General features: G+C 38.4%; 6 protein-coding genes across 11 annotated transcripts; 2 read left to right on the forward strand and 4 right to left on the reverse strand.

The window, feature by feature from the left end:
• Positions 1-4,014: 4,014 nt before the first annotated feature.
• FNDC7 (fibronectin type III domain containing 7) lies at positions 4,015-15,203 on the reverse strand (the record flags this gene model as incomplete). The annotated part of the gene is made up of 12 exons (XM_080349063.1): positions 4,015-4,121; positions 4,633-4,893; positions 5,501-5,755; positions 6,523-6,777; positions 7,109-7,366; positions 8,073-8,327; positions 9,629-9,886; positions 10,373-10,633; positions 11,338-11,592; positions 13,437-13,694; positions 14,685-14,703; positions 15,144-15,203. The coding sequence occupies 12 exons, from the start codon at positions 15,201-15,203 to the stop codon at positions 4,015-4,017; spliced, it is 2,502 nt and encodes an 833-aa protein (XP_080205189.1).
• A 1,014-nt stretch (positions 15,204-16,217) lies between these two features.
• On the forward strand, positions 16,218-39,500 carry STXBP3 (syntaxin binding protein 3). 3 transcript variants are annotated; one of them, XM_080348841.1, is made up of 19 exons: positions 16,218-16,279; positions 20,698-20,747; positions 21,450-21,531; positions 23,855-23,931; positions 24,963-25,041; positions 25,672-25,772; positions 27,777-27,931; positions 28,806-28,896; positions 29,931-30,055; positions 31,510-31,614; positions 32,163-32,220; positions 32,436-32,501; positions 32,953-33,033; positions 33,668-33,806; positions 34,374-34,480; positions 34,948-35,046; positions 35,919-36,004; positions 36,297-36,445; positions 38,596-39,500. In XM_080348841.1, exons 1-19 carry the CDS (start codon positions 16,237-16,239, stop codon positions 38,685-38,687), a joined length of 1,785 nt encoding a protein of 594 aa, XP_080204967.1. In that variant the 5' UTR covers positions 16,218-16,236; the 3' UTR covers positions 38,688-39,500. The 3 variants fall into 3 exon arrangements, with proteins under 3 accessions (XP_080204967.1, XP_080204968.1, XP_080204969.1); XM_080348842.1 differs by lacking the exon at positions 32,953-33,033; XM_080348843.1 differs by lacking the exons at positions 16,218-16,279; positions 20,698-20,747; positions 21,450-21,531 and adding an exon at positions 21,652-21,676.
• Positions 39,501-40,283: 783 nt separating this feature from the next.
• Positions 40,284-51,716, reverse strand: AKNAD1 (AKNA domain containing 1; the record flags this gene model as incomplete). The annotated part of the gene is given in 17 exon segments (XM_080349064.1): positions 40,284-40,436; positions 41,068-41,212; positions 42,026-42,107; positions 42,999-43,102; positions 43,184-43,313; positions 44,796-44,881; positions 45,830-45,930; positions 46,525-46,615; positions 47,151-47,314; positions 47,981-48,116; positions 48,461-48,594; positions 49,062-49,121; positions 49,232-49,383; positions 49,486-49,615; positions 49,896-49,955; positions 50,616-51,665; positions 51,669-51,716. Coding segments are annotated over 17 exon segments (2,826 nt in total).
• Positions 51,717-52,119: 403 nt separating this feature from the next.
• GPSM2 (G protein signaling modulator 2) lies at positions 52,120-82,308 on the forward strand. 4 transcript variants are annotated; one of them, XM_080348870.1, is made up of 15 exons: positions 52,690-52,751; positions 64,263-64,576; positions 70,828-71,049; positions 72,104-72,239; positions 72,785-72,927; positions 73,419-73,542; positions 73,817-73,932; positions 74,980-75,135; positions 75,913-76,021; positions 76,445-76,574; positions 77,156-77,226; positions 79,157-79,333; positions 80,082-80,244; positions 80,382-80,599; positions 81,564-82,308. In XM_080348870.1, the coding sequence occupies exons 2-15, from the start codon at positions 64,515-64,517 to the stop codon at positions 81,726-81,728; spliced, it is 1,992 nt and encodes a 663-aa protein (XP_080204996.1). In that variant the 5' UTR covers positions 52,690-52,751; positions 64,263-64,514; the 3' UTR covers positions 81,729-82,308. The 4 variants fall into 4 exon arrangements, with proteins under 4 accessions (XP_080204994.1, XP_080204995.1, XP_080204996.1 ...); XM_080348871.1 differs by having other exon boundaries at positions 72,104-72,164; XM_080348868.1 differs by lacking the exons at positions 64,263-64,576; positions 70,828-71,049 and having other exon boundaries at positions 52,120-52,751.
• Positions 79,946-93,254, reverse strand: CLCC1 (chloride channel CLIC like 1). The gene is made up of 12 exons (XM_080348872.1): positions 92,796-93,254; positions 91,915-92,055; positions 90,046-90,141; positions 89,034-89,141; positions 87,852-88,073; positions 86,565-86,705; positions 85,359-85,452; positions 84,941-85,038; positions 84,719-84,865; positions 83,848-84,141; positions 83,075-83,321; positions 79,946-80,226 (listed from the first exon to the last, which is right to left on the reverse strand). Exons 2-11 carry the CDS (start codon positions 92,044-92,046, stop codon positions 83,094-83,096), a joined length of 1,560 nt encoding a protein of 519 aa, XP_080204998.1. The 5' UTR covers positions 92,047-92,055; positions 92,796-93,254; the 3' UTR covers positions 79,946-80,226; positions 83,075-83,093.
• A 182-nt stretch (positions 93,255-93,436) lies between these two features.
• WDR47 (WD repeat domain 47) lies at positions 93,437-119,159 on the reverse strand. The gene is made up of 15 exons (XM_080348936.1): positions 118,982-119,159; positions 112,960-113,126; positions 111,319-111,402; positions 110,680-110,764; positions 108,273-109,075; positions 105,739-105,865; positions 103,529-103,707; positions 103,134-103,391; positions 102,371-102,446; positions 100,991-101,148; positions 98,078-98,247; positions 97,001-97,171; positions 96,494-96,625; positions 95,529-95,747; positions 93,437-94,872 (listed from the first exon to the last, which is right to left on the reverse strand). The coding sequence occupies exons 2-15, from the start codon at positions 113,115-113,117 to the stop codon at positions 94,730-94,732; spliced, it is 2,763 nt and encodes a 920-aa protein (XP_080205062.1). The 5' UTR covers positions 113,118-113,126; positions 118,982-119,159; the 3' UTR covers positions 93,437-94,729.
• Between the last annotated feature and the right edge of the window lie 2,293 nt (positions 119,160-121,452).

Genomic DNA, 121,452 nt, shown 5'->3' on the forward strand with positions numbered 1-121,452 from the left:
AATTTACCTTATTTGCCACTGGAAGGTTTATTTTGGACTTGTTAGTTTTTAACCTTCAGCCTATGAGTTTCTGAACAAGTACATTCTTGGGCAGAGAGGCTGCAAGGCCAGTGTTCTGTCAGGGAAAACGGATTATTGATTTCCAGTTGTTCCTTCAGGGCTCCTCCTCCTCTGCCATAGTTGGGAAAGACAATGAAAGAATGGTTTATTTGCAGGCAAAATCCAGATATTTGAGAAAAATCTGACCTGAAAGTGGGGAGAGCCACCTTATTCCAGGATAGTGAACATTTTGGTACAGCTTATGGAAAGACTGGCCTATGCCAGTTATCTCTTACAAGTGCAGTAATTTGAGGACTTTGCTTTTATTTTTCAATCAGTAGTCCTTTCTGATTTTGCTTGTAATTTGATACGTCTTATATACTTGAGCTAGCAGTATAATGGATACCACAATATTCATGACAATTATTTAAATGTAGACATGCGCCTTATCATTGGGATTTAGTATCTTGCAGCTCTTGGGTTTGGATCCAGCGACTATTTTTGTCTTTCTGATGCCATTTCATTTCATGTGACCTTCCTCGAAACCAGAAGGAACAGATACAAAGCAGCTCATCAGAAACTGTGGGGTCGGTGGAGTCTGCAATGCTGACAGGTCTGATGCAGTTGCCAGCGATACAGCTGCAGGGGGTGTGTGGCTTGAGGTCATTAGAAGGAAACTTTTGCTAATTTTAATTTGAGGAATTGTGAGAGTTGCCCCAGGACATACAGTTGCAGACCTTCCGTGTGACACAGCCTGTGCAGTTCCTCTTTGGTTCTCAGGGTAAAAGCACAACAAACCCTGCACTGTGAACCTGAAGCTTCTACACTGTGCCATGTGTGCTGGGGTAGTCATTCCTAATTTGTCTTTGGAATTTCCTGTGTCTCCAACAATAAGTACTTATCTGTACTAGTAATGCTAATTTGAGAAATACACCTCTACTTTGTTTTGACTTTTTTTTTTCTTTTGAAGATGCTACAATATTTCAGATCCCAACAAGTAGCAAACTCATTCTTTTATTTTGAGGTGAGGTCAAGGCTTTGGCCCTGGAGATTAGCATCTACCTACTGCCACATAATTATGCAGGTAATTAGTACAAAAGGACTTGCATGTATCTGACTTGAAGTGGTATTTTGATTGTCAATCTGTATGGAAACAGGTAATTTGAATGGCGTGGCAATTTATCCGGTCATCCGATCCGATCGTGGTTACACCATGCATACCCATGGGTTTTATACTTTCATTTGTATGTGGACAAAGAAACGTGAATGAGCTCATACTTTCAGTATTTACAGCTGAATGTTACTGTCCTATCTCAAAGACAGTATACAAATAGCCAGCATCTCTTAAAGGGAACCTGAAAGATGATTTCTTCTGGCTTTGGTAGATGTTTGAGCCCTTCCTGCACTGCTATGAAATGCACATAACTTTATGGGAGACATCCACTAGCTGGGTAAAACTATTTAAATGCCACCTGAGGTTCTGCTATGTAGTTGTTGCAGTGGTGGGGTGTGGGATTATTTTGTTGTGTGTTTGGGTTTGTTTGTTTTGTGTGAGTGTGGTGAGAGTGTTTTTTGTTTGCTTGCTTGTGGGGCTTTTGTATGTGTTTGTGTCTTCCTTCTCTTCCTCAGAAATAGTTGAGTGTGGGAGAACACACTTCTTAAATCTCAGCAATTTTGGGTCAAATCTGAAACCAATTTAAGGACAGATTTTTGCTATTTTCTTTACTGGACTGAAAACAGCCTATCTAAGTTAGAAATATTTTGTATTTGGAACAATACATTTTTTTTTTTTGCAAGTGTACATGCTTGTGTAATTGAAACTAATACATCTTAAATAATTATTCATTTAATTGAAACTTTTATTAAGTAAGCATTAATGAAGGCATTTATCATAAAATAACCTAGGTGGTTTTAGTCACCTGATGGGTCAGTCTAAATGATTTCACAGATATTATTCTGAAAACATTAGTTTTGTTTAGCATACCAATATGCCACCTACTTTTAGGTCTTCAAGAGGAATTTTCTTGATTCTCAATTTTTTTTTTCTCTTAAAAGGTATGTGGGGTTGGTGGTTGGTCAACCTGGAGAGAACCTGAAACTAATCCTGACAAATTTTTCATCATCTCTCTGAGTGCCAGTGACACATACCAGCGGTGTTGTTTATTATTAGACAAGGTCTAATTTCTGAGTAACAACACCTGCAACAAACACGCAGCCACAGCAGGAAGCATGGATCTGACTCAGTTTGGTTGTGTTGCTTTTCTTCCCTGTTTTGGTAAATTTCTAACTTTTTTTCCTTTTTTGGTTTTTTTTTTGAGCTGAATCAATGAGGTTTTTCTTGGAATCTTGATTCAGCTTCAGCTTGTTGCTTTTTTCTTAACAGATATGCAAATACTACATCATGTTATAATTGCATTTCTCGCTTTCAATCATGAAAATGAGAGAAGCTGAAGAAAATAGTACTACAGCATTGTCAAGGTTGTACTGTGTAATTTTGACATGTGAATGTCTGTATACTAGGAAAAACAAAAAAAAACCCCACCAACAGTTTATAAGTGCTTAAAATATATCAGAATTATGATTAAGCATGGAAATATCAGAATTCTTTATATGAAAAGAAGAATGCTGTGGCTTGAATTTGATTCCAAAATAAACTGATTGTTTTAGACCCCTCAAAATCCAGTTAATAGCCACCTGGTTAAATGCTTAGGCTTTGGTGACAGTGTTTGACAATGATAACTGCAAAGGAAAAAAAAAAAAAAACACCTGTGAGGAAGAAAGTTGTGAACAATACTTATTTTTACCTTTTTTTTTTTACTTAAATGAGAAAACCAACTTTTATTAAGTGATGCAGGGCAGTTTAAAATAATGTTGCCTCAAGAAAGACTTGTTTGACAGTGAATAAGCACAGATCATGTTCTAAGAAGCAACATATAATTCTTGGACCACCTACAATCAGTTTATTGAAGAGTGAGATTCTGGCGAGTTTATTTTGTGCAAATGGCACAGTGGCAAAGAGGAGATGATCAGTCTTGGGTTAGGGGCAGAATCAGCAGTGACTTCTTGCCACCCTTTTGAGACAAGGGCAGTAAATAGTCAAGAACACCAGTACTTTTGTTGGAGAATGAGCAATTTTAGCTACCAGAGAAAGTAAATGAATGCTGGCAGGTTTCTTGATCTTTTTGGATATTGAGGGCTTTTCTGGGAAACTATAGGATAGTATTAGAAAAGTCTTAATGAAGTGGAAGAGGGTTTTATTGTAAATGGAGGAGAGGTCAAATAAGTATTGATAGTGGGAGCAGACGTGAGGTTTCCGAGTTAAATATGATAGATTTTCACAAACCAGTTATATTTAGGGTATACAGGAGTGGTGAAGCTTATCCCTCAAATCCCAAGGATTTAAGCAGCAGGAAATGTTTAATTAATACATCGTAATCTGAATTATGATTGATAACTTACCTCATTATCTGAATCAGAATTTTTATCTAGATATGTTGTTCTGCATTGCTCTTTCCTCTATAAATCACTACAACAGAATGAAGAAATTAAGATAATTTCAAGTATGGAAAAGCAACAGTCTTGGTAAATGTTTGATTCAGTGGCTGTTTTCAGAGTTGTTTCTAGCAGTTTACATAGGCAAATATAGCACAAGACTATTCTGTTGAAACACCAGAAGAAATAAGGTAGAACAGGTTGAGGTAAGCCACACTTTTTTTAAAACTTATTTTTAAAATAAAAATCAGAAATGTGACTTAATCTGTGATGGCCTATGGCAAGGCTACAGAAGATAAGCCTGCCTTTTATTATGTGCTATCAGATAAACAGTAAATGTTGTGACAGTGTGGAATGCATGATGGCAAACAGGTCACAATATAGGTAAGATTTTTAATTATACATGATGAGATAGGGTGGTGAGACAAGGCTGCATAACACTAACACAAGCCTTGACTATAAAATATACATATTATTTGCATTTTATTTGGAGTTACATGACACTAACAGGTTTGTTACTAACAGCATGGATTTAGAATGAATGTACTGTATGCTCTTACCCATTCCAACGGAGCTTCCAGAACAGGTTACTGAAATGATATGAAACAGTAGTATCAATGTTAGGTATCAGGTTGTAAGATGGAAAACAGTTGTAGTCTGTAGAATGTAGTGCATGTTAGACAACTGCGCAATCCTGTCAGATAGCAGTAGCTTTATAACATTAAATTTTTATCCCCTGAGAAAGGAATCCCAAGGAAGTAACTACCACTTTAAACAATTTTTACTTAAAATGTGCACTTGGGGATTAATTAATTTAAAATCTTCAATTATTTGCTTCTGTGTTCTAACCACTGCTAACCTCACAGCTGAAAAGTAACTTCTCTGTATTCACTGGATTATGGGTGACCCAGTTAAAAGGCACTTGTGTAGATAAGTGTGTCCAGTCCCAAAATACTCCTGTGAAGTTCCTTTCACAGATATTGCAAGATAGCACCCACAAGTTTTACTCTGGAGTCAGAACTAGAATAGAAATCTTCTGTTCTATGCCACCTTTACTTGCATGGTCAAAAAAAACATCATTCAAAGAAATTTAAGTTTTACCTGAATATATTTTTTTGGGACAAAATGTAAGCTTCGGCCCCTTATCAGCAACTGGGGACACTACCACCATGTAGACATCCCCACAAGGTATCTCAGTGATATCGCAGTGACTTAGACCCAAGCTAGGGCTACAGGTGAAATTGCCTTTGGAGCCATGTAAATCAGTAATGTAGTTTATCTTTTCATCAGAAGCTCGCCAGTATACCCTGATACCATTATTGCCGAGTCGATATAGCTTCACCCCAGAAGGGCAGCAAGCACCTAATAAAATAAGAAGCATTAATATGCACATTTTGCAAACCCACAATACATTACAAGTTCCTAGAGTGCATTTTAAACCACATGATATGATTACTATCACACTAGATACCAGTATTTCAATGAGAAATTATTATTTCACAGAAAGCCAAAATAATTATTGAACTGAACTAGGAAAGAAAATGTTCTTTCAGGCTCATATTATGGAGCTGGAATTCAGCCATTGTTTTACACGCTGGAATATTGTTGCACTCTCCTGATTATGAAGGCATATCAAGGTATAAAGGACAAGGCACCAGGGCTACCCTGGAGTGCCCAGAATCCTCTTGTGGTCTCTAAAATGTCATTATGCCATGGCATAATTTAAATTAAAAGATTGGTTCTGGAGCAATGTTATCAAATCTTTTTTATATGGCCACCTGAGGGCTGTGATTAGAACAGGGTTTAAATGATACATGACAATAATCCAAAGTGCATTTATTCAAAAGAAGGAACTGTGAGTGTATTAACTGTATTGAATTTCAGCTGCACTATTTGTATAAGAGAAACACCATACAAAGTAAGTTGTATATTGAGTCTTTCCTCCCAATTGCATTTACAATTTACATACTGGAAGAATATCCTTGATATGTGCAACTGGATGTCAAACCCGTTTCACTGATTGCTTTCAGAGATACTGTATAGTTGGTGCCGCACGTGATGCATCCCAGGAGACAGTAGTTCTGAAGGGTGTGACACTTTGCCCGTCCTTTTGGAGACTCCAGTGTTGTTACATATGTCTGTGCACCCATCCCAACAGACCAGCTGATATTTGTTACAGACTCTGTCACTTGAGTTAGTATCAGGTCACTAGGGCAGCAAGGAGCTTAAAAGGGACAAAAAAATAGAGCAGTCAATTCTGTTTTGTACTTGGAAATGGAAAGGTATTTGGGGAGGTTTCAGTTAGAACAGTACAGGATCAAGAGCAAAGGAATGAAGACATGCACACTTTCCAGGCAAATATTAGCATGCTGAAAAATACTTGACTATTCCAGCAAGCTTCTAATAAACAGAACGTCAATATAAGATCAATTTATCTATAACAGAGAGTTATAACCCTAGAATTATTCTAAGATGACTGTTCATCAAGATACTAAAAATTACTAAAACTTGTCATCAGAATATCAGGGTACATTTGCAGTTTAATTAAGCAGGGTTTGTCTCTGCACCTCAAGACATATACCTTAGTCTGGTTCCATTTCTTTTTAAAGTCTCCTCTCTACAATGTAAATAATGACTGCAGCTAAACTGCCTGTTAAAAATAGATCCTGGTGTACATTAATGTCTGAACTGCGCCTAAGGATTGTCTGGGTAATTGGTACAGGACAAAACTCTGCTAGCAAATTAATAGCAGCAAATGTGGATAGGATGTGCTTTTAATCTGTTCTTCACACTCTTTATTTGTTGACATGACATCACCTCATTGCCTCTCCTGGTAATATGAAAAGTCAAAATGCTGACAAGGCAGTTATGCATTACATTAGTGGATTACATTATCATATTTTAGTCAGCTGTGCCACACTGTAATGCCGAAAACATCTAGAGAGACATAGAACTATTTTAATATTATGCTGCTAAATATTTCCCACATACCTGTCTCTAAGGGGACACTGTAGCTTGGTAAGCTCTGTCCTGCTGGTGATCTTGCTATAGCACTAACAGAGAAAGTAGATCCACAGGGAAGATTAATTAGGGTACAGGAGCTTCCAGAGCTTGTGCAATGCCAAAGTCCAGCCTCTCCTCTGGCAGTGACAATATATGTAGCTTCTTCATTGTTAGATTGCCAGTGCACGCTGATTACAGAAAGAGCCTCCTTTGAGATATTTTGAATTTCAGGACTGCAGGGAGCTGAAATATTTAATATTAAGAGTATTTAAACAGATTGCTTATGCATACTGTATAAGTTACACATTAAAATTAAATTCCAGTTAGAACTGACAAGCTGCTTTGGAAAACATATATGATCCTTAAATGTTTACTTCTGGTGAGAATTCAGAGCATGTGACAGAACTGAGAACATAAGGATTTTACACACAAAATCAGAGATGAATTGTAAATCTGATTTTCAAAAACTTGGAGTTATCAGAAGCAGTCTAGTAATGCTTTTAATCCATATTATCATGAAAGTGTCTAACTAATTATTTCTTCTGCTAAAGAAAAATGAGAATGATCGTAATACCTGTTGCCACAGGCTTAGACGCACACGACATGTTGCTGCCCCTGGCCTCGCTGAAGGCATAAACGGTGACATTGTAGCGGGTGTCGCAGCGCAGGGCGGACAGGGTGCAGGCTGTGGCGGTGCCGTTGCAGAGCTCCAGGCCGCCCCCGCCGGCAGCTCGCGTTTGGTAGAGTTCAGCTCCGCGGACAGCGGCCCAGGTCACCTGTACGGCGTGGCTGGACACGGCGGTGGCGCGGAGGTCGCTGGGGCAGCAGGGCGCTGGGGACAGAGACAGGGCACAGAGGGATACCTGAGCATCACCTGGAAACTGGTGCAAAACCAAAGAGACGCGTTTCACTTCTCCATGTGCTTCGTGTCTCAAATCTCCAAAAGTCACTGGTATTGTGCGAACAGTCCAATTAATTCCAGACTTGTTTCTCGAATCAATTCAGTACCCCTCCTTTCAAGAGCGGGCATTCTAACGCATGGGTTAGGCATAGGAATTATGCATATCCCTGGTATTTTAAATTACAAAGCATCTAGAGGTTAAATAAATCTAAAAATGTTCTTCACAATTTCCCATTGAACTCACTACTTTTTCATTTTCCAAATGTGAAAACTCTCTATGAGGAAGTTTTAAGACTTTGGTAGACCCTTCATAAGGCAACAGAAAAACAAACAAACAGGACCAGAATTCAAATGTCATGCCAGGACTGTGTGTTATTCATATGTCCTTGCCTGAAGATTGTCAATCATTAAACTATTTTCAAGTTTGTAACATGTTGTTGCACTTGACTATGCAAGTTCAATTCAACTGCAATGTAAAGTGGTTCTTTTTCTCTGCCAACCTTCATGTATTTTGCCCAAACACTGAATAAAAATAGAAGTTTAAGTCATTATCTTTCAATAAAATTGTCCAACCAGCTCTACTATAAACATAGTTAAATGATCTAAAATGAATTTTCAAGAATATGTTGCTACTTACCAGTAGTGTAGTTGAATACATCACCTAAAGGACTCTGCCCTGCCTTGTTATATGCAAACACACTAATGACATAAGTGAAGCCACAGTCCGACTGGAAATGGCATTGAGTATGTGATGTGTTGCAGTGCACTTCCAAGCCATCATCACTCTTCACAAAAACCACGTAATAATGACCAAAATCGACGCTAGACCATGATACCAACAAGTGGCCAGGTTCATCCTCTTCGATTGATATATTAACCGGTGCACAAGGAACTGAAAAACAACATATTTAAAGTGGAAGAAAAAAAAGAATTGTAATCAGAATATTTTTATTGAAGTTACACTTTCAGAGAATAAAGGAAAAGAGGAATATATAGAATTATTCTATTTAAACTGTTCTGCCTTGTTCAAGAAAACAGCAACTTTTATGCCTTTACAGTACAGAGGACGGTAGTTACATTTAGATTAAAAGTATTATTTTTACAGAACAAAATAGAAGCTACCTTCATGTTTTACAGAAAAGAGATCTGCTTGAGAAGTGCCTGTAAACAAAGCCAGTGGCACCAGGCAGTATTTCAAAAGGAACTGGCACAGCTTGAATAGCAGTTGGCATCCAAAAACCCTTTATGTAAAAACCGTTTATATATTGGTATGAAAATCACTGGCTGTGTCTGAATAGAACTGTCCTTTCCTCCGATTTCCTTTCTCGTGGCATCCCAAAACGTCATACTAAACTGCAAACTCCATGGCTTTTGCTTAAATAACATTTACTTCTAGTTCAAAGAGTTTAGTTTGCTGCTATTAGAATTAATATATATGATCTAGCTGATGCAATGTTGGCTGAGATCAGAGCCCACAGCTTAAAAGTTGTCTCTTGCCCTGAGTTGCTCATATCAATGAGGAGTCAAAATAAGGGAGGTTGCATTAAATAATTAAGTAAATAATGTTGTATCTTTAAGGTAGCACATAATAACATAAATAGTTTACGTTTTGCTTGCACAGGCAGTTGATCTAACTGGTCAGGAAGCTATAGACTCTGACATAGCAGCGGTGCTAAGGAGCTGAACTGAGCAACCTTTTTTCCTGACAAAGCTGCTACCCGAGAATGGTCTGTGATGGTATCTCCGTTTAGCTACTTCAGCTGAATGCAGTTTTGTTGAACCTCCTTTCTAACTAGACTTAACCTCAAATGGTTCTCAGCCAAAGGCCACTCCCTCACAGATTTCTCCAAATCTATTTGTGACAGACCTGATACAGCACAAAAGATCTGTTATTACTTACATTAGTTTACTCTCAGAAAATGGACTTTAGAACAGGTACTTCGGGTAAGAGGAAAATGCAAGTTTACTGTTTCAGGCAACAATATATAGATGATTGTAAGCTTTTCTCACAAAAATATGAAGTTTAGGTTATTGTCCCTGAAATAGAAAGGTATATGGCACAGTTCATGCACACAGTTCAGAAGCAGAAATAACTGAGAACCACTCATGAATTGTAATAGACTAATTTACATTTGAAATGAAAGAAATGTTTTTTTAAATGCCATAAGCTATACAAGGATGAATGACACATACTAGTCTTTAAGCTTACTGCATCAGTAGGTTTACTAGATCCAGCATCATTGTATGCTGTGACAGAAAAGTAATATTCAGAGCCACACTGGAGTGATGACACCACGCAGGAGGCAGAAGATGTGTTGCACTTCAGTTTCAAGAGTCCACTGGAGGCTGTCACGCTGTAAATTAGAGCTCCTTCTGCTGGCATCCAAGAAACAATAGCTCTTAAAGCACCACGATTAAAAGCTACTTGCACGTCCGCTGGTGCATTAGGACCTACGGTATATCAGTTTGGAACACATAAACATAACATAGCACATGCCTACAAAGATCATCTTTTTCAGAACTTGCAGACTAAATACAATTTTTGTGGTGCAGACCTTACCCTCCTTCGACATTTTTTTGAATAAATAGTTCTAGTTGTACGCTGTCACAAAGCTTTTTGTTGAATCTCCTTGCCTTATTTAAAAATTTGCTTCTCACAGTTAGAAAAATCCTTAAATCAGTCTAAGCTTGTGTAATCCTTATCCAGGCCTGTCCTAGGTACAACTTTAGTGGTAGTTAGTGCTATCTTTGACTCAGTAATATTTGTTAAACATAGCCATGTCAACTGAGGTTTCATGAACTTCAAGATGGGGTAAAAATTATATGACTGGAAAATCTGCCCAGTGTATCTTAGAAAAACATAACACGATCATACATACACATAAATATATATTTTTTCTTAATGCTTATTTAGTTTCAAAAAAGAAAATATCTTACTTGTTCTTTGGTTATAAGTAAAATCATCTCCAGGTATCCCATCAACATTCCAGGCATATGCCTTGATAGTATAGAGAGTTCCTGGATCTAGATTTGTAAATATCAAGGAGGTATTGGTGGTGTTCTCCTTCAGCATTCTGCCCAAACCATCAGATCTCATGAGGGACACAGAGAATCCAGCTGCCATATACACAGCTTTCCAGCTCACTGCAATAGAGTCACAACTCGGCGAACTAACAGAAAGAACTGGAGCAGCCAGGACTGTTGAGAAAGAACATCAATTAAGCTTTTGTTTTCTTGGTCATACTGTTTGAAAGAGCCAAATTTGAAATGAAGACACAGAAACGACAATCACCGAGCTCTGGGAGATAAATTTAGCAACAAGAGAAACAGAAAAATAAATTAGTGCAAGACTGATGGAATAAATATGGAAACTGATTTGGTGCATTCATCACGATAATATAGGTTTTGTAAAATGAATGTAACACATACACAAAGTATGAAAGGTTAAGTGTGTGGGAGAATGAAAATCACCAAGAACACATTGCATTTCCTGTCCTCTAAGTTTTACATTATCTCATTACTTTATACTTTTAGTTGTTTCTTCATTTCTTCCATTCCCTCAAGTTATGTCTTTTGTTTAAATAAAATTAGATTTTGTTAAAATAAACTACAAATATTCATACAAGTTCTAGTAAAACTTTCTACTAAATGTTTAACTTACAGTACTGTCAAAGTAAACCATTAGTTCAGACTCTTGTCCTGGTCATTAAGCCAAATTCTAGTCCTCAAAAACTGAAAGGAGAATGTGATCAATACAGTTTAACATACAATATTACAATAATTCAGTACTGGGCTATACTGTTTGTTTTCTGTTCAAATTAAAAAAAAAAAAAAAAAGCTTGCATGAATGTTTTATGTTATGACAACAATACAGAATTTGAAATAAAAATTTGTAAGTCCACCTGTTTTTGCTTTTCTGAAAGGTGAAGGTTGGCTTTTTCCTCCTGAATTTATAGATCTGATAGTGATTCTGTACAAGGTGGCAGGTTTCAGTCCCATTACTGTTCCCGGAGATTTTGTAACTACAGTTTCAATGCAGGAATCTCTATCTTGTGCAGTCATCAGGTAACTAGTAGCCCCACGTACCGGTCTCCATTCCACTGTGATACTGTTGCTAACTTTTGAATAAGCTTGGTCAATAACAGGTATGTCAGGAGCTAAAACGGAAATAACGATAAACATACTGAAGCTGGGGAACTCAGCCCTGTGAAGCACCAAGTGCCCTGAACATTTCACAAAGTGTAGGATAATGGCCTATGCTTTCTATGAATGTTTAAAATTTAAGTTAAATGAAGTTTAAATTAGCGTTAACAAAATACACAGACACTTGCGATATTCTAGACCAACTTTCATCTTTCAATAAAAATATTCTAGCACTCTTGAAATCACTATTTAAAATGACCATTATTCAACCTAGGTTGCACTGAGAGGTCTCTTTTTGGTCTTGCTCTACAGAAAACTAACTATACTGGATGTTTACAGAAAACAATATATACAAAGAAGGAGTGGATGTTTATACAAAGCAGCCTGAAACAGGATGCTGAATCACGGACATTTCTGTATCAGAGCTACATATAATAACTAAGTTTGGAAGGGACTGTGGGAAGTCATCTTATCCAACCCTCTCCTCAGAGCACATATAATTAGATGTACAATAACATGACATATCAAATATTGCAATTATATGTTCTTCTGTTATGCTATGCTGCAGGCCATTCAGAAAGAGCTCTTGTGTACTGCAGTCAGAAAAATAACTGCAGAGGGTGTATTTCTTAACCACAAGTAATTTATATTCAGCAATCAGAGTCGAATCAACATATGTAGAGCAATTCCATCTATTGCAAGGCTGCAAAAAACTCACTAGAAGAGAAGAAAAAAAAAAAAAAAGATGAAATGAAGGTGTAGCCCACCTAAAATTAAGAAAAGGAATTTAAAAGTATTTGGGACGACAGTTCGCACTTTGAGGCAAACTTACTTATAGCAAGGCAGCTAATTTGGGATTTTGGAGACTCCAGCAAGCGTCATACACCGTTATACAACTCCTGAGCATTATGTCTGCTCTCTTAGTCCCAAGCATTTTCTTACTCAGCTACAGTCAGACAACTTATTTTGCTCCATTTGAAAAAATGGTAACATATATTCTATATGACCATGCCTATGGAACATTTGCAGGTGGGTCTTTTGCAATCTTTGAACAAGCTATTCACTAGTATTCTTTTTTTCCTTTTAAAATATTGTCTTTTGTAACAATTGATAAAAAAAATCTGTGCATGAAATCCTTACACAAGTCTAAGGGAGTTGCTTGCCTAACAGCAGTCAAGTTAAGAATATATAGCACATGATTTATATCAGAAATAAATTCTAGAATATTCATAATTCATATCTGTTTTGCCATAATTAAGCTAGCAATAGAGGTTCTTTTATGCTTATCAGGACAAACACTGCTACTGGTTTATTTTCAATTTTAATTGTAATAATTACTTTTATAAGAAGCAAATTCTACTGTAAAAATAATGGCTTTTTCTAAAATTATCAGTTAAATTATTTTAAAACCGGAATTTAAACAGAATATTTTTTCAGTTACATTTCAGTGATGAATAAAAAAAGCACTTCTGTTTATGTAGATTCTTCATCAATATACATCAATGACTTATATTCTGGAAGTCCTTTTGTGAATGAAACAAAAATACTGTTTATCAGCATCGGTACTGAAAAATGTATATAGCTTCACATCTGTATTTGTAATGAAAGGGTAGGTGATTTGGAAAGCTGCAGTCTGAGCAAGCTGTGTGTGGCAGGTCAGGGAAAGATATATATTTAAAAAAAAAGCAGAGGGGAAAATGAGTTAATCATGCTAATATTGAACTTAGTAGACGAGCCAGCAAAAGGTTTCAACAGGAATGGCAGCTGTTCCCTACCAGTACAATGAAACATCAAGGATAAAATCACAGTCCTACAAAGGTCAATGGAAATGATACTTCACTAAATTTCTTTTACTAACCTGTTGATTGCATAATCTGTGTTGCTGCAAGAATAATTCCATTCTTGTCAATGGCTTCTGCTAGTATAGCATAATTAGTATTGGGAATTAATGATGTGAGAGATCCTTTGAATGTAACATCGCTAAAATGAGCCAGTAATGAATGGCCTACAGTATTCACAGCTGTAGCTGTGACTCTGTAAGAAGAGGCTCCTGAAAACTTGGGCCATCTGAGACAAATGCTTCGTGATGTCACATTGTATATAGACACAGAGAAACCTAAAACCAAAAAGAAAATAATTATTAAAAAAACCCATTTCAGTCATTCCTGAATTTAGTTCAGTCTTGACAAAAACATTGTTCAGTGCCTTATCAAGCATCTACATGACCCAATTTTCAGATGATAGTTATTCCACTGAATTTGGAGTGCTATTTCCTCTCTTCAGTTATGTAATCTATTAATTACTGTACTAACTGCTGCTTTATCTCATAATATCACGTTGTGATTATGGCTATTTTTCTTAAAACTCCTGTATGCTAATTATTTTTAAAAATACTGGGTATAATCCATATGCGAATCTACAATCATTGTCAACAGTATTCCACACATGAATAGGATCAAATGCTTGTTTTGTAAATCATGTCTGCAATAATTAAGCATTTAAGACTCTTGATAGTGCAGTATATGCAGGAATGTGTACTATCACCAGAGAATGAATGAATACTTGCAATCTTGCATTCCTTATATCTTAAACTAGTCACTATTTACATTTAAGGCAATAGGAGCTGTAGGCACAAAATATGACATTGAATAAAGTACAAAATGTGATAAAACATTGGAAATATTAGCACTTAGGAGATCATGCTTCTCATGGTGCTGTTTTTTTTTTTAAATTAAAAGTTACAACAATTAATTGGGTGCAAATATGGGACAGCTCTAATCCTATTTGTAGCACAGTTATGTAGGTAATGAACAGCGCAATTTGTCCAGCTAAGTGTTCTCCCTGGTTCACACCAGTGTCAATGCGTAAGTGGTCTGTCAGAATCTTTGTGCTAGTGTCTGACAGAATTGGAACTCCTAAAAAAGAGGTTTAAAATTTATAAAGATATCAACATAGATTTTTAAAAGCTCAATCAAACTTTAAAACATTTTTTGTTCATGAAGCTGCTAGAACTTACAGAATGTCTCATTACAAATCACACATGTGTTTCCTTCAGACACATTCAAAAATAAGCAGGTAAAACCAAAACACAATTGTGAAGATTTACCTGTGTTAGCTGAAAAGATCTGAAAAGGAAGATGTAAAAAAAAATTATAAATACAGAGTGAAATATTTTGTTTGGAAAATTAAAAAACTAACAATCTTAGTAACTTAAAATATTACATTTTAAAAACACATTTTACTGATATGATGTATTTGCTGAGATTCCTTAAGCACAGAAAGTTTATGAAACCAATGAGATTTGGTACAGGTACGTAGTTCATATTACTTTATTACTTTCTTCTCTGAATCTGCCTATTAATCCAGTTTTCAGCTGTTGGCAGACTTTGAAAGACCTTGGGTCCTAAAATTTTATTTTTCAGTCACTTGCAAACACCGCAAAAGCGTAATAGTAACAAAATATGAACGTAGAAGTGCAAGTCAGACAGTCTCTAACTTTCGGTTTACTTTTACAAAGAGGGCAATATAATTGAAAACAGTTTCAAAGCAAATGAGTTCCACTCACCACATCTAGGCAGTTGAAAAGCAGTCCAATAAATATTGATTTACTTTTTGCAGTGCACATCTTGTCAGAACTTTATTCCAGCCTTGCCACGGGGACGAGCTTGGGCTGATCCTGCTGTGACTAGTGATATGTTGCAGCAGAGCTGTCACCATAGGTTTACACCCTGGGTTGAGAGGAGGCCACATTACCTTCCCTCCTCCCTGCCAGACAAGAGCCTGCCAGCAATCACCAAACCCTGCTGAAATGAGCCCAACCTAGCACTGAACTTCTAGGCATCTGAGTGGTGGGTTTTTCCCTCCTTTTACACGACGCGGTTTCTGTATTGCTTCTACAGGTAAAATAAACTCACTTTATTTTACAGGTAAAATAAAATAACTAAGGCCAACATAAATTCAAAATTTACTGTTCTGTTTATTATCTATTGCCATTTTTGTCCACTCACAAGGATCTTTTTTTTCTGTCAGGAATTGTCGTACACCCCTTGGAATGGGACACCGACTGCGAACTGCCCTTCCTCACGCTTCACCTTGCAGAAAGAGAAATTTTCCTCTCATTTCTTTGCATTCATAGGAGCTGCCGGTTCCCCCTTGATAACATGCCTTCCTGCCTTCACGCTATAACTCCTGACAGACGACTTTTAGGCGTCAAGAAGCGGTGTCTTTCTATGAACCGACGGTGCTTTCTTCGGTGGCATACGTGGCCAGGAACCCGGGGCCCGTTCTTAGGAGGGAGCCAGGGCGGCAAGGAGAGTTTTACACCTCGAGAGGACGAGGGACCGCGGCAGGTTTCGCGGAGTCCCGGCTGCTCCTCACATCGCACCAGGAGCCGGCTCGGGAGGCGGCTCCTGCGCTCACCTGCTGAGCAGGAACCGGACGCTCTTTCCTCAGGGGACAAGCCCTAGTCACTGGGCGCTTCCCCAACGCGGACATCGGACATCATCATGGCAGAGAAAGGGGGCTCCTGAGGGGCTGGCACCATCCCGCCCCACCTCCGGGGCTGGCAGCGCCCTCCGCTGCCTGTGAAGAGAGCGCGGCGGGCGGGGAAGCGGAAGGGCGCGGCGCGGTGAAGGTGCGAGGCGGGGTTTGCAATCAAGATGGCGCCGGCTGTGCAGGGGCTGAAGGGCTTGGTGTGGCAGAGTGAGTGTGGGGTTCTGCTCCGCGTCCCCTTCTCGCCGGGTTGGGAGCGGCCTGAGGCAGCTCGAGAGGCGGCGGCGCGGGCCGGCTGGGAGCACTCTCCGCCGCCGGTGCTGAAGTGCCGCCTCTTCGTTGTCCGACGCTTTAGGGTCTGGGGTCCCTTGGCACCCGTAACGGGGCCGCGGTCCCTCCTGACGCGGCTGGAGGCGCGTTGGAAGCCACGTTGCGTGCCGGAGCTGAGGCGGCCAGGCCTGCCGCGAGTGGGAGGCGGCGGGAGGGCTCGGCCGGGCCCAGGGGCTCTGCGGGAGCCCGGGGTGCGGCAGCGGCTGCTCTGCCCCGGCTGGTTCGGCTGCCCGCTCGGCGGGAGGCGGCCGTGCCGCGGGTGCCTGCGGTGCTAGCACCTGGATAGAAACGATTTTACCTTATTCCGAGACAAGGGTGGGCTGTACAGGATATAGTCAGGTGTGCCTGCTCTTTAAGAGGTTAAACTAAAGTCATCTTTTATAAGATTTCCCTGTTGCTTCTGAAACAGCAGTTTTGGAGAGTGCTCCAGGCTCTCTGGTTGTCTCTCATGGTTTTCAAAAGGAAGAAATGAAGGTGTCTCAGGTACTTTCATAAATGAACAGTGGATTTTTATTGCCATGTTTCAAAACAGGTTCTGCTGGTGTTTGGTACAGAAAACGAAATTGTAACAGCTCTGTGTTTTGGTGGAGTAGAAGGGCTAATAGTATTTCAGGTATTGTAGACCTTTGGGAAGGGCACTGTAGCCACCTCACACCAGACTTAATTGTTCTGAAGCTGTGATTCCCTGACCTGCCCAGCCAGGTGAGTGACTCAGTCACTGAAATGAGAAGGTGCTGCTGCCTTCTCGTGTGCGTTTGCCGCCTCTGCTCCCACTAGCAAGCTCTGGTCTGCGTGCCTGTGTCACTGGCAATTAGAAAACGGGGAGAAAGAGGAGAGCAGGCTGTTCTGTGGTGTTCAGTCCTCGATTGCTGGCATCTGTACCCTGTTCACGAGTTAGATACCTTTGTTTAAAAATTTGTCTTTAGAAATCCCTGGTTTTGCTGCCTTGCTTGTCCTGTCTTACTCTGTTGTTATCTGTGCCTTTAACTGCAAAGCAATCAATTTGTCCTGAAATGTTTTATAGAGGAGTTGGACCTTAAAAGCACCAGTGCATTATCAGGGCTCCTGCAAATGGTGTTGCTGGTGTGGACAAGACTGCGAGAAAGAAAGATTAGAGTGATAGTGAAGCAAGTGTGAATAATAAAACATTGATATTGAAAACTTTTTTAAAAAGGATTCTTCTTTTTCTGAAAAGAGTGCTGTGTTAGATAATGAGTTACTTTGGGCTTTGCAAGACTACAACTTTCTGATGTTTCAGCAAACATGTTTGTTTTGTTTTTAAGGCTGATTTGTCTGAAAATAACGTGTCTGTCATACTGATGCTTCATGTAGCTGGTTGTTGTCAGTGTGTATCTTATTCCTGCTCTGTGTATAGACAAAGTTTTACCTGTGTTTTGTGTACAGAGTGTTTTAGACTGAATCTAGGCAGAAATGTGAAAAGGTTCCTTCGTGAAAGTTTATCCGTAATGTTCACAGTCATGGGGGTAGGAGAAACTACCTGTATTTAGGAGGCAGTAGCTCCTGTGGATAAAATGATAACATTAACTCTACTGTACTGTATCTGTGTGTCTATGTCTAAATACATTTATTTTCACAAGGAATTTTTTTTTTGTTTTTTTTACAACTTTAAAATGTATTCTAGACTTGCTTAATAAGATTCTAGCCTCACCGTGAATATTTATTTTTTAAAAATGATTCAGCATTTCTGCAACTTTATTTTCCAGAACACTTGCTTTTGGTGAAAGTTGTTTTAGTCCTTTCTTCAGGAAGTGTGTTATAGATGGCTCATTAACTTTGTCAAGGTGTGGTGTGGGGGTGTGGTGTTTTTTCTTTTTTCCCTCTCTCCACACAGGGGTTTATCAGTCTTCAGTCCCATTGGGGTTGTGTATAGTTCTTATCTGGTTTGGGAAGTAGAAGAAAAATGCCTTAAGCTAATTAAATGTATTCAGAGAAGACAAAATTAGAGAAGGTAGCTAAGATGCATGGTTGGTATGAAATTTGCGAGAAGGAAATGAATGCTTAGGCAAAAATGGGGTGCTATTCATACCTGCGTTTCTCATTGTTTTTGAAGCATTCAGAATGCTTACTAGAAACAAAGGAGATGATTTTGAGAGCCTGTAAACCAGGACGAGTCAGTTATTTGGTGAAAGCAGCTGTAGGCCGAGGACAAAACAAATCGTGGTTGGAATGTTGCGGGATGAATACACTGTATCTGCTCTGCTGTTAGCTTGGAATAAAATTTCTTTTAATGATGCGAGAAAGCTGACTTTTATTTTTAATTACTGGAATGAAGCTGAAGACACAACTTGATTATGCATTTTTATGTTCTGGTTGATTTTATAGGCAAGTAACTTAGAAGTATTATAGAGAAAATAAATTTGAGATTTTTGAACAAGGCTCTCAGGCACTCAGTTTATTAAAAAGACCTCTGTAATGCTAAGGACTAATTCCTTGCTAAGAGTATTATCAGAAAATATGAAGATGAATGAAATTGTCTTGAGGCTGAAGATTTGTTCTTACACCTTGTATGCAGACCTAGAAAAATGTAGGTAACAAATACACAGTACAAAAGCGTCAGGAAAAACGTGCTTGTGTTACATCTTGGATTTGAGTATTATGAACAAATACATCTTGGTATCAGCTGTGGAGTGAGAAGCGTTCTGCGATTTTATAGAGCATATAGACAGAAATCATAGGAGTCTCTACCCAGGCTAAGCAGACCTAGAATTTGTTGAAAACTGTGGATTGTGTGTAACAGGAGGGATGTTGAATTGAGGGCAAGTCTGAGGAATGATAATGGATTTGAGGAGTTGTGTGAGCAGAGAAAGGCTCAGGAGAACTGAGTTTGAGTTCTGTTTGGTGGCATGAACAAAATATACCCATTGCATCCCTCTTGAAACGTGCTTTTTGCTTAACTAACCTCAGACTAGTGGTTTTGCCAGTTTATTAGATGAAGTGGAGTGTAAGATTTTTAAATTGCTATGAAGAATATCAGTGCTGCAGAAAGTAACTTGATGGTATTTGAAAGCTCAAGCATAAAGTATTCATATTTCAAAATATCATTGTGATATTTCAAAATGTCATTGTTAAAGAGTCTGTGGAGGACATCTTTGTAAAATGCAACTATGAGAAGCATGAAGTGTGATGCTTTTGGGAGTGTTTTGTGCTCTGCAGTATTAGAATTGGTGAAACTGAACGGAGGTGAAGGCTGGATGAGCAGGTAGGCTGCTCAGCTGGAAAAACTGAATTCTGAGGCATGGGAAACTGGGGGTAGAGATGGGGTATCTTGTGACAGTGTTATGCCAAAAGGACTTGGACACAAGTGAATATGTTCATATTTATAAACACTGAAGAAACAGGTGTACTTTTTGGTGTATGTACACCTACGATTCTGAAACTTCTTATGGTTCTTTCACTTAGCAATTATCACAAAATGTGTGCTGAATTCACTCTTTTGTATTTTAGGCTTCTGTTTCTATTTTTTTCCTTCTTTTCATTTGGGAAAAATGTCCAGTTATTTTAATAGATAGCAGCGGTCATTAGCTTAATCTAAAATTATTTTCTCTGCAGAAGAGAACTGAATAATCAGACCTCTTTATTCCTGTGCTTATAAACACCAGGTTTTAAACAGACTTCTAATTAATACGTACCACTGCTGTGAAATCAAACCTGCATTAGCCTGGTGACACCACTGCTGAAAGTTCCAGCTCAGTTCTGATGATCTTGAAAAGCTGTGGGTCATGACCAGAGGCTGACTTCTATTGCTGAATCCTGCACAAGCTTTTTAATTGATGTTTCTCCCAAAGTTGCTATAGCAGGACAAGATGATGGATACCTTAAGATAACTTTCAGTTTCTGAAAGAATTGGTATTTTCTTAGCCTTATACTGGAATTCTACAGAAAGAACAAGGATATCTGGAGTTAGCATATATTTTAAAATACATCTGTTTGTGAATGTGTTGGTCCAACTGCCTTATCGTAGAGTAGCTTAATTCTTTTTGCATGTGCACAATCCATTTAGTGAAAGAGTTGACAAAAAAATAGAAATGAAGTGAAACTTTTACAGGCTTGTGGTCATTCAGACTGATCTTTATGAAGTTGTTTATTATTAGCAAAAATGAAAACCTTAGCTACATCTTTCTGAAACAGGTAGATACAGTGTTTGGTCCAGAATTCTCTAGAGGTGGATTGTTTGTTTGTGTTTTTTTAGGTCTCTAAACATGTGAGACTAAATGGGTGAATTATTTTTTTGTAACAGCTTGATTCCTGTAACTGGTAAACTGTGTTTCTTCTTACAGAGCTAAAATCACTAGTGTTTGATGACTGCAGGAAAGAGGAAGAATGGAAGGTATATAGTTTAAAAAATAATTTTTGTAAGAGTGATAGAATCACTTGAACAAGTATTGCTGAGTATAGAACAAATAAGTATCATATAATGGATGGCACTTTCATTTAAAGTTGTTTTCTATTCAAGTAATGCTTTTTAGTTCTGCTAACTCAGATCTCTGTGTAATACATAATGAAAAATCTAAGGGCTTGTCTAGGAAGGACAAATGGTTAGTTGTCTCAATTATTTTTTAAGTTAAAAAAACCCCAACGTTTTCATCACTTTCAAAAGACTTATACTTGATTAATTTAAAAATTATACTGCTGTTCAATACATGTGGGGCAGGATTCAGCAGTACGATACCTGTTGGAGCCACTTAAGCTGTGAAACAGTTTTAGAATAAGTACAGATATACTTAAGCAAGCAATGGGGTAAATTACCAGAAATTCAAAAAGCTTGTGTGAAAGTTTTCAAATACTTTCTAGTAGTAGTAGTGGGGACAAGCTACTTATTTAAGATGGAGCTCATCTTTTGAAATCCTGAATGTAGGAAGCAGCCTTCTGGTGCTATTTGAGATTAATTTTCCACTGCAAAGTTGCTATATGTGGGTGATGAAAATAAATAGATTTTGGCTTCAAATTTCCATGATGGGTTGTTAAGAAAGTAACATGGGTTTACTGTAGCTAATTAACTTACCTGAAAACTTTTTTTTAATATATTTAGATAATTCTTTTAGATGATTACACTACTAAACTACTGTCAATGTGCTGCAGAATGACCGATCTACTGGCAGAGGGTATCACAGGTAAGCATAGTTCTTTTAGTATATAGATGGCAATATCTTTATAAGAAAAAGAGAATAAAATTGATGGTGCCTTTGCAACAGATTCTTAGTTTGGTCGGTGAACATGAGTAGCTGTGGGATATTAGACTACCGCCATTTCTTGCTGGTACAGTAATTATCCAACTGTGGTGTTTCTGTGTTTATTTGTGGTTTTTTTTTTTTAATGAAAAATCCAACTTTTCTCTGTCTAGAAGCTAAAACTCTTTTAAATATCTTTTTAGTAAAGATTGGTTGGTTTTGGTGTGTTTTTGTTGTTTTTGTGCTTGTATTTTTTGTTTTTGGTTGGTTGGTTTGTATTTTTTTGTTTTGTGGGGTATTTTTTGGGGATGGGTATGTGTTTGCTAATGTGCAGGATGGGGGTTAGTGAGAAAATTATCTGTCACAGTTGTGGGTTTCTTTTTTTTCATTAAGGGTATTATCTGTCAGTTGAAGTTAAGGTTAAACAAGAGCTCAATCAAGAATTAAGCAAATGTTAGTAAAACATACAAGAACAGGCAAATTACTGTCTGCATTTTTTCCAAATGTGTTCTGTAAATAGGTGATATCTGCTTCTTTGAATTCATTTAGGCTCATGAAAAGTAGAGTTAGGATACAGGGGCAGAGAAACTTTGTGCTGAAGACAAAATGAGGAGACAATAATTGACAGGCTCATGAGAGGTGTTTGCAAGCAAGTGGGTGTGATAGACGCAAGAATTTAAATTTGAGTTCTGTGTTGTGCATGTGTAGTTCAGCCTCTTCTCAAAATGAGAACTTTCTGTAATAAAAAAAAAAACCCACCAAAACAAACACAAAACAAAATCTAAAAGCCACAAAACCACCACTAACAAAACAACTCCTACACAACCTTGAAACTAAATTATGTCAGTGATTACTTTCACTAGAATAAACCCATAAGCAACCTTAAGAGTAATTAGATTGTCATTTTCCCAAACAGTTTGGGAGTAGTTTCTATCGGAGTGGAGTTTCTCATCTGCTGGATTTTCTCTCATGTACCTTGATGTTGGCCACTGTTTGAAAGTGAATAATAGATGGATTGTGATAGATCTCAGTTATGCAGTACACCTGTTTAGATAAGACCTTGCTTTTCTGCATGTATTTTTTTTCTCTAAAGTATTTTTTTTCTAGTAAGTTTTATGACCTTTTCTTCCCTACAACTTAAAAAAGGATGTTTTTCCTATTATAAAACACTTTTCAAAGTTGCTTTTTATGATTGACCTTTCTGTAATGTTTATTAGTGTATCATCCTGCTGAACTTTTGCCTGCCTGTTTTTGAAATGGAAATGAACACACAAAATATAAATTATCTAGTTTTTACTTAGTTTTAGGTTTAGTTTGTTAGAAACAATTTTGTAAGAGAATATTATTTATACTTAGTTATTTTTCCACAAGTAGAAAGATCTTATTCGAACTACTCAGTGTAACATGATCTTTTTGGGAGTCTAATAGCAAAGCTGTATACATTTCATTTTTTGCAGCCTATTTTTAATTATAAGAAGTACTACTTATCCTTTGTGAGATACTTCCAGTGAGCAGGTATCCTGTTCATCAATAAGAAATCTTTTATTTTCAGTGAATTCACTACTGAAAAGAACCTGTCTTTCCACATTCAGATGTCTGATGTTACTTACTTCCCTTGTTTCTCTCCCTCAAAATTACTGAGCGACATTACTCGCTCGACAATGCAGAGAGATTATACTGCAACTCTATATAGTAATGACTTGATTAAACAAAGAAAACCAAGAGTTGAGCGAAGCTGATTTGCTGAAAATACCTAATTTGTGCCTGCAATTATATTGAAACAAAGTAAGTGCACAGGAAATAGGCAAACAAAGGACAGAAGAGGCTCTAGTCCAAACTGATACTCTGCATGGTTTCATTCTCCCTCTCCTTCAGTGTGCTGAAGAAAAAACAATCTCGCTGATGCAATTCTTTTGCGTGGTAGTTTGTACTGGTCCCTAAAGTTTGAGCGTGTTTGTATTGCCAGCCCTTTCTGGGTGAGGGTAAACTCTGCTTGTGTAGAGTAGCCAGGAAAAAATTAGTCTTACAAATTGAGTTGATGTTATACTGAGGGTTGAAGAAGTTTTGTGGTAACTTGCTGTATTTAAAATAATAAATAAAAAAATCAAAGTTCTCTTGGCAGAAGGTATTTCCTTGTCACTAATTTTGTGGACAACTTGATTGGTATTGTTTTATTTTTATCACCTCTACTAAAATAAGTGCGGTGCTTTCCTTATGCATGCACAAAGCTCTTAATTATAAATATGTAATATTTCTTACTTTATAGTGGTGGAGAACGTATATAAAACTCGTGAGCCTGTCCCACACATGAAAGCAATATATTTCATAACTCCCACTAAAAAGGTTAGTATTTTAAAGGAAGTGTAGCGAGATCTTTTAGACTGAAAAAGCATTCTTATTTTAAAATATTTATTTACTTTGTACAACTATGTGGTACTTAACTTTGTGTTTTCTGTGATAATCCTTCATGTGATGCTTAATTTTCTGTAATGAAAAGATAATTCAGTGTCACCGAGTATGTTGCAAATGTTTACCTTTTGATTAATGGAGGCACTGTTTCATTGCTTAGGTATTAGTAACCTCACTGAAAAAGTTGTATCGAATACTGATGATACCTTGAACAATAGAATTCAAAGTATTTGCTCTAATAAGAGATTACTGTTATTGCCCAGAAATTCTTGAGCTAATAAATCTCAGCACTGTTGTAGGTGGAAAATGATGCAAGTGTCTTGCTTTGTGTGCTTCCTAAAGTGGTCTTGGTGCATGGCTGCCCTTCTGTAATTGTTTGAAGTCACTTGGTGTGTTCAGCCTGGGGAAGAGGAGACTGAGGGGAGACCTCATGGTGGCTACACCTTCCTCATGACGGGAGGAGAAGGGGCAGGTGCTGATCTCTTCTCTGGTGATCAGTGATAGGAACCAAGGGAATGGCAGGAAGGTGTGCCAGGGAAGGTTGAGGTTGAACATGAGGGAAAGGTTCTTCACCCAGAGGGTGCTGGAGCACTGGAACAGGCTCCCCAGGGACGTGTCACGGCCCCAAGCCTGACAGTGTTCTAGAAACTATTGGACAATGCCCTAAGACACATGGTGTGAATCTTGGGGTTGTCTTATGCAGGGACAGGAGTTGGACTCAATGGTCCTTGTGGGTCCCTTCCAACTTGGAACATTCCATTTTGTGGTTCTGTTATTCTTGGTCTGGAATTAAGAGTCTTCTAGTTAAGTGTTTTCTTATGTGTTGATTTGCAGTATTCCTAAGTGGAACTGGGTAATTAACAGGGCAGGAGGAGAGGAGGGAGAAGTTTTGTCTGGTATGTGAGGAAAGGCAAAACACTGTAATAATTTTTTTTTTCCCCTCCTATTTTTCCTATCCCCATAAGTCTGTAGATGGACTTATTGATGACTTCATCACCAAATCATCCAGCAGATACAAAGCAGCATATGTGTATTTCACTGACTGTGAGTAAGCTTTTGTGTTGTAGTTTAATAACTTTATATATGTAAATGAGTAAGCTTTTCTACTTTCCTATAATTTAGTATGTGAAAGTTTTTGGGTCCTGTTTCTTCAGAGAAGATTTGAGACTCAAGTAGTTAACCATATTTGGGTTGTCACTTTCTAGACTGAGACCCATAGTAGCCTGTAAGTGTAATAGAACATATTTGAGATCTGTAATTAAATTCCATAGTTCTCTGTGTTTTACTCTTTGATATGTACACATTGTTTCTCTTCTTAACCTTTTTGTAGCTTGGGAAATGTTTTCTGTCTCCTATAAGAAAAGAAGTAGTGTAAACTTTTTCTTTGATAAAATGAATAGTCTGTACTCCTGCAGACTGCTAATCAGTGTTCTACATCTTTGCTTGCCAAAAGCTAGTAAAAAATGACCAGTGTTCTTTCTTGAAAGAGAGCTCAAACACAAAATATTGATTATACTTTATTTTTCACTTTAGGACTATTTGGCAACATTTTTGTTACAGTTAATTGGTTCTTAATTTAGAATTGTCTGTCTGGAATACTGTAAGCTTGTTAAGTGAGTTAACAGCTGGAATACACACAAATGGTTTATGCTTAGAATCTTTTTTTGTTCCTAGTTTGTCCTGACAACCTCTTTAATAAAATTAAGTCATCTTGTGCAAAATCAATAAGGAGATGTAAGGAGATCAACATTTCCTTCTTCCCATATGAGTCTCAGGTAAGTTTCATTCTTTCTTTCAACAGCAGAAAAAATAGTCTGGAGGACTATTTTCAAGTGTCGTTGACCTGCTAGAAATCAATTAATTGGAATGTAGGGGTGTGTGTGTGTTTTTGTTGTGTTTGGTTTTTTTTATGGCAAACTGTATGTGACACCTATTGCTGTTTTAGCATATTTCTGGTACTTATGTTTTTCAAATGAAAACACATGCAGTTGTACTCAAATGTTTACTGTTTGTATTTGACCTCTTTGCAAGACTTGGAGTCTGTTGCAGTAGAAAGGTTAGAGAAGGAATCTATTTCTGAGAGGAGGAAAGTATTCTGGTTTGTCTTCAGTAAGCAGTAAGGTTTTTTATTGCTTATACTGAGGTGTTATTTTGACTGACTAGGTAGGGTGGTGCATAGAATAGGAACAAGTAGAACTAACTACTTGGTGAAAATCAGAAAAGGAGAGGAAATGGATGAAGAGAACTGCAGGAAAGGGGAACCAAAACCTAACAAAAAAAAAGAAAACATAACTTGGCAAACTTTTTTTTGTTGAGAAGAAAACATGGAAATCCATGTTTTTTTCTCAGTTAAAAATCTGAGACCTCCAGTGGAAACCAATGACTGGTTTCCATGTGAAACCACACAGTATGTGTTTTCTTGCCAAATAATTTGTCACTCGTGCACTTCATCGGACAGAGAAGGCTGAAATGTACTCTGATACTCGCTAATACAGTGAAGCCTCCAAACCCTGTCAACTGCTGGGAGTTGTAGAACTAACCATGAATGTTTCCCCATGGATCTTTCCTGTATTCTTCAAACCTTATAAACATCTCAAAGGTCAGAACTCTTATGTATACCAAGTGGCAGGTGAATATAGGAGAGGTTGCTGCTATCCATGTCTTATTGTGATGCAGTTTCCTGGTTTGAAGACCCCTTTATATTAATAAAGGGGTCTTATTATTTAGATCAAGAAGCCATCAGAGAATAATCAGTGTACTGTTTTGTTTGTTTTCCAATGGTGTTGATGTTCCCAAGCTTTGTTTCAAACTGATTTTAGGTATCCTGCTAAAGCTGATCTTAAGGAAAAGTTTTGTAACTTCCTCTACCAAGTAAGGCATAAAAAAAATTTAGTTGTCCTGGTTCTCTGGAGGACTTACCATGAAAGTAGAAACTGGAACTCCTTTTCTGTAGTTGGAAAAGAAGCAGCACTTAGTCTCTTACTGTTTTTAATTTAGTTTTGTGTTCTTGGTATTTCGGGTTGTGAGAACATTTTGAATCCTCAGCAAAGGAACAGAGAATGTTAACTGGATTTCCTACTCTAAAATCCCTGGGCCTGCTTCCTGGATGATAAGAGCAAAGAATCAGACTGAGCTCTGGGCAAAGTCTAAGTGATTATCTACTCGAATCAAACAAACATCTTTATCTGGATGGATGTTCTTTGGCTGTGTAGTTAGAGTCCATCTGAAGCTGGAGAAAATCCATTTACTGACAATGGGATTGTTTCCATGTTTGCATTCCATTTACTAAACTGTTGACAAAGATTTTCCTTCTGTGTAGTACTAAAAGTCTTTTATCAAGGTTTAATGCATTTAAAGAATTTCAATTCTTGGATGGAAAGGTTTCATATAATAAACAGCTACGATACATAAAACTGTTCTAAACTTGACACCTTCAATGATCATTCTGATATTGCATTGTATGGCTCTGTACGAGACACTGGATGGTATTTAGTGCTGCATATCTTGGGCCCCTCCATCTGTACAGACAGGAAGCAATTTGAAAAATGGTAATTTTCATGGGGTGGAGAGTAATAGAGGAAAAGAGTAGGAGAACAAGAAGCAGATGCGTCCAACAAGACACAGTACTGAAGTATGGTTTAGGTTTTTTGGTAAAGTATATTATCTGTGACTTTATTACAGCATTTAGTTTAACATACTAGCAATTGTTTTACCAGATATTTAAAAAATATACATTTTAAGCCATGTTGGTTTTTTTTTCTTGGTTGTATTTTGCATAGGTATTTACTCTCAATGTCCCAGATGCATTCTACCGCTGCTATAGTCCAACTCAGGAAAAGTCAAAGGATAAGGATGCTGTAATGCAAGTAATGGCCGAACAGATTGTTACCTTATGTGCTACACTAGATGAGAATCCAGGAGTACGATATAAAAGGTGGGGCAAAATCGTGTTGTATAATGTAGTTGTTTTTGCTTCTGGGACTTCCTATATTGTTTGGTAACAGCTTGAGGCTGCAGCATAGTTTGTTGTGGAGTAATTGTTTTTAATCTACAACCCTGAAATTTGAAATGATAGTAATTTGTGATGTGTAGACAGGGCAGTGAATTATTTCTGTGTATTTGTATAACAGTACTTTTTATACTCAGTTTTATTATGAACTGCATTTTTCATATTTGGTTGGTAAGATGCTGCTCTAATATGCTGCATTCTAATACACTGCATGTGCATAATCCTGTGGCAGAACTGCTCCTGGTGGTAGTTTTGTAGCTCCACTTGGCATCAAGGAATTAATAAATTGCTGAGGCAGGTGGGATCAGGATTTCTTTGTGGTAGAGATATTGAGGAGAATACTTACTAAGCTTGGATAGAGAGGACAGAGTAGTATCTTTGAAGGCGAAGTAGGCATCTAAAATTATGCTCAAGAATGCCATTCTGTGGTGTAACATGAAACCGTGCCTTAGGCTTTGCAAAGGTAACAAAATAATTGCTTGACTGTTTCTTCTCTTTCTCTTTCTTTTTTCTTTCTTGTTTTCCACCTCTAAGTGAGAATTTTAGGTGTTGGGCCATATGCCAGCTATTGTCAGTCTTTTGGCTGAAGCTGTTTCAACTGTGTGACATACCTGAAGCATTCAAAGAGTGGAATCATAATGTAAGAGTGAATATATATTAGAAATACTTAGAACAGAGTTCAAAAACTGCTTCTGGAACCAGAGGATCAATCTAGGGAGTTCTTTCTATTTTAAAGGTGGCATTTTAGTGTTAAGATGAAGAATTATAAGTTATTTTTGCATGTTTGTTTTTTTCCCAGTGGACCATCTGATAGAGCCAGCAAACTTGCACAGCTTGTTGAAAAACATCTTGAAAACTACTACAAAACTGATGAGAGAAGCCAAATAAAGGTAGAAAGTGAACTAAAAATATGGGGTGTGGGTTGGTTGGTTGGGTTTTTTTTTTTTTTTTTGGTTTTTTTTGTTGTTGTTTTTGTTTGTTTTTTGTAAGTCTGAGAAAAGATCTTTGGAACATGTTTTGACAATATGTTCTACAAAACCAGATTTTATTAATAAAGGCAACTAGTTGCCTTTTAGTTGTTTTTGTGTATGAAAGCAACATAGAGGTAGTAACTGATACAGTAAATCTGTATGTAAACAAATGTAATTTGTACATTCAAACTAGTTGTACTTGAAAAATTTGCCCTATGATAATGTAGGGAATGATACAAACCTGAAGAAAAGTGGATAACTTTTGTTTGAACATCACTGTCCATCGGGCTGTTTGTAGAAGGGACTTCACTGCAGAACTGAACTCCCACTGAGGGATTTATTGTCCACAAAGATACAGCTTTTCACATAAATAATGTTTCTGATCTGTCACTACAGATTAGGGCAACTGCCTAAACACAAAAGTATGGGGTAAACCCTCTGACTTGCTGACATTCCATTCTGCTAGAGAAATAAATGTACCTGATACTGCTGCTGCTCTGCTAAACCCCAAAGTGAAACTTTCAGTTGAGTGTTGAGAGATGATTGATTTTTTTTCTGTATTGCAGCACAGTCTAGATAATCTACTCTGAATGCAAACAATACACTTACTTATGGAAAGACAGAGAGAAGCCTTTTTTTGTGGTTTGTTGTTGATGTGTAGGGTTTTTGGGGTTTTGTTTGTTTGTTTTCTTTTTTCTTTTTTTTTTTTGCTCATTAGGTGAGGTTACTGAATGCATTGCAATGGGCTAAGAGCATTACCTTAAAATTAGTATTTAAACCCACTTGGTTCTGGTTATCATTTAAACGTTTGTTTCTATTTATGTTGATAAGCACTTGGACCACACTTTAGAGTTTTTCAGTTTCTAAAAATGTCTGCAGTGCTGTAACTTACTATAAATTTAACATGCTAACTTTGTACTGGATATCTTTAAATTTATTTTATGTTTTTCTAGGCTAAAACCCACTCCCAACTAATAATAATTGATCGTGGATTTGACCCAGTATCAACTGTACTTCATGAACTCACCTTCCAGGCAATGGCATATGATCTGCTACCAATTGAAAATGATACTTACAAGCAAGTATTTCTTCAAAAAAATCTAAACTCTTTATTCTTGATTATAAAAATCTGTGGAATTGTTTAGCTGAATTGCACCATAGCAATATTAGCTGCTTGTATTACATAAGAGTTCCTTCACATATTAGTCTTTCTTCTTGGATTTATAACTTCATCTTTTTGTTAACTTCCTCATTTAGCTGAGATTAGGTGGGATGTAATTAGCATTTTTTCAAAGGTTTGAGTAACAAATTGCATTTTTTTTAAAAAAAACAAAGGACTTTGTACTAGACTTGAAGCAAAACCTTGGTAGTATGTGTTCAGATTCTTTACCTTTTCTTTCATAGTCTCAGCCTTTTTGGCCTAACAAGGCAAACAAGACCAGTAATCAAATACTGAGAGGAAGCTTAGTTGTTTTTTTCAGGAATGCTCATTTTTAGACCTCCAGTCATGTAATTTGTGTAGATGTTAAAATTTACATGTTTCCATCTGAAATGCACACTTAGGTAAGCCATATTCAGTTTATAAGCATTATAGTATCGCTATTTGGCATAGTGATATGTTGCTTTGTGTAAGGTACATATTTTGCTGTTGGATTGTTCTGACACCAATGATTGTGGTAAGACTTTGCTTTCTGATGACACACAACAGCAAGTGAGACCTGATTGCCTCCTTGTTTAGTTACGCAAACAGGACTGCATATCTTCTCTGCCAGAAACACTGAATGAATATTTTCATAGAAGATGTAGAATTCTGTGAATCTGAAATTTGCTGGGGATGAAAATGTAGCAGAGCATGTTTTCTAGGTGGTCATGATCTGACTGTCACAATTAATCTTGTAATTTTTTATTTTTCTGCTTTCTGGCCATATATACTGTGTGAGTTTCTGTAAATGTTGTATGATCGTTATCTTGCTTTATAAGTTTATTTCTGTTTGTAGAAAAGTAATAGCTTGTCTGTAGTACTGCGAAGCATGTTTCTTGTATATGTGAAGTAGTTTGTCCTAATTAGTCTATTTTGTGGGTGAATGGGACTTCATTTTCCCTCAGAGTAGCAAAATGTTGTATAGCAGATACCAAAAGCTGCACTTTGCAAACTCAAGGTGTATTACTTTATGCAGAACTTGGATTTGAACTTAGAGGGATGTTGACATGGGAAGCTGAAGAGTGAAGTGCATGTAATGTATGATTGAAATTCTGGTTACTGTTGATTTGAGAGTGCCCAGAAGCTACTGCCCAAAGAATGATGCTAAAATTAATCTGCTTCTTTTGTGTTCAAAGGTGTGATTGGTAAAATCCTTAAATTATATTGTATTGGGCAATAGCTTGGCTTATAAAGTAAAACCTGTATATGCTACTGCAGTTACCATGTATGTTGATGAAACCACAACAATTAATACTTTAATGAATTGTGAAAATTAGAGGGGGTAAAAACAAACCACAAACAAAACAGCTGTCTGAATTTTCTCTTGGAAGATACAAATCAGAAGGACCTGCTGGGAAGGAACGGGAGGCAATTCTGGAGGAAGATGAGGAGCTCTGGGCGAAGATTCGGCACAAGCATATTGCAGATGTGATAGAGTATGTGAATAAATAAGAAATCAGTCACAAATGCAAGTTATAAAAGTTTATTTGAGAGGGAATGCATTTGAACTGTTAAGGAAGTAATTAAGCTGGTTTGCAGTCTAGACTGCGTCTTGTTAAATAGCTGATGCTGGGAAGAAAGCATACAAAAAACATTTCAAATATACAGGGTTTACAGAAGCATGCAATTTTACTTAGATTAATTGCAGTTCTTGAGGAAAATGGAAATAAAATGATTTCCTGGGAAATATCTTCAAATCTTTTAAATCTGAGGGATTATTTTGTATGCAGTACTAGCAAGTTATTGCCTCAAATGACATTATGCAGATATTATAAGCAGAATGTTTAATTTTGGTTTTCTGTGTCAAAAAGCTATCTTCTGTGAAGGAGACCTGTATTTGAAAGTTTTACTTTCATTCGGAAGTTCTTGTTGCACAATTCTTTTAAGACTTTTTAAGGTAAAGATCTTAAAAAAAAAAAAAAAAAAAAAATCTGTAAGAACCATGGTGCTGTTGCATTTGATGACTTTCCTTTGCTTTTTTCAGGGAAATACCAAAACTTTTGAAAGAAGTTGCGTCAAAAAAAAAGGCAACAGAAGGAAAAGTAAGTTGTTTCATATATTGTTGTTTTTCCTGGTAATTTAATTATTTTCAGCTGGTCATATCTATGTAATTTATGGGCCTATTACAGAAATTGAGGCTTATCTCAATGGCTTTTTTTGGGGGGGGGCGGAAAAGGCAAGGCTGCAACAGGAAAGAAAATTAGTATGTCACATATTGAGGGTGGAAAAATGTTCAACTTGTATCATTTCTTTACAGTTGTCGATATCTGCTCTGTCCCAGTTAATGAAAAAGATGCCGCACTATCGTAAAGAGATTAATAGGGTAAGGGGTCTTCTGTAACTACAACTTCACAGTAAATAATTTTGTACATTATAATTTTCTGCATTATTTAAGTCTGGTTTTACTCTGTAATTTTTACTCTGTAATTTTTCTGTTAAGTGTCCTGTAACTTTTCTCCAAATTAATCAGCTACTGTAAAAATTTGAGGAGAAAACTTTTTTCCAGGTGATTCATTTTGCCATCGGAAAAAAAAGCAACCCCAACACTTACGTGTTTTGTGTGCTTTGAGTGTTGAAGATAGCACAGCAGTTTCATGTTTTTAAAGGTATTGTGGGGGTCAACCTTGAAGTGAATGGTAAAACACAGAAAATGCATGATTGGACTGAAGGGTAGTTGAAGGATTGACTCTGTAACCAGTGAAAATGTTTGCTTGATGTATTTAAAAAAAAGGCAATTTATGTGTGCGGTGTGGTTTTTTTTTTTTGTCTTCTAGCAAGTTGTCTATCTTAACTTAGCAGAAGATTGCATGAGCAAGTTCAAATCTAACATAGAAAGGCTCTGTAAAACTGAACAGGTATGCTTTAAAAAAACACAAACTAAACAACAACTTAGTGGAAATGTGACTTTCTTGTTTGCAGGAGTAGATGTTTGTTTTTAACTGACAAACGTGCTGTGTCTCTTGCCTTTTTTTGTGATCACTTGACACATAGTATTAAAGCTAAGTGAGAGACACAAGACTTATGCTTTGTCAGTAAAGGGAGGTGCTTGTAGAATGTTGGGGTTTTTTTGTCTTTGAATCTGGCTGATTTGTACAAGGAACATATTTGTTTTCTTTGTTCAGAACTCCTAGGAAGTTGCCTTACTATGTTCTGCAGAAGGAAGCTCTCCTGAAATGTCTGGGATAGTCACCTATTAGGATGAGGCATTACATTATACTACTAATCTCAAGATGAAAACTATCAATTTGTATTTTAGGGATTCTAGATATCAAACAGTTTTAAATGGTTGAGTTGTTATGTAGTGTTTTTAAATACTACTTAACTATTTAAATAATTATATCCAAGTCTTTTCATACTGAGTTTAAATTGGTACAGCTTGATTGTTTCCTGAAACCTACAGTTTCATAAAATTGTATTTTAGAGCACACAAAACAATGCTTTTGTTAATGGTTACTCACTAAACCTTCCTTTTTTTTCCCTTTAATTTAGGACTTGGCTCTTGGAACTGATGCAGAAGGTCAAAAAGTGAAAGACTCGATGAGAGTACTTCTTCCAGTTCTGCTCAACAAAAGTCATGAAAGCTATGACAAAATTAGAGCTATTCTCTTATATATCTTTAGCACAAATGGTATGATAACCTGCTTTGTTTTTTTTCTCAGTGCTATGGACTTCAACTCAAGTTTTTGGATAGTCCAGTATTTTTAGTTAACTTAAGCATCTGTATTGGAGTTGATGGCCAAGTTTGAAGGAAATACTGTCTGTTCTCTGTAGCTTCTCTCAAATTAGAAGTAAAGGTGCTATTGATAAGGAGATTCAGTACAAGTGCAGATCCATACAGTGTTTGAGCATCATTCCTGTCCTTTTCACATAGTATTTAAGCTGTTAAAGGGGGAGCTCCATGTCCATTGCAACCTGAAAATGAAGATAATGGGGAAGGATTTCTAGTAGAGGAGGAGGAAATTGACAGAATGTGGGTCTGAAGAATCTATTAACAATATTGACTTTTGGTCTCAAAAATGGACCATTAAACAAAATGTTATCTAAAATATAGTATTATGTTAAACTTAGAGTAGGCTGGTCAAACAAACAAACAAAAGAAATCCTGGACTAAATAACAGCCCAGAATGTGTGAGACAAAATTGGTCTTACTCAAAGTCACATGGTAATAAAGTTGTGTGTTTTCCTTATATCAAAGGAACTACCCAGGAGAACTTGGACAAGCTGATCCAGAATGTGCAAATAGAAAGTGATAGTGATATGATAAGAAATTGGAAGTACCTGGATGTTCCTGTTATCTCTTCAGTAAGAATGTATTTATTTATTTTGTAATTTCCTGCCACCCAAGCACTAGTCTACAGCTCTTTTAGCAACTCTTAGCAGTATTATCTAGGTCTTTTTTGGAAGCAGGCAATTGCTATGAATTCTTGTTTTTATGATGTGTCAAAGTGGTAAATCCTTTAAACAATTAACAAATATTTTTCAAATTAAGATACCTATAATATAACGTTCCCTATAAAATCATCACATGGTGGCTTGAGCTAGTTGGTTTTGGAAAGTGCCAACTTACTCAGTTCCTTGTCTCTGAAATTAGTGTTTTCCAGCATATCTGAAATTCTACAGGTATTAATTGTTGTTCTTTGTGGTTATTATTGTTGTTATTATTTCTTTACAATTTTCTGCTGATCCCTCCCACCTGCTTTTAACTGGGTGTTTGTTTCAAAAATCCAAATACATTGTATAATACAACTGTCTTTTGCAAATCTTTTCAGTTTGCTGTTCAGCAGAATAAACACCCGAGAAGGGACCGTTCTTCAGAAGAAACTTTTCAACTTTCTAGGTGGACACCTGTTATCAAAGATATTATGGAGGTAAATTTGACCAACTAGTTAATTCATAAGTGCAGTGCAAAAATTTACTCTAGTGAGCAGTTGTATATATTGAAATTCCACAGTACCTTGAGTTACCATTGTTAAATGCATCTGCTGAGCAAAGCAGTCACTTTTAGCTTGTCTGTAATATAGAACATTAGACTGCTGTGTGTTAGTGAACCTCCTTATCAGAGGTTATTTTGAAGGTGAAGCAAGTGAAGCAAAAAGTCTTTTAAAATAGCTTGTCCTGTGATTGGCAGTGTTCAGTGTAATTTAACAATCTGCCTTTTTTTTTTTTTCTCTCTAGTGGGTCTTTAAACTGCAGTTCAGATCTGAACTGTACATTAGTGGGGGCTGGAAAAATGTTCCTTGCCAGAAGTGTAGTTGCTTTGTTCTTACACCTCATCCTAAGCATCAGTTAGTGACTGTCAGATGGAACAGTGAGTTCACTGGACCTTTAGTCTTAGCTGGTGCTGCCATTCATAGATTGTTGGTGACTTTAACAAATTAATTTGTGCTTCAGGGAACCCTAACTCTTCTCATATACTGCTATAGAGGAATGAAATATGTTAGGGTAGTTAGAGATAAGCTGCTAGTGAAATCTGAACATTTAAATCCATACTATGTTTATAAAGAAAGCATATGTATTCCCAATTGTTGTGATATACAAAAACCCTGTAATAACTTCTAGTGTTATGTTGCTTAGCATTTTGTTACATAGGGGTGTTGTTCACAAGATGCTGTTTATGGTGATATAAGAAATTGTATGTGCTGCCATTAAATTCCAGTTAGATTTCCTTACTGGAAGTCAAAACTTGATGGGTTTTAGGTCTACATGGATGTTTAAAGTGGGTCTTCGTTCTGCCCTTCAGGATGCTATAGAAAACAAACTAGATTCAAAAGACTGGCCTTATAGCTCCCAGTGTCCTCCTACCTGGAATGGATCAGGAGCAGTAAGGTAAATGGTTAAATTTCTTGAAACGTAATTATCCTTTGTGTGTGAGCTGTGTGTGCAGCAAGGTCTTTGCTTTGTATTTATTTTCCCCTTTGTGATAACTGAATAGTTTGAGTAGTGTGCTGACTTGTTTTTGTTAAAATTCTTTTAATGATTAATTTGTCTACATTTTTTAACTGAAATCATAATCAAACCGTGAACTGCGTGACAGAAATTGTTACTGCTTAAGTGTATAGTTTTTACCAAAATTAATCAGTAAAGTTGTGTAAATGTCATCTTATGAAATCTTTCGCAGTGCCCGCCAGAAGCCCAGAGCTAGTTATAAAGAGGCGCGGAAGAGTAGTGCAAGACTGATTATATTTGTGATTGGAGGAATTACGTATTCTGAGATGCGCAGTGCTTATGAAGTTTCTGAAGCCTACAAGTCCTGTGAGGTTGTTATTGGTAAGCTGCTTTTGGGAAAAGGTTTTACTACATGTGTTTCCGGAAAATGTAAGGATCTTTTGTCTTACATTCCCCAAGTTGGTTCAGTAAACTAGTATTAGAGCCAATATATTTTTTTTAACTGTGCACTTAAAAGTGTCTTTTCAGTTTATGTAGGTAGCTTGATGTTTGGGACTTTTTTCAACAAGATATTAAGGTCAATAAATACAGTTATGCTCTACAAAAGAATCATCATGAATTACATCAGAGAAATGTATTATTCAAGTAGCCTGATGTAGAGCAAAAAGGATTTAAACAGACCTGGAATTTCCTTGCTTACAATTTTGTCACAAACTTCTGTATCTGCCAGTGCTTTACCTTCAGGTATGCTTATTACTCTCATTGCTTCTGGAAGTAGTAGGAAAGCTGGCAGACTAATGTGATATTCTGTGCTTTGGGAGGAAGAGAAGTATTTTCTTAGAAAAATCGAAACCCAGACAAAACCAACTGAACAAAACCCCAAACAAAACAACCCCAAAAGACTTTCAGTGTAGCTCAGTTGACTCTGCAACATCATTTTGTTGTGATTTCTTTAGAGACTTTATACAAACCACACCATGATTTACAGCTTTTGCCCTGGAAACTGGAATAATCTTCCTAATCTCTTTAAGATGTAGCAGTACATGCATAAATTACCAGCTGGGTCAGTAATTCTCTCATTTAGTACTTCAGAGGCAGCAAATGTTTGTTCCATCAGCTGCTGTGCTTCCAAAAGTCATTTTCTGTCATGCTGTTTAAACTTAGGTGCTAAAACATTTGCATATATGATATCTCAAACCAGACCTTCTGGATGTAGAACCTTACCAGAGACTTGTATCCATCTGCAGTGGCAGCTGGTGTCTGGGTGCCAGTTCATATAAAGCATCCTAAATTGCTTTCGATGCCTATGTCTGGTGATTATATTTAGTCTTGAGTTTCAAAAAGGATTAAATTTATCTACCATGATTTTAAAAAAATAAATAAATACTGTTCCTTAAAGCAATTACAGCCTTGATGCTGAGGTCTAGAGTCTGTTACCTCCAAAACAGTGGGTCATGTTGTAGGCGTGTTTGTGTGTGGTGGTGGTTTTTTTTCTTTATTTTTTGTTTGCTGGGTTAGTTGGTGGTGGCTGAGGTAGGCCTAATGCTGGTCCTAGTTTTGAGTTGCATCGGAAAGACCAGGACAACAGGAGTGTAGCTTAACAAGACTGTTTCTTCATCTGAAATTTGTTTACAAAACTCTGGTTTGTTCAGGTCACTCTTTCACTGTAGCACCTGGCACTAACTGCAGCACTGTCTTCCCTTGTGTTTAGAGATGATTCTTGTAGTTTTGCTTGTAATCCTGATTTCTGAGGGAAGATAACTGCCGAATTTCCATGTTGTGTAGAGCAAGATGAGAACCTTCTTGTATTGCTGCCTCAGAATGTGAGGAATGTTAGCCTGTTCAAATTAGCCCTACTGAAACTTCAGGTTCAAGACAGCCCTCATCTTAAACAGTTAAGAGTTCCCTTCATAAGTGTAGCATAACTGTTCATGGCAGAAGTTATAATTGCTCTCTATGAGAAGAGTGGTAGTTATGCACTACTGAAGAATAATAATGATTTTTTTTTTTTGCTGCTCCAGAGTTGGAATTTGTTGCAAATGTTTTCAAGGAAATGTTGTTCAGGAAAAGCCAGTTTTCTGTAACTGATCTTTCTGTGGAAAAGTACTGTTTGTGATAATCTTAGAGATGGTTTCTTGATTCTAGGATAAAGCCTGTCACTAACTCCCCCTTGCACATAATGGGCAGATTTCTTGCAGGCTGGGACAGTTGGGTAGAGTGAGAGCGGCCCTGGTTCCAGCCTGTGTTTGAAACCGGGCAGAGCAGGGACTTGGAACTTGAATCCAGAGTAAGGGTCATAGTCTGGATGGCTCCGTGGGTGGAAGAGGGACATTGCCTACCTAATGGTGACACTTACATGATGACACTTTTCATGATAACATGTGAAAACAACTTGGAACTGTTGTACTTTTTTGTTTTCTAGGTACAGTAAAAAACACCAGCATGTGACTCTTTTTTTTTTTTGAGAGAGAAAATGTGTAAAAGTCAGGATTTCACACTGCTAACAGTTAATACTTATATTCTTTTTTCAGGTTCTACTCATATTTTGACACCTAAAAGACTACTGGATGAAATAAAGAGCCTTAGTAAACCAAAGGACTTGGTCTGCATTAAGGATGAGTAGATATGGTGATGTTTGTGATGCATTAGAAGACAAGTAGTATGTACATATTCTTATGGAATTGACTTTTTGAAATACTGTACATGGTTGTGACTAGTGGAATGTCACTTTATAATTCAAATTTGCTGCTTTGTTTGGGGAGTAGAGGGCAGAGAGAAGAAAAAAATCAACACGAGTGTTTCTTAGGTTGTATTTAGTATAGACGGTGTTACACTCTAAGTGCCTTTTCAAAGGACCATGTTCATTCCTGACAAATTATGCCAAGAGTTATTGTGATTATACATAAACTGGAATTGTTTTTGAGAACTGTGAAATTTTTCTATAACAGTTTATTTCTAAAAATGACTGAATTAAAAAGGGCCTAGGTTCTTAAGTAGAAGCTTCACAAGAAAATTTTGTAAATACGAGTTTATGGTACAAGTACTTAACACAAGTGCAATGTCTCAAACTGTAATATTTTCTGTAAAATAACTCACTGAAAATTCTTAATATATGTAATTGTGAAAAATCAAAAGCTTTTTTTATGGTGGTGGGTTAAGGTAGCAAGTTAATCATGGAAGTACTAAGCAGTTATAATTTCAATAAATAACTTTGGAGAAATGCTGTCAACTGTGCACTGAAGTACACTTTATATTTAAGTATATACAGGGATTATTACTAAAGGTTTAAAAGAACTTAATTTTTTTGCAAACTTCCTTATGATTGTGTCTACATAGTCTATCTGTTTTATAGTTGAATTGCCTGTGAGATAGAAGATCCAAACTTTTGACCATAAATTCTCTTTTTGTGGGAGTGGCAGCAGGGAAAAGGAGAAGAAAAGAAGGGAAGAAGCTGAATCTTTCAAATGGCTTGGTAATTTAAAAAAGAAAAGCAAAATCTAAACCAAATACCAAAGCCTGATGCATTGAAGAGAATGAACTGTTTTCTTCTACTTTGTTACATACTAAGAAATATATAAATTTGTGTTGAAGGAGATCAAATAAATTATTAATTGTATTAATTCTGTAATACTGGTAATATTTAGATTTGTCTTAAGTTTACACTTAAGTAATTTTCTAAACTTTTAAAGGGATGTTGTGTTGATATGCATTGAAATGATTGTATGTAGAATCTGAGATGTCATGATGAAAAAGATTGCTCATTACTTTTTATTTACATTTTTCCCAATTGTATGCTTTTTTTTTTTTTGTTTTGCAGAAAGGTGGTTTTGTGTCTTTTCCCTTAATTTTGCCCTCAGGTTAACTAGTAGGTTAAGAGAATATCTTTGCGAAGTGAGTTAATTCAAAGTTAATCAGAAGGTGGAAAAACATCCAATAATCCCCCTACATTGGGGAGGAATGCAGAGTGAAGACATCATATAACAACTCTAAAATGTTGCAGGACCCAAGGGATGATGAGGCAAAGTGGATGTAGTTTTCAAATGCACCTACATGAATTAGGTATATAACTTATACTGACTTTATTTTCAATGAGAATACAGGAACAACACCATTTTAATTTGACTGGTTCATCAAATGTCATGTGTTTCAAAACTCAGAATAAATATTTAGTAGAAATAACTATAATGTTTTTGTGGATAATAGTTTCTAGCTATAAATATCACAAAACAACATCACGTTTGAAACTGGATAATTTAAGCTGTTTTCTTCTAACTTTAGCTAGATCTTCTGAAACTGCTTGTACCATTCGCTCTGTAGCTTTCTTCAAACTGTTTGCTGTCTGTATGGCATGATCCAGAGTAGCACTTAAACTCTGTTTGGAATGACAAAATATAGCCTTGTTAATACTATGTTTACAATAGGTATAGAGTAGAAAGTGATGTTTAATTGAAGTTCTATGTAGCATGTTCACTCTGAATACGTGTTGAGAAGTAAAAATTCTGAGGCATGTGATAGACTGCTTCAGGATTCACGTCGGAACCACCTGTTATTGATGTCTCTTTGATTGTGTAATCCTTTAAATTAAGGGAGATCTATACCTTTCTAAAATAGCAGCCCCGGTGTGGTGCATGTTTGTTTGTATGGAGGTTTTCTTCTCCTTTTGGTGGTGGTTTGTATGGTTAGGGTCACATAACTTGTTCCAGTATATGAAACATAATTCCAGAGGTTAGATCCAGTGCTCCTTTTCTGTCCCTTTCACCATTTATACAGGGACTAAGTTGCATAAAAGTCTGTAACATACTCACATGAAGTAATGTACTAATATGTAAGCTAACATACTTGTTTTTTTTAACTCTTCCTGTCTTATACTCAAATGGACTATACACATTTAGATTCTAATAGTCAATTTGCTATGAATGAGGATGTTCAACAGTGCTGTGATGTGGGGATGTACTCTGCCAGAGATAGTTGTGTGGTTTTTGATTTTCAGTCTAAAGTCTTACATTTGCATTGAAATCATTGGCATTTCTGTTTCTGGTGTTGATTGCAGATTTGCTTTGGACAGACTTCTTGCTGGGTAAGTGAGGTGAAAGGATAATTTTATCACATGTGCTTGAATAGCAGGTTTTGGCAGTCTCAAAGTTGTGCCTAAAGATTAGATACATAGAATAAAACAAAAACAATCTTAGTAAGTATGAGAATTTTTAAACTATGAATTAAACATACCTTGATAGCATATTTAGTGGCAAGTTAATTTTACAGTGAGTAGAATCTTTCATTTAATTGTAAAACACAGTCCATCGTAATTTGTATCACATCTGTATTGCAGTAAGACAGAAAACACTCACAGATGCAAAGTAAGGAAATCAGTCATAACATCACGTTTTTGGTGCTGTTACTTTCTCTCACTTAATCATCTATGCCATTGATTCTCAAGTGCAGCTGCTGTACTTCAGGCAATTACTGCTATTGACAAATGCTGTCAAAAATGATAGTAACAACTCAGATGAGTTTCACTGTAGTCTGTGCTGTGGTTAAGAATGCATCTAACTTTTAAGACTCCCAGTGTAATTTAGTATTAACAGTTAAAAGTCGGACTGTTAGAAATATTTGGTAGGAAAGAGAAATGTATTTTAAAGAATACAGACCTGCTTTTGCGTTTGTGAATGGGAACATTATCTTAAAAGCAAGATTAACTACTTCTTTTATTGTTGTTTTTTTACTGAATGTGTCAGCTAAAGAAGTCAGATGTTGACTCTTCATTAAATTACCAAGACTGAAGAACTACTCCAAGAATTACTTACATTTGCTTTTTTTGCTTTCTTTTCATTATTGAGTAAAATGCTAATATGCAGCATGCACTGCAGAAGATAAAACTGTCCTCCTCCTAATGATGCCAGTGAGTTTTCATGCTGAATCTTCAACAATGGTATTTTTTGTTGTGCTGTTGCTACAGCTTACCTTTCAGAAAATCTGTTTACAAGTTCACGTGGCTGTTTATTTTTTTGAGCCTTTTGAGTGGAGGTTCTCTTCTGTGAGTAAGCTGGAGTCATTGAGACCATGTTTAAAACAAAAGCCAAAAGTAATTTTCTGTGTATTTAACATTTTTCTCTATTTAGCATAAGTATAAAAAAATAAAGCAACTATCACTGCATAATAAAACTCATATATGCTTAAGATTTTTTGCAGATTGGGACAGAAACTTTTTGGGGTTTGAATTTAGTTCTGTGACAAATGGTATTAAGATTCATATTGCATTTCACACAGTGAAAGACTGCAGGGAGAAACGTGTAGAATAATCAGACTCTCATAATCCTAATAATTATATGAATATGACTTATAGTTTTACAGTATTTATATAGAGAAGTAGCTAATTTCTGCTTCCCAATGTTGAGAATATATATTTTTCTGTGTGTAATCTCTTCTTACAGTATAGAGAGAGGAGTCTGAGATAAATGACTTTAAAAGCTTGATGTTCAACATTTTTAAATGGTTCTTTTAAAAATGAGGCTTTCCATGATTCTGCATGTTAAACTATTTGAGTGTAGAGCTGGAATTTTCTTTAGTATGTGTTTATACCACATTAGGTAACAGGTACCACTGCAATAGCTGGCACAGTAATATTCAGCTTTTATATTCTTCCATATGACACTGGAAAAAATATTCCTGTCATCACTAAAATATGGAAGGGACTCCTCTTATAAAGAATAGAAGGCTAGAGCTCTTGTGCGTGGGAATTAAACTTGGCGAGGTATGTAAAACTTGGATTTGCTGATCTTGCTCTACAAGATCTATACATGTCCACTCTTTAGCTACAGTGCTACTGAATGCTTATACTAAACTAAATTTGGCCTGATATGTATGTAGTATAGTTTTCTGCTCCTTGAACTCTAGCCGGTGATTGGTAATTATTTCAGTAACACATCATACTTACAGGTTGAAGCAGAACTTTTATTTCTACATAGGGCACAAGACTGAGCAGACTCTTTGTAATTCCCAAATTTAAATTGATCTCTGCTTCCTCTAGGGCATCTGCATCTAAGTTCTGAAAACAAAGACATGTTGTTTAGAAAAAGAGATAACAAGAATATTTTGTGTGGACTTTAATATTTTTGCAACGTTATAACTTTTTTCTCACCACAGAATCTTGTATTGAATGTTTTGTAACTTTCAGTCTCCCGGTTCACAAGTTCCTTACTTTGTGAATCGTCATAACAATCATAGGTTGAGATGTCTTCTGAATCGCTGCCTGAAATCCCAAAAATACATTAAAAGTGTCTGAAATATTAGAAATTTTGGGCTACGTACCTAGGTAATTATTTAGCTTTCAGCACTGTAATTTCTGAGCCCTTCACTGCCATGAACATTACTGTGATTTGAAGAAGTAGTCTTTTCCCTGTGTTTTATAGGTGGGGATTGAACTTTGAAGACTGGCTTTCAGCCCTGATTTTAAGCCTCAAATGTATAACATTTTTTGGTGGTGGTCGTTTCTGGTCTCAGGACTGCTTTAAAAAAATAAAAATTAAGCTATCATGTCTTTAGGTTCTTGTTTTAAAGGTTAAAATTCCTTCTAGTTGAAGTGTTATGAAAACAGTGCAGCCTAAGAGGAGTACATGGCAAGGGATTTTTGGGAGGATCTAGCATGGCACTGCTTTAGCTATTGCACATGCTGGTACTAACAGTAGCGGCCCCAGTGTATTATATAAACGTGAGAGGATATCACAGAGAAGCCAAGGACAAAAAGTAGACCAAGGGTAAGAATAACCTATGTATTCAGACTGAAAACTGAATCTAGGGCAGTTCATGCTATTCTTGTTTAGTTGTTGGGTGCTACCAGCTTCAAAGTATTCTGCAGTGGAAAGACAGAATTGGGATGCCTGGAGAGAAACAAATGCTGACAGATTGTTAGTGAACCTCCAAGAGCTGGAGTCTTGGATGACTTAAATAGCTGACAGTAGCCTGTCTGGGCTCTAGCATGGATTTGGTGAAATTATATTATTAGGAGCTGGACTAGGGAAGGAAAGTATTTCCAGTCTCTGTCAATCCTGAATGGATCAAAGATTTAGGAAAGCTTTCTTCCTCTTTTTTTTTTTTTTTTTTTTTGTCATGCAGAATAAGTTAAAACTAAAACCATAAAGTGAAGTACTGATATGAAATGTTTCAGTCACAAAGTTTGGAATCTGCTTCTAGGACGTGAAATAAATGCATATAAGGAGGAAAAGCAAAATCAAAGCATTGTGTGCACACCACTGTTACGCTTTTGAAAATGTTAGTAATACTTGGAAACTTATCTAAAAAAGTGAATTAGAATTACAGAGTGATTCACATTGGACAGGACTTCTGGAGAACATCTGACCTCTCAAAGCAGGACCAATTTAGATGAAGTTGTTTAGGCCCCTGTCCAGTTGAGTTCCGTGTATCTCCAAGGATGGAGATGCCACAGCCTCTCTAGGGAAAACTATCTCACTGTTTGACTACAGCCAGAATTAAAACTTGCTTATATCTAACTGGAAATTCTGTTGCCTCTTGGTCTGTCACTCAGACATACAAAGTTAATTCAACTTGGTATCTCTTTGGTCTCCTTTTTATTTTTAGTGTCTTGTGCTGTGCTAAGCATCTGTTACAACTACCAATTTTTTTGCTGCTGAGATGTGACAGGAGTGTATTTCTTAACTGGATTCAACAGTATATATAAGCACAGTTCTGACCTTGTATTGCCATCACTACTTACTCAGGTTGGTATCTGATAAATCAGTTGGTTTTCTCTGAATGAACAGTGAACATGTTCCAGTCTTCCTTTCCTCGATATTTTTATTTCTTTGAGCATGAAAACAGAATGGTATCTTAATACATTTATGGTGATCCTTATTAACATATTATAGTAATATTTGACCATGTCCTAGTTGAGAAGAAATCGGTTTTACTCGGAGAAAAGACTCTACCTGTATAAATTATCTGAAAAGGTGGCAAGTAGAGGCTTAAATTAAAAATTAGCCACTTGCAAAATAATGCCCCCTTTAGTTAAAGGCCACATTCTAACAAAAGTACCCAGATGTACCAGACTTGTTAAACAGGCTTAAAAGTAGAGGTCTTGATGATCACATCTTTGAACGGCATAGTAGTATGAAATCCTGTGTATTTATGTGTTCACATATGTTGCATCAAAATTATTGATCAATCTTATTCTATACTGCATGTCTAACAAGATCTGGCTTTGCACAGAGATTTAATTTGCCAAAATTTCAAACTCTAGAATAATCCACATGGAATTATTTTACCACTCTGTCATTTCCGTAAGTGGAACTTCACAGATTGACCCTTATGCTTGAAATATATGCAGGTGCATCGATATGATCTCCTTCCAGGCCTACCAGATCAGTTCACAACAATGGTAATTTCAAATATTTCTTTATAGCTGAACACTTTGCAGTCATCCCAACTCAAGATGCTGACATGCATTACGGAATAACTCTGTGCCATTTAAGCAGCATAAACCTTACAGCAATCCACTGAGCTGGGCTACTTTGTAATGTGAATATGATCCTCTCTAATAAGATTGATGGAGTTTTCCAGAAGTCTGGTATATCACACACCTCTTGTGAGTAACAGGTGATAAACTTGAAAACAGATCATCCTCTCATTTTATATGTATTAAAGACATTATTCAGTGTTTCATGCAGAGTCCAGTGTAGAGATCTATCAGTGTACATGCATTAGCTGTAGAAAACCATGTCTATGATTAGCCAAAATACATAATACACTTACCCATTCATACTTTCTTCATCAGCATTAAATTTTTGACGTAATGCACCCTGACAATGGGATGCAAGACCTTCAGTGTATTTTTTCTCAGGTGAAAGCAATCTCTGCACCCAGAAGGCAAAAAAAAAGTATGTGCGATTGTTTATATTACTGTGTGCGTATTGAAGCAGGTAACATGAACAGTGGCATCAGTTGCACATCACATCTATGTTACTTTCAGTTGCCATCGGCTCTGCAATTTGATTTCTCTATTTAAAATTCGAACTGTAGAGCAGACTGGACAAAATACAAGCCCTTTTTTGTCTATGAAATTGGAATTCAAGACAGGTTTTCATGTTGCTTTGAGAAGGATTAGCATATATTAATTTCTTTCAGTGCCCTAAAATGAAATATTTTTGTAGACAAGCAATTGCTTGTAGGTTTTTGCCTGCTGAACAAATAATAAAGGCAGGCTAGTAAAGACAGTTGAGTCTTGAGAGAAGCAAGCTTTATTACAAATCTCAAAAATGTTTGAGAGTGTTTCCTTAAATTTCTCCTTTGGAAAGCCATTCAGCCAGGTTATGATATGCTACTGTATCTCAAAACTTGAGCCGTCATGCTGTGCAAAATCTGAAGAGAAAATTGTTGTGTGATCTCAAAGCTGAATAAGGTTATCTAAGCTTAAAAGAAAAATGTTAGTATGGATACAGATCTCATACCATTATGTTGGAAGAATGCTTGTTTGCTAGCAGACCTTTTCGCAGGGGCTCTGTTTCTCTTCTGGAAGTTGATTCAGCTCTCTTTTGTAACCTGAATTGGTCAAGGGGAAAGCATTTATTTTATTTTTCTAATCTCATTGAGATGATTAACACAGGGGAGCAGAGATGGTCTCTAGAATTGTTTCACAAAGTTTTGGTGGCTAATTATGTAAGTATCTGCATCCCTCTTTTTTCTTGTTTATTTAAAAATACCACACAAATATTGGCTAATAATTTTTTGCTGGCATGGTGCTTTTGACTAATCATTCACATCCTGAATTTGTGTGGTTGCAATGAATTTTATATAGAGAGGTATGATTTAACTCTTAGTGAAACTGATGGTAGTGTTTTGGCTTCAGAGAATACTTAGAGGTCCACAAGACCAGGAAAGGTAGGAATGCCAGGCTGGAAGGACTTCTTGGGTATGTAGTCCGAATAAACTTTCACAGAATTCTATGAGAATACTCCCCCCCCCCCTTTTTTTTTTTTTTTAGAGATTCCAGAGATCCTGATTTTCTATATTCAGCAAATAATTTTAGGTAAATTTTTACAAAAACTTCAATAGCTGTTTGACAGTTTACACTTACGTGTGAAGACAAAGATTGCACTTGTCCCCTTCTAAAGCAAATTGATTTGTCGGTGGGATTCGATCAGTTGTCTGACTCTCGTCCTTCTCGTTGTTCTCATGAAGAAACGCAGTTTTGGTAGCTCTTCTTTTGGGAGGATCAGCAATGCTTGAAACTACTGAGCTCTGTACAAGGTAAGCACAGCATAGACACAGGTAGTAATGTGGTCACTGCACTGCAAGTACGTGACTTCTACCAGGCAGCATTTTCTGAGTGTCTCTAATTTGGGTTTCAGAGAAAAACGTTTTCTAAAATGCTGACTATGAAAACGTTTGACAATACTTATCTGTAGATTTGTAGAAGGCCATATGATTTTTTTGTGCATTTATGATCTAGGACAAAATTTTACCATACTTAGCAGTAAACTAAATTTTCTATAGCACAGTAATGTTTGGTCTTCTAGTAAATCTGCATTTTAAGAATCTTGGACATACCAAGTGATGTTTCTTCCAACTAAGTGGCAGTGATGAATTCCCCAAAACAAAGACAGCTTTGTCAAAGTAGTTGTTCATATTTTCTCATTCTGAAATAGATGCTTTTGAAGCTGGGATTAAGAATATTAAGCATAGCTATATTTTTTTTTACTTAAGTTTCTGTTATAATTAATGAAATATTATGAAGTTTTATAATTTTATGGAAAAAACACTTTCATTGAAGTAACATACTACCTAAAAGCGTTGTGCTCTTATTAGAGGCGAACATACAACAGTACAACCACACTGAGGTTCTTGAGGCTTGCATCAGTAAAAGAGGATAATGTAATCTTCAAATAATAAAACTCACTGAGTTACCTCACAAAGAGAATATGATGAATGAGCAGATTTGTCAGAAGTAAGCAAAGATGACAAGTTGCTTTTGCTGTCATCAGTTTGTTCTTGGATGTCTTCAAGCAGCATGCCAAGTCTAAATATTTCCCCTTCCACCTTTCTAAACTCAATTGTAACACAGAGTTAGTGCAATGTGCATAAAGATACTTTATTTCTTAGTATGATAACCATATTGGGCACTGCAGTATACTTCCTCTATGAAAAAAAAGATCATTTGAGTTCACAGTGCCACTTTTAAGAACTTGAATTAATCAATTTGCTATTCTAATTATAACTAGGCTATGTCAAGCCTAAGATTAATTTTGGCCAAATCACTTCTGGTTTACCACATATGACATTAAGATAATCTTTTCATTTCAGAAAAATTCTAATGGATAAATTAAGTAATGGTTGTAAGACACTCAATATTTAAGATATACTGATGTACTACTTAGCACTTCTAACCTTTCAGGATCAAACTCTCCAATGTTGATAGACTTGTCCTTGTAGTTCTGCAGCTGTAAGTTATGGTGCTCTTCTCTAGCTGTTAAGTAATTCCTTTCCAAGGCAGCGAGGTATCTTTTCAATTGATTTAATGCCTTCATCAATAAGAAATAATTCAATAGTAAATGTCATTATGATTTAGTAAGCCATAGTGACAGCTACTTATGCTATTTGTGGTGATGCTGGCAATGATTTTTTCTACTGCTCTGAACTGAACAGGACTGCATCTTTATGTCCACCCAGCACTGTGCTGGCGTGCACATAAAATATTAATCCATGACTTCTGAACTGATATCCCACATGTCAAAATTCATAATTTATAGGGCAACTTAAGGTCTTCACTAATAGTTTCAAGTTGTAATATTTAAAACAGATTCAGGAATTCGGTTATCTACTGAAAACCTTCATTTTTGCCTCTTAATCTCATTATTTCAGTTTGTGATTGAGAGGGTATTTTTAAATGTCTGTTTGAGGAAAACATGCAGCATCTTGCCAGAAAATTGTGAGTCTACAGCCATCTCAAGTACATTTCCATTAATTCAAAATAAATAAATTAATTTACCAGACAGTTGTCTCGTACAAAGAATGTCTCTTGGGTCATGTGCTTAGAGAAGTCTTCCACCTTCAAGACAAAATGTTAGGCTTTTATTTGGGATTTTAAAAACAAATATGCCAAATTAATACAGAATTCGAGCATCAGTGCAAAGTATATATTGAAACAGAGCTCTTTACTTTCTTTATCAGTTGATCTGTTTGATCCTGTAGTGTTTGAGACATCTTTTCTCCTAGTGTTAGTTCTGGCAGTAAATGAGAAGGATATAGACAGTTGGTTTCTAGTGTACCAGCTGCTGGTAATGCTGATGCTGCTGTTCCACACTGTAAGCCTACATGATAGAAGGTAAGAACAATCAGTTGGAATGTCTGCCCAAAAGTGCTATCAAATTACATTAAATAGTCATTTGCATAGTTACTGTAACTTTATTTACTTGCTTTAGACAAATCACGTGTAGATTGTGTAGGGACAGGAGCATGTAGTGTAAAGACTTCAGAGGATTTCCCAGTGTGTCCGGAGTAAATGGCAATGCTGGCATTCGGAGAGTCTGACTGAGGAGGTATCTGTTAAAATGAAACTTTGAATATAGACACAATGTGTAGAACACTTGTGGACATACAAAAATAGAAATAATGCGAAATACATAAGACAAGTTATTAAATTAATGATTATTATAATGATCCCATATAATTTTTCGTGTTTATAGTTTCGTATAGAGAGAGTGTCTCGTATAAAAAAATACTTCAAACTCTATGTTGCGAAAATGTAAAGAACATTTGTATCAATGGAAAATGCAATATGAAGGTGACAAAATCGTTTTGGGGAATATTTTGAGAGATCTACCTTAGGATTCAATCTCAAATGATCATTATGATTCTGAGTGTTCTCATGCTGTGTCAACATCTTGTTTGCAGCCACGGAAATAAGAGGGAAAACTATTAAACTTGTTACATTTTGAACGATTTACTAAGATATAGATCTAGGAATGGACTTGAGCATCTGGATAGCTGTGTGAGTGAACTCCATAGCAGGATATGAAATTGGGAAATAATTATCTAATTACGAACAAACTTTAAAAGAAACCACAATAGGAAAAATATTGTCAAATCCTTTAAAAAGAATTGACTTGTCAGTAAACACCAGTTTAAATAGTTGGAGCACGTTAAGATGTGAAAGATGCAAAGATGTCTTTAACATAAACACAGGCACAGTCTAAAAATATATTTTTAAGAAAAACTTTCAAGTGTTTTGGGTGAATTTGAACATTAACATAATTCTCGAAATATAGCAATTTATAGTGAATTTCTTGATTGACTTGATAGGATGCTTTATAATTGCAAATAATACTCAAGAGCATCCTTAAATATTTGGTAATGAAAGTTCCAGATAAACTGAGTTCCACAAAATTTTGTTTGTGAAAGCAGTTGTTGACTAAAGAGAGACACTTGCTGTTACCTGTAGACTGCCTGAATGAACTTGATGTTGTATTTCACTGGACAGAGAATATGCTCTTACGGGAAACCACTTTACCAAGTTAAGAATTTCTTAAAGCATCTTAATTACCTCTAGCTGTTGCACCACTTCTGGAATGCTCATTTCTTCTTGATTCTCTACTTCAGCAGAATTGAAATAGTTCTTATTTTCTAGAATGTTGTTTACAACTAGTGATTTATGTAGCGAAAGAGGGGAGGATTTTGCTCTTTCAGTTGTAGGAACTGCATTAATATTGTCACTACTTTTCTGTACTTTAACTTCAGAGAAGTCAGGAAGGCCGTAGTGAGCTTGACCTTGGCAATATTTGAGCTCCTGAGGTGAAACTGTTTTCTTCAACAGGTCCCTGTCTTCTTTCATGTATGGGAAGATGTGTCGATCTTCATTCTCATTAATTGATTGTGAATTTTCTTGTCTGCCCCCACACTTATCAGTAGAAGAAATAGGTTTATTTGAAACCCATCCATTTTCATTTAGCCAATTTTTATTTTTATCACCAGTGTTTGCTTCCTTGTGCTTTTCTAAGTGATGCTTTTCAAAGCTGGTTGCCCATTGTTCATGTGCTAAAGGGCATCTGACGTGTTCTGAAGGCTCAGGTTTGTGCATGGTGTCATCGATACTTTCAGTAAAGGATGTCTCAGGTATTGTCTCGCATTCAATTAACTGGCAGGTGCTTATTAACTCTCCCATAGAAAAATGACGCAGAAGGACACTGGACATTTTTGAGTTACCTGGATGTTCTTTGGTATCTGCTTTACTGAAACCACAAGCAGGTAATTCCTTCATAAAGGAAGCTTCACTCCCAGGCTTTGCAACTGCATGTGCCATTGTTCCTGTGGGACCTCTGTGGTGCTTGGAGAATTCTTCAGGCTGTAGATGAGTTTCATAATTTGCTGTAGCTTTTATGCTTTTGTTATCTTCAGAACAGGATAAGTTTAAAATACCAGAAATATATTTTGTAGAAGTACACTCATTCAAATTACCTGAATTATTATTGTATTTACAGGATATTCCTACATCTCCATCATAAGGTAAGTCATCTTGTTCCTCATCAGTTGTGTCTGTAATGCAGCCTAATTCATCTGAAAATGAGCTGTTTGTTTGGGTTTTCATCCAGTATGACTATTTGCACTCTTTCACAGTCTTTGTACCCAGTTTACATAGAACACACATGTCATGGCTTCTCTGATTTTTGGGTAGAACTTTTACTGTTGCATGGATCAAAGTCTGTAAGGTATTTAAGTATAAAAGTTATTACTCATGCATTTGAGAATAAGATCTATTAATACTTAGGTCTTGTACCTATTACAGGTTTTTAGAACCATTCTCCTGACATAGGTATTTTAATATTTACACTAGTGTAAGCTCTGGATTAACTGCTGGAGGAGAGGGAGACAAATGACAAAAGCATCAGAAGAGGAGAACTGAGCTTAGTGCCAGGTACCTGTCCTTGCTGGTCAATCATGCTCTAGGACGGCAGACAAAACCACTTTGAATAGAGGCAATAGTGCACTAGAATTCAACCACAGTTTAAAACTAAAGTAATGAAGTACGGTTTCTCACACTTTACCTTGCCACCATGAACTGCTTCTTCAGCTTCTGCACCAGAGAAAAATCACCGAACTTTTTTCAATTTCTTTTTTTCCCCGTTTCTTTGGGTAAAACGCAACGACCGAGTATGATACCGAAGTACTGCGGAGTTTTCTCAGCTTCACACCATACATCGTTTCATCTTCTCCGCCGTCCCCGTTCCCTCTCAGCGCGGTTCTGCTTGCGCTGCCCTGCGGGCCCCGGCGCAGCCGCTGCTGGTTCATTAGTGCTGCCGGGGCGGGGCGGGGCTGGCCCGGCTGCGGTTGCAGTGCCGGCTGCGCCCAGGTGTCCGGTTCCCCGCGGGGCCGGGCCGTGCCCCCTCCGGCAGCTGCTGCGCCGCTCCCGCCCCCGGCTCCACCTGTGCCCGCCCCCTCCCTCCCCATTGGTCCGTGTGAATGATGCGGCCTTCCGGCGGCGGGGCGGAGCGTGCGCAGAGCCGTTGGCCCCGCGCGGCGATTGGTGGGTTCGAAGAACGGCTGCGCGTGGGCGGGCGCGGCCCCGCGCTCCCCGCTGCGGCGCTCGCGCTGGGAGCCGCTGGGCAGCGGGCGCGCGCCGGCCCATGAGCGCGCGCCGGCGGCAGGTGAGGAGCGGCCGGGCGGGAAGCGGCGCCGGCGGCAGGTGAGGAGCGGCCGGGCGGGAAGCGGCGCTGGCAGCACCAGCCGCTTGTCATCGCCGCCGCCGGGGGCGGGGGTCGCGTCCTGGGCGCGGCGGGGAGCGCCGGCTGCCGGGAAGGGTGGTTTGCGGCGGGCAGTGTCCGCGCCGCGCGGGGCCGCCTGGCCCAGTGGGACCGCCGGGCCCAGTGGCCTGTCAGCAGCCGCGCGAGGTCGGGCGGCCCCGAGCTCCGCTGCGGCGGCAGCGCCGGCTCCTCCGGTCCCGGCTTTGCAAGGCTGCAGCGGCCTTCATCGCCGAGCGGCTGCCGCGCGGCCTGGCGTGCCGGCGGGTGCCCCCACCGTGCGGTCAGCCTCGGAGAGCGACCGCGGGTGCCTGAACCCCGGCATTCGGCTGGAGGAGCCACCTGTGCCTGCCGCTGCCGCTGCCCTCCCTCGGGAACAGCAGCGAGACGTGTCCGTCCGACCCGCTTAGTGCCGCCGAGGGAGAGGTCACTCTTGGCTCTCTGCAGTGAGTCGAGAGCGAAACGGCATCGCGTTAGATACCTTTAGTCAGTTGTGCTGTGCTTAATAAGATAGATAAAAATGATAAATACTAAATAAAATTTTAAAGGGAGTGAATGAAACAGTCTGTTAATATGACATAAGCCAAAGGATCCGCAAATGTACTGTGAAGAGTGAAGCATAGAGGGAGCAACCTCTAAACTCTCTAAGAATTCGAGTTAGTATGTTGCAGCATATCTGTACTGACATTGTACTGCATCTGATCTTATTTGTCTGTTAAACCTTTGCTAGCCCAGTTCCTCCCCTTTTGGTTATTCAGGTTTTGAACAAAGCAGCATAGGTAATCAGGAATTCTTCTTTATCCCTTTATTGAAATGATTGCAGAGACACAGATTTTATCCCACCTTGAAGTTGTGGCCTTTCTTCTGCTCTAGAAGCCTTGTCAGCACAGTGTGCTGTTCCTGTTAGGTTCTCCAGCAGGCTGCAGGCATCCTGGGTTGCCATGGAGAGCTGCACAGCCATCTCAAAAATCAGCAGAAAATGTGGAGTCTTACATCTCAAAAAGATCAGTTAAGAGATTCCCATCCCTCCATAAACGTTGTCTGAAAACTTTACACCTTTTGTTTAAGTCATAATTGTATATTTTTATTGTGTGTTTAATTTGTAGGCCTGTACCAGTGTTCCTTCCTACTAGTTCCATTAATGGTTAGCTAGACTTCTGAACTGTGGTTATACATTCATCTTCAAATCAAAGGACTTTATACTTTCAGTTACTTGCATATAAAGTGGACACAAAACTTACCTGAAACTTTAGACAACTTTATTTGACTGGAAGGAACCTATGTGGGTCGTGTCTGTCGCTTTGTTTAAATGCTCTTGTAACTCTTTCAAGCATCTTAAAACTACTTAGGATTGATTGTACATTCCTGCTACTCTTACTGGAGAATTTCTTCATAACTTGATAGTTAAAAGGTCAAAGTAATTTTAAAAAAGGTATTGATAGACATTCTACCATTTTGGTCTTGTGCTCTCATTGTCACTTGGCTTTACTTTTTTTTTTTTCTCTGAGCTATTTAGAGACAACAATTGTTTCTTCACTTACACCGCTTCTGGTAGTCAGCAAGCCAGTCTCTTCTACTTCGAATGTTGAGTAAAAGCATTGCAAAAACTTAGAAAACCTATTTCTTTTGGCATGTTATAGAGGAGAACAACGCAATTTTGAAAATTAGTCTTACCTCTGATACCTGGTCAAGATGGGAACTTATTTTGCTAGAACTGTTTCTAGTATAAATTATCAGCCTTTTCTTGTCAACAAGTAACAGCAGACCAGTTTTCTGAACCAGTGTTCTTCAGGTCCCAATGGGCAATATGATCTGAAGAGCAGCTTGGCTCCCTGCTGGTTGGGAAGGAGAAGTTCTATTAAGAAATATGTGCTTTTTTCTAAAGATAAATACTATCTGTCCATAGTTTTAACTATTGAACATGTAGGGAGTTTTTCTTGTTTTACACAATTTATCTGCCGCCTTCTGTTTTGATTAAGACAGGATAATTTTTAGTTTCTCCTAATTTTCCGCTTTTTAAATTTAATAGCAGAGATATTTGTACTTTTTTCTTTTTGTCATTCAGTTTTTTGTAGCAGTTGTGCAGTTGGTTTCCCTTTCCACAACTTAGTTGTTCCTGCCAAGATCTGGTAACTATGGTATTGGTTTTAGGAGTTTTTAAGGTTAACATCTTAACGAAATTGTTTATATTTAAGGAATAAGTATTGACCTTATGACTTCCTGAAAGATCAGCCTGTTATTGCTGTTACTATTTGTGTGAATGAAAGAACAGAGAGATACCAGGTGAAGAAAAAAACCCCTTAACTGTTATTTACCCATTTAATAGCAAGTCAACTATGCAAATGATCATATAAAAAAATAAAGTATTATTTTGTGGAAGACCACAATATTAGGAATATAAAATACAGGAAAAAGGTGGATAAACTGGTGAGAGATGGTCTTAAACAAATATAATATTGATCAGATGATTAAAATCAAGCTGCCTCTTCAGACTCAAATTTGGCAGTGTTTGAAGAATATGATTCTTGTTCATATAATAAAACTTCTGTATATTATAAACCTTTTACTAATAGGAAGGAAAAACTTTGCAGCTGAATTACAGAGAGTATAAACTATACATGACCTATAAATAAGCCTTTCTTTACTATTTCTGTTTACTGCATTTTTTCTAACATTGTCCTGCTAGTATCCTTTTAAGAATTTTGTACCTTGTGTGCAACACTTTGGAGCCAGTCCCCTACCTAGTGATTGTTGGTTTGTTAGAGGTCAGGATATGCTGTTGTGCCCAATTGTATTTGTGTGATAATGCGCATATACAGAGGATAAAGCTTAAGACAGTGGGGGCAAAATGGACTGCAGTTCAGTATTCATCACAGAGACTGAAGAAAATGTGTTGACTAGCTTTTGAATAGATTTGCACCTGCCTCCCAGATGTCTGAATAAATATGCAAAACAATTTACAACTTGGCACCTCAATAAATATTTTTTTTCCTTAAATCTGCATAGATGATGTGCCATAAATAAACTGTGTTTATGGGAAGCAAACAATAAGAAAAACCATGTTCTTTTCACTACAGTATGTGTTCATCCTGCACTTTTACAGTTTATACAGGTTGTAGCTGTATGTTGTTCAGCTGTAGACTTAGAATGGGAAGACAGTTAATCCTGTTTATACTTGAGAACTGAGTGCACAAGTGATGCACCCAGCAGTGCTGCTGCCACTAAACTACCATGGATCATTTCAGCTGTGTAATACAGGTTCTGTGAGATGCTTGGAGAGAAGACAGGACGATATTTGTTTTCAGTTTATGAATGGCAATATTTAAAAACTTAGTTCTGATGAAAAAAATAAAAAGAGAGTCCTAATACCGTGATGTATCAAATATGTGAAAAATTATCAGGTATTCTGACTTTGCTCTTTTTTTAAGCCAAAGAGAGGATGTTATTCTGTTATAGTCTTCTGTCTGAAATCTTCATCTTGTTGCATTTAGAGTTAGTTTTCAGTTTCCTGATTAGTTTCATTATGGGGATATTAGTTATGTTCTGCTGGCACTTCATGCTCTTGTATTTCTTATTTTGTCAGTGTGGGATTGCCTTGCTTCAGGATTTAAATAGATGGCTTGTATAAACTGCTTGCAGGAATATCCTTATAATAAAAATGTTTGTGGTTACTTGTGTTAGCTACACCCAGTTCTTTAACTTGCACACTAGACAGTAATTACATACATTAAGTAGCAAACTGATTTTTGAGCAAAATACTGCTTCTCTTAGAGAAAGGATGTTCCATTCTGGAAAGATACTCTGTGATAGAGGCACTGAGAGGTCCACCTTTGCATCATTGAATGCTGATGTTTCATATGCTCAGATATCAGTCTAATAGGTGCCTTTGTTGCTGCTTTGTGTTACTCAGTGGAAGTATCTGTGCTAGCTCTTTGTTTTTATCTGCAATACGTTCTAAGACTGTCACTATATGACCAGTATCATTGCAAGATGCCTTAAATATTTCTATTTATAAACCTATACTATACCTTTACTATGACTAATAGGGCATGTTTTCATTTACAAAAGTCAACAGAGTTGGCCTGGAAGTATGTCAGTACCCTGAATATACTAGCCATGAGGATATATGTTTTTTGTCACTTATGGATTGCATCATTCTCCTAAGTTTCTGACTTCTCTTTCTGCTCTTTTTCCATTTTAAGGTATGTGTTTACATTTCAATCTGATAGCTGGGTAAAAATAGGTTGTGTAGTGTGAGTAGAGATACCAGATTCTGACCAGAAATTTGAATGTTCCTTAACTGAAAGTTTTAATTTTTTTTTTTTTTTTTTTTGGTATGATATATGTTTCTTGCTGCATTGTGTATATGCAATTTTTATCTACTGCTTGGGTGTTTCATATGAAAGGAAGACAAAATAACTCGTAAGAATGCAGGCGAGCTTCTTTCTGACTTAGAGAAGGAAGATGCTCTTCGATTCAGTTATTGTGGTTGTTTGGAATAGTTTTTTTATGATTTGGCAGAAAGAACTTGTGTCATTAAGACTGCTTGTGTTTCAATGTTGGTAATGGGTGAGTAATACTGAAAATAATGCTAGGCAATGCGTACTTGTTTTTTGCACAACCCTTAAACAACAGAAAGGGAAAATGAACGAGAAGGATATATAGCATTTAAAAGACTTGCCATGTTGCAGCCGTTCAGTGTGACTGAAAGCCCCAAACACTCTATCACACTAGCTATTCCACAAACAGAAAGGAACAAACTTCCTCCTAATCCAGAGAGTATGTGGAGATTATATACAGGTAATGCTGGAGGGCATGTAGAAATGCTTCTGGACTTTGGGTTGCGTTTAACAGAATGTTCTATGAGCCAGGGCTTCCAATCTGCTGTGCCAAAAAGGGATATGAGTGGAGGGAGCATCGAGAAATTAGCCTGTGTGAAAGGGCACAGAGGGAACAACCCTTCTCTTACCTGCAGTTAGAACTCACCATGCAACAAGGTCAGTTGGGTTTAGGAAACCAAAGAAGTTTTAAAAAAAAACTAGAACCAACCAGCCTTTTTAGAAATAAGATGATAAATTAAATATCTCCACTGTTCCTATGTCTGTCATAATGCAGGGTCTGTATTAGTAAGTAGATAAGAAATGTTGGACTCTGCTCTGGAGCAGTGTTCTTCTAGTGTTGAATTCAAGTCCGTGCTTTCATTTTCAGCTGTGGATGTGGTAAGATCCTCACGTCATTGTGAGCAAAATTTGTGTCAGAAATGGTTGCAACCTCTTTGTTTGGTGTGGGTTTTTTTTGTTTTGTTTTGGTTTTTTTTGTTTGTTTGTTTAAATCTCAAGATTTAGAAAGATCTCATTGCTAGAGGATTTTTGAGCCCATTTAAAAAATATGAATAGAATTTAATAAACTAGCATGATTAATAATTATGTATTGAATTTTGTAAAGTAGTTGTTGGGTTTAATGCAATATTTTCATTACTTCGTTTCATATTGATATTTTCAATACAATTACTTTACAGTCCTACCTTGGGCTGGTCTGGGCATACTTCTGCTCCTTTGTCACTAGGGGGTTTCTCCTCTTGCATTTATATTGATAACTGCACCAGTAAATTAAAATACTTGGACAGAAAGCCTTTTCTTCCATTTGGGTAAATACAGAAAAACGTTTGGGAGATAATTTGAAGAATAATATCAGTTAGATCACTGAGGCGTTCATGACAGATAATGATAGTATTTGTGTAATTTTTCATTTAGCAGTTATTTTAACTTTTTGAGGAGGGTGTCATGAGTGTCATTGCTCCTGTTATTAGTATTTTTCTACTCTTTTATAACCTGTGCTTCTGTTGACTATCTAGAAAGACTGCTGGTTATACTGAATTAATTAAGTCTTGGGATTAACTGGCTAAGAAGAGAGAAATAATTTAATAGATAGTGGAGTTGAGTTTCCATACGTCACTATAATAATTCTGTTATTTTGATATATAAAAGGTAGTTATGCATCAGTCAGTTCTGATAATAAAATGGTTGTCTAGCCTTATGCTGTCAGTTACAATTTTTTTATTCCCTTTCCAGCAAGGAGCTGATGATTTCATATATAAATGATAGCTCTGTCCACATGGTTTGGGTAAAAGGAGGAAACTACATATTCCTTCCTTGATTAGTATGCTATAAGTGAGATTCCAGGACTGTGGAGCAGTGGGTTGGTAAGATTCCTATTTTGTTGAAAGAACATCATATGTGGACGTAAGCTAGTACAATACCCCTTCCTTCCACCCATTTTAGAATTGTCTGCAATATTCAGTTGTGTGTCTTAGTTTCGTATAGGCCCACATTTATAAGTGAGCGTGGTAAATATAATCAGGGTGGAGGAGGAAGCATCTGAATTAAGAACATTAAATAGTGGTATTAATTTATTTGCAGCTTGCTGATAAGCATGATAGCAGAGGATGTGTTAGGCTGGGTCTATCCTGTGATCCGTGCTGATTACAAGCTCTGCAGAATCTGCTTTATCAGACTCACACCTAGGAGGAGCCTCTGAGGAAGTTGTTTACAAGCCTCAGCTTTCCTGGTCTGTCCTTCAGGTGCAACCTGGTGGTGTCTGGACTTGGATTGTGTGCTGCTTGGGTTGTGTGCTGCTGAGCTGGTCCTTTAAAATAAGCCCATGGTTTACTCTAAAAGTGTCTGCTCTATATATAAACCCACATAGAGAAAAAGACAATATTTCAGAGCAGGTATTGCTCCAGGTCATCACTGACCCTGAATGGAACTTCAAATCCAGTTCCTCAGTGAAGGTGGTTTCCATGCGCTGTCAGCTTATCCAAGGTGATGCAGAGAGTAGTTTAAAATTAAGCTTCCAAGAGTAACCACACTGGTCTTAGTCTGGTGTTTCTTGTGTCTGCATGATCGCTCTCATGACTAGTCACTTGTATTGTGCTGTGCTCAAGGTTTGGAAAAAATAACTTTTTCCCAACATGGCACAGAGTTATTGTAAGGTTAGTTCACAGGGGAATATTTATTACTACAGAAATGCTAATGATGATGCCAATTACTATGTAAATGTTATATTAAACTTGGTATGGAATTGTAAGGATTTTTTTTCTTGGCTTATTTTAGGCTTATTTGTTAATTCAGGTGAATCTCAAAAATATCCTTGGACAACATTAAAGACTAAAATTATGGTTTGTCTAGTTTTGAGTGTTCCTTGTTGTACTATTTGTATTTATGTATTATTTTATATTTTGAAGGTCTGGAGCCAGACTAATCTCTATATTTCAGTAACAGAATTGTCAGTATATTTTTGATGTTGTTGAGTCTGTCTCCTGCTCCATAGGGTATACAGAGCTCTGCTTTGGTTTTAGATAATGCAGTTCAAGCTTTTTTTAAAAAAAAAAATTTTTTTCATCCCCTACCCCGCTATAGTTTTGCCCTGAAATTCAAACTGAGTTCACCATTGGGAAATTTGCCTTAATCTTGAAACAACACATCTCTGTAGGTGGTTTTTCTAAGGAAATACAATTTATGCAATTCATCTGCCTCTATCTGTATTTTCCTCTAGTAGCTTTTGAATCTCTCAGTAAGTAATGGCTTCATTTGGCAGATGCTCCTTTCCTATAGCTTTGTGAAAAACAGCAGATGGGTAGAGAAGGCATTACTTGATTGTCTCCTTCAGGGAAAGGCAGAACGAACTGAGCCTTTAGATGTTCCGTTTGTCAGCCCCCAAGTGACCAGTCAGTGTATCTCAGCCATGCAGCTGTAGTCAAGGCGAGTGATACTCTTGGCGGTCTGGCAGATCCCAAGAAGAAAGGTGTGGGTTGAGGGAAAGAGCCATGGAAGCTGCAGAAATTCACTGGTTTAAGGAGATGCAGGGGGAGAAAAGCAATCTGCCTCTCCAACTATATTGTGGTTATTGGTTCCATATACTGCTAAGAAATAGTTTTCTGTTGCTCGCCACTTCATTTTCACTTGTCTGGAAATGTAGTATTTTATAAAAAGTTAAGGGGTCTATCATAGATGATCAGTGTAACTAAGACCTGCAAACTGATTGAAATGATTGTCTACCATTGTGATAAAATTCACAGTGTGTGCTCAAATCTTTTCTGAAATTGAAAATGCCATAAAACATGAAATTATTGTCTAGAAGTTGTATTAACTGAGGCAATTAGCCTGCATAACAGACTTCTGAGAAAGAAATTACAGCTACTGTTTTATTGCTGTCAGGGACTTGAAATATACAGATCAGAACTGAAGATAGGGAGTCTTGGTTTCTTCCACAATTGTTCTGGAGGGCGATCCTCATTCAAGTCTTAGTATATATATCACTGATTCAATTCAGTGCTGTTCATGGAAGGTTGAGATGTACTTTATTTTGAGTATCAGCCATTAGGCTTCGATTCTCTTGCTGAGAACACTGATAATAATTTTATGAAAAAGACTGTGTAAGTGCACTGTGATGGGATTTCACTTTTTAAAGCATTGCTATGTGGGATTCCTTTCAGTATGTAATATTAGTACTTTACCGTGATTTTTTTTAATATCATTGTAAAATTTGTAAAATGAACTTAATAGATTTTATGCAATTTCATAGAATGAAGATAAAAGTACTTTCATAGAATTTAGTAAGGAATTCAGTCATAAAACCTCATGCTATGCAAACCCTAGGCATCTATATCTATATCTATATCCAGATCCAATCTATATTGTTTCTATAGAAATCTGTGATTTAATAGAAAATAATGAAGAGTGACTTTTTGACAGTGATAAGTACATTTTTTTAGATAAAGCATTGAATTGAGGCAAAGTTAGCTTTTTATGGATGGTTTAATTGAACATCTTTTAGCTGTTTGTAGATGGGGTGGGTGAGCCCTAATCACTTGGGGGTGGTGGTCATTTTGGTATAGTACCGCTGTGTAATTAGTAACACCTGTTTAGTTAATTTTCTACTTCTAAAGGAGGCCTAGTCTTTTTTCTGTGTGCTTTTTTTTTCCAGTACTTTGAAATTACAGAAAAGCTCAGACTTCCTGCATTTGATGGCTGGAATAGGAAAGTTGTGAATTTTAAAGTTGCATATACAACTTCATTTTTCTGTTTATGCTTTCTTGAAAGGCAGCTCTTTAACATGCATATAGGTTTTTGCATTGTTTAAAGGTGTGAAAAGAATAAATTGAAAGCAGCTACTTTGCATTTATACAGATTTTTTTTGTGTGTGTCTACTAAACACCAAGTGCTTCTTTCATGCTACATGAAGTTTTAATGAAAATGCAAGTTTAGGAAAAAGTGCATTTCACTGTTAGATATGCCAATAGAGTAGAACTTCTTCCGATTTCTGTTAATTCCCTGGGCTTTTCTGCTGATGTACTGTGCCCTCTGAGTCCAGGAAAGGCTTGGTCACACAGAGATGTTCTGAATAGTTAAGGTGCATCAGCTGAAAGAGCAGGGTTTAGTTTACTAGAGCATGGTCCTCCCAAGGCCATTTTACACTTGAGAGATACTGTTTGTGGAAGGGAGGGTTCACCGATTTCCACATCCTGAATTTTGAGTTCACTACTCTAATTAATGTGCTTTAAATTTGCTTACTGATTCCATGTTGGCATGGCTGAAGGTCTAACTTGACATCGTAATGAGTTATGGGTGAAGGAAGCGAGGTGTGAAGACCAGACCCAGTAATTTGTGTTGGACTTGTGATCATGATGTGTTGGCCAACTTGGGTGTGTCCATAGCACCCTCCCAAGATCAGGGATGTGCCGTACAGCTAGTAAGGAGGGAAGAATGCAGGAATGGTGATTTGAGATGGTGACATTGGTCAGAGGATGAGGTTAAGTGTGAGCACAGAAGCGTAGCTCAGATGAGATGAAATTATAAACAGATGATGAGAAAGGTACTGCTAATAATAACTGCTATTTAAATAAAGGCAGTTATTGTGATATACTTTTAAATATAACTCTGCTTTTACAATTATATTTAGCTTTTTACTTTTTAAAAAAAGCTTCTTAAATAATTCAGCTAATACACAAGCAAATTACCACAATGATTACTTATTTCACGATCCGTAGCAGTTGCCAAAGTATACACTCTTTAGTTTGTGGCATGTGGTAATTTTCATGAGTGTATCCAGTTATGGCAGAGAACTTTCAGTTCCCTGGTGTTTGCTGAGCACCGGGAGTGCCCATGGGTGAGTGCTGTAGGCTGGGTGGGTTGCTGCTGTCTGCTTGTGGGAGTTATCTGATTTGAGGGTCACACAAACTTCTGGAGGGTAAATACTGGTAACATGGCCTTCCCAGTATGTGGGTTGCAATGGTATTGTAAACTGCATGTGTCACGGTTGGTAATTGCAAAAATATACCCACACCCGCTTGTTGATGCTAAATAATTCTAATGAAGAGCATGGAAGGGCAGGAGAGTTGTTTGGCTGGAAGAATGTGGATGGTCCATTTGAGAGGTGCTGTCAAGGCAGAGTATGATAGGAAGCATCAGTCTTCATAGCTGCCACTTGGTAAAACTAAGGAGTGGAAAAGGCATGGCCTACATTGACAATTAAAACTAGAGAGGGTTGCATTTTCTTCTGGCGACAGCTTTAAACCTGAGTTCTGCTCTTTTGACATCTCTGCAGGCTCTTGATGAAATATGCTTTTGTGAATTACACAACTATATGTTTACTTGCAAAGGAAGGTAATATTAGTACTGAGCAATAAATATGTCAACTCCTCTACTAAAAATATACTTAAAAGTGGGTTAACTTTTGAATACAGTTTCTTTTCTGTTAATCTTCTCCCTGCCAGCCTAAACATGTCTGATATCTAAGTGCTGGCTGCAGCAATCCCTTTGAAGCAGAGTTTGGAGCCCATATATCAATGCTGCAGCATTTGGGAACATGAAGCAAGTGTTAAAAAATAAAAGAAAATGAAATCAAAAGCCCTATACCTCCCTGCTTTTCTTTTGGGAGTGGGGAGGGGAAAGGGGAATAGAGCTTAAGCCTCTGCTGGCTTCTGTGCTCGTAGTGTTCTGAGTGGGATGATATCCAGAATGGATTCTCTCCAGGTGGGATTGTGTCAGCCAGTTCTGACAGCTGTGGGATTCCAGCAGTCTCTGGGGTTTCAGCGGTGCTGTTTAGGTGTAAAGCAGTTTGTGATCTGTTTTATGTTATGCCTTTCATTTTGTAGCTTTCATCTCCTAAGCTTTTTACTTGGATCTTCATAAGGCCAAAGAATATTAACAAGGGTAAATTACTTGAAGTTTCCAATGGAAAAGAGAGCGTTGGTTTTGTTAAATATTCTTTGCTTTCTCGCTTGCCTGCAGGAATTGCCATATGTATGTAGAAGGCTTTGGCTCTGGCTTTAAGTTCGTGATTGACACTTCCTGCTTGCTAGGAGCAGTGTTATGCTTTTACATCAGCTGCAAATAGTTGTGAGTTATTAACTGACTATGAGACTTCAAGCCAAGCATGTTGTGTTCCCTTTGCAGAAACGCAGCTGAGTGGAGCTTAAAGGGCCACAGATGAAAGAACTTGAACACGTTTCTGAAGGTTTCAGAGGTGTCTGAAAGTGACCTCCTTACCTTAGTAATAAAGAAGAGTTTTTCAACAGGATCTTAGGATATCTTTCCTCCAACTTATTAATATACTAACTGGAATGGTGCTCTGACAACAATTCTCCATAGTAAAGTACTTACCCTACTACAGAACAGTCTTATTTTCTCTACTGATAATGCAACTCAATGGAGGACAGTAATGTTTTGATAAGCATGCGTGAAGATCGTTCCTTTCACGTGCGATACAGGTAAGACTCTATTAGTTTTAGTATGGATGAATAAGTGCTTGTTAATAAAAGAAAACTAAACAAGTTGCAACAAATAGTTTGGTATCTCTGTTACTATTCTTATTGAAACTGAAAGCTAAAATAACTTTTTTCTTGTCTCGATTTTTGAAATATGAAAATTCACTTGTGTTATATAGTAGATCATATTAGTGTAAATTACATGATTTTATGGTATTGGAACTGTGTGTGGTTGCAGAATAGTACATGATTGACTGTATTTCTTTGTATTTCTGATAGAATGATGTGAAGTATGATCCCTGCATGGTAATACATTGCTCTCTCTTCTTTTAGCTTTTGGCCTGCATATGCAGTTCTGTCTGCTAAAGTTCTCTGTACTTGTCCCATTATTGCTTCTATGAATGACAGGTGTACTGTCACCTGGACCAGTGTTTTCCTTGCTTAAAATAAAGAGATTTGATTGATAGGTAGAAACTCCTCTGATACATTGGACTAGAAGAGTAAGTCAAGAGGATATGTGATTTTCCTTCTGAGAGCTTTTATAATTTTTATTCTGGAATCCCCTTTGCAGACATGGGACAAGATGCAGCCTCCTTCTGATGAACCTGAACAATGGAAGCATTGCATAGTGTGTGGTATTTGGATGGTTGATGTTTGGAAGGGTAAATCTTGCAGCTCATTCCAAAGGAATGGACACATGAATACTGGAATGATTGTTTTAAAAACAAAAAGAAGCATGATTCTTGTGTGTTCTCCCTTCACGCTCCCCATGGTCATTCTTGCTTTGGAGGCCTTTTCCTTGCTAGCTAACGGGGTCAGAACACTACCCTTATTTGTAAGACAGCACATGCTGCGGCTTAAAATTAATTCTGAAACCATCGTGACAGTGTTAGGTTGCTGTCTGTCGATCTGTGCTGCCATTTCAGAGAAGCGCACTGTCAGTTCTTGTTGGCAGGGCAGTCAGCAGGAGCAGCATTTTCCTGGTCAGTAAGGAGAAAATTAGTAAATAATTTACTCTCTACTCTCTTTATTTTGCTAAAATCTTTACATGGTGGCTTTGACAGGAGGAATCCCTGAGCGTGTGCACATGGTATTTCTTCTGTGCTCAGTGTTTCCCGAGTGTACGTGACTCCCAGCATTCCTGGAACGTGTTTGCTCTCACTGCTGCTGCTGCTGCTCTTAGACCTCCCCTGGCAACTCTGCGAGATCCTTGTTCACTCTTTCATAGAAGCAGGAGCTGTTCAGGTCCTATTATAGAAGCAAATGGATGAAGAAGGGGGCACGGCCAATTGTCTGCTTTAAACTGACAAGCCAAAAATAACTTCAAAAATATTGGCAAGCACAGCCAGGGCAAAATGTTGTAGTACTTTATGCTGTATTTCAGTACAGCCTTGAATGACACTGATTAAATATTAATGGCCGTACTGAACCTTTCTGTAAGAACTATAATCTGAACATGTAAAAAACTCGAGGCATAATCCTTTTTTAAATATGAAACTTATATAAAACTTAGAGAAACAGAAAATTAATTCAGTATATTGAATTGGAATTTTGTGATTATTTAATTTAAGAGCTCTAATTTGGAAATATTTTATTCAGTTGTATTTTAAAAATTTAAGAAGGAAAGAATAGGCCATAAGTTACTGGGGGTGGTGGTGTTATTTATCAGTTTTAAATTTTTTTTTTACCTACAGGTATTGTGCCGGGCTCGTTTGGCTCTCAGAATGCTCTTTCTTTCCCACTGGTATTCCAACAGAACTGACTTTAAAGAGAAGCTGGTGGCCCACTCTTAGAGAAAGGCTTCAGAATGGGCTGTTTCTTACTGTGCAGGCTGTTTCTTTCTCCCCACTGTAGCTGACCAGGGCCACTTCAGCAGCTATAAAAATGCTTATGCTGGTGGAAGAAAACTATTTTTTAATCCTTTTTAGTGGCTGAAAATAAATTGCTGGAGTTAATAAATGGGACTAATAAGTGATCTATAGAGTTAAATATAGAACTCATCTTGGCCTACTAAATTCATGCACCAAAAATTTGTGACTGCTTGTATCTTGACTGGAGCAAAAGAACCCAACATTCAGGTGTGTAGTTTCTTTGTTTATGTGCGTGTTGTTGTGTTCCGCAGTTTGCCATCAGCCTTAGTTTGACTAAACAGAGCGTTCCAGCGGAGGGAGGTGTAGTCTGTTGTTGGGAGTGCTCGGTGTGCTCTGCTTCTGCGTTACCTCTAGAAACGAAGCACAAGGGCAGGAGGCAGGAATGGTATGTGATCCATATTATAAGATGCTGTGGCTTTTTAATGCATCTGAATTAAAGAGAGATAATAGGGTGGGTTTTGTTAGGTGTATTGACCTGCTTCATGGTGAATTGCATGGCAGCCCTGTTCCCCCTCAATAGCAAAAAATCCTCTTAGTGGGAACTGAATGAAATAAACCTAAATTAATTGTGCTTAGCAATTGTAGTAATCGATGAGTCTTCTTACCTTCTTCTGTTGCCTTGCTTCTTACCAGTTTTCTGTTCTTTGTTGTAAGATGAGAACAGCTGAAGGGAGACTCCAAAATGGGAGAAAAAAACAGGGAGCTGAGGGTGAAGACACATGTATAGGGTTTATACTCTTATAAGTATAAAGATTCAGAAGAAAATGTGAAGAAGGACAGAGAATAACAAGGGAAAAAAGAAGAGAAAAAAAAAAAGGGGTGAGCCAGGCAAGATGAAAAGCTTAGATGGGACAGATAAGGACGAGGTAGTTTTACAAATGAGAAATTATTCAGGAGACGCCAGCCTTTCAGAATACAGGTCCAGGCAACTATAAACAGAATAACAAATAGAAGCCCTATATGAGCATTTCCACAGCAATATTTGCAAGAACATTATCCCATTTAGCAGGAACAGAATTTAATTAGAAGTACAGAGATGAATGGACCTTGTTGTCTTCTTGTCTCTGCAAATTCAATGTGTCTTTTGTTTAGCCATTTGCTGTTGAATAAATAAGTAATTCAATTCAGCCCTGGGAACAGAGAAAGTAATTTCATATTCTCCTTGTAACTATTTAATGACTTCCTAAAACATTGATAACCTAGCCCTGTCTAGTCTGCCAATATGCTAATTAACCATTAGTAGTGACAGTTCAAACAGCCTCTGAGAACATTTCCAAGAGGTGATCATTTTTTGACTAGAGAACACCTATGCGAATATGTATGTATTTTCTTTTTGTTTTAAAGAAAAAGATTTGTGCTAACCTTCATAGCAGTCCTTTAAGTAATGGAGATAAAAAACCCAAACCAAACCCAAAATTCTTCTGGGTCCAGTTTTGGTTCTTGATGGATAAGCCTAACAAACTTAAAATAGCTGAGTGATTTCATATCTCTTATAATGTGAATAAAATATTAATATTGAGTACAGGCAAGTGTGGAAATAAATATTTTCTCTGTTCTTTTTTTTTTAGATAACTTATTTAAAAATGGTAGGTCAGTATGAATGGATCCAAATGGAATTATAGCTTTAATTTGCTGTACAAATTCTAGTAACCTGTTAAGACAACTTTTCTAGTGTTGCACTCAAGAGTAGTATCCAATTTTGGTTTCTTTTTTATGCAATACAATTAATAATTCCCATTCTCATTTACTTCCTGTAATTCTGGTTGAATTGAAACACTGTAAAACAGCTAATTTTCATCAGCCTGAGCATAAGCCTGAACTTCATAGTTAGTTATGTTCCATATGAAAAATTCCAAATCTTTTATTTTTATAAGTTACATTAAGTCTGGGTTGCCAAGTCATAATATTATATTTCAAGTTCCTTGATGACATGGTGATGCTGCCTTGGCATTTGGCAGTCTTTGGCATAGCGTGAAATTAATGGAATTCAATGGATCAGAAAAATTACTGGTCCATGTCATTCTCTGGTATTATCCTTGTACCTTTCTAAGCTGTGCCTTGTCTTCATTCATTAGGTGGCTGATGCATCACAGTTGCAAATCAAAACACGAATTTTTAAATGGGGTAACTTAGCTTACGGAATTGGAGTTCAGTGTAGCATTGTGACTATTATTACGTCACATACACATTTTGCTGAAAGCTCAACTCTTTTTTTAGCTGTTCAAGCTAAAATTCTAAAGAAATGAGTTTGATTGTGTAATGGTCTAAATCTTCACACTAAGGAGCCCCATATTTTCTAGCCATCACTTTAATTGGCCATGTCAGCTAACATGAGGTGCCCGGAGAGAACCTCTTTGGATAGGATTAAGATTACCCAGTGAAGTGTTTTAAGTCTTAAACCTTCAGTTGCTGATGGTGTAATCATTCCTGCCTGTACTTAACTGTACCTTAATCATTTCTGCCTTCTTCTGTCTTACATTCAACACGTGCAAAATGTAACGAAAACCAGGTTCTGTGTTGTAGCGAGTAGGAATGCTTTAACTTACCCGAGAGGAGCTTCCAAACGTAAAACTACTGCATGTGTTATGGATATCCAGCCTGAGGAGCTGGGCCTGGGGAGATCTGCATGCCCGAGTTACCGTTTGCTGTCTGCATCTTCACCAGCTACCAAGCATACAGTATTTTCAATTGCAAGAGTTAAATATGTCTGTCATCTCCTTGTGCTTAAGTTGTGGAATGTCGAAGACCAGCAGGTATGGTACTGGTTTGTGTTGGTAGCTTGTGATCCAAATTCTTCTAGTTCCCTTTAAAGTCAGTGTATTTTTCAAAAAGATTTCCTTTTTGCTCAGATTTGAGTAGAATGATACCTGGGGTTTTTTTGTTTTGTTTTGTTTTGTTTTTTCCAATTTAGTAAAATTAAGAAATGTAAACATTGCAGGCATGTTGAATACTTCATTGCTGTGTCTTGTCAAAGCAGCTGTCTTCTGGTGTTGCCGTCAAAATGACTTTTGGAACTGCAAATGTTTGATTGTTGCTTTTACTGATCTGTGCACATGAAGGCACGGTTTTAGGAGTAGAATGCTAAATGGTTTATTCTTACAAGCAGGTAAGCATCAAATGATGATGTAACAAGGATATCTCCAATGATGTAAAATGTTCTGGTTTGAGTGCACTTACTGTGTAATTCATCTTGAAGAATTCAAAACTATACACAAATTTATGAAGTTGATGTCCACTTTTTGGCAATATTAACAAATGCTTTTTAAACACAGAATGTCTCTTACTGAGTTTTCTTTTTGAAAAATCTTTTAAGTAGAACGAAGGTGATTTTACAAACTTTCTAAAATGCATGTATGTTGAAAAGGCTAGAGAATGGTGTGGCTTCCAGATCGAGACCCTGAAGCCTTCTTCCTTCTCATTCTCCTCTCCCCCATCTCCCTCACATCTCAGAACTGCGAAGTAGGAAATGTTTGTGTGTAAGTGTTAACACCTATTGAAATGTTACCTTTGGTACAAATGAATTCTCAGTAGCAAAAATACATATGAATGTTTTTTTGGCAGCTGCAGTTCTCTGACACTTTGTTTGTTGTTTTAAAAAAAATGTAATCTGCAAATTCTGCTATAAATTCATTCATGAGTATCTTATTTACTGCTTGCAGTGTTTTATACCTGTATAATTACACGATTATTTGCTCATAATAATGAAAAAATATTCCAGTGGCTTCTGGAATTATGGCATCTCAGTTAAGTAACTTGAATTGACATACATTTTGTCGTTAATTCAATCTAGATACTTTTTCTTTACCCTCTGAAAATTTTTGTAGCAGTGCTACTGTAGAAAATTATGAAGTGCCAGGGAGTATTGAATTACGTAGGAAACAACTTGGGGAAAAATAGTCATGGCCTTTCAGACACAGGAGCATTTGAATTGTTTTCTCATGTGACATTTTGCAGGTAACTATGGTATCAACCTAAAAATAAAAGTGCTTATGTTTTTCAAAATCGGTATTTGCCAAGAATAGCTTGATTTTTAGGTTATGTTTCTGAAATCATCTAGATGGTGAAAACTGCAATTTTGAATCCTCCAGGTGTTGTATATGAGCAAAGCAGTGTTTGTATTTCCTCCATGAGACTTAATGAAGAAAAAGTTGAAGCTGTTGGTTCTAGTATTCTGTTTGCTCATCTCTATTGATGTTGCCGTTTCCATTTCAGCATTAGTGTCTATAATATTAAAGTACTAAGTTCATTACTTGTGCTGTGGTGCTGATTGCCTGTCTGAAACCAAGAGAGAGCCTCTGAGTAAATAACCTCTTCAGAACTCAGGTTCTTGGAAAAAGTGCTACATTTAGAGTGACAATTTTTCCTTTTGCTTGAATTGTTCAGGATGGAGGCTTCCTGCCTAGAGCTGGCGTTGGAGGGGGAGCGCCTCTGTAAAGCAGGAGATTGCCGAGCTGGCGTGTCTTTCTTTGAAGCAGCTGTTCAGGTTGGAACTGAAGATTTAAAAACACTCAGTGCTATTTACAGCCAGTTAGGCAATGCCTATTTCTACTTGCATGAGTATGCAAAGGCCTTGGAATACCATCACCATGATTTGACTCTGGCAAGGTAAACTTGGGTCTGTCTTTAACCGTGATGTGCGTTTCATCCCATTCTGGTAGAGATGAGCATTGAGGGCTCATTTTCCTACCGTCCCTGCTATTAATAGCAGATAATGAGTCAAGGTGGTGACAGCAGAGGGCCAGGGGGTCTAGCAGGTAACTGGCTTGCCCTCTAACCTGGGAGCTAATGCTAACACCATAATCCTGGTACTGACTGAGGTGTCACCAGGTTTGTGGATAATTAAGTGGCTTCTTTAGATCTACCCTTTCTTTACCCTTTCCTGTTTCTAAAACTCGGTCATTCTGGTTCTTCAGAATGTTAAGCTGGCTCTCTTGTTTACTACGATAGAACTCATTCCTCTTTCTCTGTGTAAAACTCACAATATTGTGAAATCTAAAACCCCTATGCATTTCATATGCTATTTCTGCATCTAATTTTTAATGCTTTGGTATGGATCTAATAAAAGATGCAGGCATCTAATGTACTTAACCTCAATTTTGGCACAAATCTACTCTTCCCTCTGCCTTAACCTGCTCAAGTTCTGTAACCCTGTGGGAACTGGTTTTGTTGGGTTATTCCCTAAGTATCACAGTGTGAGTGGTGCAGTGGCAGTCTGCTGCCTTGCTCTCATTTAGAATCTGGAAATGTAATATTACATCTGAGCTTCTGGGGGACCAGTATGTCTTGTAAATAACACAGGACTGTGATAGTCAAGTAAAATGCAGAAACAGTTAAACCTCTTGCTAATGCTGGGCACCATCTTTCTACATAATCATTAAGAATTTCCTCTTTATTCTCTTCCTAAAGGAAGTGATTTTTTTAATGCTAAGTAGATGATCAATACCATGAAACTAGTTGTTGCACAAATAGCACTAACAAAATCAAATGTCTATAGCCAAAGACTGAACAGTGTTTAAATATAAAATGAACTGAATACATATGCATTTACATGGTTGTAATCTATTTTCATAAATTCTTTCAGTTGTCTACCATACATTGATCCTCTGCTTGGTTTCAAATTATACGCTATTTACTGGATATTTTATTTCTGCAATTTTAGGACAATTGGAGATCTGCTGGGAGAAGCTAAAGCTAGTGGGAATCTGGGAAACACCTTAAAGGTACTTGGGAATTTTGATGAAGCTATTGTTTGTTGTCAGAGACATCTGGATATTTCTAGAGAGCTTAATGATAAGGTAAGAATTCCTGAGGAACCTGGCAGTAAACTGTTAATACATATTAACTAAACCCTGTTGTATTGGTAGTGAGTAGTGCCACCTTTCAGAGGGAAGTAAATACTGAGTATTCAATTATTACTCCTAGACAGTAAAAATCTGTTAGTTGTCTGCATGTGGAAGACTGTAGATCCAGATTAATAACTATTATCCTGGTGGGTGGTTGGTTTTTGTTTATGGCCGGTTGTGTGTAGGTTTTTTGTTTAGTTTGTTTGCTTGTTGTTGTGGTGGGTTTTTTTTTTTCCTAAATTTAGTTTTTAATGATAGTTGGCCTCAAGAATGATTATGTATCTTACACCTCAGGAGGAGGTAGTATGCAAAATAATTTGAGGGATGTGACTGAGTGGCAGTAAGGTGAGTGATAAGAACATGTTTGGAATGGGAATAGCATATGTTGACAACCAGTTAACAAACTTTTTTCCCCATCTGTGGATTGTACTAATAGTTGTTGGGACACAAGACTTTGAAGCATAAAATTTTAATGCCTTATTTTACTTTTGGTTTAGGTTGGAGAAGCAAGAGCACTGTATAACCTGGGAAATGTGTATCACTCTAAAGGGAAAAATGTAGCTAGTGTGGGGACTCATGATCCAGGGGAACTTCCAGATGATGTGAAAAATGCTTTGCAAAAGGCTGCAAATTATTATGAGTAAGTAGTAGCTTTAAATGTTGGGGAGTGACAGGATGTGATCGTCTAGTTTATTAGAATATTGGGAGATCTGTGGTGTCACGAACTAACCTAGAGTGCACTGGTTTTTGTTATGCCCTCATTTTTACTGTACCTCTCTTCCCTGGTTAAGTCCTTCCCTTATATTAGAATCCAGTATTACTCTTCAAACCAGACTGAGACAACAGTAGCATCTCAGTGTACTTGTATAGAATGTAGCTCTGGAACTGGAAGCGAGCATACCAGCCTAAGTAGGAGTGCAGTTAAGTTTGGTATCTTGCAGGAAATGTTTCCTACTCAGTGACAGAGTTATGGTTGCATAAAGGCCAGTAAAATAGGCCAAAGTAGAATAAATACCTTTTCTTTTATATAAATGGAAAGATTTTTTTTCACAAAATTATTTAAATGACTGTGAGAAAAAAACAAACTCTTAAAAGTCACTTTTCTTCCCCTTCTCACTTTCCCCAAAACAGGGAGAACCTGTCAATAGTAACAGAGCTGGGGGACAGAGCAGCACAAGGACGTGCCTTTGGAAACCTGGGAAACACACACTACCTTCTGGGCAACTTCAGGAGTGCGGTTTTAGCCCATGAACAGGTACAACAATGTGCTAGTGAGTTCTGTTCTAGCAAAGTATCACCAGGTGCTCCTGATCTGAAGTTACCTGTATTGTGTTGGATCTTGTTGCAAGCTTTTTAATGTGAGTTTTAAATGTTAGTGGGACAGCTTCAAGTTTGGCTGTTCTTTTCAAGCACCGTTGGCCTAAAGAACAGATATAGATGCATGGTGGAAAAACTATGAGCATGCCTTTCTGTGTGCAAATGTATGTTACTAAATTGAGTAAATAACGCAGTTATTTCGTGTTTTTAAGCGTCTCCTAATTGCAAAAGAATTTGGTGATAGATCAGCGGAAAGAAGAGCATACAGCAATCTTGGAAATGCCTACATATTCCTGGGGGAATTTGAGACCGCTTCCGAATACTACAAGTTAGTTGACAGCTAATAAATACAACTTATACCTCTTCTTGTATAGTTTACTTGTGTTGTGCCTAGTGCTTTAGCTCACTGGAGAATAGCCATCTCTTCAACATATACTTAAAAGAGAGCTGCACTTGTTTAGCAAATACAACATTTTTCCCTAGTTGTTTAAGTATTGTGGTTTTTCTAAGGCAGAGGAAGCATTAATATTTTTTTATTATTTTAACTTTTTTGTTACTTTAAGTAGATTCTTCTCAGCACTGCAGACATATTTGTATTCATAGGCATTTATATTCCCCTTTATTCTAGAACTAAGCATTACTGTCTTAGCGCTTAGCAAGTTCTGGAATGATGTGAACAATCTCAATACACCTGAGATGGGCAGCTGTTGCAGGTGCATTCACAGCTGAGATTGGTGGTGCATGTCAACATGATTTTACATATTTAGCCTGTATTTTCAATCAAGACTTTTTTCTTGATCTCTGTACCACTAAGCAGTTGCTCCTGTAACTTGGGAAAACAGAAGCTCAGCAAAAATACATTGCATGTGTCATTAGCATCTTACGTGGATATCAGAGTTAACCCCTTCTTTTTGAAAGGGGAAAAAAGCCACAATGCTGAGCAGATTCCTCTTTGCACTCCAATTCCTCTTGCCCCAGCGGGGCAGGCTGGCCTGGGGGTTGCCGGTCTGTCTTGCTCGTGTTGATGGAGAATACACAGTATTTATTGTAAGGCTGGTACTGAACTGTTTCAAGTTCATACTGTCAGGAAAACTGCTATATATTATTGATGAAGCACTAATTTAAAATGAGAAGATGCTGTTTGAGGAGTCAGTCTGTTCTGTAATAAAGCAAATAGAAATAGGCTGCAGTGGAGGGGAGTGGAAGATGGACATTTAAAATCTTGCGTTTACAAGATAGTTATTTATTCGCAGCTATTTTGCCAGCCCACTGTTCTAATTTGTTTAATTTGTATAATTGATCTTTAGCTGAGCAAGTATACTTTTAAAAACTTTTCCTTGCAGTGATTGTTGAAGTGACAAACTCTTTCTTTCAGGAGGACGTTACAGTTGGCTCGACAGCTTAAAGACCGAGCCGTGGAAGCACAGGCCTGCTACAGCCTTGGGAACACTTACACTTTGCTTCAGGACTATGAAAAAGCAATTGATTATCATTTGAAACACCTTGTGATTGCTCAGGAATTAAATGATAAGTAAGCCCTAAGAGATTGTTTAATATCTGTATGACACTTAAACCAAATCCTGTTACCTGTGACTGCTGTCAGTCTTCTGGATGTGACAGCTGAAATAATGTGAATTCCCCAGGATGCTGGATGCCAGCTTCATATGGGAAAAAAAAAAGACTTGTGAAAGTGTTGCAGCTAATGAGTCTGAGATGAAAGAGGAATTGAGGAGTGACTGTCTCTGTCTTCTGTCAGCATCTTCTATGTAAATGAAGGAAAAGCAGATCTCTTTTGCATGACTTCATTATAATAATTTTGCATGCCTTCACAAGAATATGTCTCCACAAGTTAAGAATGTAAGAGGATGTAAAGGATGGGGAGAGGAGAGTAATGCAGTAGCAAATAATGCTTGTTTTGTAATCATTTCTAAGGCCTTTTTTATAACGTTGGGTACAGCTAATTTTTTTACAACTTTCAAATGCACTTCTTCTGACTTAATAAGCAGAATATATGAAGAATAAGGCATGAAATCTGAGGAAAGGCAAAGTAGGTTAGAAAATCTTTCATGCTGGCAAAACTGAGTGACTTGTTTGCTGTGAGCTTAAAAATTAATTTTTAATTAGATTTGCTCATATTTATGGTTATACCCTGATCACATTCCTTTAAACAGAATATGTGTTGGAATGGTTTCTGATGATAGCCTTCATTTTTCTTGGCACAGCAATCTTACTGTGGCAATATTATAAAAACCTGACCTCTAGTGTTCAGCAGGTAAAGATATAATTGAAAATGTGTTTATTTTTGCAGGATTGGTGAAGGAAGAGCATGCTGGAGTTTGGGGAATGCATATACTGCTCTGGGAAATCACGACCAAGCGATGCATTTTGCAGAAAGGCACTTGGAGATTTCAAGAGAGGTAGGATTTTCACACTCTGTGTATGCTGGCTGTTGGGTTTTGCTCTCACTTACACAGTGATTTTATGGAGGTGTGTCCACGTCTGTGATTTTGAATAATGAATAGATTTTGAATTATTTCTGAGATAATTGTTTCCAAATTATTTCAGGCATGTCTCACTGCAACTAGCTCCTTGGCTCTTGTGCCACCTCCCATAATGTCAGCATGGAATCCAAGTTAATAGCCCAGCAGAGGTTGCTTTAGGCTTTGGTTTGTGCCTTTTAGTTGTTATGTACTTCATTAAAAGGATCATTCTCTCAGTTTCCAACCAGGAAAACTTTTCCAGCCTTTTTTAATCAGAAATCTAGGTAACAAGGTTTGCTTTTTATTTCCATATGTGTATACTTGGTTTACAGTAATAGAACTTATTTTATTTGGTTGCAGGTAGGAGACAGAAGTGGGGAGCTCACTGCTAGACTTAATCTCTCAGATCTTCAAATGGTTCTCGGATTAAGCTACAGCACAAACAACTCCATGATGTCAGAAAGCCATGTGGTAGAGAACAGTTTGAATGGTATGTGCCTGTTTTTGCAATACTTTCTAACAGTAAACTTCCCAAACAATCTGTTTGCATTGTTCTATGATTACACATGGTTGAGTCTGCAGCTGTTTTTCCCCACCAGCAAAAGAGGTGGGTTTTGCAGTATTGGGCCCTTCAGCTCCTCCTGGAGGATTTACATTGTGAATGACAGGTTACTGCTTAGTTCTTCATATGATGTTTCTAATTGTGTTGTCTCTCCTTTTTTTTTATTCGTTCTTTTTAATGGGGAAGATTAATCTATTTGTTGCCAAATTACGTCTTTCCTGTTTTTCTTCCTGGGGTTACAGTAGAACCCAGTTCATTCAATGTTCCTCTGTTTGAAGATCCATAGCCCTTCTCTTGTGGCCCATGAAAGCAACTTACATAGCTCAGATGGGTGTGGTTTTGAAGGGTGCTTTTACTAGTGGTTAGTTATTCTCTGCTGATGGATTTAACTGCACTATTTTGGAACTCTAGTTCGCTGTATCTTGGACCTTACATGAGTACAGCCGCAGCTTTGAAGGTGGCACCATAAATCTTAATGGTAAAAAGATGAACTTGACTCTTTCTTGAAGGTACCAGACCGAGAGTAGGACGCCGCCACAGTATGGAGAACATGGAACTTATGAAACTAACACCAGAAAAGGTTGGCACTCTCCTTCTTTCTGTTCTGCCACTGAGATTGCAATGAAATGTTTCTAAGTGTTCACCTTGAACAGTTAGTCATATTCAGAAGTTCTATAGGTAGCAACTTTGAAAGAACTCAGTAGAATGTTGATGGATCATTTGCATTCTTTTTTAATTTAGTTGATTTTAAAAGTTAGGCAAAAACAAGTCTAAAAATTCTAACAATACTTTTGTCACGTAGGTAGCAGTCAGCATCTTACATATATAATGGCTGGAAAGGCTTGTGGAATGCTTGTTTTATTCTCCTCACAAATAAGAATAGGGTCCTGTAGTCTGCATCAAAGGAATTCATTTCATCTCTTAAAAAGTGGTTTCAGGGTCCAGCACGAAAGTGATTCAGAGTAAAATTCCTAAGGTTTAGCTCAGCTGTTCTGAACATTTTTTTTCCTTGGTAATTTTATAGGCACTTAAAAGACATGTTCTGTTTTTCACTTTGGCGTTTCAACCAACTCACAAGCCATTAGGGGGTTCCAACATCAGCTTGAACACAGATGCTATTTCAGAAATGCTGAAACCAAGTGACAGACGGGGAAAGAAACTTGACCCCAAGCTCAGAGAAATCTCTTGGAGCTGGGAATTCCTGGTTGAAACCCTTCTGTCAGTCTTTGAGAGATTTCCTTCAAATTCTGTCTGCCTTTAACTGACGCCCTGGCAGTTCTACACAAACTACTCCAGTGGCAGACTGAAATTGCCGTTTTTCCCTCCGTACTGGGATATCAAAGTCACACCTGTTGGAGAGCTGCATGAAGAGCCTGTGCACTGATTTAAAAAGATGGTGCATTTAGCCCAGGGGGAGCCCTCTGCAGGGAACCGTGAGGCTTTGCTCAGTATCAGCTGTATTTTCTTACTCTCCAGATCTATTTATCTGTGGTCTCCTTTAAAATACAGAGCCTGTGGTAGTCTGTGCCCTAAATATACTAAAATGTTTTGTCTGTATTTTTGTAAGAAAGTATTAACCTAGTATTGCAGCTTAGCTCTTATAAGGGGATTTTTTCCAATATATTGACGTAATAGATTCTGAAAATTAATTCCAGAACTGTCTTCAATGTATAGTACAATGTATGACATGAACAGCATGGTTTGACCATACAAGATGCCAGCTCTGAGTTGGACTCTGCATGCCCACCTTAAGTAAGCCTGTAAAAGGCAACATTTGGGCAGGCTGTGTTACTGAGAGATTTGTGACTGTGTGTCACAATTTCTGATGTTGAATGAAGAAAAAACATGGTTTTTTTATTCAGTTATTGTAAGCATTTGTCAGCTGTAGATGAAGCTCTCAATTTTGTGGATAATTGTTTATTTTAGAAGAGAACTGAGGGAAAATCTGTCAGGTTGATAAAGCTATTCCTTCTCTTCTTCAGTGAAATGAGATGGTTATTCCTGTTTGCTCTTGTGCTGGCATTCCTCTCCCTCTTCCTTTTCAATCTTTTCTGGGAATTTTGTGTATACCAAGGACTTCATAGAAGGCTGGTTGAGTATCTGGGTTTGTATAAGGGTTTGTTTTACTCTAATGTAAAACTAGGTGGGAAATGGCAGCTGCATTTTAGCATTGACATTAACCACATTTCCTGCACTGCAGCCAACAAGGAAAACTTCAGCTTGTTTGATTAAATATACCATTTGATCACATTTTCATCAATCAGGTGTCACACCACAGTCCAGTAACAAGACTGATCAGTAACAGCACTAACCTGCTTCAGGTAACAACAGCTCAGTAATCACAGGACAAGTAATAGAGCCAGAATTCAAGTTTTCACATCCTCATGGTTGGATGAACTAAATAATGTAAAGCTGCTTCACTCTGGGGAGGGAAAGCAGCAGCAAAAAAGAGGTAACAGTACAGGTAATTAAAATCAGACGGTTTAATTTCATGACTCTTGTTTTCTTAGGTTCAGAACTGGAACAGTGAGATTCTTGCTAAGCAGAAACCACTGGTTGCCAAACCTTCAGCAAAACTGCATTTTGTAAATCGACTAAAAGGCAAAAAGTACAAAAACGGCACCACTCCCAAAGTTTTGCAGGATGCCAGTAATTCTATTGATCATCGACTTCCAACCTCCCAGAGGGTAGGTTTGGCGAGCTGTGGAGAACACGGCTTCGCTCACCTGTCTGATAAAATCCCAGAGAACGCACTCCTGCAGCTGTCCATTGTAGTCACACCTGTTTACTTGACTGACACACTCCGGTTCTGTAAATCAATGCAGAATCTGCCATTCTGCAGCTTTCACTGCTGGTGCCAGCTTTCAACTTTCCCTACTATTGCAGCATTTCTTTTTCTGATGGATTTTCTATGTTTTACTTGTAGTCTCTTCTAGACGCTACTTCTCCAAACTCTGTTTTTTCTGATTCAGGCAGTGGGAGATATTTTTGACAAATATTTTTTAGGTTATTGCACTCTTGACAGAAGTCAGTTAAAAGAACTGAGTCGTTTGATCTAGATGAGAGTCAAGTGTTTCTGAGCACAGACCTGAGAAGATGATGGAACTGTTCATTGTTGTTCTTGTTTTTATCTTTCATGGGTGTTTGGGGTTTTTGGTGGATTCATGGTTGAGGCAGGGTAACTGTTTACCTGGTCAGAGCACTGTTTCTTTCTGTTTCAGAGAATGAAACATTGCTAACACATTTTACCTTGCAAAAATGCTTGCCATATTATTAACATTTCCTCTTAAAAATATCTGTGTCTATACAAATAGATTTAATGGATTTAAGATACACAAACATCAAACATATTACTGGAACACAACTGTGGAGCAGTTGTCCTGGTTTTAGGTACGCTTGAGTTCAAAATACGCCTAACTCTTCTCTCCTCTTCAGAAAAACAGTCGAGAGACAGTGGCAGATGAAGGGTTCTTTGATCTGCTGAGCCGATTCCAGAGTAACAGGATGGACGATCAGAGATGCTACTTTCAGGAGAAGAACAGATTCTCAGCTGCTCCAGTGGCAACATCCTCTACGCCCCCTAAAACAATAAGAAAATGTAATTTTTTAAAAGTGAAATCTAAATCTGACTTTGGTTCCTGCCAAATTCTATTTTAAACAACTGTGTTTGTATGCAAGACATAGTGTGGAAAGGAACTTATTTCTGGGTTGACTTGTTTTCTTCCTCCTGCCCAGCTTTCTCCGCTTCCGTGGTCTCCCCGCACACAGATGAGTTTCTCGACCTCCTCGCCAGCTCCCAGAGCCGCCGGCTGGACGACCAGCGCGCCAGCCTGAGCCACCTGCCCGGCCTTCGGCTCAGCCAGCACAACCGCCACTCTGTCCTGGGGCACCTCGTGGCAGCCAACAACAGGGAACTGGATGACGACTTCTTTGATACATTGATCAAATGCCAGGTGAGTTTTCTCATAAAAATTCGTCAGATTCTGAGTCTTTGGGGATTTGATTTTGTGCAACTTGCTATTTAGTTTTGTCAAGTCAGCAACTAACTTTATCATGTGTTTTAACATACACATTGATTTGGCAGATAAGGAAGAACACAGAGAACAAAAAAAATAAGGATTTTTTACCCCCCCAAAGGGTGTTTTGATTTCTGTGTGGGTCGTGGCTTTTTATTTTTTCAGTTTCTTTTTTGTTGTTTGGATTTTGTTTTTTCTCCAAATGATCTGGTGTCTAGCTAAGTGGAATTTTGGTATTTATACCATGTTAACCATTTAAAGTAACAAATGCTATAAAGGTGGAGGAAAACAAGCGAGGCCATTAAAGGGAGCATGCAAAATAATTTTAAGAAACAGTGCTTAGATCTGTCTTGTTGTGAAGACCCATGATATACCAGGAATCATAACTGATCAAATGAAAGAAATCAGTATCAAAGCTGTAGTGGGGATAGCTATCATCATTGCAGTTACGTTAAGTTTAATAGTTCATGACAACTCCCAAGGGAGGTGTCTGACTGTCGGTCAGAGCACTTCGAGCAAAGAGACTTTAAAACCTTGGGGTTTTACCTGATGGGTTGATAAGGATCTCAAAATACAAATTTTGTGTTGTATGAGACTACAGATACCACATGTACCAATGCTAAAATTCTTATGGACAAAGGACACTAAAATCTCATTCTGCAATATAAACAGGAACTAACTTCTGGGGGTTATTTTCAGATACATGTGGACAGGTGGTTTGGAGGAACCGTTTTAGCTACACTTGCATTCTTAACTTACTAACTTGAAACAAAACTTAAAAATTAAATTCTTACAATAGCTTTAAATCAAAAACCAAAAGCTTTTAGTAATTTTTGGCTTCTATTGTTCTCTTATATATATTCCTGTAAATATGCAGCTTTATCGCTTGGTCTGTCTGCAGGGTTCCAGACTGGATGATCAAAGATGTGCTCCTCCAGCAGCTGCAAAAGGACCAACTGTACCTGATGAGGATTTTTTCAGCCTGATTTTACGATCCCAAGCCAAGAGAATGGATGAACAAAGAGTCCATCTTCCCTCAACTATAAAGGGACCAGATACGAGCTGAAGAAACAGGCCCATACTGTACAGTAGCATCCTGGGTGTCATTTTTGTCTGCTGGAAAAACATACATGCCTTTTTACAGAAGACTGCAATAAGTAGTTTTGTCCCCTTTCTAATAGTATTTTGTATAAATAGCAGCAGCATCACACTCATGACCTGTAGTTATGGGTTGCCAGCTGCTTTCAGCAGTGTCTGAGATACCGATTACCGTATCTCCCTCTTAACTGCCTCTAGTCTATGAACATTAATAGGATTTTTCTTCCTGTCAAGGTATTCCCATTGCTGATGTGTGGATTCCACCACTGTCTCCATCTAGTGCAACACTTAAATTTGTATGTTCTTTTCAAAGAAAACTTTTTTTTGTTCTGATTCGTACCTCCCTGGAAAAAGGTCTGGTTTTCATTTATACTTTTTTTAAAAAATAAAAACAATTTGAGAAATAGCTTCAGGATTTAGTGTGTCTTTCTTTGTTCCAAGCTGTGTCTCTGCAATAATTTTTATTAAAAAAAAAAATCATACCCTAGTTTAAATTCTGTTTAATATAAAAAGTCTTTTCAAAACATGCTGATTTTTTGTAATGTTTAGTTAAATGTTTCCTGTATTACAGCGAATGTTTTCCATTTTCTTGCAGCTTTTTAGCACTGAAAAATGATTTCTACTGAAACTGTCCTCTTTATGCATTTAAGGAGAAATGACAACATTTTCTTCCAAACCCATGTGTTAGCACTGGCTTAACCCTGCTGATCTTCAGTACTCAGTGCTTCCCATTCCCTATTCAGCTTTGAATCACCCTAAAAAATTAACTGATACAACATCAGCTTCTCACTCCTCTGCAAATTATTAAACTAGAATAAAATAATTAAGCTGTCCTAGAACTGAGCCAACAAGCAGCAATTCTACTTGCTTAAGACTGATTTTAAAGAATATAAAACAAAGACAGTCCTGAGACTTCAAGCTGAGGTACAGTTAGTCTTATGTGAATTACAATCAGCAACTTTCTTCAGGCTGTTTGACAGTTACCTGATTAGGCCTGTGTTGTGAAATCACAGAGTTTCAGTGCTTTCCCACCACAGGGTATCTAGTTTTACTCAAAACGTACCTATTTCAAACACGCAGCAACACCCACAAGCCTGTTTCTTTGGCCAATTGAAGTTGTATTATTTTAACACATTTCAAATTCCAGAAACAGTAAATATACTCAGCCTCTCAGTTCTTAAAACTCCATGTGACAGCTACACATGCTAATGCTCTGACCAAATATGAGTTCCCTACTCATGTCCTCTGTTGTACATTTGAGAATTAGAGCAGAACTAGCAAGTATGTGACAATAAAAGATTAAACAAGACTTACGGCAGAGCTTGGGGCTTCCTTAGTCTCCTTCCTGTGAGTCAGGTGAGCCGCTCTTTTGCTTCTCTTCACAGGGTTCCATTGCAGAACGTTTCCCTTCTAGGTTTTTATTAGGATCACAATTTTCTCCAGTCTCTCGCCCTGCTGTGCCTGTCTCCTGTTTCTGCTGCTCAAGTGCATGTTCTTCAGTAAGGTTTTCAGCTGTGATACTTTCTACTCTACAGACTTCAGACTCAGTGTGCAATCTATTCTGTAAAAATTAATAAGAAGCTATTAATTGAGCAATCCGAAGTGAGGGCATCTATTGCTTCAGGTGCATCTCAGCTCAAGGGGCAGGACTCCCCCAGAGCACAACTAGTATCTTTTTCTCCTGAGGAAACAGTAACTAAGCAGAATCCAGAGTATAAATCTGTTTTTAATTTTCTATAGTTTACAGAAAAATCAGTGCTGCTTTTCCCCCCCCGCCTTTGTGGGTCATTATTATTGCCCAGACTAACATAAGCATTGATGTCTCTCAACAGAAGTTATTTACGTCTTTACTGTAAAAGTAGAGTTTGAATTCAGTAGTTTCCTGCCACAGTTGGCCATTGCAGAGTATTTTTCCAGAACAAAACATGCCAAAGATACCTCTACAGAACTGTTCCATAGGGGAATATTTACTTCCTTAACTCCTCTCCAAGATTTGGCTTAAGGCTGTTGTTTAAATGTATTCTAGCAGAAACCACTGAAAGTTATTAAATTTAATCCCAGCAAAAAGAGCACCAGGACTAACATACACCAGGCTCTGGTTTGTGAGGCTCTTCTACTTGCGTGTCTGGCTTGTCGCCTGTGTGCACGACGTCAGGACTTCTGCTGCCGCTTCCCGGTCTCACAGGAGCATCTCCTCTGTCGTAAGGTCCTCCGTAAATGTAAGGGAGCTTCTGCAAATAACAGCCATCGGGGGTGCTCCCGGCATACTGCCCAAAGTCTATTTTCTCCTGTTGACTGGCAGGTGGAGGAGGAAGACTTTTCTTCTGAAAAGTTAAGTATCTTAACACAGACACTGATGATCCTGCACCATAGCAGAAAGCCTGCGGTAGCGGGGAAAAAAACAAACACAAAACACCAATTATTTGCAGCCTGCAGTTTTCACAGGGAATTCCAAGTCACTTATCTGAAAAACACTGAAAGAAAAGCTCAGGTGATCAGAACAGCTACAGTAAAATTCAACGTTTCTGCAGTCTGACCACAGCGCAGGAACTGCCAGGCTTTAGTTCCTTTGGTGCTACAGTAAAGATGCTGAAGGCTCCAACTCAACGCTTTTCTTGTACAAAACGCCAATTAATGCAACACTGTGTAATGACAAAAGAATGGGAACGAAGCTGCAATAAACTGTCACAGAGTCTAAACTTCTAGGCAGTTTGGGAAGTAGGGACAGATGTGGCTTAAATGCAAATGTACCTGTTTTAATTGCTAAACAAACTGTACTATAAACATTTTGTTAAGAAAACATCCTTTATAGAAATGATTTAATCTGTACTAAGACATCTATTCACTAGTACAAATAAGAAATAAACAATATAATAGATAATAATACTTAAATATCGATAGGTTTAATATATAAAAACTGAAACTGAGCTTTTTAATGTAAGATAAAGGTATACAAACCAAGACAGCCAGAGCCATCATAATTAGCACTGGAATCTGCAGAATAAGCGGTATCTCCTTCATAAGTGCTTTGATGAATTCACCAATACCTTGTCCTATGTGCTTCAAAGGCTCAGTTACAAAGCTGGTGAAAGTAATTGCCAATGCCTAGAAAATACAAACGCAGTGTTGTCACCGATCACAAACATGAACACAAAGAGTCTCTTGAGGCTCGGTGTGTACCTTCGTCGGTGGAACCAGCAAGACAGGGTTTACTAGTAGTGTCTCATAGTACTTCTGACAGGGATCGTCCTGAAATGTCCACTGACTTCTGAGCCATTCTGTAACCAAAGCAGAGATGTGATTTTACTACTTTAAAAACATGTATTTTATGACACAGCAGTAATACAGAAAGCAGCATTTCAATGATAGATGGAAGAGAACTCTTCTAGATACGGTTCAAAGCTGAGAATGATTTTTAAACATCTGAGATTTATTTTTAAAAATCTGAGATTAGTTTGGCAGCGTAGTATATCCTGTCATGGAGATGTATTGAAGAAGATTCAATGTACTCATGAAGAAATTACAGTGTTCTTGGATACTATTACTGAGCATTTTGAGATCTTAAATACTACTACAAAATAACAAAACAAGTATTTACCAAAAAGACTTTCCCTCCAGTTCAGCTTCTCAGCACAGACGTTATCGAACTGCCCCATTTTCGCAATTTCTGCTTGATGCTGCGCAAAGGCCAGCTGCAGGAGAATAAAAATTACTTGGAAAACATAGAACAAGGCAGTGCTGGGCAGAGAACACCTGCATCCGTGCAGATCTGCACCTGAGCTAAAAATGTTTGCTCTTCATGGGTTTGGGATAATTACCTGGGTAAATCTGTATTAAGAAAAGTTTGCTACCTAGACAATTTAACAGAGTTAAATTGTAACTAACTGTAAGAAAGGATAAAGACTACCAAGATGGCTGCCTCTAAGTTACTCTCCAAATGGAGTTCAAATTACTTAAGGAGCAAACTTTAATATTCAAAGATACAAGGTCAGGGCAAAAGTAACCTGACATCCCGTTTCCTTAAAACGTTTCTACATTAAAACCAGAGACAGCTGCCATGCAATTACTAACTAAAACATCAGGACATTGTCTTTTATTTTCTAAATAATTCCCATTAACAACTACCTGTATTCATTATAATTTTGCCTTACGGTTTGCAACTTATGATAACAAAGGCAAATCATCTGTTGAAAAACTCTGACACTCTTCAGTGACTCAGCATCAGTCCCCGCAGGGCAGCCCGGCCACAGCCCAGAGCCACCAGCTCTGACACCCTGCGGTTTCGTTCTAATGACGAGGTGCAAGGACTGAGATTTTGCGGCTGGGCTATGACCTACTAGCATAAATTCCTCCTCACTAAAACCAATACCATTCTACAGTCGGCTACTTTACCACCATTAATGAAGCATTTATCTCTGGTCTATCACGCATTAAATGCAGTTTTACTCAGGGAATTTCAGAAAGAAAAAACTCCCCACAGTATATTTTCATAAGACTTTTCTACCAGGTTGCTTTAGACAGGGTTCACATTTCCCTTGCCCACACAGTGAAATCAGAGTTTCTACTGCTTTATGAATTCTATGCAGGAGAAATTATGAATTCTGCAGCAGGAGAAAAACTGGCAGGGTTTCTTTTGTTCTTTAAGCCTATCACACCTGTCAACATGCAAAATAAACATACTTTATTTATTTTGCGGTCAATTATTGCCTTATATAAACTAACGAAAGGAACTAAATAACCTTAACTCCTTCAATAATCCTAAAATTTTAAGCCTAAAAGCCACTAAGGTTTCAGAACAACTTACCTTATATAGGTAAAGCCAATTCCATGCAAAACTGATTAGAAAACTTATTAAGAAGACACGTTTAAGCTGAACAAACCAATGAATACGTGTCCAGAGCTCCGTAGCTATTACAATTACAATGCACACTAAGCACAAGAGTATCTGAAAAAGAAAACAGGAAAGAAAAGTGATCCAGATTTGGAATTTTCCAAGCTTACTGCCAGAATACACAAAGGAACTTTCAACGTGTCTTTTTACTAGTACCATTTACACACTGCACTGGAAAGAATATGATCTTGCTTTCACAGCAGTACAGGTCACTTTCACAGTATTACTATGGGCCATTGTGATCACAGCCTTGTGTTGCAGTTGCTAATTTCCTTCTTGTGATATTTAGTTATTTTTTCCTTATGATAGTTATCACATTCCCCACCATACTTTAAAATTATAGAATTGGTGTAATTCAGGAATTGTGTAGTATGTGCCTGGTATGAGCCACAGTGGCCAACTCTGGCAGTTCGGTTAAGAGACAAAGTTACAATTGGGGAACAGCAGCAGGACTTCAGAGAAGCACTTTACAGTCTCTTTCCATCCAAGGTTATGCTACTGACAGCTCACATTTGTCATTTGGCTTCCATGGACCCCTCAAAAATAGACAGGCTACTTTCAAGATCATCTCAGCATCAAATGTTAGCATATTATGAATTGTAAAGCCTTATTCAGAGAGCTTTAACTTATCAGAGGTCCTTGGCTTAGCACATTTTAATTCCATTTTAGAGAATATGACATTTTCTCCCAGTCATGCTCTGCTTTGCAACATTACAATTTTTTTCCAACAAAATTCACAAAAATCTCTGACCTGTAAGACTTCAAATACACACTTGTCTCAATATAAATATATTCCAACTCCTGCAGAAGCCAACAGCTTCAGCATATATTTGAACAAGAGACAAATCTGGAAAATGTATAACGCATGAGCCGTCAGTTTAAGTGACAAGAAAGTATCAGAGTCTAATGAGTCACACAAAACATATAAAAGACAGGAAGTGAAGAAAGAAAACGAACCAGAAAAAACCTACAAAGCTACAGTAAGAAAAGAAGACCACGGGGAAAAAAAACTTGAATTCATACTTCAATAGAATACATCACCTCTACCTTCCACAGCCATGAAACAAAAAGTGACTCACTGTATGATGGAAAGAACTGCTTTACATGTGAAGTTAAGGTGGTAACATTCATTGACTTGCACAAAGAAACTGGAGAAAACAGCAATTAAAAAAACACAAAAAAAGTTCTTTCTTCTCTTACCAGAAACATATTATATAGATCAATTCCAAAAGTGTCTTCAAATTTCCAGTGCCAAGCTTTATAATCATGATGCTTAAATCTGATCAAAATATCACTAAGTGCATCATCCACAGCACCTGACTGCCAAGTTTCCTCATTGAGAAACCTGAGGATCTCCAAATATGTCTGTTTTGTAAGGATGATCTCAGCATCGTAATGGACGTGGCCCACATCTTCCTCAGGCTGAATTAAAAGCAGAGGAAAACAATGGTTAAAAGCTGCTAATCTGGCAATAGAAGTACATACAAAAAACTCTATTCCTAGGCAAAAACCTGATTATATATCCTCGTTACGTACCAGCACCTTTTTGACGTAGACTGCAAGATGAAGACATGGGACAGGGAGCATGGGACAGGGACTATGATTCTATAACCTTTTTGTTCATTCTTCTGAACTATATAAAACATAAATTCAACTGGTTTGTTCTCTTTCAATTGTACAGCAAAAGCTAAAGAATGAAGTGAGTTATCTCACCTATTATTAAAATTTTAGAGCCACTTCTCATTAACAAGTAATAATTACAAAGGCACTATGTGTGCCCTGATCATGGCTGGATATTACAGGTACATGCTATTAGGAGAAATTTTACGTTGCTAAGTATAATGTTCTTTGTTAAATGTTGATTTTGCTTATTGCTAAAAATTTATTTCTCTATCTCGGAACAGAAAAAAAACCCTCCAAAAACAATGTAATAAAGAAAGTTAATAAGGTGATTCTTATATGCAAACTCTAATAAGCTGCTATTCCTAGATGGTTAAGGTGGGCAGAGTCTAAAAAAAGGCCTAAAAGGTCTACAACAAACAAGCAAAATCTGCCTCTTTTACGTTTAACAACCATTAACATGAACTGAATGGGATATTACTGTAGCTGCGTCCCAGTCACAGATATTCAGCTACATACTCTGAATTCACATAGTCTTCCTTCGGATGCATACAGACCAAAGAGAAACTCTCCCCTGAGCAAACGCTGCTAACAGCAATACTGGATGCACATCCTTCTATCGTTTTTTCCTTTGCAATTCAGTTCCCTTCGTTTTACTTTAAAGTATGCCGGAACAATTAATCAACACCTGATAACCATGAAAAGCACATAAAGTAGTAATGTGAATTCTAATCAATTTTTAATGACTGTTCAAATACTTACAAGGCCAAGTTTTCCAGCTTCATTTAAGATCTTATTCAAGTATCGCTTAAAAATATAAAAGCTGCGGCTTTCATGTGATTTGGCATGCTTCTTCTCACAATCTGCAATCTGCAACGGAAAGATACTTTGATTCACTTCTTGTTCATACCAGCTTGTTCACAGGAGAGGAAAAAAACCCCTGCCAACACACAAAACTCCGGATTAACAGAGGCATGTTTCTTTAGTTTAGCAACCATCCCATGATCCATACACCAGATAAAAAGCATATGCAGTCGCTGAAGACACTACTTGTTATGGGACTGGCCAGTACCAGAGATTTCAGAGCTGTTCATCATATGGTTTGAATGCTACCCTCAGGAAGACTAGGAAAACCTAAAAATCTAGATCTCCTTAAATATTAAGTTTACATCAGAAAAATAAAGAAAACTGCAAAAGATACTACATAACTAAAACAACATTAAAACTACATATCCCATGTGGTCTCCAAATGGCTGAGGGAAGTGAGAGCCTCAGTGGCTACACAAACATCATCGCACCCTCCTGATCTCAGAAGCAGCGACAGCCTGGGGGTCTCACAGCGGCTCCTGAGAGCTGCAGCACTGCATATTACAGTCAGCCACAGATGTGCTCTCTATACCCACAACCCACCCCTTAAAATCTGACAGAATTGAACAATGTGAAAATGAAAGGTCAGGTTTCTAAGCTTTGGCCAGCACGGTGGTAACATCCCAACACCAGGTTTAAACTGTTGACACTGGGCAGAAACACACAGCTCCCATCAATTTCTGTTACACTATAAAACACTGTAGGAAATAGACCTTGGTAGAGAGAGAAGTAACACGGACTTGAGTTCCAACCACTTCCAGCCTCTCCTCTGAACAAAGAGGTTCCCCCTAAATAATGCATCATCTCACAAATTATGGCAGCAATTCACCTCTTCTTCACTGTCCAGACAGGCATAATCAGAAAGTACAAACTAGGTTGAAAAATATTCTGAAGTTCCACAACAAACCTTCTGTTGCAAGGAAACTACTTCCCTGGAACAACTTGGTAAGATTTCAGTATTGACTGTATCCACAGTTTTATCCTCAGAGTCATGATAGTTTGCCTAAAATTACATAAGAAAAACATATTTTTAGAATCAAAGAATTTGATCAATATGCCATGTTACACTTCTACGGTCAGAGCACTTTAAAAGAAGCAAAGGAGCTAAGAACTGAGCACGGCTCTTTGCTGCTAATACTCTCCAAACAATACTCCAGCTGCATCTCTACTGTTATTTTAGGCTCCAAACAGACAGTTGCTTTAAGTTGATCTAAATGCATGCTGCCTTCAAAAGGTGAGATCTTGCTCTGTCCTCCCCCAGCTGCCCTTTCCCCTCCTCTGAGTGCTGGTGAGCCACGCAGTGCATCAGATTAGATAATCCCCCTGGCTAAAAACCGACTCAGCAAGCGAGGGGGCAGCCTTCAGCCAGACCAATTCCCAGTCCAGCTGGCCACACAGCCAGCCAGACTGAAAGTAAACACAAAACCTCATTCAGGGCTGCATGCCTTTCCTTTCCTATTCCCTCTTCACTCCAAAACATCAATTTTTTTTTAATGTTAACTGCTTAGACTTAGTTTTAACAGTGCTGCTTCTACACAACCAGGTATGCACACTGAGGAAAGTCTCCAAAAGAAATGCAACGTGACACATATCAGTGACCTCCTGCTGAGATGAAGTTCTGAGGACTGGCTGGCCCACACAGCCTGCCTGCCTAAAATCTCTTCTTGCAAAACAGAAGGGAAATCCTGGACAGACTGACTAACCTAACTCAAAGCAGTCACTCTTCTCCTTTAAGATGCAGTTCTATTTTCATGGGAGACAACAGTAAAACTCCTAGCATATATTTTTAATAAAATCCAAAGCAGTAGGGCACCAAGTTTAAAGACTCCAAAGCTTGCTGCTGAATTTTAGGGATTCTAATGACTATCAGGTGGACTTAGGGCAAGTGGAGGCTGAGGAACTCTGTGAAGAAAAATAATGCAGTTTGCGTTTTTTAAGCTTCAGAAAATTATGTTGTGAAGCATTAAAATAGTATTATTCAAAACCGCAAAACATGAAAGCTGAAGAATTAAAAAAATCAAGGGTGCCCAAATAACTAACCACATTTTACAGTGTCATGTGTACTGGATAAATAATACGCATCTCAGGATATATATAGAGTCCACCTCTCCCAGAAGACAACAGAGCATGATTCACCTTGTTAAAACTAGCTTTTCATATTTAATCTTCTCCTCAATGTTCATGAATTATTAACAGTACAGCACTCAACTCCTACTCCGATCTTCCTTCTGAAAACTCTCATGTCCAGCATTACAAAATACCATTGATTTTCATTAATACTCTCACACAATCAATGGGGTTTATTCCCATATTACTGGGGATCATTAAGCCCAAGTCCCTCAAATTCTATCCACTAGGAACTTAATTTTCAAGATATTTAACACTATACTTCAGAAACTAGCAAGAGCTGTTTAACCCAGTGCTTCTCAAAGAAATGACTTGTGGAGCCACAACCTGCATAAGCCATCAACCACTATCTATGAAAAAAACAAAGTGTGTTTCCTCTGACTTCATCAGTCTGCAATGGAAACTGGTCATTAAAAGACCCTTAGCTAATTATTTACTATAACGTAGATCGCCATTTTTTTTCTTGCAATTTTAACAATGGACAAAAAACATAACATTTTTCTGTGTATAGATTTAGAGATAACTTTGTAAGACCTTAAAAAGGCAGCAATTCTATTATATTCTAATTTCACAATTTAAGGATGACCTTTCAACCGCATGTGGCTGAAGGACTATTTGGGAGAGACATGTATTCATGCACTTTTTCTACCTTGTAAGGTCTTCTCATTGTTCCAGATGCTGCATCGTAATTGAGCATATCTGTGGGGTCAATCCATTCATCATCTTGAACTTTACCGCTCCCTATTAGCACAATTGCACACAACACCAAAGGAAACAGCATCCTGTATCACTAGATGTAACAAGAAATTCAGATATTTAGTTCAGCATGTAACAGCCTGTACGAAAAAACGTAAACAACCTTAAAACACGAAAAAGTATTCTCCAGAGTTGTTTAAGAACTCAGTTCTCCACTGAACAGATTAAACTTTATTTGTATCATTTTTTCCCCAAAGAAAACACTAGCGATTATAAGCAACACTGAAACCGTATGGTGTGAGTGGCTGTCATGACCAGCAGCTGTAGAAATGGACGTTATCACCCAGCACAGGCCTGGCTGTGAACACGGCTCTCGCACACATCGCCGCAGCGCTGCCTGCGGCAAGCGCTGCAGAGCCCGTCCGGCCGCTCCCGCCCGCCCGGGGCAGCCAGGACAGCGTGACCGGCGCTGCCCGCACAGGCCCGGCCCGGTTCCCCCCGCCCGAGCCGCAGCCCCGCACAGCCCGGCCCGGGGCACCGTCCGGCGCTAGAGGCCGCACACCGCCGGCGCTGGAACGCCTGTGAAACAGCAAAGCCCGCACGCTGCTCCCCGCTTCGCCCTCGCCGCGTTTCCCGCAGCCGCGAACAACAAAGACAGAGCCGCGGCCTCCCGGCCCCTTTCCCGCTTCCGTCGCTCCCCCGCGCCGGGTCACCGCGTCTGGGGCACGAGGGCCCAGACATGGCGCAGGATGGGCCCGGACACCCGGGCTGCAGGCAGCGGCTCCCCCACCCCGCGCCGCCGCCCGCCCTGCCGCCCTCAGCCCGCTCCGGTACCTGAGGGGCCGCACACGGCCTCGGCACGTCTGGCCGGCCCGGGGCCGCCCCGCATCGCCAGGCCCCTGTCTCCGGGGAGGGTCGCGGCGCTGCTCCCAGCCCCTCCCGGCGGCGCTGCCGCGGCCGGCCCGGCCCCGCCCCGAGGAAGCCGCTCTGGCCGCTCAGGGCCCGCGGCGAAGCGGCGGCTGAGGAGCGGCCCCGCGCGCGACTCCGGCCCTCAGGGGCGGGAGGCGCTGCGGGCGCGCGCCGGCGGGCCCTGCCCCGCGGCCGCTGTTGAGGGCAGGGCCGCTGCGGCTGCGACGCGACGCGACACGGGCGGGTGGACGAGGCGGCCAAGAAATAAACAACGCGCAACCCGCCGGCAGCGACGGCACCGCCCAAACACGCTCAGCTGCGGCAGGAACCAGCGGCAGCTCCCAGCACCTGCGTCCCCTCCCTCCTCCTGCACACCGAGTTGGTACTGGGTAATTGCTCACCGTTACAGGCAGACACCGAGGAAAGTCTTGATTCAGTAAATACAAGCAAAAGAACACAAGAACAGCTCACAGTCACAAGAAGAGGCTCAGATATTGACTTAAATCTCGTTTTAAGTGTCAGGCTGAGTTGCACGGAGAAATTATAAACCCAGAATTCAAAATAACAGCTGAGACAGCTGCAGGTGTTGGAGGTCTTTATTGAGATTATAGCACAGATAACACTTCCATAGTTACCCTTCCACTTTTATACGATAGTTAAAAATGCTTGCTACAGTGCACATATAATTTAGTAACCAAGAGAATCCAAAACTTAACCACAGATCAAATAAATAAATAACCTAATAGATAAGGTTTATATTTTAAAAAGTAAAAGGAACTGTACAATATGAAAATATAACAATACATAAACATTAGAATCTAAAGTTTTGTAGAAATAAAACTGCAATTTCCCCATACATAACCAGTGCAAGAAATAAAATTCAGATAAGCTTCTGAACTGGGAATTGAAACAACTCTTAAATTATCATGCAGACATAGCATTTTAAGCCATGCTGGTTTCTATTATAGCATTAATGGTATCCCTTTTACCCGAAAAACTGGTAGCCATTAAACTCACTGTGACAACTGCTGCCAATCCACTCTTTTCTACAGTACATTATACACAGAGGTATTCTGTTGCATTCAAAAAGTAAAATATTGTATGTTTCTACAGGATATTAAAAAAAAATTAGAAAAAAAAAATCAATATTTTACTTTTTTCCCCCCTCCAACATGTTAGCTTGTTCAAAACAATGTCACATAGTAAAACCAGCAACATTTTCCCCAGTTTAGATGAAAAGAAAGAAAAAAAAAAAAACCCACACTATATAATGGACCATAATCAAGATGTGGTTACTGCCTAGTCACCGTTAAAGTTTAGAATTTATTACTAAAAAAGTTGAAATTGTGGAGATGTTATAAAGTTTGACCTCTTGCTGAGAAGTGATGAATATAATAAATCTGAAAAACAGTGGAAGTAATTTACCTTTTATGTGTGTCTAACTAGTTACATACAGGCTCAATTAAAGTGTTGTTCAATTTAAGTTTCTATATAAAATTCTCATTGAGGCAAAGACCAAGGAATGCAATTAATACCAAACTGTAAACATGTCATTCATGTTACTTTGAGTGCACATCGACAACGTAAGAGTTCTCCTCATAGACTTTGGCAACAAGACTACAATAGGTCACAGCGGCATGAGTTCACATGGAAGACTGAAAGCACTGCAAAAGAATATACTGAAAACACCAAGACCTCCTAGAAACCACAAAAATCTGTGACAAGTGCCCCTCCTCTTCATAAGACACTCTCCTGCTCAACTGCTGCTCTCTCAATGCCTAATGATTATTACTTTGTTTTTACAGTTCTGTAGTCTCAGGTCTCTGTGCTTTAGCTGCATAGGTCACCTTGTTTGCACTCTAGCCATTGTAGGTCCAAAGCGTTACAGTTCTGTCTGCAGAAGAGGACAAGAAGGAAAGATCTTGTGTGTGCCACCTACACTGAATAACTTTGTCCTTGTGCTCTCCTACCACCATGAGAGGAAGCTGCTTCGTGAGGTCCCCTATGGCAGAGGAACAGAAATCATTAGTCATTTCACTAATTTATATTCCAGCTCCTTTTTTTCCCCCCACCTGTTTGTTTAGTAAAGCTCACATGTATTTCACCTTACAGAGCATACTTGACAACTCTCACATGCAGGGCATAACGCAAGGCCTCAGTGCTTTGTTTTTTAGGCATTACTGAATACAGCACAACTTTAAAATACAGGTATTCACCATTTTTAAACAATGTAATCAAAGTTCAATAGTTCAAGAAAATCAAGTTAATTAAATATAACTGAATCTTCTTCGTTCTTAACTCTTCTCAATAAAAATAAGCATTATTATTATTATTATTATTATTATACTTTTTCCCTTTTTTTTTAAGGGTCAATTTTATGAATGCTGCCCAAAAGCAATGGCCACCTCATCAGGCAACAGTGTTAATTAGTTCTTCTATCACAATCAGACCCCTCCCAAACCCAAGGTAGCCTATGATCTTAGCAACACAACTAGCCAATTGTGAACAATCATTTTATATACATTTCAAATCCTTCAAAGCTCTACTAGTTTTTCCCCTTTTAAACTAAATCTTGATCTTTGAACCAAGTTCTCTTACAACTTCAATATTAAAAGCATAAAACTGAAAATTAACCTCGTATCTCTTGTGGTACATTACCTTGCAAGTCTGTCACCTTTATTTTCATGTCATACGATCCTGTGAGCAAGTAGTGTGCCCCTGGAGAGAAGCGAACCGAACGGACATCGCTGGAATGAGGATGGTAGCTCTGCACCATCCGTCCTCCCCGAATATCGTACAGCATACAGCTGGAGTCCTCTTGTCCCGTAGCCAGGAGACGACCACTAGGATCAACAGCTACGGAGGCTACAGCACTTCCTACAGGATTAAAAAAAACCCAAGCAAACACACATTATATGTACGTATATTTGTGCAAACAGCCAACCTTTTTTTTTTTTAAAACAAGACTCTACATTGTATAAGAATACTGAATGCTGGCCTTACATTTAAAGTGAACGTACCTAGCTACTGTTATCTTAAAATACCAAAATTTTTGTATTCTAGCACTTAAAACTTTGAAGCCATAGGTCACATTGCAATAGCAGCAAAGCCACTATTAAAGCTGTGTGAGAAAAACTGTGTTTCATCACAGGAAAGAAAATCACTGTTTATGAAATAATGCAGAATAAGGCAAAAAATTCCCCACCTTCTAATTTATTGCCCCCTCCCCAAAGGTTTCAAGAAACATATCTGAACCCAAGTGGTTCTTAAGAATCCTTCTGCAGATTTCTACAGAGTATGTTGAGAACTTGCAAAAACAGCTGCACTGTCCCACCCCTTCGATTCTGAAACAGTCTTGCATCTTGTTTTATTTTAATGTACTTGGAAGTGTCTATTTGAAAGTCACAAGGCAAAAAACTAGCCAACTTTTGAAAGGAGATGCTACTCGAAAAAAACCCAAACCAAACAAAACACACGGGTAAAGATATCCTTACAACTTCCTTTTAAAGCCAAGCCTCTATTCTGTGCTACAAAAGGCCCCTTAAATTCACTCTCTACTACTTAGACATTTTAAAAATATATTTTTATGCAAGGATGATTAGAAGCACAATGACAAGTCGTACCTGTTCCATGAAACGTTGTTCCCACAACACGAACACAGCTTGGCACTCTCAGATCCCAGAATCTGACAGTCTTGTCTTGGGATCCAGATGCAATCATCCAGCCACTCCATGTATAAAGTGCTAGAATATGACCTATGAACAAGACAACTTGTTTTATTTGATTAAACACCATTAATCAAATAATGAAATATTACAGTTCTGATGATATTTTTGCATTCAGATATTTAAAAGTCTATGGAAAATGTGCACATTGCAATACCAACAGTGTAAGGCAATGCCCAGCTTTGCATTTTCTCTGGAATGATGCATGCACTCTCTCCATTAAATTAACAGCCAATAAATTTAAAAACAAACACCCTCTACCCAATATATCTCAAGAGCAGCTGGGAGAGAAGTCTTGCTAGAAAGAAAAACATGAAGACATTAAAAAAAAACCCCAAACAAACAACTTTGTAATAAGACAATGCAGGCTTTAAAAGTGCAAGAGAGAAGCAACAACATACATACCAGTGTGACCACTTAGAGCATGCAGGCCCTGTCCTCGCTGGCAGTCTGTTGTGTAAATATTACAGTCCCCTGCTCCAGCACTTATTAAAATAGCACCACCACTTTCCGGGCCTTCCATAAAAGCAAGGTCTCTGATTGTCCCATCATGCATGCTGAACTCCAAATCTGGTCCTAAAAGGAACAAAGTGAGGCATACTTTGCTTAGCACTGTTAGTCCTGCAATCTTTCCAGCAACTACCATGATAATGCAGAATATTTTAGGCAAGGGTGGGTATACTACCGAGTATAAACATGGTTGTGCACTTTCCATAGAACACACTGTTTCAGTTACTAGAGTTCGAATAAAAAACATAAGAATCTTATTTCTATTGACTGTTGTTTGAGTTTCTTACAGTTCCTAAAGCTTTGCAAGAGGTATATGGGTCATCTCCATAGCCAATTGCAGCCGAGGTTAACAGAGGATATTTATTTCTTGTTGTAAACTACTGTAAACCAAAAGGCTTTCTCTGCCAGCAGGGAAGGATCACTGAGAACATTGAACCACATAAGGCAAAGTAGCCTAAGTTCAAAACAGAAAAGAGCCATATTCAGTGTATTGATTAGGAGGGTTGGGCATGGAAAATAATTATTTACTGGGGGAGAAGCCTTGGACTTCTAAAATGGGGTAAAAGATGACAGAACTAGGCAAGAAAAAGGGGAACTGAAGTGGAAATAAATTCTACTGACAGTCAAGAACCAGAGTTGGGTAAGAACAGCTGGTTGTTTTACCATATCTGAATTAAAAAAATAAAAGCCAACCAGAAGACAGCACAATACCAGTGAGTATGGCAAAACAAAACCTGAATGCAAACAAACAAAAACCCCAAACAAAACCACAAGATAATTTTCAATCCCTTGGTGGCTCTTTGCTGGACAGAGACTATACTGATGGTGAAAAGGAAGAGAGACTAAGTTAATCAACTACGAGAATAAAATAACAAAACCTATTAACTACATAATCAATGTAATTTGAATGGATTTGCCAAATACTGGACAAATAATTGAAAATAAATTATTAAAGCTAAATACATACAGTACCTGTTGCATTACAAGTTTCTGCATTAAAAGGCAGTACTTTCACGTATTTATCATTAGAACCAGTAGCTAACAGCTGTCCACAGGGACTCCAGGCTACGCAGTAGATTGATCCTTTATGATGTTTGTTCCTTTTGAAGCGAACTACAGGTTGTTTAGGAGTATTATAAGCACTGAAAAAAACAGAGAGAAGAAAAAGATGCAATTTCCTTTTATTTGTAAGGAAAACAATGTACTCTAAAATGAAAATACTGTTTTTCTGCTATTTTGGTTAACATGAAATACTGTTTGAACATGAATAACTGTTTGCACTGAGACATATACATGCAATCTAAGACAAGGCAAAAGGATTCTTTCCATCTCAGTTGTTCCTCATCCTCCCATGGTATTTAAGATTGGACACACAAAAGAATGTAAAAAACAGAACAATACCTTCATCTATAAAGGGTCAATACAGATAAAATACAGTAATTATTAGCTACATACAAAGAAATTTTATCCCCAGAGTCCTCAATTGGTTTGATTTCTCTCTACATCCCTCATAATTCACCATCTTGACACTGTGGCCATTTCTGAACATGCTTAAGTTCACTTGGGCAACACTAGGCCCAGAAAGCTCCTAAGGCACACGCACTAGCTGTGGCAGCAGGCAGTACAGCAGCACAGCTCAAGGTTGGAAAATCCAGATTCCTGAAGGCAGCAAGCAGAAGCCTGTGTAACCTCTGTGTATGCGTACAGGAAGGTGTTTCTCTTCCAGTTCCCCACCCAGCAGACATAATCCCTAACTGTGGATTGTATTCTGTGTGACAGCACAATTATATGGCTGGGCTCCATATACTTGAGTTTGGGCTGTTGTTGTGCCTAGTAGTGCTGTAACAAAAATTGAGGCCTGCTGTTTTATCCAGAAAGTAGCTGTCTATGTCATCCTTGCTGTCAGAATGAGTGGGACTCATCAAGCAATTAAAGTGGTTAAAGGGTCAAGAAAAATGCTTCTGTGTTAACCCTACTAGGGAAAACACAAAAAATTGCTGCCCTAAGTTAAATACTGTCTCCTCTTTGGCCATTAAATCAAGAACAAAAAAATCCATACAGCAAAAGAAAAACCTCCAACAGGTTTATCATTGTGAGTTGTGCATTGGATATTATTTGTTGAATAAGATGACTCTCAAAGCTTCACCCATCTGCTACGAAATCTAATACAGCTGTCTGTGCAAGAAAGGCACATTCACCATTACATGTTAATGCAGGAATCTTCACAGCATCTAAACATACTATATTTCTGAAACCACATCAGCTTCACATGTGGCTGAAATAAAAGGAATAGTCCCATTGATGTACACTTCTACTTCAATCAGTTAATTTCCTACAATGTTACTTGTCTGTTCCCACAGCAGGAAGCAGTCAAGCGCTTAAGATGAAGTACTGCTGTGTCCAACTCCATCAACATTCACTCCAGTAACGTCAACAACTGAAATTCAACAAATCACATTGCTGTTGAAAAATTCAGAAACTAGTATAAATACTCAAACAAAGAGACAGAGAGAAAAAATAGAAGACAAACATTTAAGTCTGTTTAAAAACTTTTGAGATAAACATGGCTGTAGAATACTAAAATAAATCTACATGGAAGCTAATTCTATTTTGTTGCCAGAGAGGAAATCCATGTGAGACTAGCCTAAATCAGATCACCATTCGACATATAATACAGAGCTTCCTAAACAGATTTACAATGGTTGTTAAGAGGAGGAGGCAACAGCTGAGAATCACTGACTTTGCAGGACATGGGAACACCAGCCCAGAGACCCGGTGCTGTCAATTAACTGCATTGGAAGCACCGTGATTATTTGAGCAACAACTGCAGGAATGTAATGTGTATCTATCAGTGTTTAATCTCAAACATGTGAAAAGAGCACGCTATTACACCCCTAGAGAAAGGAAAAAGCACAAACCAACCTGTCCTGAATCAGGTTGAAGGACAATTTTAGAAAATAACCCTGACAAAACGTTGATGTACAGTTAAACAACTGCTATTTACTCAATACACAGCTATAGCTTTTTGAAAAAACATGGAAAATTTTGAATGTGTGTCTAGACTCAGGCTGTTACAAAGATTAGGATATCTTTGAGACCATATAATCTTGCTACTTATTTGTACCTCCCATGATGAAATGTTTATGGCAGAGTGTAAGCATAAAGGAAAAAAAAATATCAAGAGGAAGAATTCCAAGTTCAGAATTAAAGAACTCTCAGTATTCCTTTCATACCCAGATGCACTATGTCACTTGTCAGATCCAATCGTGCACTAGAGACTAAGGCTGCAGAGTCCATCTAACCTTTTCCAGTGGTTTGAATAAGTTGTGTGAGAGCAGAGTTTGTTAATAAGGAAGCGTCCATTCCACTGAAAATGTTTTACACTGTTTACCAATCAAGAGGAGGTTGTTTGGGCTTGAAAACTCAATACAAGCTGATTTGCTGTACATCAGACAAATCAACTTTTTTCTTGTTTTATACATTGCAAATAAATATTTTGGAATTAAACTTCAAAGGCTATCTTACCAATGACAGTTAAGGAGGAAAACTAAAAAAACACAGATTACTTTTTGAACACTTTGGAAGCCTGAACATGAATCCTAAACTGGGAAGGTGTCCCACATACAGTCACTCTGCGTATCTGGAGCAGAGACAAGGAGATGTTTGAGATGTCAGTATTTATTTTTAGGTGAAAAAAAAATCCCCCCCATTAAAATAATAAGTAAAAAGAAGACAAAAAAGACTAGGTGCACAGTAAACCACAAATATTGCCTTTCCTGTCAAGGAACCAAAGTATCTGTGGAAAACAATGTACAGATATGAGTAGGCACAGGAGAAAGAAGTGCTATGATACAGAAAAAGAAATCATAATAGAAGCTTTCTTACCTTGGGTCAATTACTTCTGGATAGGCACAAACTCTCAAAGTTTTAGAGTTGGAGCCAACAGCATATAAACTCCCACTGGGATGAAAGGCTACAGCTCTAACAGCTTGTGTGTCTTCTAGGGTATTAATGCAGATGAACTGTTTTTTTGATTTGTCGTCCTGTGTAGAAGGATAACAGTCAAATTCAGTTCTTCAGCATAAAATCGGACATTTAAAAGTAGATACGACTGTTCTGCTGAATAATGTAAAATGGTTGCATCCAAGTATTTATCAATAAGTAGCAGCACCAGGCTAAACCATTAAAATTACAGATTTGTAAAACAATGTCTAACTCCAGGCCAACGAATGGCATACTTCAAAAAGTTCTCTTCCTCAACTCACTCTAACAGCTAACGTCAGATTAACATTTCTCATTCTCCCTCCAGGCTTCCAACAACTTTAGTTCTTCTAAACAGCCCATCTCAAAAGCATATTACAGTTTATTTCTGTATAAACACATTTGATCTCTGTGAAACTTGCAAGGGGAACAAAGCTGCATTTTTCTGAAAACAGTCCAATTCAAAAACAGTTTATGAAACAAATATAATACTAAACATAAGATCAGCTTTTCACCCTGTAGATAACACAAAGTTATCATTAAATCATGCTAAGCTTTATTACATCATCTTCCAGATGACTCCATCATCAGCTTTCTAAAACAGCTTTTCATTTATCTGATGCAGAAACTCCGGAATGTACTTATTGCAAAGTTTATTTCCCTGAATTTGGACCATACTGACTGGAGTCTAACAATCGAAGTTGCCATCTGGAGAACACAAAACAATGGCTGTTAAAGTCACCCCACTGGAACCTCTGTTGTACAGGGAGAAGCTGAGAGAGCTGGAACTTTTTGGGCTGGAGATCAGAAGGCTTTTCAGGGTGAGTGTAAATCTCAATGTATGTAAACACCCAACAGGAGTAAAGAAGATCAAGCAAAACTCTTATCAGTGGTGCCCAGTGAAGGGACAAGAGGCAATGGACACAAGCTGAAATATAGGAAATTCCATTTAAATTTTTTTATTGTTTTGAACACGCTATGAGTGTGGTCAGACATGGGAACAGGTGGTCCACAGAGGTTGTGACATCTCCATTCTTGCAGATACTCAAACCTCAACTGGACCTAGCCCCAAGCAGCCTGCACTTGTTGACTCTGCTTTGAGCAGTGGCTTTGGACTCAGCCTCCAGAGGTCTCTTTCAGTCTCAATGGTTCTGTGATTCTGTAGGTACTGCATCAACCAAAATTAACTAAGTATCTGCTAACCATGAGAAGATGTCACATACTCAGGATTAAATATTGAATCTTGTGAAAACACAAATTATAAAGGACAACAGGAAAGCTCACCTCATCACCTCTTGTCCTAGATAAATTCCCTGAAGAGTCTTCCAATTGTGGCTGAGTGACAGCATGTTCTGATACACTGTTTTGATTTGGTGAAGAGTTTAAATTGACAAGACAGAAAAAACAAGAGAAGGGACAGATTTGTTTATAAATATTTTTTGGACTACAGTTAGTTTCAGTCATCCTCAGAACTGACTAATTTATGGGGACAAGTGTTATGTATATCTGATTCTTTACCATTAAACTACAATCTTTACACAAAGTTGCTGTTTTTGCAGCAACTCCAGGCATTGAACAAGTTAATGCAAGTTAAAAATACTTGTTTTCATTCTATAATATACAAACATATACACACATACAGGGAAGAATGGTTGTTTTCAAGTCAACACTACCTTTAGTTAGCAGATGAAATCCAATTCCTACTCTATCCTGCCTCTCCCTCCATCTAGTCCAGATTTAATAAACAAGCTTTCAGAAACATAGAACACAAAATAAACAAGAACTACACATAAAATTAAATTTAAAAATCTGAAATTGAAAGGAAGGATAAAACGTAAACCCTGGCAAATCACTCTCATGTGTGCTGTTAGAAAAAAAAAAAAAAATTTATAATCCCTACAAAACTATATAAAAAACCACTGATCATGAGTTAAAGACCCCTATTCAGTGACAAATTCATTTGTTAACTAAAAATAAATACAAAAAGCTACTCCCACAGTGCAACCAGAAGGACCCTTCTAGTCCTGAACAGTCTCATATAACTTACATTTGGCCCCCCTGCACAGGTGACTCTTCAGGAAAGGGTATCTGACTAGCTGACCCACGCTTCTGCGGAGTGCTTGTATTAATATGTTGACTATCAGCTGTTATCCTCTGACCAGCATCTGAAGGTGGTGATGTGAAGTTACTTGCTGGATTGGTAGATGCATTCCCTTTGCTCCCGGTGCATTGCTGGCTGAGTGTTTGTACATCATTGCCAAGACTGTCCATACCCATATTTAATTCTCCCAGCTTCTGTATAGATCTAGTAAGTGACAAGAGGGGAAAAAACCAAACAAACAAAACAACAAAAACAAAACAATGACCACCAAAACATGTTATTATGAGAACCTGAAGAGGAATAGGAGTGGGTCAGGGGAGAAGCAACAAAACTCCCCCAACCTGTTAAGAAACTGTTCAGTAAGATTCTGTTGCTGGTCAGCTCCATCTTCTTGATTTACACCTCCTTCCAACAACATTTGCTGGTACAACTGTCGCTGTTGCTCTTTCTGTTCCAAGTGCTGCTGGTAACGTAGTCTTTGCCTGTAGTATTCCTGAAACTGCTCTGTTGAATCACGAAGCTTAAAATAAATGAGAATTACTAACGTAAATTAAATAGTTAATTGTGGTATTTAACCTAAATGTTCACTCTAGTTTGTGAATTCAACAAAGGCATCAACAGGCCAGCATATTTTCCTCTAAGGAGCAATGCCTTCATTCTTCCCTAAACCCAGATACAATTTACATATAAAATAAGGAAATTGCTGCCAGCCTGATTCAAACTACTTTTGAAGTAGTTCTGCCTTAATTCAGATGACAAGACTCTCCTACAAAATTTCGGAAGTATTACTTAGTATCAAAACAAACATGTGATTGGTAACTGAAAATGAGGGGAAAAAAAAAAAATCAGAAAACAGTGTAAGCAACATTCCAAATTCCACGTTGTATTTTCACTAGAAATTTAGTATTTTCTGCCACCTTGACACTTCCCTGCCATCAGTCGGCAGGGCAGATTCACTTCTCCCAAATTATGTTCTCTTGACACAATCCTTTTTTGGTTTATAATGGATTTCCTAGCTCAGTTGCATTTGTAAAAAGTTCTCCACCCAAGATAAATAACTTCAGAGTTTCTAAATTGAAAGTATCTTCAGAAGTCTAGAAAGCATTCTCTGTATTTCCAGTATGTGAAGTATTCCCCAGACACTGGTTATAAACCATCTAAGCAGCAGACATATTCTTGTCTATACTTGTTTCCATGGCTGATACTTGGTTGTTGCAATTGCATTCAATCCTTTGATCCATTAGCTTGGGTAATAGTGATACAGAATCCAATGCCTAAACCTAAACTATGTTGCTCAGATGCTCTGTTGTATAAACTGTGGCTTCTGACTCAACGGCTCAACACCTCCAGAAACAATGCAAAAATAAAGCTACAAAAAGAAACTTAAATTAATTTCTCAGTCACACAGGTATACACATATACTACCAGGATTTGGAAAACAAAACAAGGTGAAATTTGACTTGGTACTACGTTCTTTTTTACTTGTGTATAATAGTCTGGCCAAGGTCTTTATCTACAGCACAGCATCTCCTGTCTTCATTAGCTACTATAAATTCTAAGTCTTCTGAAGCTTGCTCTGTCACACATCTAGCTAAGCTCTCTTCTCTCCCCATTCTTCCCAATGTGCACACACATTGTTGCAGCACAGAAGTTACTCAGCAAAGTCCTTGAGGGGAGTGAAGTCCTCAAGTTTGGAGGACTTTGTTAATCCTCCAGTGGCCCCACTGCCTCGCTCATGTGTCCAGAGTCCACAAGAATACAGACATGTCAAGACTAGACTGGGTTTCAGTACCATATAGATGTCATAAGCCAAGACAAAGTTTACTTAAGAAAAATCAAACTGGTGTCTGCAAACAGACCACATACTCTACATAATTAATCATTACTGAATTAAGAGGCAGATATTTAAAACTGTGGAAATGGAATGTAACAGGTAACTGTTTTCATTGTTTTATACAGAACTATTATTTCATTTTTCCCTATTGCTCTTAAGGAGAAAAAAAAAAAAAAGAGGATAGTCAAAACACAAGCCTTCAAAGATGAACCCAAAAAACAGTTATGGTATTGTATTCGGAATAGCAAATATAAATTTACCAGGGAATTATCCAATTTTTATTTCTCTGTGTCCTAGACAAAATTATGTAAAGTGACCTATGAAACTTGGTGTTTACACCAAAAATTGCAGGCTACATGCCAGACTTCTCACAAAAACACTAAGAAGATTCTTAAGCATTGTTTACTGTAACATTGCTGGCTTTGAGTACTGCAAAGCCTTTTTTTCAGATCTACACAACAGCTTAGCAGCACTGCTGATAGGAGAAGGCACAATCATCAGCTGCATTACAGATTCAGACAACAGCAGAACTTTATATACAACGGAAAAAAAGTGTTTTTTTTAGAAAAGATGCAATATGGTATTTTCACTATAGTAAAAACAACATTCAAAGCAACCCATTGTCATGCATGAAGTTCTCAGCACAAAAGCAGATCATTATGAAGCGATCAGAACACAGCTCAAAGGGCCTCATTATTTTAAACAAACAATCACTACCTCATTTTTCTCTTGTTTGGCTGATCCCTGACTCTGTGCTCCATTAACTGGTTCATTTTCTGTAACTGAACTCTGGCACAAAGTCTCACTGCTGATGGGATGCTGTGGCTCCACAGGAGTATCACTTCTTGCAGCAACATGGAAGAGAAGAAAAGCTCAATTGAGAAAAATTAAGAGCACAAAATGCCCTGATAAGTAGAGAAATAAAACTTTCTAGAGTAAAATCTGGTAACAGAAGTATGTAAACTTCTTAAGTCACATAAAACTGAAGATAGTGCTTAGGAAAAAAATGCCACTTGCAATGAGTTACACTAAACAAAACTGCTAACAAACCAAAAGCACAGTCAGCCAGTGTACTTTGTCCCAACATTTTCCAAAAAAAAGCCTTACCACCCTGGGATATCCAAATTCCACATTTTCTATCCCAACACTGGAATTACATACCCTTTAACTAGCGAGTCATACAAGATCTCCTGTTTTCAAAGCAACTACGTGCATGGAATGCATCAGATATCTTATCTGACTAATGTCTTCTATATTAGTATGAATACCACTATCAATATAAATTCAAATCATACTTAACATCTATCAGCTTGAACATTCCTGAAGGTGCTAAATAGGAAGATGTTTATATCAGTTTTTGTTATTCTTGTAATTTTGCGTGGAACTCTTTTCAAAATGCTTTAGCAATCAGGAAGTGTGAAGAACACATTAAAAGCCTTGGATTCTCATCTTTGGTTTTGTTAACTTAAAGTCCCCTTTACTCAGTGACTTAAAGCAAAGCTTTTTAAGAACTAATTTTGCACTTTTTGTGTATAATGACAAAAGTAACTCAGCTGATTAAAAGACAAGTAATTGCTTGCTGAAGACAACTTAAAAAAGCAATACCGTATTTTCGTCATGTGCAGGAGGAAGCAAGGGCCAGTTTTACATAGAGTTCAGCTTCCACCTTTGCAAATATTGCCACTGAAATTGGGTACTTAATCTGAAATTTGATTTTTTTCTGAAAAACGTAATGCTATGGGTCTCACCCCTTAATTTAATTATAACTTTCAAGAGATGTACTAATTAATGAAAAAACATGTTAAAATGTATCAACTTCACTTAACATCACATGCAGATACCTACACAGTGAAAAACCACAGCATTTTACCACTTTATTTAGCCCACAAGATAACTATTTTAGTGTACTAGAATAATTCTGCACAGATAAACTGAAAAAGGAAAAAAAACCCAAACCAACACTTCTGAGAGTCAGTTTTAACATTTGTCCCTCGGCAACCTGCACAAATGTTAACGTCTGTGCATACATATGAGCAAAATTAGAAGATTCATAGTTCATTAGTATATTCAGGAGGTGTACTTTTTAAAAATGGAACTCAAGAGATTTCTGTAAGATTTGAGCTATCCACAAGAACACCAGTTGACTGATAAAGCCAAAGATTTAAGGTGGATTAAGGAGAATGTATTAAGATGTATATTAGCGCAAAAACTTCCATTATTACGGGTGAACTGACATCAGTATGATGGTGTTTGTTTCCTTTTCATTAAGTATAGTTACAGCTGTTCTTTATGTTAACACCAGATACTGAATATTGCTGTAAGGCAGAAATAATAATGTCACCAACTGCAGCAAGGATTGAACATCACAGCTCTGAAAGTGTCCTCTGGTGGCCAGTGCACCCAGGTGCAGTCATAGTTAATCACCCAGTTCTAAGAGTCAAAAATGCTGGCAGCTGCATCCTAGAGAGGCACAGGCGTAATATTTTGAAAGGGGCAGAACTGCTTATCAAGATAAATGCCAAGCGAAATCATGACAATCTCTTAAGTGATGAGTACCATTTCTCCTAGTTACCAGAACCTTGCTCTCAGAAGGTAAAAAGTGCAAAGTTTTGATACAGATTTTAGTTCTTAAGGAAGGAGAGATGCCAGTTTTGCAGCCTACATTGCATTAAAAGTAGTTACTAATAGCATTCACCACTATCATAACCCAACTGTCCCCAAGTCCAATATCAAAAAACAATTCATCAGCCTTATTCCAATTTAAGCTGAACTACTCTCGTTAAGTGATTGAGGAATGCTACAATGACACCATATAGTAGGGTCCACTGACTTCACTGGGACTATTTCTGTATGTAAATTTTTGAAGCATACTTAATCATTTGCAGTATCAGGACCAAAATTTACAGACACTTGAGGATAGAAAGGGATGAAGAAAGTTACTGCTATTCTGAACATAAATCTTAGCTAGACAATTTCATGATCAGCGCATATTTGTGCTCTGTGCTAGGATTTCAAGCTTCAGGAAGTCCAGATTGAATCCATAAGGCTCAAGAACAAATACAAAAATTTACTATGATCATGAAAACGTAAGAGGACAAAAACCACCTCATATACAGAGTTTTAATTACAAGAGAATTTAAACAATCAAATCATGTTTTACTGTTACAATTACACTCACAGTGCAGGTAAGAACCCAGTAAAATAAACTACAACATAAGTCAAACTAAAAATAAAGCTACAGTTGCACTTACCGCTCAGGGGACTCTTCAAAAATGCTGTGACACTCAGTATTCTCAAGCATGAGACTTCGGCTGAGATTCTGTACTCCTGGGTAATGGAAATTCGCAAAGGAGTGTGACATTGGAGAAGTTTTGGTCCCAAGGTCTGTGACGCGCTTATCATGATTTGTTAATCCACACGACAACCCATCTAAGGCAGGGTTTAAGGAGCGCGTCATGTAAGCATCTGCTGACTGAGGCCGTCTCATTGGGGAAGATGGATAAGGAGAAAGTTTGCTGATAAGAGGCGTCAAAAGATCAGCATATGCAGCTTTTGTAGGCTTGAGGAGTTTATCAACGTGAATATTAAGCATCTTTTGTTCAAAAGCACAAGAAAAAACAGTAGCTGGCAGATTCTGCAGCCATGATAATAAGCTCAGGTCCAAGTCATCACACCCATTCCCACACAAGAGATCAATGCCCAGCAACACTTCGCTTTCTGTGATTTCTTCTCCTGTTGCTTTACTCTGGCAGAATTCCACACAACACTCATAAAGCAATCCCTTCATTACCAGCTGAAATAACCGATTGTTACTGGCTTTGAAGCCAGCTTCACTCAGTTTCCTGTCGGCAGGAATAAACTCTGCCACCATGACGCAGGCTTCTTCAAAGCAATGAACACGTGCAGTGCTGGGGTTCCAGTCCTTGAACTCGGCGTGGTTGGTGAGGCGAGGCAGCGTGAGCAGCAGGCACAGCTTGCTGTAGTCTTCCTTGGACGGACAATACTCCTCCAGCGCGTGGAGACACTGCACAGCCTCTCGCATTGTGAACTCCAGCTACAGAAATATTAACATTAACAGAGTAGTTTGTAGTACATATGGCTCTACAATAAACGTTAACTGAAGAAAAACAGGCAGTAGCAGAATTTCTTGATCACCACTCCTTTATTACTGTCTATATGTAATTAAAATGGTATACAATCTGGAGCCTGAAATCACTGATGCAGATGTAGTTAGAGGCAAATTCTTTAATGTTTTGACTTAAAATCCCACCCTCCCCATTCTCTACAAATCTACGGAACTTTTTCATGTCACTGCAGGTTTGGCAGGCTTAAAATTTTAAATCTTCAGCTAAGCGGCTTCAGTTCTATTGTAACACAGAAGGGCACTATTATTCCCAAAGCCAATGGATTTTTTTTCCCCTTTTTTCTGTCTATGAAAAGCTCTTGGTATATGTTATAAAAGCCTTATAGATGTCTCTTTTTACCAGTGATTATCAACTTTGAGCTGGCTTTTATATCCAGATTTTCTGTTCTTCAATCAAAAATGTTAAAAAGTTCAAAGAGTTCTCAGAAGACCTCCAAATTAATAGACGGCTTTAGTACAAAGCTTGTTGATAGCTAAAAGCCAAGAACCACATTAAATACATGTAACTTAGTATTTTTAGTCACAAAGATTAAAAAAAAAAAAAAAAAAAAAAATCAAATCCCACTTGCCCACATGACCTAGCCACAACATGCCAGAACATTTGGCAACATTCAGAACAAAAAATAAAGGATATAAATCTGTGGTGTTGTTTTTTTTTTTTCTCTACTGCTATCTAGTAACAGTATACAGATCAAGTAATTAGAGGAATAGTACACCTTCCCCTTACAACTATAAATACTTACTTCTAGCTTTCTCTACATTGTTAATAGAAGACCCTGCAGTACAATATATGTGTAATGGGACAGAGAATTACTTAAGTTTTGAAAAGGAAACTAATTGTCTTTAAACTACTGGCATTCTTTATTTTCAGTTTAATAACATTTTCGTGTTAGAAATTTGTTATTATCAACATTATGAAATTAATGACGGTTTTTCATTTATCTGCACACTTTGTCAGTTTGAGTTGGTGTCTCTTTGCATATTGAAAAAAAAATATAAGTTCACAATCCCTGCTGTTTGTACATGTAACTGAATCAGTCCTTTGCGTACATAACTTTTCCCTCCAAAGAAACAACTGTGCCCTTTCTCTCTAATAGCAACAGAAATTATGATTAATTCAAACTGGAATCTTTCACCCGGTCCTTATCATGACAATAAACTTCTGTGATTCTGAGGCTTGCTTCAGAGCATTTTTGGAAAACAAAAAAGCACCCTGTACTTCAGCATAATGGCATAAACTAAACCTCAGGATCAGGACCACAGACATGGCATATCGTCACTCATTTATGCCGCTATGTTTTGAGCAATCCTTGTGTATAAAAATCTATTTGAGACCCGGGAGCTACATTCATTTCCAAAGCATACTAATTATTTTTTCCATTGTTTATGAAGCCATTTGGTAATAGCTAAGACATGTGCATCTGGTGTTGGGAGCTTCCATTTTGCCTTTAATCAGAATATCTCAACAGGCTTCTTGACAACAAAAGAATTCCAAAAACAGAGACAATTCTTACATGCTGAGGCTCATCTTCCGCTGACATCGCATTGTTTACACATAAGGCTTCCAAGAACTTCTGCTTCATTATAATGTAACGAAATCTGCAGGTGAGAAGTGAAATACCATACATCTTGATCCAGTAGCTAAACATTCTTTTAGAGACAAGAAGGGTATTTTACAGCTGCTTTTCGAGTTAGGCATAGAAATTGCAATGACAAGAAATCTGATCTCAAATTTTAACAAACGAGTAACCACAAAAGTCTTTTTAAACAGAAAATGTCTTTTTCAATGATTGCTTTCTGAAAAACTACATTAAAAATATTAGAAGGCTAATAAGAAAAAAATACTCCTTTAAGAAATAGAAATATGACAGAGCAGCCAGCTATAAAAAGATAGTACAACATGCACCATATTCCTAAAGTGTATGGCAAATGAAAACTCGTTACAGACTGTGTGCAGATATTTTTCATAGTTTAAGTTAGAAAACACATGCACACACTTTAGGAATGGCATACAGATTAGGAAAAAAACCCAAACAACAACTAGTCCAAACGAAGGTGAAAATCTTAAACTACTGCTTTCATATGCAATACTTAGAAATTAATGTATTTTCCACAACTCAAAAAACTGAACTCTGACATACATTCTATTTTACCTTTTCTTGTCGAATTTTTCCATACATTCAAGAGGCTGAATAAATTGAAGAACCTCATCCCACTGACCATCAAGAATCAATTGCCTAGTAAAAGAAAGAGTCACTTCTTTAATTTCACTGGACACGAACATCTCTCTTATTTCTAAGTAAGCAGCTCATTTAAATACACAACAGTCATTCAGATATATAACAGGCAATCAACCTACTTTGAGAAGTTAATTCCTCTTACACAAACCAACATGACTGTCTGAAGTGACTAGTAAGAGCAACATCCAAGTCCTTTCTCGGTATTTTGTAAAGATAACTGCATACAAGGACAAATATTAATTTCTTTTAAAGAGTCATCAAAACAGACAAAATATCCTGCATCTCTTACTTTACCTGTAATTCTTAGTTAAAAAAAATTATTGAAGTGTATGAATAAATATATTGATCCAATGAATACATCTTGCAGAATGAAAGTAAACTTAAAAATGAGTTAATTTTCATTGCATAAATACTGCTGGGCCTGTTTTCAGGGGGTATGTGTCAAAGAGAGGGAACACACAGCTACCATAGTAAGAACTAAGAGGAACAGCTTGGCAAGAACTATAGCAGTACAAACTCCAACTCCAAGACCAGTGGGCTACACTGCACATGTGGATTAGTTCAATTTCTTAATGCTCCCATATCACACACAGAGCTCTCTATAAAATGCCCAGATCTACAGGGAAGGGCTGAGTTTCTCATTAGACATACACTCCAACTAATCTAAGAATGAGACAAATGAATAAGATTAACAACTTCAATTTTTCTCCAATTCTCCTTTTGTTTTATTCCAATATCCATAATTTCAATCAAAAGGGAAGCCAGGTGAGAAATCTTGTTCAGAGATAATATATACTTTTAACGCTTGAAGAGCAGCTGGATAAATTATTTTCTCATGCTTCTACAGAGCTAACTACCTTTGGCATGAAAAAGAAAACAGTAATGCTAAAAAACTAGTGTGCATTTTGAGGGCAGTATCATGAATGGTAAATCACACCAGCTCTCATGCCTTAATGACAGCAGAGATCCCTTTCATATTGATAAGTTTATGCTAAGTCTAGGTATTATTTTGAAACAGAGATAATATTTTGGAAACCACTCCACTCATCCTAGATCTTTGCACTATTGTAAAACTAATTTATTTTAGAAGTCAATAAACTACACATTCAGTTCCATGTGACACAGTAAACAAGTAACAGATCACTGCTGCCAACAGAGCATCTTGCTCTCCCATCCCATTCCTGCTCATGTGCTTTTCCCAACTTAACCTTTGCTGACACTGGCACTTGTTAAGACTCCTTCCCACTTTAATTCATCAGCATGCCAGAAAACTAACCAAGTTAAAATGAATGAATAAGTAAATAAAAAATTTAACTCTAAACCGATGTTGATGTTGCCTACGCAGTTACTTTAAGTGGCTTAAAGAAGGAGCTCATTAACTTCAGAGCTGGAACATAATACAGGGCTGGAGCAGAGAACTAAGACCAGGAAGAAGCAGAATAAAATAAGGGCATAGGACCTCCTGTTCAGTGGAATGGGGCTACCCAATGAATCACAGTCCCACTGTATGTTTTCATAGATGTCGTATTTAAGCAGTAGAGAAAGAAGTCCTACCTTAGGAAAAGCATGTCATCTGAGAACAGGCCATTAATGACCCCACTTTCTTTCTCAAGTGCCAGCATACTGATATGAAGTTTCCTTGTGTTTAGAAAATCTAGTATTAGTTTAATTATTTCAGCTTCTTTAACATTCACTGTTTCTTCAGCTGTCATGATGGCAGCCTAAAAGGAAAAAGAAAACAGAATTTTAGCTATGATAAATAGATTCTTTTATGTGCAGTTAACAAATATTGACTACTAAAAAAATAAAAATAGTTTTACTGGACAAAATATTGTAGCATTACAAAAAATTACATCGACAAAATTAGGAAACTGCGTTTAAGAGGCTGATTATGAAGCCAGAACTAAGACCTAACAATGCATCTGCATATTTTCTGTTTCTGTCTTATGCATATATAGGGGCCCTGATAAACAAATCTGCAAAGAAATCAATCCTCCTGCAGTGTGAAAATATTGTGGTTACCAAGTCTGCAATATGTAAAATTTTCCCATCTGAAATGCAAACAGTGAAGTTCAAAGAACATAAAACCATACATAAGAACATAAAAACGAACATTAAAAAGTTAGTATGTCATCTAGAGATCTTCCATATAAACGGAAATGTTTCTAACACACACAAAAAGCACAGCACACTACAAATTCAGTCCTCTCTCTCCTCTTTGCGATTTTTGAATGTATGGCAATTGAGCAAAGGCTTTTCATTCTTCTTTCATCAGGACAGCTATTTCTGCCTACACGCCTTATGAAGACTCTCAAGCTGCAAACCCAAGGTGGCCTAGGCCAGTCTGCCCACTGACTGCCAGTCCCTCTCCCTTGGCTTCAGTCAGGCTCCTGGCCCTCCCTTAGCCCCCCCTCGCTTCTGTCACTGGGTTTGCTTTTCCACCACCGCATGTGCTGAAGTGGCTCCAAGCAGCTCTTGAGCCAGCAGAGCGTGGGGCAGTGACCGGCCCAGGCCCTGGCTGGAGCAGTCAGCTTGTTTGAAGCGCCCATGGATACCACATCCCAGCTCCTTCACAACACAATTCCTTCAAGGATATTAAACCTGTAGCATGTATTCTCTTAGGAAACCTAAAATAAATTATGCTTCTGGCTTAGCCTTGCCCAGTTCCTTAAATCTGACTTAAAGTAAAAGCTGTTCTACCTTTTTTTTTTCTCAACCTTAAAAAGACTTCACAGCTGTAGCTCCCAAGTGGATCTGCTGGAAACTATCCAGGGATGTGGGGAGAAACCCTATAACATAGCCAAGCCACGTAGCACTGCCTCATCAGGAGCTCCTCAAAAAAACCCTGGCAGCTACAAGAGTGCAATTTCACATCAGGAAAAATTCAATTGAAGCCCACATCAATGCAGAAAGGGTTGGTCCCTCTTCTCCCCTCTGCATTCAGTCACATGTCCCCAGACACTCCCTGGCACCCGCACTGGAGCTACATGGCCAGCCAGAAACACATCTGCTGATCAGGGCACAGGTTAAACAGGATTCACCCATGGACACCATGGCACTAACGCTGACACAAGGAACTGACACAGCTTTGCTTTCTGGCAGCAGCAAAGTCTTAACCTGATTTAAACTGATGGCAGAAGTGCACCAGAGAACAGAGAAGAAGCCAGTCTCAGTGATGAATGGCTGTGGAACAAGATGAGACAATAGAATAACAGTGATCAGAAAAATAAATAAAGAGAGGTGACCATACAGAGCAAGATGTCCACAGCAGTAAGTTATAGTTATCCTAGCTGCTCCCCGCTTTTGATTCAAAAGAGGAAAGAAAAATACTTCTTAAATCCCTCACACAACCATTTACTTATGTGGAAATATAGCAACTATGATGCTAAAAGACAACCAAGTGTGGGTAATGCAGCTCCCAAGACAACCTGAAGAGATGACACAGCCTCCAGGTATCGGCCTTGGAAAAATGGAGTCCATGAGCTAGTTATCTGTCTCGTATCAGCACAGATGCACAGAAAATCGTAATAAGAAATCAAAGAACAGATATAATGAGTTTGAATAATCCAAGTAAGAAACCCAGAAAGTATTAACAAGAAATTAATTATTTACTGGAGAACAGGGGAAGAGACAAATACTCCAGTGAAACTTCTCATGTTCACCGTAAGCCAATGCTAATGAACTTGAAGGGATACAAAATGTTAGGCATTAATAAGAGGGTTTTTTGTACTACATCATATAAATCCTCAAGTTTTTAATCTTCCTCAGTTTTATGCCAACTTTTTTCCAAGGAAGTTTTTGCCAGAATATTTGACTAGAAAAACATTCAATTATAGCAGCGTAGTTTTTTCTGGAACAACAGAGACCTAATTGTGCCAGATGAAATGGCCTAACTTCTTTTTAAAAATGGCTGTGTTTACTTCTCATTTTAGTCACAGAAGACTCCAATCACCAAGTATTTTGATGGGTCTCACGAAAGACACACCCAGAAACCATGTACCCACTCTCAGCTAGAAAAGTCAAAGGGAACAAAAAAAAAAAGTGGTCTGCAGAAAGCTTTTCTACAGGAAAGAAATCAGATAGACACACACATCCAAAGCCACAACTTGTAGAAAGATGTTTTTTCCTTACGTGTTAGCACTGTCTCAACTTCCCCTTTTGGCAACTGGATATGGATTTTTAGTCCCAGAAAAAAACTCAGCCCTGCCCTTACACACTGAAGGAAACACAAAACACAAATTTAACCAGCAGTTCACCAATGACATCTTGATTTCCAGCCTCACCTAATGTATTTGCATTTCTCTTTTACTATGCTTTATGGCACTGGTGGTTTTTATATAAATTAAATTAACTTCCTTGCCAAAAGACAAAGTATAACTTGGGCAAAGCTATACTGAGACTCACCACCACAAAACTACCAGAAGAAAGAGTGAGACTCCCTTTGAAGAAAGGAACACCAAGTCCAGCCTTCTTCAACTGGGTCTACTGGACTCAAGTGTAAGCAGGAAGCCATGCTACATAGATAGTTTAATGAGTGTCTTCAATTATTTATTTATTCTATTGATGGAAAAATTAACAGTACTTTGCTTAAGAGTACAACTACATTAAGTAAAAATCAAGTATCTGCAAGAAGGTGTCTTCCATTTTCCATAGTAGTTTTTAAAGAACAGGTTTGTCTGAACATAAAGCCCGTGCCAATTTTAACACTTCATTTACTTTATATTTCCCATATAGATTAGGATAAAGGATTACTAACACCCTTCATGTTTGATATGGGACTTGTAACAGCACTTTTGGGGTCCTGCTAAGAGAAACATAATATCAAAACATAGTTTGCATGCTGAACTTCTTGAAGTACACCAATAAGTTCGTCCATTAACAGTATGATGAAAATACACAGTGCACATTTGCTGTCAGAGCAACACTCCCATTGTACGAGCAGCTATAAAAGCCAGCAAACCTACTGGAGAAAGTTTTCACTTCAGTGGCAATTTTTTTAGGCTGATGAGCTCAGATTTCTCTTACAAAAATAATAAGCAGCACAGTAACACTATCAGGAAATTACAAATATACATAGGCTTGCAAATCACACCTGCGAAATAGATCAGTTTTTCTGACATTCAGTGCTCTGTGCATGTATAAATAAAAGGAATAATAATAATTAAAAAGCAAAGAACAGCAGGGAAACTCAATATTAGAGCTCAAGCTGCATCATTGGTCCATCCCACTATATTGCTTTCTGCCAGCACATATGGCACATAACGTCACAATCTGATCAGCTCAAGCGCTAATACTCAAGAATGATTGAAGCACAGCATTAGCTTGAGGTATAAACGAAAGTAAATGAGTATTAGAGCTTAATATTTCAGGTGCCTTCTACCAACCAGGTTTTTGCTACAGCCTTTTTATCCTACCCAGTCTTTTCAGAACAGTACTTTTGCACACCTGTCTCCCTTCTTTCTCCTATTCACTCCCCCTTCTCATCTTCCCCTAGGTCTGCATTTAAATTTATTTTCCTCCTAAAAATGCTACACTAAGAATAAAAAAAACCAAGTTCTTGTCACAAACCTTGAACATCTTTTCTCTGTAGCTTCAATGGACAAGATGTCCTTTAAACAAGCTCTTTCCAATATAAACTACCTACTCCTAAATTTTCCAGAGAGGTTTCACTCCTGTTTTGTTCTTACTCATGTTCTAAGAACATGCCAACAGCAAGAATCCTCTCTTAGTGTTATAAGAATAGAAAACAATTCTTAAAAAACTAAACAAAGCACCATTTAACTCCCTTGGAAGAAATTTAAAATGCATATGCATTCACATGATAGAAAGCTAAAGCAAGGTTTAATATTCTGAAAAACAAGAAATAGTGAAATTCTAAAATAAGTGCTAGTCCTATGCTACTTATCATCTGAAATAGATCACTTGCCAATAGTACACAATATGCATTCGCAAACCCAGGAGAGGAATATAAAATCTCTACTCAGAAATACAAGAAAGAAATATAATAGTTCAAATCTTAAGTGTCATACTGAGAGAGCGGTGATATGTTTAAAGGGAGAGGCAATGACTAATTAGAAGTCTTGGTTCAGTGACTTCAATGACAGCTGCAATGCATACTCTCAGCATCTTAGTGAGCTATGTCACAGAAAAAAACACATGTGAAGAGGCAATGCATATTTTAAAAGCTGTCTGTTTTGCATAAAGTTATTTCACCTTTTAATCCATTCCCCAGTCACTTACACACACCTCTAGGGGCTGCCCAGAGGCTTCTGGAGTTCTGCCTACACAGACCCCATGGGTGACTTGGGGCCTGGTCACTACCTAATGGCTCCATTTCTGATCTGCACTCAGTCGTCTTCCACTTATTCTATATCAAAAGAATTTACAAAAACAAGTCTAAAGGTCACATTTTTAATTACAATTGGTTCTCACTACAGTTAGTGCAACTCATGGACACTCATTTACCCTAAGAGACCACACAAATTGTTATTTCAAATGAACTACACTGAACATATTAAGACTTTAACAGAAAACCTTCACCAAACTTTGTATAGTTCAACTCTGTGACTGAAACCTTTTTCTACTCCAACACACAGCAAATAAGTGTTCTCTTATATCCTGGCTTTTTCTTCCTCACACAGGTTTTTCCCTGGCTTGTCCTCTAACCCATTTTTTCACCCTGCTTAGATCAGCTGTTGCTTTAGAGCTACCCCAGTAATCCTTATCTCACCACACTTCAGAGGTGACTGGCAGAGCTCTTCGCATTCATCAGTCCCTGTTACAACATGCACACTCTTTACACAGAGCGTTCTGCATCATGAATGCCAAAAAGGTGACATTAAATTATGCAATACTAACACACTAGAGTGAAAATAGGATACAGAAAAATAAAAAACGAAACAAGTTAGAGAGACCAGAAACGAATGCATTTTGACACAACAAAGCACCACACTTGCTCCAAGTTTTTATCTTTTTTTCTCTTCTCTTCATGTGCAATTCCACACGAAATCCACTTGTGCTTGCGAAAGGCCTCGAAACAACCGCACTGTTTAATTATACAGCGCCGAGCCAGAATTAGCATTAGGGGAATGTCAGCTCGACACCAGCGGCGGGCAGGGCCGCAGAGGGGCCGACGCTCCAGCGAAGCGGCCCCTGAGGCCGGGCACAGCCCTCGGGCACAGCCCTCGCCGGCCCGGGGGCCGGGGCCCGGGCAGCACCGCGCCAGGCTGGCCCGGCCCGCCCGCACCGCCACAACAAAGGGACGGCGGTGGCCGGGCGTAGCCGCGCCGGCAGCCGGGGTGATGCTCCCCTCGGCAGGGGTCGGCGTCGGGCCCCGAGCAGCACGGCGGTGCCCGCACACCATGGACGGGGCGCGGAGGCGGGCGGCTTCTCGCCAAGGGGGCCCCAGGGTCGGTGAGGCCGCCGGGCAGCGCCCACCTCACGGCGGAGCGACCGCAGCCGCTGCCCCGCCGCTTCGCGCGGTCAGCCCGCCCCGGTACCGGCCCCGGCGCCGGCCCCTCCCCACCGGCTGCTCCCGGCCCCTCCGCGGCGCGGCCCCCCGCCCTCCGACACTCACCTGAAGGGCCCGGCGGCCCGTTCACCAGCGGGGCGTGAGGGAAGATGGCGGCAGGCCTCGCTGCGGGGCAGGCCCGGGCCCGGTGCCGGGGTCTCGCCGGCTCGGCGCTGCGGCTGCCACCCGCCCTGCCCGCTGCCTGCCCGGCGGCGCGGCACAGCGACCAGGACCCTCCTCTCCCCGCGCCGCCGCCTGAGTGGAAAGCCAAAGGGGGCGGGTCGGGGCCGGCCCGCCTGGGCGTCGCCCGCGCCGCGGGGGCGGGAGGGACAGATGGCAGCGGCCGCCGCGGCGCTGGGGCGGAGCCCGCTTTGTTAGCGGCGGGCGAGCCCCCGCCCGCCGGGGACCGGCCGCGCCCCCCACTCGGCGCCCCGAGGCTGAGGTAACCGAGGGCCGGGCGGGCGCGGCCGCCGCTGCAGCTGCCAGCCCCGGCAAGTGCGGCCTCACCGGCGTCCTCCCGCGAAACTCCGCGGCGGCTCCGAGCCTGTCCTGGGGGAGCGGCGCATCGGGCTCCGCCCGCCGCTTTCCCAGCGCCCGGCGCCTCCCCCGCGGGCGGGGTCGGCCCTGCCTCGGTGGGTCCTCGTCGGTGGGCAGGGAGCGGGTTTCTCCCGGGGAGGGTGCTGCGGGACAGCCGGCAGGTGACTCGGTGTCCCCACACAAAGGGGTGTGCCCCAGGCTCTCCGTCCGGCCCCTCCTGCCGCCCGGCTCTCTGCCGTGAAAACCGTCACCGAGCCGGGAGCGTGCGCTGGTGCCGTCCCGTCCCGCCCCAGCGTCCCCGAGGCACCCGAATCACAGCGCAAGCCCGGCGCGGCCTGCCCGCCCGCCTCCCGCTCCGCCAGGGCCGCGTTCCCCGCGCTCCTGCAGCGGCTCACGGCTCCTTGGCAACACCTTTAATTACTGCCTGACGTGCCGCCGCCTTTCAGACCAGCCTTGGGTTTCGGTTTCTTCAGCGTGTTTTTGCTGTCTTCGGCTTTCTTGAGACTGTTGCAAAAAGAATGCATTTTTTTTTTGTAGAAATCATGTATATATGTTATGCATATATTTTATGAAGATGTAGTGATATATAATTTGACGTGTGGTTACATTTAATGTGTTTTTTTAATTGCCAGAAGATTATAGCACCCAAGGATGACCATGATGAACAGTAAGCAAGCTTTCTCTGTGCTTGAATATCGCTGTGAGACGAGATACAAAACTGTTAGAATGCTAGTACAGCACTTGGGCAAAACCCAGGCGTGCAGGCAGCAGCGCATGGGCAGGCCACGGCAAAATGGAGATGGTGCACATTTTTGACAAAGGATGTAGCAGACACCTGATTATTACCATAATGGTTTTTTTTTTTAATGATGCATGTGTGACATATGTTAGTACTCCAGGAAAGGTTGTCCGGGATTTAACTGACACTGAACTGGGTTCTCTGTCATGCTGATGGTTAAAAACCGCAGTGAGTTCAAGTCTGCTTGCAAACTGTTTTGCCGAGGATCGGGTGAAGGGCAGAGGGGAATCACGCTGTTATTCTCTCTTTTCTTTCTGAAAGGGAATGCAGGGAAACGTCCCGAGGGCTGCCTGGCCGGGCATGCCACCCGCTGCACAGCAGCAGCTCCGCCAGGGATGAGCAAGGAACTTCAGCGACACTCAAGCCCCAGCACCGCATCCCAGGAAGCTCAATATGCCAGTTAAACAGTGAATCCTTCCGGTTACTTAGAAAGCTGTCACTTGTTGCTTAGTTGCCTTTGGAGGCACTGATTAATAGGAAATGTAATTATAGAAATGAAACCATTTCCCAATGCACGTAATAGAGATGATAAATCAGAGGGAGTGCAGAAAACCAAGATGACTTTAATTGTCTGAACAACGCTGTAGGCCTGACCTTGCTGAACGTACACTTAGACTAGAAAAGTCCATTTTAAACTTTGTTTCATCTACAGGACACTAGGTAAACGCACATATGCTTCTAAATTTAATCTTGATTTCACAATGGTGTTACTGTGGTTTACTGCTCTTTTGTGCAATAGTTTTGTTTTCAGTGGAGGCCCTGAGATCAGATCTGTGAGACGGTATCTCTGGAAGGCAAGAGTTCTGGGATTAAAGAAAGGTAATGCTTCTCCCCAGTTCTGGACCTGAAAGGGTGAGTAAATTCTGAATTTAAAAGTATTCTGTTCCCTGCTCAGAATGTTGGGCCTTTCACAAGGAAGTAGCAAATTCCTATAGTCTGGAAAGAGATTTTGAGAACCAGGTACATCAGGAATTAGTATGGAAGAACAGGTAGCATTGCTTGATGCACCTTCTTTGGAGGGAAATCATACTACTCTTTAAATATTTGGAGAGGGTAGGTAGTATCCTATTGGAAAAGGGCAGATGGAAGACCCTGTTCTCTGGCTGTTCATAACTTTTTACTCAGGCACAGAAAGATGTCTTTGGGATGGTCTCAGCCTGCTTTGAACTCCCTAGTCATTTGTGCAAAGAAGGTAACTCCC

This window comes from Nesoenas mayeri (genome assembly GCF_963082525.1).
Source record: "Nesoenas mayeri genome assembly, chromosome: 8".
Lineage (NCBI taxonomy): Eukaryota > Metazoa > Chordata > Aves > Columbiformes > Columbidae > Nesoenas > Nesoenas mayeri.

What these genes read in the sequence shown, in the direction of transcription:
- WDR47 (XM_080348936.1), bottom strand. Translation starts at nt 113,117, where the DNA reads ATGACAGCTGAAGAAACAGTGAATGTTAAAGAAGCTGAAATAATTAAA. An exon ending in ACTGAACAGTTTCTTAACAG is followed by an intron (nt 103,392 to 103,528) that starts GTTGGGGGAGTT and finishes GTCACTTACTAG; the next exon opens with ATCTATACAGAAGCTGGGAG. An exon ending in AGAAACTTGTAATGCAACAG is followed by an intron (nt 97,172 to 98,077) that starts GTACTGTATGTA and finishes TGTTCCTTTTAG; the next exon opens with GACCAGATTTGGAGTTCAGC.
- CLCC1 (XM_080348872.1), bottom strand. Translation starts at nt 92,046, where the DNA reads ATGCTGTTTCCTTTGGTGTTGTGTGCAATTGTGCTAATAGGGAGCGGT. An exon ending in ATCTATATAATATGTTTCTG is followed by an intron (nt 86,706 to 87,851) that starts GTAAGAGAAGAA and finishes TTTCTTTTTCAG; the next exon opens with ATACTCTTGTGCTTAGTGTG. An exon ending in CTCACAAACCAGAGCCTGGT is followed by an intron (nt 83,322 to 83,847) that starts GTATGTTAGTCC and finishes TAATTTTTACAG; the next exon opens with AATAGATTGCACACTGAGTC.
- GPSM2 (XM_080348868.1), top strand. Translation starts at nt 52,123, where the DNA reads ATGAACTGCTTCTTCAGCTTCTGCACCAGAGAAAAATCACCGAACTTT. An exon ending in CTAGAGAGCTTAATGATAAG is followed by an intron (nt 72,240 to 72,784) that starts GTAAGAATTCCT and finishes CTTTTGGTTTAG; the next exon opens with GTTGGAGAAGCAAGAGCACT. An exon ending in ATACATTGATCAAATGCCAG is followed by an intron (nt 80,600 to 81,563) that starts GTGAGTTTTCTC and finishes GTCTGTCTGCAG; the next exon opens with GGTTCCAGACTGGATGATCA.
- STXBP3 (XM_080348841.1), top strand. Translation starts at nt 16,237, where the DNA reads ATGGCGCCGGCTGTGCAGGGGCTGAAGGGCTTGGTGTGGCAGA. An exon ending in CCAGGAGTACGATATAAAAG is followed by an intron (nt 27,932 to 28,805) that starts GTGGGGCAAAAT and finishes TTTTTTTCCCAG; the next exon opens with TGGACCATCTGATAGAGCCA. An exon ending in ATCGTAAAGAGATTAATAGG is followed by an intron (nt 32,502 to 32,952) that starts GTAAGGGGTCTT and finishes TTTGTCTTCTAG; the next exon opens with CAAGTTGTCTATCTTAACTT.